We start from the raw sequence: 140,515 nt of genomic DNA, 5'->3' as shown, positions 1-140,515 counted from the left end.
AGGGCAGTGTTTTGTCTCTTCTAATCCTATTGGGAACAGATGGGAGACTACAGAAAATTGTGCCTGGAAAAACCCTCCAATATCTCTAGCTGCCCATGTTCTGTTGTGTTGCACACAAATCTACCATGTGCAAGGCAGACCTGAATGTTATTTTCCCTAATTACTCTTGTAAAGGGACTTGAAAAGAGTTTGGGTGAGAATTGTGAATGTTTCAAAGCTACTTCTATTTCAAAGCTTTCTGGAAAACAATACAGCTTAAAACATTCAATTGCTGTTTTTCCTAAACAATACTATTTTGGAGTGGGGTTTTTTCCTATTGAACTGATGGTTTTACTTGGGATTTGTTTGCAAGATGAAGGCTAATCTGTTCTAAGAGTTGCTAAATCAAAGCCTCTGATATTTTTTCCCTTTGAAAGAGTCTTTTTTCCCCTTTCTTCTGTGTTCTCAGTGCAAGCTAATGTGGAAAGTGCTCTGAGCATCTTTGGAACGTGGTTTGCTCAGAGGAGAAAAGACTTTCAGAATCAAGTTGTGTTCCCAGTGTCCTCACATCCATCATCTCTTTTCAGCCTGGTCTTCCATGTCTGTTCTAGTCATTGGCTGCTGTTTCCAAAACAACAAACCCCTTGGTGGTCAGGAATTCCTGGTCTGACTTGGTGGCCTCAGGTGTCTCTGCTGGGAAGAAGCAGGGTGGACAAGTGGTGGGAGGGGGCAGAGGACTCTTAATCCCCCCAAACATTAATAATGCTAAAGGGTGGGGTTTTTTAAGCATCTAAAAAAAAGAGAAAAACCGCACTGATACTTAACTTACCATTTTAAGAAGTGTGGGCAGCAGGATAAGGGAGGGGATTCTGCCCCTCTGCCCTGCTCAGGTGAGACCTCACCTGCAGAGCTGCCTCCAGCCCTGGGCTCCAGCATCAGAAAATGTAGAGCTGCTGGAGAGAGTCCAGAGGAGGCCACCAAGATGCTCCAAGGGCTGGAGCCCTTCTGCCCTGGAGCCAGGCTGGGAGAGCTGGGGGTGTTCACCTGGATAAAGCTCCAGGGAGAGCTCAGAGATCCTTCCAGTGCCTAAAGGGGCTCCAGGAGAGCTGGAGAAGGGGTGGAGAGCTGGAGATTCTGGGGTGACAGGACAAGGGGGAATAGGTTAGCGGGCCGAGTTGGATGGGATATTGGGATAGAATTCTTCCCTTTGAAGGTGCTGAGGCCCTGGCACAGGATGCCCAGAGAAGCTGTGGCTGCCCCTGGATCCCTGCAAGTGTCCAAGGCCAGGTTGGATGGGGCTTGGAGCAGCCTGGGATAGTTAAAGGCATCCCTGCCCATGGCAGGGGTGGTATTGGATGGGCTTTAAGATTCCTTCCAGCCCAAACCATTCCATGACCACATGATTTTACTGTGATCACTTTGTCCTGTTCGAGGTTTTCCTAACACATCACCCTGGGAATTGGAGGAGAAGGATGATAAAATCCGATGTTTTTCCCAAGAGTAACAGGTCAAATGTGAATCAGTGCTACCCTCTCTTCTGCTGTTACTAATATTTTCTGTATCTGTTGTGTACCTGGCTGTACTTTTACATTTCCTCTTCCTTTAGCTAGCTCAGAGTCATGGAACTACTCGAGATGCTGAGGGGCTTTTCTCTTCTTCTAACAGAAAAGCTGTGTCCTCAGCAATGCAGAGGAAATAATGAAAAATACAAATGCAAATTAGTCATACTCAGTTATGCGATAAGGCTGAATAATCGATTTCTTTAAAGACTGATGTTGCCAATAAAAATCCCACATGTATTTTCTTCTAAAAATGGCTGGAGACTGTTAATTGTGTTGCTTGCCTTCTTGTGGGTTTGTTCTCTCAGAATTGTGATGAGCCCATGAATTCAGCTGGAAGAGGAAAGTGATGCTCTCCACAGCATTTTGGGGAGTCAAGTACTAGCATAGCTATTGACATCCCTGTTGTAAGTGTTCACACTTGCTCTTTGGGGATATAATTCAATTTCCTGGAATTGTCCCTTAATTAGGAAATGGAAATCACAGGATATCGAGGTAGGGGTTGTATTTCTTGTAGGATGCTCAGTATAGACCAATGTGTCTCTTAGTGCAGCTGAAGTAATGTGAGTGAGGTGAGCTTGGAGGAGTTTGAGGAAGGCTTATCAGGTGTTTTTTGGGGTTTTTTTTCCCTTTTCTGTGGTAGTTGAGATTTGTGATCTTATGTAGACTTATTTGGCTGTTGTGCTTAGCTTGGTGACAAAATTCACATCCTGACAGAAAGAAGGAGGATTGGCAACAAGATTGACTGAAGCTGCATCTCCTGCCTTGTCTCAGAAAAGAGAAATTGGGAAGAAAAACAACGTGGGCCAGAAGTGCAGTTTACAACCTGAGCACCAATAAACTAATCAGCAGAGTCTTTCCAGCTCATACAGCTTTGGAGAGCTGGAAATTCTGTCCCCATGCCTCCTTCTGGAGCAGCAACAAGCAGCCCCTTCAGCATTCCCTTCCCTGGAAAATGACACTCATTCAGTTTGAGGTGTTGCTTCTCCAGCCAAGGAGCAGCTGTGAACTTGGGCTCCTGATGCCTTGGGAAGGCTGACCTGGAACAGAGACTGGACAGAGCCAGAGAATAAAGCAGATATTTATTGAAAGGCCTTTAAGGGTATGCCTTGGGCAGGACAAGAGCCTGACCAGGACTACACCCAAGGTGGACTTAGAATGGTCACAAAATGAATGACCGGTCACCAGATCTTACATTTTTACAAGTTTTGGTCCATTTGCATATTGGGGTTTAATTGTCCAGTTACAGCTGCAAATTTTAAAGTCCCATCCTTTCTTGTTTCTCTCTTCAGTCCACTGTTGCTTATGCTTTTGGGCCTGAAAGTTGTCCTTGGTCTTCAGCAGGAAAAGGATTTGTTTTTTCTCCCTACTCTGTGAAGAGTTGACTGACACTTAATATGAGGCTCAGAACTGCACCCCTGGGCAGCCCAGAATCTGAAATACATGAAAGCTCAAACTTAAGGCATCACTCCCTCTGCACTAGACAGGTGGTTCCTTACAACCATTTCAAGGGAAGTCAACTTATAGGACACCTGAAACACTTGTAAACTTTTTCAGGTCTTTACTGGAGACAGGAGTGCAACAGGTCTTCAAGATCTTCCTCTATTTTCTCCAAAACTTGGGTGCACCAAGACCATGTGTGGGACTGTGTGATGCTTTCACAGCCTCCTGGGAAAGTCACTATTTTTCCACGACCTGGAGCACTTTTCATCTCTCTGCTTGCTGGGCTGTGAGTGTTCTAGGGCAGGCACCATATTGTTTTGTTCTATTTCTTACAATACTTGGCAAAGAGAAGGCCATCTTGGCTTTTCACCAGGTCTCCAAAGTGCTAAAATATTACTAACCTTGTAATAAATCTCAAATTTTTATTATTGTCTCACACTCCGCAGCTTATTTTGGCTCTGGGAATCTGCAAATTTGGACCAAAAAAATGTAAAAACTTGTCAAAGTGGAGCAAATGAGAGCACCCAGCTTCAGTCTCTTTAGCAAGACACAACTGTGAATCACTGCTCCTTGGGGAGAAGAACACAGGATTTCCTGGAACCAAATTCAGGACTTGACAGAGCTGTTTGATCTTCAAATGATGTTTTGTTTTTGTTTTCTAAGCAGCAATAACATCATTTTAAGCTATAAACAGACCATTTTCCCTTGCCCTTGAAGTGAGTCATTAATTAGTTAATAACATGAATTAATTACTGCCTATGCATAATTAAAGGGGCCATATTTGTTTTATCTACGATGTTCTTTCTAGTGCTGCATTTTATTAACAGTCTCTCAATATCCAGTTTTCCTTGTCCCCGTCGGGATCAAAAATTCTCCTTAAAGTCTGGTAAAACACCTGTGCCTGGGATGTAATGAAACGCAACCCTCAAGCTCACCCAGGATGAGATATGCAAAATAATTACTCTTGGATGACAAAGAGAAGCCCTGAGGGCTGCATTCACAAAAGGACTCCTTGTTTCTCTGGAAGGTTGGATCCCTGCCTGCCCTGCTCACCAGGAGCCACGCTGTGTTCCTGGGCTGGGAATTGCATGGCCTGAAACTTTTGACAACTGCTTGGTCAGATTTGGTGGCTAAATAAGTGGTTTGTCTCATTAATTACTGGGATCTTGCTGATGGGGCCGTGCACGGTTCATGGTGAAAAGTTTATGTGCACTTTTCAAACTGCCCAAAGAGGACACTTCAAATGTCCTCAGATAAAAAAGAGCTTCTTCTTTGATGGAGATTCTCTTGGTTGAGAAGCGGGGAAGAAACAAAAGCCCAGCCTGCCTGGGAGTGCCTGTCCTCCTTCTGGGAAGACAATTTACCACTTATTTTGGGATGCTTGGCTCTGGCCTCTTCCCTCAGTGGCCTCTGTCCTCTCTACAGATGGCCCCAAAGGTGCCATGGTTTGTCCTTGGAATCACATTTTTGTCACCTGGGAGTAGCAGGGAGTGAGATGTGCTGCACAGACAAGCAAACATGCAGGAATATATCCCTCTGCCACATCCCTTCACCAAACCTGGAATAGAGGAGACCAGTGCTGAGTGAATATAAAAACCTATTCCACATATCACAGCATCTCTTAGTACCTCATCATTATTCCTTTATCACAGCACATTAAAAATGCTTCCCCCCACCTGAACTGAATAGAAATCTGACAAATCCAAATGGGAAAATTAATCTGTTGTTTTCCTTTACTGAAGTGGTAAAACTGCCTCAGTGGTTCCAGATTGCTCTGGGTGTTTTAGGGACACAGTCTGGCTATTCTTGGGCATTTGTCCTGTGTGCAATCTGACCAGGTAGCTGGGCAGCCTAGGAAAGTCCAGATATTTATTTTTAAAAATGCAACTTTATAATATATTCATGAGATCATTCATTATGTCCTTGCCCCCTCTGAGTGCAGCTGGGATCTCAGGAGTGCCTGACTGCAGCTCATGTTTGCAGCACAAGGATTGCTGGTATTCAAGGGTGATGTCTTGGGCTTTGTTTATGGTTTTGTTTGTTTCAGCCATTGTCAACTTGTTCATATAACACAAGGAGAACTATTTACTTTAAGTCCAGGATGAAAAATAGATATTAAAATTTGTCTTTCTGTTCTCTGGATTAACCCCTCCTCTTTCTTCCTCCTGCTGTCTCTCAAGTGGAATTATTTGGAGTTCTTTCCTGGCCTTAGCTTCTATTTTTACAAAATGACAAAATGTTTAGTTTTGTGATGTATGTTTGGGAGGTGTGTTTTATTTTGTTTTTTTTCCTTTCTCTGTGACCAAGTGTGATATGATTGTAATGCTGTGAGTGATGGGCTGAACCAGAGCTCCCTTCTCCCTCACTGCCAGTCTCTGAAGGATTTGTTATGCCCAAGTGTCAGACAAATCCATCCACTGCAAACAGGAAAAACTCCTTCCTTCCCATTTCTAGAGTGTCTCCCCTGACCCTTTGCAATCACAGCTCTTTGGATGTTTTGTTAAATGTAAATGTCAAATACACCCCACCCCAGCAGCCAGCCGAGACAAACATCTGGACAGAGCTTGCACAGATGTCCACTGGGCCTTTTTTGCTGAAGGTTTTCTTTGGAGTAAGTTTTTTTTCGTGTACACTCTAAGAATTGTCAGGCTGGAAGAAGTGAAACGTGGCTGCCTGTCACCGTGTATGATTTGTGTGGGTCTTGTAGGGACTGCAGGGAGCTCAAGGAGCAAGGTGTTCCCTCCCCCTGACACATCCAGTCCCTTCTCCGGGGTGTACAGCCCTCTGGAGGCGTTTGGGTGGGACTGGGGAGGGGCTGTGCCATGGGACAGTGCCATGGGATTGAGGAGGGGACAGTGCCATAGGATTGGGGATGGCATTGACCCTGGGACAGTGCCATGGGATTGGGGAGGGGCTGTGCCATGAGACTGGGGAGGGGGCCGTCCATGGGACAATGCTATGGGACTGGGGAGGGGCTGTGCCACGGGATTGGGGATGGGGCTGCCCCTGGGACAGTGCCATGGGACTGGGGAGGGGCTGTGCCATGGGATTGGGGATGGGGCTGCCCCTGGGACAGTGCCATGGGATTGGGGAGGGGCTGTGCCATGAGACTGGGGAGGGGGCCGCCCATGGGACAGTGCTATGGGACTGGGGAGGGGCTGCCCATGGGACAGTGCCTGGCAGGGCTGTGCTGGGGAGCACTGAGAGGTTGCTCCAAAGGAAGTCTGGGATAGCAAGGAGGCAGTGGAGCAGCAATCCAGGCAAATTTGAGACTCTGCCAGCTACTAGCAATGGAAATCTTGCTGATAGGTGGCTATCAGCCCATCCTGCCCGGGTCAGCTTCCCGCAGGAGTGAGTCCTCCTTCCTGCTCCTGGCCCCAAGCACATTCTGCTCCCAAGAGAGCTGATTGCAGCTTGGCCCTTGAGGTGAGAGGATGACTCCAGCATCAGCTGGTGTCATGAGTTCATTCCCTAATACTTTTCCACAAGCTTGAGATGGGTTTAGCAGGTAAGGGAGAGCTGGCAACCGTCATGATTTGCAAAACAAAAAGACTCCTCTGCTCTGTTTAGTTCCTTCCAGTTTGTTTGACTTGGAGCTCAAGCCATATCAGCATCTCTTCATCTTCACCCTGGCTCTAAACCCGCCCTATGAAATGCTAATGCTGGCTTTGCTGCCTAAGTTTGGGATCAGGGAAGTCAGAAGGGTCAAGGCAATTGAAAGCATTCTGGAGAGCTTCCACAGCCCCAGAGGTCCAAAGGCCACTGACTCACCTCTGTGTGTGGGATGGAGGAGTGTTTGAGGCACTTGAGGAGCTGTCTGTTTGGGCTGGTTTTCTGCTGCTGTCTCACTGGTCCCTTGGAAGACGTACTGAGGCACTCAAGCAGAGGTTGTGACCCCTCTGTCCTCTCTCAGAGGTGCCTGTGCTGCCACGAGTCAATATGGACTTGACCTCTGACTGGGAGCCTTGAATGCACAAGTCCTGGGAGCTGCCCAACAGATACCAACACCTGTTCTCAGCTGCAGCTTCTTCCTCCTCCCCCTCACACCCTCTTTGCTCTGGAGAAATGGCCCGAGGCCATGAGCCAGCAGTGAATATTAACAGCAGCCCAGCACTCTGTGTGTTCCCTGCTGTGCCCCAGGCCCTGCTGACAGCCCTGTGGTCCCTGCAGTGCTTCGGATCAGGGGAAACACCTCCCACAGGCTGGATTTGCTGCTGGGCACTCCAGTCTGCTCAGAGCAGATCCTTATTCCCCAGCCAGGAGGGTGTGAAAATCACACCTCCCCATCCCCTGGTGTCCAGTGGAAGCTTCCCAGTAGCTCATGTGGGATGTGAGGAGTTTTCTGGGGGGTCCCAGGTGATGCTCAGTGCCTGGCACTGCCCTGGTGGGCAGCACTGACCCAGCTGTGATCCCTCAAGCTGCCTGTTCCAGCCTCTGCCTGGGAAAAGCCTCTCCCATTTCTCTCTGTGAAAAATATGTGCTTTTCTTCCTGACTCTGCTGCTCTCAGGGGAAAGCTGAGCTGTTGACAAGTGTGAGTGGTGATACTCCTGCCTTCCTCCTCCTGTGCAGGGACGTGGCTGTGGGCTGGGCTGAGTCTGGACACAAGGAATGAGGATGGACCTTCTCCTGGTGTTTACTGAGGGGCTGGGGAGGAGACGTGGCTGCACTCCCTTCATCCAGCCCAGTTGTCAAACATTATTAGCTGAGCCCAACTTGCAGAGAAATGATTGTTCCCCTGGGGCTCCACGGAGCACCTTGGCCTGAGCAGAGCTGAAAGCACGTGAGATCTGCTGGGCTGAGGTGCCTCTGCTCCAATAATGTTGTCTCAGAGAGCTCCCTTCCAAGAGACTCTTGGATCTTGTGTTTCCTCATGTGCTACTGCAAGCACAAATGAAGAAGTAATTTATGAAATCCTTCTTAAAATCTCTTTTTTAATGTGAGATTGGCCTCATGTGGTACTTGTAGGTTTTTCCTGTGGTTTAGGAATACCAGAAACTGGGGAGACTGCCCTGAATTCTTCTTCTTCATCACAGATTTCTTGAGTAAACCTGGTCAATTTTGCTTCATCTATAAAACATGAGGAAGGATAAATGCTTTCTATTCCTACAGAGACTGTAAGGGCCCACACCAGTAGATGCTACTGGCAGTGAGAGGCTGTGACAACCAGCTCTGTGTGCTGACAGGTCCCCAATCAAAGCAGCTTGTCCCCCCCTGGGCCAAGTAGAAGCAGAGATGACCCTGGCCTGGGGAGCAGGACATGAGTGGCTGCCACGTGTGCAGGGCCTCTGGACTTGGTGTGAGTGCAGCTGACAAAATTCATGCAAGGACTTGGCTTGACAGCTCCTACAAAACTCCTCAAATGAGGAGGTGAAATGGGAAAACTGTGTAAGGGAGGTTAGATTGAAAACCATCACTTATTTCTGTCACTGCTTCAATGTGGCTCTGACACAGGGTTGTTCTTACATCCTCCAAAGCCAAGGTGCTTCCAATTCCCCACCTTTGATAAATAGTTCTGAAAAGAGAATCACCAAGAACTCTGATGTGAATCAAACAATATCCATTTGATCACGACTTGTTGGGCTTCAGTGGAATTGGACATGCAAATAAAGGTTCTCTGAGAATCACAAGACCTGAGGCTGAAGGTGCTCTATCACAAAGTGTTTCTATTGTGAGCGCAACCACAAAACAAGAAGAAACTCATCTCCTGTTGATGAGCTGTGTGGGTGTTCTTGTTTTTAAACAGATTTCCATATGCAAGAGATGTGGGCAGCTCCCACTTCATTTATCTTTGCTATTGAGCTCATGTGCAAACAACCCAGATTCCAGATATGTTATTTCATGGTGATAACATGAATGGGATCCCAAAGTACAGGGGTCCTTAAAGCAGGGTTAAGTGACCCTAAAACTTTGAGGGGCACATTCTGAACTGATGCAAATTGAAATTAATGGGATTTATGTTGATTTAAGCAAGCAACTACAGTCAGAATTTTCACTGGCCTTTGCAAAACTAAGGGATTTTGTGGGAGGCAAACAATGAAAGGTCTCCTTTTCCACCATGCTTTTCAAACAATTGAGTAAGACATCTGAAAAGTGAAGAGTTTTATCATAAATTATTGTTCTTGGCTGAACACATTCTCCTTCCAGCACGTAGCTCTTGCTTGGTGTTTTCTCCTGTATCTGTGCTATGCAGATGACGTTACTGTGATTAAATGAGAGAAAACAAGGAAAAACTGAGTCAGCTGAATAGGAAATCATGTGTCTGCCCCTCAGTGCCAGGCAGGTCTTAGGGAGCTTTTGGATCAAGATATTCCATGGTCCTCCAAGGCTGAAGCTTCCAACAATTCCCATTCTTGCTGTTATTCCAACGATGAGTAACTCTAGGGATGGGCATAGTGGGGAAAACGGGCCGAAAATCTGCTCAGGAACATCTCATGTGTTCACATTGTGGGTGTAGGACTCACCAGCGTGTCCCAAGCACAAGAACCATCTCTCCAGTTGTGTGTCCTCTCTCCTGGCAGCTTTTTCTGAAGCAAGGGAAACCTGGATTAGATCTATGATTCAAAGGAGTCTTTTCCAAAGCTTGGTGGAAAGGCGGGGAGTAGATGGGGGAGGAAAGGAAGGTCCTGGGTATGCTGAACCTGCAGGGGGAACTCAAAGCTTCAGGGTGCCCAATTTAATGTCACAAAAGGCTGCTTTTCCCAGAGGAGTCTCCCCATCTGTCAATGAATCTGGAGACTGATTCCCTAATTTCTTCTACCAACTTTTCCAGGCCACCTGATTTTATAATCAGCCCTCTGCATGTCCAGCCCTTCTTCTGACAAACTCCCCTGCTTGTGGCACTCCTGGGAAAGATTAACCCTCATTGCCTTCCTTCTGTTCACAGTTCTGGTGCCCAAGAAAGGACAATAACAGGCTAAAAGGGAGAAGAGATTGTCACAATTCCAGATATCCAACTGCCCTTCTAGCCAGTTCAGCTGAAGAGTGGAAAGGGTTACAAGGGCAGCAAGGAAACCTGTGGAGTAGTTCCCTGGCACTTTAAAGCCAAACACAACATGAAGTTGAAGTCCTGGCTCTCAAGCCCTTTGGAGGAACAAGAAAGAGCTCCACCAGCAGTGGATCAACTTTCCATGTGTTCAGGCAACAGCCACAAGTTCATGGATAGAAATCTTTCCTCTGTAGCAAAGGCTTAAGAAGAACAAAATGCAAGAGTGAGAAACTTAAGGCTTTTCAAACTTAAGGTTTTTCCCCTACTTTCAAAACTAAAACTAAGCCAAGTGATGCTGTTTTTCCACTGTATTTTTAATGGTTCTCTTTCTCACAGCTCCATTTCCTGAAGTGATTCCATTTCTCAGGGTCATCCTAAGGCTGTGGATCTTTGTGGTATTGCTCTTCCAGCGGCCTCCCTGGCTGAGTGGGCCTGCATCTGAAATTTGGGATGGGAGCTAAGAAGCAGGGATAGTTTGTCCCTGTGCCAAGGTGTGCTTTTCTTATTATTGCCAGTATGTGCAGCTCTCCCCTCCTGGGCTTTGGGGCTCACAGACCAGCACATCACATCCGATGCTCAACTGAAAGTGGAAATCTGACCTCATGGTTCAGAAGTTAATCCTGAGACACCATGACTGTATTTGCTGTCTCAGAGTCTGTGGAGCACCTGGCAGGATGGCACTCACTCCTTGGTTGGGTAACTTTAGCCACTGGGTAGTTTCTCTAACTCATTCAAGAGGCTGGAGTTGCCCTTTGCAAGTGCCAAGCTCCACTCAGAGCACCAGACATTGGTGTGACAGCCTCAAAGAGCCGTGGGCTAAATTAGTCCCTCACTGCAGAGAGGGGCTGAATGATTTCTTTGTGCTCAGATGACTGGTTAACCTGAAACACTTCCATTCTTTACTGACCCTCTTCTCCCCATTATTCTCCCTTGTTCTCCAAATGAGTCCAAAACAAAGACTCAAATCGGGAACTGCAGCAGGGGTGAAAGCTGAGAGCCTGGTCTGGCTGTCATAGAAGAAATCAACCGGCCTTTGTACTCTGGAGATAAATAGCACAGGGGGATAAGGCTTTGTGGCTGAAGATTGTAAGTTCACCAACGTTATCTGCTTTGAGAAAAGCAAATATTTGATCAATCACACTGGATGGAAACTTGGGGGGGTTGTGTACACAATCTTGAATTTGTGCTGTCATTGTTAGATGTGGTCAGGGCTGTCTCTGGCTTGAACTGGTGTGTGAAGGGTCGAGTCAGCAGGATGTGAACTGCCTCTGATAGAGGAGGGTAAGATATTCAGCATTTAGAAGGCCAACGAGCCCAAAATTCCCCAAAGGAGAAGCTTTTAGCTTCCACTTCCTCAGAGATTTTCTGGAGGTAGATAATCAGTGGTAGGTCTATCAGGGAGAGGAGGCAGGAAGACAGGGAAGGTCATGGGGTAAATCCTGCTTGTTGCAGCACTTCCAGGGGCTGGGAATCAGTGGTGGTCAATCCTCAGGACTGCTTGCAGTGGGAGAAACATTTTCAAAGATGCACAGAATTGCAAAGCAAGAGAATTTTCTTGTGCTTTGTTCCATGTTTTGCTGCTGGAAAACAAGACAAGGCTGCTCCTTGAAGTTTATTTCCTAAGGCTATTTCTGGAATGGTTAACTTATTAGAAGGGAAAATTTAGAGGAAGGGAATAAAAGCTCAGCCTAATCATCATTGTTTACCAAACATAGGGACATCTCTAAGTGGTCCAGAGCAAAGGTTCATTTTGCCCATCATCCCTTCTCTTCAAGTGACCAGTGTTGGGTTCAGAGGGGAAACACCCAAGGCTTGACCTATGAGCATTCCCCAGTCCAGCCTGGGAGCCTCCAAAGGCTGTGTCTGCATCTTTGGTCCAGTTTAGTCTCTTCTGAGATGGATACCAGATAAATTTTAGTATGTCCCTTTTCAGTTGACAGCATTTTACGTTCCAGAAATTCTTTCAGTAGCTTCCTTTTATGAGGCTAAATATATAAGACATTAATGACTCTGAAATAAGTTCAGTGTCAATGTATTTTCTCCACAAAGCAAGAAATACCCACTTTTATTTTTGCAATAGATCTCAGAGACCATATCACTCATGGTCTTAAATCAGGGTGTTTCCACTCAGAATGAGTTGTTCCTTGCTTTTGTCAGCAAACCAGCTGAGAATTGGCTCATGCACCAAACCAACAAACCCACACACGTAGGTGTAAACCCAGACAGGGTAAAAATAGCCTTTGGTACCTCTTGGTGGGTGATTTCTCTCCCTTCCTTTAGCCCCTGCTGAGAACCAAAATTTGACCAAAAACCTCTGTTCTCAGGAGAGCTTGATGTACCAGACAACTGCTCATGAAGAATGGCAGGCCACGTTCCTTCTCCACTTGCAATAAGTCTGATTTCAAAGGTGTTTTCCTGCCAAGTGTGAGCTCTGTCCTACTGAAAAGCGGTGCCAGATCAAACCTCTCCAGTCTGAGGTCTGAGCCAAAAAAAGGCTCTTTGTCATTTAGCTCACACATCACAACAATGTATAATATTCCATAGTGCCTGCTACAGGACACCAAAGAGTTAAGCTGTTGCTTTGGCTAAAACCTGTCCAGGAAAAATGCAATAAATTTAATTCTGCTGTCTGTGAACTTCTGTGATGGGTCTAATGGCAGGAGGTGTTGGGCTGTTCATCCAGACTGGTTCTGAATTATTGGTAGTGAGTACAAACACATGCAGTGCCTTTCCATAATCTTATTCTAACATTTGTGTGAGTTTTGTTAACAAACTTCTCCCTTTCACCACCTTCATCCTGCTTTCCCCACCTGGTGTGTCTCACACCTTCAGAGTGTGCTCAGCTCCTGAGACAGGCTGTCAGCCTGGGGACCAGGGTGAGCTGCTCTGAAAAGGGAGAGGATTCATCAAGTGATCGAGTGGCTGAGGAGAGATTCTCTCTTTAACACTGAAATTGTGGATTTATGTGAATTGAACACCGAGATTGTCACTTAAAGTATTTGTTCATTTGTTTCCATCCTCCTTCTGAAATCTTGTGGGGGTGAATAAAAGATGGAGGGACCCAGACCTGCTCTAGGACCAGGGGAGGATTGAAGAAGAGTTTATTGTGAGGGCGGTGAGGCCCAGAGTGCCAAGAGAAGCTGTGTGGCTGCCCCTGGATCCCTGGAATTGTTCCAGGCCAGGTTGGACAGGGCTTGGGGCAACCTGGGATAGTGGAAGGTGTCCCTGTCCATGGCAGGGGGTGGAACTGGATGGGCTTTTAAGGCTCCTTCCAACCCAAACCCATCTGTGATTCTGTGATCCAGGCAAGTAGTGCCAGCATCCATGTGAGGATGAGGACTGGGGCTGCTGCTTGGCTTTGGTTTTGTTGTTGTTAGGTTTTTTGGGTTTTGTTTTTTTAAAATTCAAATAAACATTGTCCTATTCTTTGAATGGTTGAAGGACATGGGAGCCTCTTTTTCCCAGACACTTCTTCTGGGAATCTGTGCTCCCTCCGCAGAGCACAGGATAAACAAACTGGAAATTTTGGGTTTGCAAATCAAGATAAATAACTATTGTTCTGCCCTCCCCCCTGCCTCCTTCCCTTCCCTTCCCACCATCTCCCCAGCTGCCTTCCCTCTGTGAGAGCATCCCTTGGGAACTCCTCTGTCCCAGATGAGGACAGAGACTCCTCTGTCCCTGTGCAGTCCTCAGATAGCACATCTCCTGCTGAGGCACAGGGGCAGCACTCATTATGTCTTTCCCTCTGTGTCCACAGCTCCAGAAACCAGCCCCAAATCAGAAAAAATGCTGGTTTGTGGCTTCCAGGGGCTCTGCAGCCCATAAGTAACCAATGCCATGGCCTGAGGTGGGCTGCAGCCTGGGTTACATCTGGGTGCCACTGGGGAATAATGGATGATGAACTCCTCTGATTTACACTCAAATAGGATCCCATGAGCTTACCCTGAAAATGCTTTATTTTTGTCAGGGTTTCCCATCAGGAGCTAAATTTATATAGTTCCTGCTATTACAGATCTCTTCCCAGGCCTCAGGGACTTGGACAGAACTTGCGTTCATCAGCTGTTGTGACCTGTGGTTAAAGTGGGAGGAGCAGGAAATGAGGGTGTCTGGTGTGGCAGGGGCTGGAAAATCTCTTTGCCAGAAGAAAAAGCCATGCCAAACCACTGGAGCTTGCCTACTAGGAGAGGAAGAAGAGGCAGCAGGGTCCTCAGAGTCCTAGGAAATGCTAGTATGGCATATGGGATGTAGATCATAAATGGATATATGAGGTGATGAGAGCTGTTCACCAGACAAAAAACTCCAGCAGGGCCTTTGGCTAACTGTAGTTAACTCAGGCAATTTTGGGGCTGCAAGAGCAGCAGGTGTGGCTCTGCACCCCTGCATGGTTCTGGGAATTACTGGGAAGGAGCGTTTATTTGGAGGGAGTGAATGAGGTGGTGCTCCCTGCCTCATCCTCACTGAGCAGCTGTTGGTAGTTTGGTTTCTCTTTGAAATGTAAATAGCTGTATAAGGCTTCAGGGCATTGAAGGCAGGTGATCCCAAAACAGAGAGGAAGCTGGAAGATGCTGGGAATACCAGGTACAAGCACCACTGCTCAGATCCTCCCTGCAGCTCTGCAGGAGCCTGGGAGATGTTGATGTTCCTGAAGTGTAAGGTGCTTAAGCCTTATCCGGCTGTGGCTTTGTGCTCTCTCTTTGGCAGAGGGACTACCGCATCTTCTCAGAGGCAAGGAGGAACTGAGAGTGTTTTCCTCTCATAAAGGACCCTGTTTTGCCCCAAGATAATAATGGGCTCTGATCCCCAAACCCCTTCCCACATGGAGACTTTTGCCATAACAAGAACCAGTTTGGTAAGTGAGGGTTGCACTGGTGCTATTAATTATTAAAAAAAAAAAAAAGAGGGGTGAGGCTGGGGGTTGGGGCTGAGACTTAGGCCCTACTAGGTGGTAATCAACCAATAAAACAATCCTATTCTTAAAAATTCAAGGAATAAGACTCCACAGGTAAGTCTGGAGAGCAAGCATAGGAAAGCATGAAAATATTGCTTAATATATAACCCAAAAACCTCTTTGATGCAGCATAAGACTCTCTCTTACTACTTCTACTATCTGCCACAACCTCTGGGAAAGGATGAATCCATTCCTCTGTCCTGAGTGAATCTGAAGGTCATGATCATCCATCTTCTAGACTAAACAATCCTCATTCTTTCACTCTTTCCACATAAATCTTGTCTTCTTGCTCTTCTCGCTGATCCCTGTTGGAGTCTCTCCAGTTAATTCCCATCCTGCTTCCTGGGAGCAGTCACCACTTTTCCAGCTTCCCCTTTGATGTGAAATGCCAGCCTGTGGTGTGGAACTGCTGGGTGAAAGTGAAGGTCTGGGGTTACCCAGCGGGGCGTGGGGATGGTGGGACAGAATATGCCTCTTGGGAAATGCCGAGTATCAGACAGGACGTGTGAGGAGTTCTTCACATGTTATTCCAGAGCTGGGTCAGGGGGTGCTGGTGGCTGAGATGAGGAGCAGAGTTCCCAGGAGGGAGGGAGGGGATGCCTGAGTGCCAGCCCAGGAGAAGCTGTCCCCTAGCTAAACAAACTGATCACATCCCATGTGTGCTGACTCCGACCAACAAATGCCCCATTTCTGCCTCCCAGCAGCTTGCACCCAACACGTGTATTCTTTTGAGATCAGAGCTGCTTTACTGCTGAACCCTGAGGACATGAGTAATAAAAACCTTTTTTCTCGGTTCCTAGTCCTTAAGGCAAGTTCCTTCTTCCTGCCCTCACCTCATCTGTCCGTTTTTATCTGTGGGATAAGTATGTGTTAAAGAGAGACTGGTTTGATGTTTCACTGTGAGGTTCCTGGTTCTAAGTCCTGGATCACACAGACACTTGAAAATGAGCTTAATTGCTGCACTTGCAAATAGAGACCAGACTTGCTCATGCATGAGAAAGCAGCAGGATACAGAGGTGTTATGGGGTGCTGATCTGGATTTACTGTGCCTGGAGCTGTGCAGCCATGTCAAACAACACCTTGGTGCAGCAGTGACATGGCCAATTGTCCCACTGTCCTTGCTCTGGTGATGCCTTGGGGAGGCTGACCTGGAATAGAGACTGAACGGAGCTAGAGAATAAAGCAGATATTTATTGAAAGGCCTTTAAGGTACACCTTGGGCAGGGCAAGAGCCTGACCAGGGCTACACCCAAGATGTCCCCAAAATGGTCACAAAATGAACAACCTGTCACCAGATCTTACATTTTTACAAGTTTTGGTCCATTTGCATATTGGGGTTTAATTGTCCAGTTACAGCTGCAAATCATAAAGTCCCATCCTTTCTTGTTTCTCTCTTCAGTCCACTGTTGCTTATGCTTTTGGGCCTGAAAGTTGTCCTTGGTCTTCAGCAGGAAAAGGATTTGTTTTGTCTCCCTGCTCTGTGAAGAGCTGACTGACATTTAATATGAGGCTCAGAACTGCACCCCTGGGCAGCCCAGAATCTGAAACACATGAAAGCTAAAAGTTAAGGCACCACTGGGAGCATCCATCCTATGGGGCAGCTCTATGGGCCCAAGAGCTCTGGCCCCTTGCAGCACAAGGTTTTGTCCCAGCTTGACCAGTGCCCAGCTTTTCCCACTGCAGCATCCTCCAGGTGCAGACAAAGCCCAGCTTTTGTGCCCAGGATGGCCAGACCCTGTTTATAATTCACTCTCCTTGTCAAGGGAAAATGCTGATAAGACATGTTTGCTCTCTGTGGGTATCCCTACCTGGCTGCTATGCAAATCCCCCAAGAGCAAACAGAAGAGAAATGGGCCATATTTGGGACTGCTGGAATAAAAGCAGGATGGCCATGCTGTGTGTGGAGCCAAATGCTTTGCATAGTTGTGTTGTCAGCAAACACAGGCAGCCAGAGCAGAGAACCAAGTGCTGGCACAGCTTCTTTCTTAGCTCCTATTTGCCTTTGCATTTGTTATCTTCGACATAAAGAGCTCTGCAAGCCAGGGATTTGGGCAGTTAACCTTAAATAAACCCCAAAAGACCTACTTCAGTGAAGTGTGACAGAGTCTGTTGAACCTAATGGAGCTGGGCTTGCTCTCACCGAGAGTGATTTGGACTCTTAGGGTTTACTGTTTCCTGGAAGTTAATGGCATTTGGGGGCATTCTGTGCTTTGTGTGCAACTTTGATTGCTGCTTTTTCACCTTGGCTTTGTGTCTGGCTCCTGTGCACAACTGACTGTGTGTACACACGTGTAAAGGAGAATGGGCAGCAGTGAAAGGATGCACCACTGCACAGACAGATATTTAGGCTTGCTGGGAAATAGCCTTTCTACTCAGACAAATATTTGACACTGAGCAAGAAAATCAGGTGTGCTGTTTGACAGAGATGGTCCCTGCAAAACAAGATTTGACCCACCAGCAGATTATTTCATAGCTTCACCCAGCCCTGGTACTTAAAAATACTGTTTAGGATCAAAGTACCCTGCAGGCAGCTGGTTTTGTTCCTTTAAACAAAACCCAATCATGCTTGATAAGGTCATCAAGCTCCCAAAGAGTGACTTGGGGAATGTAGCTGCAGAGGGACAGTGATGGGATGAGATGGAACTGTTTGGAGAGACCATGAGCAGCTGACACCCTTCCCAGGGGGAGCTGGGGCAGGAGCTCTGCTCCCACTCCTGGGGATGGGCATTCACTGGGGGCTAAAGGGAGCTCACAGCAATTAGAAGTGCTGGTCTCAGCTCCTGGCAGGCACAGGGACTTGCGTGGTTTCCAGCTCTAATGTTGATTTCTTGAGGACTTTTGGGTGTTCAGGTGCCGGCTGGAAAAGAAGCCTTATGGAGTGTTGGAAAGGGAGACAGGAATTGAGGTTAAATATAGGCTTGGACCAAGCAGGAGTTCTCCAAATGGGTCTGTTCTCCTGCTCTATGTAATCACCAGCAATTGAGAGATCATTGAAATAAAATCAGATCCAGCCATTTGGAGGCCCTGGAAGATAAAAGCCTGGCTGCATCTGCTGCATCTCCTAAAAGCATCAAGCTGTTCAATACGGCTTCCAGGACTTGTGATGTGACCTGACTGAGAGCAGCAAAGCAGAGGAAAAGCATCCCCCTCTTGGAGGGGCCTCTGGACAAAGACTGGTCCCATCTCCAGTTGGAAAAGCATGGCCAGAGGCAGGCAGGGACAGAGAGAATTAAACCCCTTTTGAAACCCTCCTCTTAAATAGGATCAGATGCAGGGCACAGTCTGGAAATTCAGGAGGCTCTATCCCGTTCTCTCACTGTCCCTGTTGTCAAGCAGGATTTCTTATGATTTAATTCCTTTATAAAGATGAAGCAGCACGGTGTGTTTACAGCTCTCCTGGTGACTCCAGTAAGCCTGACTGACATCTCTGTAGGAGCACAGTGGAAGCTGACAGAGCTCAGCTCTAGTCTCAGGTCTGCACCCTTCAAACACACACAACCCATCCCGAGGCTCTGCCGGCTCCCTGCTGCCCCTGCTTTGTGATTGCTGGGCACAGGGGGAAGGGAGAGGTGCTGATGGTTGTGCTCCTTGGGGAAGTCTGAGAGCTCTGATTTAACCCAGACAGAGCCCCCAGGCCACGGTGGTTTCTGCCCCCCTCCCTGCTGAGGCGAGGGCAGGATGTTTATGTGCTGCTCAAAGGTGCCCAAATCCTGAAAATCTTACTCAATTCCGCCCGGTACTCGGGATTTCTCGTTGGCACGTCCGGTATCAGTGGATCCAGCTGAAACCTGACGTCCCCAAACAAACCCTGCCTTCAAAGCCCGGCTTGCAACACCCTCCGCGAGGTTTCTGGCTTGGCACGGCCGCGCCCGGAGTTTCCTTGAAACACTCCCGTGTTATCCCGGGAACAGGACTGGCTCGGCTGGGTGTCCACTGCCCCCAGGGCTGCCCGGGGGGCAGGAGCCAGGGATTTATGAGACGTGGAGAGCCGAGCCCGGAAGAGAATATTGTGTGATGGGAGAAGGGGCTGGAGGAGGCAGCCGGGTGTTTGTCACCCCCCGGAGAGGCGGCGGGGCCCTCCGGGGCGCAAAGCCCTGCCCGGCTCCCCCACCGAGCCCCCGGAGCGGGGTGTGTGCCCGGCTCCCCCACCGAACCCCCGGAGCGGGGTGTGTGCCCGGCTCCCCCACCGAGCCCCCGGAGCGGGGTGTGTGCCCGGCTCCCCCACCGAGCCCCCGGAGCGGGGTGTGTGCCCGGCTCCCCCACCGAGCCCCCGGAGCGGGGTGTGTGCCCGGCTCAGGCCGGGACTCGGCCCGGCTTATCGGAGCGGTGTGCCGGGCTGCGGGCACAGAGGGCCCCCCCATCCCCCCGAGCTGCGGGCACAGAGAGCCCCCCATCCCCCCGAGCTGCGGGCACAGACAGCCCCCCATCCCCGGGGCCGCTCGGCACAGGAGCCTCTGCCCCTCCCCGTGTGTGCGGGAGCGAACAGCGGGGATGGCACAGCATCCCCACCGCCCCAAGGAGGGAGGAGCAGGGAGATGCTGTTGGGAAGCCGCCTGTCCCCATCAGCCCTGCGAGAGGAGCGGTTTCCTTTGCAGGGAGGCGCTTTCCCAATGGATCACCCGGGTCACTCCTGCCCTGCAGGAGCAGCGCGGCCGGGTCAGACCCTCGGGGCTGGAAATGGGGTGCTGGTGCTCAGTGCTAATGGAAAGCATCGAGCTCTCCATGATCACCGCCTGCTCACTGCCTCACCTGCATTAGCCATTTACAGCCACTTGCTCTTTTATGGGTTCAGTGTCTGGTTTTCCAACATAATTCTTCCTTTCCCTGTCTCAGACTCTGTTGAGTCTGGCCCCTCGCTCTCTGTAATTGAAATATAAGCATTGCTGTGCATCAGACAGACCTGGGGTTTCTTTCTGTGTTTCTTCCTTCTTTTTTTTTTTTTTTTTTTTTCTAATTTCTTTCATGGTGGCCCATGGGATTATGGCTGTAACTTTAAATACCTTCCACCACCACGAGCTGAAATGAGGTTGGGGAACAGGGAGAATTAAAATATGCTTCAAAGGACTACACAGGAGGAATACAAATAGAAACAGATAGCTTGAATTTAATCTTTTATAGGCTATTTCATAGAGAATAATATCAGCTCAGGAGGGGTTAGTGCCTCTGGTAAGGGCAGGAGGAGACAACTGCCTGCTACCCCCTCCTCCTCCTCCCAGAGTTCTTTGTGGAGAGATTTCTGTGCTCCACAGTGGGAAAATGCAGGGTCACACTTATTTTTCAGCTCTCCCATCGAACTGTGTTGCCTAAATGCCCACCTCTGCCTAACAAGGCATCCTTCATTCCTCTCAGTGCAGGCCTGTGCTCCTAAAGAAGACTAAAAGTAAATAAAATCCTGAGCTAAAATGGTTGTTCTGGTTGTACCCACTGATGGTCTCCAGCTGAGCAAGGTGCCGACCTGTGCAGGCAAAGCAGCACAAAGCACTCGCAGCCTCTGAAAACACCACATCTGCCTCTTCCTGGGGTGGAAAATCATTCCCAAAAAAGGCTGTAACAAGTGCTGGAAATTCAGACTGAAAAGTTAATAGCAGGTTAAAACAGCAAAATGTGTGCTTGCCTGCACCCCTTGTTTACTGAAGGTATGCTGAAAGTCAGAGTCGATGCCCTTCACTCCCCGCTGTCATTTATCACATACCAACCCCAGTAACAGGTCATTGGCCCTGGCTCAGGATGGAGTCACTTCTGCATCTTCAAAGGGCACAAATCATTCCAAGACAGCCAGAAGAAATTGCACAAGGCCAGAGTTGGGGGCCAGGCCCCAGGACACCTGGGCTCAGCAGAGCTGTGGTGATTTATGTGAGGAGCTCCAGGGCACAGAATCTCTGCCTGTGCATCAGAGACTTGGTGTCACCAGGAGAGCTTCCCCAAACCACTGGGGATTTTTCCTGAGCAATATCCATCTTCACTGCAGGACAGGAAGGAGCTGGATGGGATGGCACCCCGGGAGCCCTGGCACACGGAGGTTTGGGCATCCTTACAGCTGCTGCTGCTCACCCATCTCTGAAGCTGCAGAAATGTCTCAAGGGTGCACTTGCCATGAGTGATGGTGCTCAGTTGGCCTGGGGGATGTAGGCTCACATCCTGCTGAACCAGGAGGATGTTGGACAAAGGAATCCAAGTGAGAAAGAGTGTTGGGTGCACTTAAAGCAAGAAGGTAAACTGCCTCAGTCAGGTGTGTTTACAACTTAGTCCCATCATCACACTGACCTCTTCCTTACCCACAATTATCCTCCCTGCACATAAAAACCCTTTTGTGCAGGGCTCTAAGATTAAATGGGTACATTATGGCCTTTTGTGTATTTGGAGGGATTACCCTGCAGTGCTAGTTCTCCAAGTTTTAGCTTAGTAAGGGAAAACCAATGTCAAAATGCTCAGGACCTCAGGATCGTGGCCATCCCTCTCCTTGTTCATCTTCATTTTCCCTCTACCTTTTCATCCAGTGCTAGTTCACCAAGTTCAACTGGACTCTAATCTAAAAGAAATGGAAAAAATGAAGAGCAGCATCTCCAAAAGAAGCTGCAAAGACAGGAATGAAACTCTGGGTGGAGTGGGCCACTCACCTTTTCTGGAAGATTCTTCTTCAGTATTGAGAAATGTGTTTATTTTTATCTACAAACAGCACAGTGACTACCAGCCCCCCTCAGATTCAAGCCTCGAACTCTCTCCCCTGAAGTCAGTGGCTGTATTTACATGAATCATTAAAAAAAGGGAAGAGTTCTGCTGTCTCCAGCAAGTTCTCCTGCGCAGGGCGATGGGTGGGGGACTCAGTCACAGGCTGGTGCTTACGTCTGTGCTGCATATTTCACAGCAGAGCGGGAGGTTTGCTGACTCTCACCTCACATAGTTCCATGGCTACATCTTTTCCTAAATATAGGAAAAGCCTGGTAACTGCTGACATCAGGGGGTCCTGTTCCCAGTCAGCCCCTACCACCTCATCAGCTTTTAAACCCTGCAGATTTTACAATATTGCAAACTAGGAAATAGGGAGGTGGGGAAGGAAAGGCTCAGAGGTAAAAAAACACATAAATATAAAATGAAATAAGAATAATAAAGGTAAGGAAAGAATCTGAAAAAAGGTGGTTGATAGTGACGTAAAATGTTTTATTAAGAAAAATAAAGTCTGGGGAGGATGGAAAAGAGCCCTCTGCTCCTGCATATGCTCTGCAGTGCTGTGAATCATGGGCATTGCTGTCAGACTTCTTGAAACTCTTGATAATATGTAACTCGTAGAGAAATTAGTGTGAGCAAGGGGTATTGATGAGCACAGGAACAAGACCTGCACTGAGCCTACCTTGAGACATCCTGCTTGTCTGCCATGTGTGCCTGGAGGGGTTTGTGCTGGCCCCATGAGCAGGGGGTTCTCTGGAAATGGAGCTTTCCCTGCACTGCTGCTGTTCAAGGAGCAACTTCTGCTGAGAAGAGCTGACAGTGTTTGACCTCTGATGTGTGTCTGGGTCAAACTGAGCCTATGGGTGACACCAGGGCTGCAGGGGAGCTGCCCAGGCCTCGCTGTCTCCTGCTGTGCCCACTCCATCCAAGCTGCAGCCTGGGCAGCTTCAGCAGGTACCTGAGGTGCTCATCAGCAGGGTATGCCCAGCATATTCCCGTTCAGTGTGGGAATGCTGGTGGGCAGCTCCAGTGAACTCCTTGGATATTTGAGCACAAGGCAGATTTCAGGACCTTTCTGGGCTTTCTGAGCCACTCACCAGCATTCCCAGTGTGTTTGCAGGTACTCCAGGGGAGCTCCTGCTCATCTGCACAGCAGAATTGGAGCCTAAGCCACTTTGTGCACCCTGTAATTCCCCTCTTTTGCCACAAACATAAAGTGCAAACTCCCTGATTACCCAAACTTGGGTGATTCCTGCACTGCATCTTGTCCAAGGAGGTAGGAAGGAAAACTGAAAATATTCGTGCAGTTGGGCAAGTTGGAGCCAAAGAGCTCTGTAAGAATGTGTGTGATTAGATCAGGACCAGTTGCTGTGTGTGAGCTCTCTCCCTGTTAGCACATCTGCCAGTTCATAAATGTCCATGGAAGCAAAAGGCTGCATCTGCCTTTAATTGGGACAGATAAACTGCAGGCAAGCCAAATTCCTAGGCATGCCTGCACATGTCTATACAGAGCTATAGTCTCTCTTGGTGATCTCATTTAAACATAGTCAAAATGATTAAAAGATGCCCTTCCCTTTTGTTTTGAAATGTAATTTTCCCTCAAAAAATAAATGGGATGTTCCTGACAGCTGTGCAGCACACTGTGTTAGTGTGTACCCAAGCAGATCACAAAGAGAATTAAGTATTGGGCAGGGTTAGTACTTAAAACTAAACTAATTGGTGTTCTGTCTGGAAATCCTGATTTATCAGAATTGAAATTATTTGGGAGAATAAGTATTCCCCTGAATTTAGAAAGAACCCAACAGGTTCAGCACTGCTGTGGTCTAAATTTGAAAGGTTATTTTCTGGATAGAAACAATGCTTGATTTGGCTCATATAAAAAAGCTGGATATCATTATTAAAAAAAAAAAAAAAAAAATTGAACCAAAACATCTTGAAAGTATTATGGCAGAGTCTTTTGGATAATTGCATTGTGAACATTTTAGAGATACAAAGCTTTACTTGAAGACAGATGCAAAAATATCAGGACCTTGACAACACCTCCAGGACAGGAAGAGCATTTTGCCACCAGTTCTAGGAGGCACAACCTCCCCATGCTGCTTTTGGGTGACCTGAGGGGCAGATGGGGCATGTCTGGGAATGGCAGCTGAGTTTCCAAATCCGAGGCCAACTCCCAATCACTGAGATAACACTGATCCCTACCCTTCCTCCCCCTCCATTCCCAAAAGGCTCACAGGAACTGCTGACCCTGTGGGTGCTGCTGGCTCCCTGCTGGCCAGACCACCCTTCTGGCTGTGTCCCAGACTGGCTGAATGGCCCTGGCTGGTTCCAGGCTCTCATCACTCCTCCTCCAACTCTTTCACCTAAGGAGGAATGGGAAAATGCACGTTTAAAGCTACCCATGGTCACTGGAGTTACAGATACCAAAGCAGTGTTTCATGGAGGGATTGATCCTTTCCAAACCTGCCCTCCAGGTGGGTTTCACAGATCTTCTATTTCTCTTAATTCAAACAAAAAGGAAATTTTTTCTCTTCATACCAACCAGCACTACTTTGGAGAGGTGGAACACTGTGTATGCCAACAATGTTCCCCATACAAGTTGCTCATCCATTTTCAAAAGGGGAGAGAAGATGATTCCAAGCAAGGAGGAGGTTGGCTGAGAGAACCTCCTGAGGTCTTCTCCAACCTGAATTTTCATTGTGATCCCTTGGATGTGAGAAATGGTTTGGGCTTTATTTTCATTCTTTAGGGAAGTACAGGTAGATCCTCTCACTTGTAGAAAGCCTTCTCAGGAACCATACTAGTTATTTTTTGTGACTTTGATGCAGAAGAAGAGTAGATGGGCAGCTGGCAAGAGGTTTGTTTATGACTGCAGTGGTGTCTGGACTTGCTCTGGTGTTTGTGTCTCCAAAGTCTGACTCAAACCCAGTTCAAGCCAATGGAAAGAATCCCAGCAGTTTAACAGATATAAAGCTGCCACTCTGGGAAGGATAAACTTCTGGTAACACATCCTTTCATAAATCTCTCCTCTTTCTGACGTGCTGCTGACTCTTCTTGGGCAGGGGTTTTGCTGGTGGTTACTGGGGCATGCACAAACACATTTCATCCTGCTGCTGCTGCCCAGATGACGCTGCACCATGGCAACAGATTCTGGCACCAGTGCTGTACCCTCTGCACACACCAAATAAATGCTCTGCCCTCCCCTTGGGCAGTGCCTGGGCCTCTGTGCCTCCATTTGCTGTCCCCTTGCCTTTGCTTTGAGATCACAGAATGGTTTGGGATGGAAGAGGACTTGAAGCCCATCTTGTTCCATGGACAGGGACGCCTCCCAGAGCCGAGGTTGCTCTAAACCCATCCACCCATGTGGCTCCATCTCTATCTCTGTCTATATGTCTTTGGCTGCCTAAATCTGTTTGTTCTCATGCTGCTGAGATCCTATGGAGGGCACCCATGGCCTCCATGGTGTCTCCCTTTCCTAATCCAAGTCCAACAAAATACACTTAAATTTATTATCACTCTGAAAAGCCGCTGTTCTCCCCAGGAGTGAGGACAAGGCTTACAGAGAGAGTGACACATTTCATCAGACCAAACAAGGTAGGCAAAACAGCCAAGTTCTTGCTCTGCCAGTCTTTCCTTGGGGCCTTTATTAAGAGATTTCTCCATAGTCTCTCCCCTGTGCAAGGACAGCTTCCCAATGGATGTGTCCGCAAGGTCTGCGATTTGCAAGGCAAAGAAATGGTTTTGATAACCCATAACTTGCTTAACAAGGACTCTCCACACAAAAATGGTTGCTTGTCTTCAAAGGAATGCTTCTGGAGAGCTACTTTGTGGCCAGTCACTCAACGGCACTGATCCTCATTAGACCAGAAAAGTACATGCTTTCCCTCCAGGAAGAGTATGTAAGTGTTGGAATTTCTAACGCTAGAGATGATTGAAACTGAGCAGTTTGAAATGGTAATTTTTCCTACAGCTGAAATTTAAAAGATGACAGCTTTCTTTCCCGTGTCCATTCTCATTATTTATCAGAACTTAGGCTGTGATTTACATCCCTAACAAGTAAAATGGATAAGCCAGGCTCCTTCCAGGCCACTGCATCCCATCTCCTTTGCCTGCTGCTGCTCCAGCCTTTACCAAACACCTGCACTGCCACCTTCTGCCTGTCTCACATCTCACAGCTGAATTTCCACCACACTTCGGGGATTTTTTTTGCTCATCCTGCCGAATTCAGGATGTATGTCCTAGGAAACCTTGGAACACAAAGAAGAAACCACACGTGCATATGCACAATCAATATGGTTTGTAAATTGATTGGTTTTTTCCTAGCTGGTCTCTATTAATTGCCCTATGCTTACTTCCTAGCTTTCATTTGGAGGAAGGGAACTCTCCAGTGCTGCTTCCCATGACCCAAAAATATTAAAATATTTTGCCCAGAGAAGCTGTGGCTGCTCCATCTCTGGAAGTGTTCCAGGTTAAGTTGGATGGGGCTTGGAGCAACCTGGGAGGGTGGAAGGTGTCACTGCCCATGGCAAGGTGTGGTACATCTTTAAGGTCTCTTCTAAACCATCCTGTGGTTCTAGGAAAAGAAATCTGAGTTAAGCATAATAATGGCTTATAAATGAAAACAAAAACAAAAACAAAAACAAAAGCCAAAAACAAAAACAAAAAAAACAAAAACAAAAACAAAAGCCAAAAACAAAAACAAAAAAACAAAAACAAAAACAAAGGTTCCTTTTCTCTTTGTTTCTTTTCTGATGAAATATTAGCTAAAGGCAATGTCAGGTTGAGGAGGAAAATAAGTATCTGAAAGCCAAGTGAACCCAGATGTCCTTTAAACCCTCTCACATCACTCATTTTAAAGAATTCTTGGTATTTTTCCTTTCCTGATTGAAGGAAGGGATACCAAAATCACCCTCTACTTAGAAGAAGAAATATTCTTAGTGAACATGCTAATCCCTGCAGCAGCCACCCTCAGGCCAAGTGGCACTTCCAAGCAGGAGCAGAGGCCCTGGCCCCAGCCCTGGAAGAGAGATGAGCTCGGCACCGTCTCCTGGAAAGCACCAGGGTCATTACTGAATGTCTAAACCCCAACCTTTAACAGAAAGCCAGTTCTTGCAGGCTGGAGTGACTCGATGCATGCAAGAAAAGGTTGGGAATATTTCCCCTGCATTGTAAACAGGATTTTTCCCATGCTGAGGGAACAGTGGCATCTGGTGTTCGCTGGGCTCTCCTACAGCCACTGCTGGAACATTCCCTGGGCACGGGCAGGGTTTGGCTCCCCAGTGGCACCTGGGACATGCAGGATGCCCAAGACGTATCCTCAAATATCGGGTGGTCTCAGGTATTATGGTTTTCTCTCACCCGAGATTCCAAGGTTGGTGGTTCTGGTGGGCTCGAGGGAGCGCTTTTCCCTCCTGACCTCTGAAGGATTTAGGTCTGGCGCGGCACAAGAATGATGAGGACTCTCAAGGTCTTGGTTTTCTTGGTTTCTCGCGTTGTTTATTAATTCTTATCTTACAATTCTCTGTGTCTGGCCAAGATGTTCACAGGAGCCTGGACACGAGGTGACTCCCCCCGTGATGGGAGGTCACTCTACTTTTATTCAGATAACTACATACTTATTATTTACCATTTCATACCAATGCCTATCACCTATACTGAGTCATTTCTACTTTGCCCCAATCCTGTCAAACCACCTTGTGCCCAAATCACTACAGAAAATGGATGCCAAGGGAGAAGAACAACTCAGGGCACCACCCTAAAATCTCCATCTTGCACCCTTGCATCTACATTCCAAAAATCCCAAAACTACAAAATCTTCCACACCTTGATAGACTACACTACTGTCTGTCATACATTTGTGACTTGTAATTCTTCTCTCTGTTAGAAGTTTTTCACACGGACTAAAATCAAAGCCTGTGTCCTCCTGGGCTCTGTGCCAGGGAAACCCCCCTGCACAGACCCCAGACCCTCTTTCTTGGGTCCCAGGCCTCTCTACTGAGGTCTGTGACCATTCAGGGCGCCCAGAGGGATGCCCTGGACTCCAACAGGGTGGGGGGTCTCAACCCATCTGAACGGCAGCTGGAGGCCTGGGTGGTGCATCAAGTCCCAAACTGCTTCTAGTGAAGAAGGGAATCGCTCTGTCGGGACAGGAATTCCAGGACCGTTGTGCATCTCCCTGGTATTTTCTATGGAATTCAGAAAAGGCAAATTCTCTCTGCATTTTGCTAACTGACATACAGGTTAATGGTCTCCTATCCCGAGTGCAGGAAAGGACATTTCCTACGGAGGTGGACAGAATGACCAACTTGAGTTTGGATCTATATGGAAACAATTTCTGCCGGTTTCTATCATTTTTCAGGTTGCAGATTTTCCAAAGGTTTGCATCCTTCTACTTCACCAAAAGCTGCTCCGCAATATTTTGAGGACACCCCATGACCAGTTTTATCTAAGTGCTGGGACTGACAGGCTTTTTTCTGCTCCTGTTGTGATCAGTCCATGAACACAAGTTCTGAGCCCCGTTACTCCTCCCTGAGTGTGGAAAGGAGCAGCTCTGCTCTGATCCTGCAATATTCCTGCTCCTCCTTGTGGCTGCACTCAGAAACTCAGCGTTTTATTTCAGCACCTAAACTCACTCAGAGATCCTGATTATTTGTCCCTTTTGGGCAATCTGCCCTATTAAGTTACAACAAAATGCATTTTGGTGCCTTCAGAACCAGTTTGACAGCTGTGACAGCGAGGGGCGGCTCTGCAAGGGCACTGTGAACGCTAAAAGGATTTCTCTTCTTGCCTCCCAGGCTTCCAAACTCAGCAGGTGATTCTCAATAACAGGTAGCACTGTGACAATGTGCCAAGGGCTGGCTTTTGGGGGGTGTCAGGCACTCCTCAGAATATGGATCGCTCTGTTCCGCCACGATTTGTTCAAATCAAACCCTGGATTTGTCGTGCACCCAAGTTTATTTTCTATAAAAACACGGGAGGTTTTCCAAAGGGCAGATGGACTCCTGCTAGAAAAAAATAAATCAGTAGGAAATGGGTACCTAATGCCAAATCCCACTGAAATTAAATTTGATCCCCATCATCTCCTACAAAGACTTTGGTCTTAGACGGGCAAATGAAACTCCTGTAAGTCAACAGGCAATTTAAAGTGTGTGGAGAACAAGCTGCAGAGGCTCTGCAAATATCCCAACCCTTTTGCCATCAGCAGTCAACATAAACATTGTTACCTGAATAGGTTCACAGAGAGAATAAGAAAGGCTGGTTTTGTAATGTTTTCTTTATTAAACTCGGCTTTCACTGCTGTTCTGAGTTGATAAAAATGTTTCCCAGGAAGACTGACAAACAAAAATAGTTCATAAATATATATATATTTTAAAACATTGTAGGTATAAACAAATAAAAGCTCTGGTTTGCTACTTTGGGAGGCCCTGTGTGACCAGCATTTTCAACTGGCCAATTAGCAGCATGTGTGTTCATCAGCAAAGAACTTCCACTTGTTTTTAAATTATCAAATCCAGTGTTTTAAAAATTATTGCTCATTATCAGACAAAACCCCAAGATAAAAAGGATGTTCATTATACCATGCCTGCTGGTAATGAGGATTTTTACACTGCCAGCACATGTAGCTTTGGGGGGGGGTTAGGCAATTAAGACCAAAACTTTTGAAAATAGATTGAGATGCTGGGCAACCAATGTTCCAGGAGCCAAATTCTCAGCAACTCTGAAGTTGGCACCCTTCTAAACTCTACCTTCTTTTAAGAAGCCAAGCTGAGCCCCCCTGACACAAGCATCCCTGAGCCACTAATGGCTGGGATGGAGCGCCCAGCTGTGACACTGCTCCAAGGCTTTGCTGCTGGAACTAAATCCTGCCCTGGAAAGAGGCTCCTGCTTCTCTCCCAGATCCCCTGGGACCTGCCTGGAGGGCTGGGCTGATGAAGAGGACGGGTGCACGGAGCTGTAGAGAAGAGCACAGGGATATTTTTCCTCTCTGGCTGCTCCTCCCGGCTGGCAGCTCAGGGGAGGGGACAGCGGCAGGTACCAGCGGGAGGCGGAAAGGTGGATTTCCCGTCACCTCTGCAGTTGCTGGCAGCAATGCCTGGCACGGCAGGTGCTCCCCGTGCCCACTGCACACACTTGGGGCCGGCGAGTCCCCCCGGGGCACTTCTCACCCCGGGGCCGGGTCCATCGCCCGCCTGCCCGTGCCCGGCCGGGGCTCGCCCCGCTCCATCCGCTTCTCCTTCTCCTTCTCCGCAGGGAAACCAACTCTCGGCGCTGCCCCCGGGCACAGGGGCGGGCCCGGAGCGCTGCCGTGTCACCGCCCGGGCACATGGCTCAGGGCACCGCGGCCGGGCCGCTCCGCAGGGCCCCGGGGCTCCCGTCCGCCCGCTCCCCGCGGGGCCGCTTCGGGTACGCGGCGCTGGCCACCCTGAAGAACTCCTCGGCGGCGTCCAGGGCGATGAGGCGGTCCTGCCGGGCAAAGGGGATCGGGGTCACTGCGGGGTGTGCCGGGCACGTCCCTGCCCGGGGCCCTCCCCCCAAGGTGGGCATCTCTTCCCAGCCCGTGTGCGGGATGCCAGAGCATCCATTGGCAGCGGGGCGTGGAGTTCATGGTGCTGCAACACTGACACTGCCCTGGGGACTGAATAGCCAAGCGCCAAGCGCAACATTGTTGGGAAAGATGGGACAGGAAGGGCTTTGCGGGTATGATTGCCTGGCAAGAAATACTGGAGAGGTAAACTCCTACATAACACGGATCGTATCTGAGCATCCTCTGCTCTCCTCCCCTCCCCTCCGAGCTCCCTGCAGAACTGGATGGTGGGTGGGAAAATTGTGGGAATTTTCTTGTTTTAAGGTTAGGGTGAATGAAACTTAGGGGATGTTGCTTTTTAAGTTTTATTCTGAAATTTATTATCTTAAACTATTACAAACTCACGAGATGTGAGCTTTCTTTAACAAGCTGAGAAAGTGAGTTAAAATGGTGTCTATTTAAAGCTATTTAAGTCTTAATTATTTAATAAACAGTTGATATCTATATTATTTACACTCCTAATCTAATTATGATTACTTGAAACTTGTAATGAGGATATTTTTACTTAATTAGAGAAAGCCACCCAGATTTGTGAAGAAGAAGGTGTAAAAGGATAACTAATTGACATTTCAAGTTCTCTATTTTGGCTCTTGTATATTACTATACACTAAAATATTAAATTTTTCACTCGGTGAGATTACACAATACTATTCCTTAAATACACATACACTGTTTCTGTGCTATCACTTAATTCTGGAAGCCTTTCCTAAGGTCTTAGGTCAAATGAGGTGTTCACTTGATGGTTGGCACCCTTCAGCTGAGAAAGGCTGACATTTTTAGCCCTCAGAGCTCCAGCAGAAGAGGGGTCACAGTACTCACCACCACAAAGAGGTAGCGCTCGGAAAGCTCCCAGCTGGTGGGGAAGATGTTGGTCTCCTCCGAGAGCTTTAACAGGATGTCCCTGGCCTTGCTCATGTTCTGAGAGTCGCTGATGATGCTGAGTTTGGTCACTGACAAGAGGGAATCTGCTTCCTTCTGGAAACCTGGGAGGGAGATGTTGCAGAAATAAACATGAGAGCAGGGTCATCCCTGAGCCCTTCAGGCTCTTGGAAGGTTCCTTATTTGTGAAAGCATTTCCCACACTCCCAGCAGGTGTTTCCAAATAGGGAAAGAGATGCAGTTTACCTCTAGACATTTTAGGAAGTTTACCTGGATTTTTCCATACCCTGCTGGCAGTGACTGGCTCAGGGCCAAGAGAGAAGCATCTATTGGATCTTGGCACTGTTCTTCAAACCCTGTATCTCTCTCTACTGGTAGCAAGCCAGGTAATCCCTCCTAAAACATTCAGTATTTAGGAAGGAGAGCTAAGGAAGTAAAAAGGGCTTTTTTGGAGTGTTTTTAGCAAGGTGTCAGAAGTTTTCTCAGACACCTGTGCACGGCTTTATAATTTGTTTTCTGTAACGTTTGTTATTTTGTTATTTTTCCTATTAAACCTTTTGCTTTACAAAACACCTCTGAAGAGCAGTCTCACTCATTAACTAAGCCACTTCTCTGCAAACGCTGGACCCTCAGAGATTGATACATTTACACCTGGTTTATAAGACTCTGGCCAGGGGCTAACCTGCATCATTTATTCCCCCTCCACCCTGGGCAGCTGCATCCCTACTTCCTAAAACAAACCAGCATTCCCTCAGGCAGGCTGTGGGACAGGTATAAACTTGCTGGTGGGGAAAATAAATCACCAAAATAGTCACAGCGAGTTCGGTGCTGGTTTTCCTGAGAAAAGGTGTGTGAACATGCAGGACGCAGGGTGCTGATTCAGCTCTTCCATGCTCCTGATGCTGCCAGAGCTTTCAGGGCTGGTGGGGTTCCCTAAATCAGGTAACAGGGATAAAACCTGTGGCAGTGATGAACACCAGGCTGATTGTTCCTGTAGCAGCCAGCAGCGATTACAGGAAGGGTATGCAGGGAAGGAAAGGTGCAGGAGAGTGAATGCAGGGGTCTTTAAATGCAATGGCTACCATTGACTCTTTGTTCTGCTCCAGGGGGCTGGTGGTGATGCATCTCATAACATGAAAACATCATAACATGAAAACAGTTATGGGGTAAGAGTGGGGGGCTTATGGTTAAAGCAGAGGCCTGGCTAACAGAAGGTTTCACTTCTGGTTGCACATTCAGCTTCACTAAGGCCAAATGATCCCTGGCCTTGAGCTTCCCCAGCCTTTGCAAAACATCTCTGGAGCCACTGTGGATGTGAGAGGGATGTGGGAGAGCCTTTGCCAGCCTGCAGTGAGAGATGGAAGGATACCAAGTGATCCCTCCCAAGCCTGGCCTGCACAGGCTGTGTCAGCACCTGGGTGGAGATGAGGACTGACACCTGGTTATGGATTTATGATTTATGATGTTCCTCCCACCCGACTGCCAGAATAGCAGGTAGGGCAGGAGTGGCTGAGATACCCATCTCTGGCTCCCACTGAGGGTATCCTAGAATAGATTCAGTCATCCTCCTCTCATCAGCCACCAACCACCTCCAGAGCACGATGGCAGCCACCAGCTGATGTGCTGGCACATCCCCAGTGTCACATGCTGTGTGCCAGGCATTGGGAAACCCCACCACACCCACCACCACTTGGGAACAGCAGTAGGAGGGGTTCTGTGCAGCAATTCCACCTGCTGAAAGAATATTTCACATCCACTTGGGAGCAAACAAGGTGAGTGGCTTAGCCCTGATCAGCTGCCATTGGCTATGGAGATGAAATAGATGTATCTGTGTTCCCATCTGGAAGGAATATGCATTCCTTCCTGCTTATCTTGTTTAGAAAAACCCAGGGTGAACTCCCACTGCAAGGTTTCCACGAGGAAGCTGGAAATGGATGAGTGTGGTGTTATTATGGGCTGGGAAGGTGCTGGTGGCTCATGGGTTCTGACGTGCCTGCAGACACGGTGTCTCTGTCCCCTCCCTGCCCCAGCCCTGGGGAGCCTCACATACCATGCGGGACACCTGAGAGCAGCGCTCAAAAACCTACTTTCACCTCCCTCCTCTCCAGCCTGATTTTGTGGAGCGGTTCCCATCCTCAGCCATGGTGGGATCCCACATTCAGAACCACTGGAATTCCATCCCTGTGGCCTCCAGCTCACCTAAATCCTCCAAGATGTGTTTCCACCTGCTCCTCACTTCCTTCCGGGTCTGCCGTAAGGTATAAATGTCATAGTTGAGCTTCTGCCACTCCTGCAAAGTAAAGGGATGAGAGACACTCAGGCATTGGAAACTGCTGCTCTTCAAGGAATTTCAGCTTTGAGGAAGGGAGCCAGAGGTGCAGAGCTGGTGTGGGCACTGAGCTATGAGGTGGTGGGTGTGAAGGTCGATGACCAGGCTGCTGTTGCCTCTGGAAGAAATTACACTGACCAACACAGAATGTTTAGCTTGACACTTGGCTCAGCATTTCTCTGTCTTCTTTGTTCAAAACGACTTCCAGTTTCCCTGAAATTACAGAATTTAGCTCAGGTGTTGCTGACAACTGCTCCTCAGCCAGACATGGAGCCCTGTTTGGCATGAACTGGAGCAGGCATGTGTTCAAAAGCACTAGAAAAAAAGAGAAATAGACGTTTTTAAAGATCAGGATACTCTTTTTTTTTATTAAAAGAGATGCACAGAGATGCACGTGGATGGATGAGGGCTGAACTGGAGTCATCTGATATGATAACCCTTATCATATCAGCTGCCAGTTGCTGCAGTTAATGCCTCACTTCACTGTCCAGCTGAAATCCACTGGACCCCCAGCTCTAGAGCTGGATAATGGGACACTGGGCAAGAGGAAAAGGTTTGGAGTTATTTATTAAAGTCACACCAGCACATTTAAACACAACTGCACAAGTTTCATGGTGGGCTTGGCAGTGCTGGACTCGATGATATCAGATGACTTTTCCAACCTGAATGATTCCATGACTCCATAAGCATGCATTCCTGTGTTCTGCAAGAAAAGCAGGAGCACTTGTCCTCAGCCCTTCCTAGCTGAGTTTAATCAATGCACACACTGCCAAGGGTGCATTTTTAGAAGCAGCCCAACAGCAGGGTCACAACATCACCTGATAACTTCCTTCCAGTTAACAACCTTAATTAATCTCATTTCTCAGCGAGGGATTACCTAGATGGACTCCTGAAGAATAAACAGGTGTTAATCTGTGCTGTCACCCTGAGATTTTCCTACAGGCCACGCTGGGTTCAGAGCAGAAAAACAACACCCACACAGGTCAGCCGTGTGGGTTAGAAATCCCACTGTTTTCTGGTACTTGGTCCAAAAGCTGACCTGATTCCATAAAGATTTGAAGATTCCTTAGTGGGTTTTTTTTCCCTGAATGTGGCTGACATGCCACGACTGCAGAGATTTAAAGCCAAGCCTGTTTTCCTGCTGATCAGCACTGGCTGCAGGAAGCCCTGGGAGATTACACTTTGGAAAATGCAGCCAGCAGGGTTAAGACAGTGGTGACTTCAGGTCAGGAGAGCAGGGGAACTGGTTCTGCCACGGCCACTGGCTCCCAGAAAACAAAATCCCCCTCCAGAGGCACATTTCCCTCTCTCCTCAAGTGGCACTTGAGAAGAGCTTTGCTGTTTGCACAGCAGAGTGCCTGGCTGCCAGCACAAGGCACCAGGACAGCCCCACACCAGGGGAATGAGGCAGGGGCAGGACTCTCCTCTCCCATGACACCAGCTCAGAGCTGGGAACTGAGCCCCTCTGGGTGGGAAAGAAAAGAGAGGGGGGGTTATTGTGTTAAAGCTTTGTGGGAAGTTTATTGAAAACTTGGGTGTTTTTAGAAAGAGGCTGAAAAACTGTGTGATGCCTTGGTCCCCACAGGCAGGGGCTCCCTGGAAACGCCTCAGCCCTCTGTGACCCCCCGGCAGGGGCAGAAAGGAGAGGGAGCCAGTCTGGGCATGCTGCTGGGGAGGAGCTGCCTGTCTCTGCCCTCCCATGGAGATAAACAAGGCTTCAGTGCAGACAATCCACCCAGCCAGCCACTGGGATCCCAGGCTGTGGAATTAGGGAGCTGGGGCACTGGTAAAGATGCTCCTCTCCACAAAATGTGGCCTCCTGGCACCCAGCAACAGCTTTTGTGGGGGAATTTACTCTGTGGTATGAGCCAGACTCTTCACTAAGCACAGCCAGCAGTGCTTAGCATGCAGAGAAGCTGCTCCTGATTTTCTCTGGATTAACAGCAGTGTGTTTTCCTTTGTCTGTTTTTGTTTTAAGAGAATCTAGGTTATGGCTTTCTTGTACATCACAGTGTCTGAGTTGTGTTATGGAAGTGAATATGGTGAATATTCAGTCCCAGGGGAGCTCTGACAGGGTCCTGCTGATGGAGGATTTGGAGAGTGTGTAAAGGAATGATTTTGGTACACAAAATGATGCTAAACTGTGCTGCTGGGTGGGACCTCTTGTTCTGGTGGGGGTTCTTTTGCCTGAGCATGGAGCTGAATAGGTTTAGATTTCTGTAGAAAGCTGGGAGGAGGATGCTCCCAGCCATGGAAAAGGAATTAGGGAAGCAGAGATTATCAGGATGACGTTGGGCTGAGCCCTCAAAGGGACTCTTGCCCTGCTCTCCATCAGCCTCAGAAACCACCGGATTTTCCCAGGCAATTCCTGGCAGCAGAGAGATCTGAGCTGCCATGGGCTGTCCCCTATGTGCCTTTAATGAGGGAATAAACTCAAGAGCATCTTTCCACACCCAGAATTATTCTAGAAAGCATCTCCCTTGAGCTACAGAGCCGAGGAAGAGCAAAGCTTGCCCTGCCCATGCACAGGCAAGGACAACACCAGAGGCTTTGGCCAGGGAGTTCCCATCCCGTGAGTCACCAGGAGGTTTGGAGGGGCCGGGGCATCACGGGGCTCCTCACCAAACCCCTCTCCCTTGGGAAGTCAGCTGCAACTCCTGGGGCTGGGAGGAGGCACAGGGAGAGACAAACACCCAGCGTGGGATGTTTCTGGGACATCCCAGCCATGCACTCATATGCAAGCATTTAGGAAATGGACTTTTTTGCCAAAATCTGAGTTAACCACAGGAAAGCAAAGCAGGTTGCAGTTCCCAGCCCTGGTTTTTGCTGCCAGTTTTGCCCTTTAAACCCACAGAGCAAGGCACAACAGATACCAGTGGTGCCTGGAGAAAACACTGAGTGTGTGAGTTAAGAATATCCCAGGAGCAGCAGGGAAACCCCATTGCCTCCCTTCTCTACGTGCTCAGTCCTTCAAATGTTTACCTGGAAAACTTCCCCAGACTCTCTAGCGTGAAACACTCAATCTGCAAATGCCAAATGCCATGGAATAAGCCAGGCAACATAACTCAGAGCTCTGGGAAAAAATGTGCCAAGAGAACAGGCAGCACTGTCCAGCTTCTCATCCCTGATCATATGAAAGTTTCCTAATTGCTAGGGAGCTTTCTTCATCTTGCCAGAACAATCCTCAACCAAATCCAGTGCCTTTATTCTCTTAAAAGCAATTAAGGTCATCAGTCTGTTCAAAAGTTATTTTAGAAACGAGGTCAAAACAGAGTTATCAGGGAAAGACTGCAAAATATCAGTCCAGGCAGGTACCAGGGATGCTCTTGCTCTGGCTCCACTGGAAGCAGCTGAACAAATATAAACTATAGACCAACATCTCAGAATAAACTTAAACTGGATTCAATTTAAGAGAGGCATGCAGACATTAAGAGGGTCAGGTCTGGGCTGCCCAGCCAGCATCCCCAGCCCTGGATAAATCCCATCACCTCTCTTATGCCCCAGTAACAGCTGGTCACCATTCTGACCTTCTCTGTAACCTGTTTAGAAAAGAATAATCCCGTAGGAGAGCAGCAGGAGAAAGAAAAATAGGCCTTGCAAGCTCATTAATGGGCTTTTCAGGGGGATCATGCCAGCGTTGCTCTGCCAGCCAGGCCCCTGGCAGGGATGCAGGCTGAGGAATTGCCTTTGCTATGGGGTTTCTGATCCCACCTTTCCCTAGGGAATAAGCCAAGAGAAGAGAGAAATGCTGCATTTACAGCAGGACATGAGAACAGGGATTTTCCTCAGTCACCATGCAAAATGCCACCTTTGGTTTCTGTTCCCAGAGCAGTGGCACAGCTGCCCTAGCCCTGGCTCCTTCTCTGAGGCTCCTTCTCTGCAGCCAGGGTTGGTGCAGAGCTCTCTGCCCACGGCTGGGTAACTCCAGCAGAGTTACCTGGTTTCTGCAGGGCCACCCCAGAGTGGATCTAATGGAGGGGACTCTGTGCACCTCACACTCATTAGCCCAGCCACAACCCCAGTGCAGCCCTTGCTGCCCATTTCACCACCAGATCTCAGATTTATTTTACCCTACAATGCTTAACGATGTTGCAGAACCAGAGTAGGGAAAAAACCTCCCATTTTTCCCATATTTGAAACATGTGCCCAGACTTCAAAAACTGTGATGACAGCTCTGATCTTCAAAGGCTGCCTCTGCTTGACCAGCCCCTTAGGCCAGCCCCTCAGCAATGGCTTTCCTGGTTTTCTCTGTGCAAGCTAAGGACACACTGAGTTTGGGCTGGAGCTGCCAAATTTCCCAGAGCAGAGCTGCTGGAGGAAGACACAGCTCCACATGGATCAGGTGTGGGTCCTGCCCCATGCTGGGGGCAAAGTACTGACCCCAAGGGAGGCACCAACCTTGCCAAGATGGTGCTATACAGATATGGAGACCAACCTGCTCTTTGGGATCCTTCCAAAGGCCTGTGCTGGGAAATCCCTGAGATACAGGTGGGGCATGGCAAAACACACAGTGAGTGCACTGCACACCAGAATTTCTTTGCTAAATGAAGGAGCAGAAATGCAGGAAGTTCTCCTTTCAGTCAGTTTTAACCACAGGAGGAAAAAGATCTATGGTTTTGTAACACTTGTGTACCACACAAAAACTGTTCCTCCATCCTCTGTCCTGCAGTACCCACAGGCTCACCCTGGGGGTTTTGGGAGCAGAGCAGCCCTCAAAGCAGATGATGGCTTTTGCAGGCCAGTGTTGTTCTGCAATTAGACTTTTTTTCCTCTCTTTGAGCTGAAGTCTCATTAGGAGGGGAGGGCACTGAAATCTGGCCTAGTTTTAAAATGCTTGCTGGAGTAAGGAGAGATTTTGGCACCAGGGGCCAAGCACAGGAATGTTGGCTTTGCTGTCCAAGCCCCTCCCTGTCCTGCCACCCAGGCAGAGCTGCAGCTGGAGCTGCAGAAGCTTGCTGGGCTGCCCTGTGGTGCCTCAGTTTCCCAGCTGTCAGAGGGGACAGCAGAGCCACTGCCTATCCTGGGCTGCAAAGGGCAGGAGCCCCACTCAAAGCAAGTGTGAACTGGCTTTCCTCAAAACTTTCCTCTCTGTTGTCCTGATGTTGTGCTCCTCAGGCTTTTTATGGATTTCACTGCAATGGATGAAAAAGCAGAGTTTGTGACCCTACCTTTGCTATTGGCAGGAAGCCCCGTGAGTTTTGGGCTTTCCCTTTCCACTGGCAGGCACAGGACCTGCTCAGACCCGCTAAAAACCCCACAGACACATTGCAGGCAGGGGAAAGGGCAGGATTTAGGACAGGCAGGCACACTGGGTTTAGGACATGTAGGGGCAGGAATATTTTCCTGCTCAGCCATAATTGATGCCTCTCCCTGCCCCCTGAACAAGGTGACACACCAACACCTGTGCACCAGTGCTGTCCTTGTTTCCCTCAGCCACTTTGGGATGGATGAGGCTCCCTGGCTTCTCTCAGACAAGCAGCTGAAGGCAGAGGGAGCAGCAGTGAGGAGGGAAGAGATCTCCAGTTAGAGCCATAAAGGTCACATGCCACCATGAAAATGTGGTTACAAAACCATCCATTGTGAACACCATGATTAAATCAAACTCACCAGAAAACAACCCCATTAAATGGGGGTTCTGGCCAACTGCATACAAGGATTCCATTACATCTTTTAGCTGATTACAACTTGTAATTTTGATTTCTCTGGAGTTTAAGGCTCCTTGTAAAGCTGTGCTGGCTTTTGGTTTAGGGAGACTAGCACAGAAGAAACAGTTACACTTCTGCAGACTTTTGGATGAAGCAGGATTATGCTGAAGTTAAATACGAAGCCTCCAGGCTTCCCTGCAAACGTTCTGGAGTCATGAAAGCAATCAGAGAGCAGAAAAATGTGTCACTGTTTGCTACAGCCTGTTCCTAATCAGGCCACCGCAATCTCCTTTGCGCTGAAATGCCTTAGCAAAGAAAATCAGGGCTGCAAAACAGCCTTTATGTAACAGCCATGATTTCTCCCTTCCCACCAAGAGCCCTGCCAGTTCCCTGCTTCCTGATAATTGCTGTGCATCCCCCTGGAGGAGGATTTCACTTGGCACATCCCCGGAGTGGCAGCAGACCTCTGGGCGCTGCCGGGGCCGTGCCAATGTCAGCCTGGCCTTGGAAAGGACAGGGCAGGGAAATATCCAGCCAAAACAGCAGCCTGGGCAGGCAGGGAATGGGGCCTGTGCTCCAGAACACGGTTGGGGCTTGTGGGGCTTGCAGGGCATCATTCCCAAGCGTGTTCCAGCTGCCATGATTGCCTGGGAAACCTCCCTGCAATCTCCCTGCTTCCTGATACATGAGAAACAAATGCTTCCTGTCCACTGTAAAGCATCTTCCTCATGTTCTTCCCATTCTCTGTCACTTCTCTTCCTCCTCTCAGTTTCCTTCCCTGAGAAGTCCTTTTGTCCCTGGTCTCCATCTCAAGTCTACCTTGTGTCTTTTCCCACACCCCTGCAGGTAGGCAGCCCATTACTGACCTCTGACTTCCTTGGTTTTTAAGTGTCAGCTGCTGCATTCCTCACACCTCTATGGAAAGCACACAACCTTTGGTTTGGGCTGACCAAAGATGTAGAGAAAATAGAGAATTCTGAAGGGGATGGGGAGTGAGGGGAGAAAAGATTCTGGAGGCAGTTTATGCTCAGTGGGGTAATGCCCTCAATGGGAGGGCACTGAAAGAATCCAAGCCAAGGAGAACATGGAGATTCTCACAAAAGAGGGAGATGGACCCAAGGGTACCATGGAGATGAGAAACACAGCACACGTCAGGGCAGCTCCTCCTGGACCAGGTGCTGGAGATACCCCCAAGCTTCCCAGGGATGAGATGGCCACAGAGACATGCACACCAGGTGTAGGATAAAATCTGGAGGGTGATGGGACAGGTGGGAGGACCTGGTGCCTACACTGGGGGACTTTGGGGTCTCTACAGCAGCTTAATTGAAGGGAGGGCATTGATCTGCTGGTGTCAGCACAGAGGAGCCCACCAAGGTGATCAGAGGGATGGAGCAGCTCTGCTATGAGGGAAGGCTGGGAGAATTGGGATTGTTCAGCCTGGAGAAGACTCCAGGGTGACCTAATGGCAGCCCTCCAGTGTCTAAAGGGAATCCTATAGGAAAGATGGGGCAAAACTACAAAAGCCTGGAGTGACAGGACAAGAAGAAATGGCTTTAGGTTTAGACAAGATATTAGGATAAGCATCCTCCCTGTGAGGGTGGTGATGCCCTAGCACAGGGTGCCCAGAGAAGCTGTGGCTGCCCCTGGATCCCTGGAAGTGTCCAGGGCCAGGCTGGGGACTTGGAGCACTCTGGGCTAGTGGAAGGTGTCCCTGCCCATGGCAGGGGGTGGCACTGGATGGGCTTTAAGGTCTCTTCCATCCCAAAGCATTCTGTGATTAACCACGGAGGGCCAAACCCTGTGGGGTGAGGAGTGCCCTGGCCCCAGCCCTGCCCCACCTCGGAGTCCTTGTCCAGCTGGTTCCTGACCACGATCATGTTGTAGAGCACACGGTCGTCGTCGGCCTCGGTGTGGGTCACGTCGTGGGGGGTGCTCCACAGGTTCTGCTCCTCATCCCGCGCCAGGGTGGCCCCGAAGGACGCGTAGGGGTTGTTGTTACTGCAGAGAGAGAGGGGCAGCAGCCTCAGCCCCGAGCTGGCCCTGCTGCCTTCCCCTGCCCACTGCCGGGCCCTCCCCTCTCCCAGCCCGGGGCTGCGGGCACAGGGAGGGAGGGAGGAGAGCAGGGGGAATGGGGAACCAGAGGTTTTTTTCCCAGCAAACATCCTGACCGTGGTCCAAACCAAACCATGCGATGCCCACAAGGTGCCCCCATGCAGCAGCTCCGGCCTCAGAGCTGCAGTGATGTGCTGAGCTGTGCCACAACAGACAAGGCATGGATATTATATTCAGCCCCATCTTATTCTGGCAATGGAAATGTCCTTAGCCTTCTAATGAGCACCAGGATTTATTTGCTTAGCAAAGCTGAGCATCATCATCTGGGAAGGCTCCCCACAGAGGTGTGGAGCTTTTCTCTGCACTGGGGCAGTTCTGTGTTTTATGGCTTTATATTGCTATTGGGATGTGTAATTTTTTAACAAGGACACTTCTGCTAAGAGAACTATTAGCAGGGGATTTCCATAAAGTGTCTAATCAAGATGTCCAGCCACTTGAGCAGAGCAGTACATGTGGATAACTATTTTTGGGCTTACCACCCTCTGGCAATCCCTGCTCATTCCTTGTCAGAACAACCCACTGTTTATTTTGCTTGCTACCCAAACACCATTCCTTTCCCAAGGAACCCATCCAGGTAACACTATGGGTGCCACGGCACCAGGCCATAAAAAGATGCTAAAAGGAGCTCCAGCACACTGAGAAACAGAAAAAAACTAATTCCCATCAGCATTCCAGCAGGAAGGTTAATTAGACTTCCAACAAACCGAAAACCTGAGCAACAGGTAATAAGGGGAAAGATAATCTGCTATAATCTCTCATTAAAGACAAGCAAACAAGGTAACTGGGAGGGTGTGGAGGGGCACAAGCGTTTTGCAATGGCAGAGCAGACAGGGAGGGAGGGAGCACTCAGGAGCCAGCTGTGCCATCAGCAGGAGTTCACTCCCACCCTGCTTTCCACAGCTTCTTCCCACTCAGGCATTTACCAGTATGCTTAACATTTGACTTATTTAAAACACTGGTATTTAGCAATAGCACTGCCACACCTGAGCTTTTCTGAGCCACTCCCTCCTCTCACAGCTCGAAAGGCACTTCCCAGAACATTCCCATTTCCAAATCACAGCATGGAGCATCCTGTAAGGCATGTGGCAGTGCCCAGGAGTCAGCAAATCCATACCAGCACGGAGAGCTCTGCCAACAGCTCCTCCAAGCAACATTGCAAAGGAAGAAATGGGAGGGAGAAGAGAAGCAGGTGAACAGCAGTGGCTTTGCAGGTTAAGGAATCTCCATGGGGCCAGAAGGGACAGGGACCATTTCACATTGTGGATTTTATCCAGAAAATGGTGAGCACCAATGCTTAATCAATGGATTTCTGCTCCAGGGGGCTTTCAGTTCATATTAAATGTTGGCATTTGGAGCCCAAATATTTCCTTTATTTCCATCCTGAGTGCACCATCCAGCCAGACCCCACCTTCACACAGCAAGAGACAACCAAGCAGCCTGGATGCTTTGCAGCACCAGCTCCCAAACCTAAAACTCGAGTAAAGGAGCTGAAATCTCAAGCAATTCATTCACTTTAAACAGCACTGCAGTAAAAACACAGCAAGACCCCCACTATGAAATAAGAGGCCAGAGCCCCCCGGGAAGGGGCAGGATTAGGCTGTGAGGGACAGCGATGAGGCTGTGAGGTTAATTATGCTAGCACACGTGGATAAGAGCAGGTGCCTCTCGAATTCCCAGAATTTACAGAGCCTTTCCTTCTTAGGGCCAGCAATAATTGGATCCACTAAAGCGAGGGGCCAGGTGAGGGACAGCCACCGTGGCCAGGGGGCGGCAGGAGTAGCCTCTGCCCGTGTGTGCTCGACTGCCGGGAGGTTAATGCCAATTTCCTGGGCTGGAGGCCCCATGCTTGGGGATTAACCGGTTATTATTTAGGTAACTGCTTTAGCAGTGCGGAATCAGGACGTTTGCAGCCGTGTGTCCCCAGCCCCGCTGTTGGCTGACACCGATGCCGGGAGCATCCCACAGCCCCCCGAGAGGCGCCTGTGGCAGAGAGGGCACAGGGATGGTGGCACAGGGATGGCACGGCCCTGCTCCCCCGGGGCTGGGACACACTCTGCGGGCCGGCCAGGCATCGGGGAGGGAGGGAGGGAGGGAGAGCCGCCCAAAACACGGCTGCTTTCCCACATGCAAACCCTCCTGAGGTGCTCGCACGGCTCGTCTCCGCGGCACGGGGCAATGTGTTGGCCCAGCAGCCCCGGCCCCACGCGGTGCGCACAAAGCAGATGGGAGCGATCAGGAGAGCGGGAGCCGCTCCCCAGGGATCAGCGCACGCAGCTCTCGCTGAGGGCCGGCTCGGCCCCGGCCGTGTGTGCATCGCCATCCCCTCCCCGCATCCCTGAACGGAGCCCGCCTGGAGCGGGGGGGTTCACCTGGGAAAGGGAAAGCTCCAGAGAGACCTGAGAGCCCTCCCAGTGCCTAAAGGGGAGAGTGGCTTTTTACTGGGGCAGATAGTGAGAGGACAAGGGGGAACAGTCTTAAACTAAACGAGGAAAGGTTAGGAAGAAATTCTTCCCTGTGAGGGAGGCAAGACCCTGGCACAGGGTGCCCAGAGAAGCTGTGGCTGCCCCATCCTGGGATATGTTCCAGGCCAGGTTGGATGGGGCTTGGAGCACCCTGGGATAGTGGAGGGTGTCCCTGCAGGGCCTGCAGGTGACACTGGATGATGTTTAATGCCCCTTCCATCCCAGTCCAATCTGGGATTCTGTGACCCCGGCGTGCGAACAGAGCTCTGCACAGCCCCGAGCTGCCCGGCAGTGCGACCTGACCCCTCGGCTGAGAATGCAGGGCCCCCCTTTTTGTTCAGCTCCTCTATTGAACTCGCACCGCGGAGAGACAAGCGCTGGCCGGGGCGCACCGAGGGCAGGGCGGGCAGGGCTCCCGCGGGCACCGCCGGCTGTCAGGGGGACCCGGCCCTGCGGGCGGAAAGGGAGCGGGGAGCGGCTCCATCCCGCCGGGGATGATCCCTCCGGAGCCCCGGGCGCTCTGGCAGGGGATGGATGGATGGATGCATGCATGCATGCATGCATGCCCAGCTCGGGCGGCGGTGACAGAGCGGGGAAGGGCCCGGGCCGGGTCTCACCTGAGCAGGGGCTCCTTCTCGGCCACCGCCGCCTCCCCGCCGCAGCAGCCGCAGCAGCCGAGCGATCGCAGCCAGGCCCGCAGCCCCATCGGCGCCGCCGGAGAGCCGGGCAGGGCGGGCCCCGCCGCCTCCCCTGTCTGTCCCCGCCCCAGCGGGGCCGGCCCGGGCTCCGCACCACCCCCCGCCCCGCCCGGCCCTGCCCTGCCGTGATCGGCCCCGCCCGGCACGGTCCTGGCGGAGCGCGGCCGCTGCGGCAGCTCAGGGACGGGGCTTCTGCATCCTCCTCGAACCGCCCTCCCGCATCTTCCTCCTGCACGTTCCTGCACCCTCCTGCCTCACCCCCCTGCACTCTCCTGGATCCCGAAATGCCCTTCTGCATCCTTCCAAACCCTCCTGTACCCTCTGTAGCATCTTTCCCTGCCTTTTTGCATCCTGACGGGCCCTCCTCCACCCTGCTGCATCCTCCTGCACATCCTGCATCCTCACACTCCCTTCCACACCCTGCTGCGCTGTCTCTCACCCTGCTGTGCCCTCCTGCACTCTCCTCGATGCCACATTGCATTTGCAGCCTCCAGCCCCCGTGCTCCCGCTGAACAGACCATCACTGGCCATCATAGCACGGCCAGAATTCAAGAATCCCCCTTTTCCAACCCTCTGCACCAGCTACACTTCCAGGCCTGTTCCCACTTGGCTTTTGGGACACAGGGCTGTGATCCTGGGAGCTGCAATGTGAAATGGGCAGGGGGGGATGGACTTGGCTGTCTCCTAGTGCAGAGGCTTTTGAGGAAGAAGAGAAGAGCCTAAAATATTGATGCCTTCCCCTTTTTTTCTCCCTGTTGTCAGGAAAATTAATCCACAAATACCAGAGGTGTATATCCATAAAGGAGACAGAGGAGTCCTGTAACTTTATTCAAATAAAGGGAGAGGTCATGAGGTACTTCCCCTGGGGTCTCCCAAATTTTTGGAAGATTCAGCCTCCTTTTTATCCTAATTTCCCAGGTGCATTTCCCTCTCTCTTTCCCCTTTGGCTGAGGTACTTGAGAGGTACAGACTTCCTGAAACACCTAACACCTAAGATGTATAACCCCCTACCCCACTGTTTTTCTTTTTCTTTGTGTCACTATTCTTTTTCTCTAAATTCAGAAATTTAGCACTATCTTGAGTGAGTAACAGACTGTGTCAATTAGTGGAATTCCTATGGAATTTATCATTTCCCCCCTCTCCATGTCTGGCCTTGTCTACCATCAGGCCCACAGTTTGTTTGCAAAGACACCTCCTTCTCACTCCTTTCACTGTCATACATTCCTATTACCTGCCTGGCTGGGTTCCCAAGGAGGAAAAACTTAAACTCTGAATTAAGATGGTCCTGGATCTTGTTTAATCACCACAAATTTGTCTGCATTTCAGAACAGCCCATCAGGCATCGGCCAGGCCCAGAGCAATTGCTCTGAGCCTGGTCTGGCCATGCACATCCCCAAGAGTTATTTAATTTTAGTGTAGCAGCTTCCTGACGCCACTGGATTTTTGCTTATGCCAGCAGATAATAATAATACCAGCTCCTACATCCTCATGCCCAGTGTGTGTGTGCAGGGAAAGGTGAAATAAGATCATTTTGAGCTCACATTTCTCTCCCTCTTTTTATTCCAAAATTGTTAATTCATCAGCAATGGATCTGGCCCCTGAGTGGGGAATGGGAGATCTCAGGTTGCTCGGCCACAGATTCTCCGGTGACTTCTAAATTTCATTTAATTCACTGGCTCCACAACCGGATTTCCCATCTGCCTTAATTAAAAGGTGAAATGGTGACAGAAGAAGTTGCTGTTATTGTTTCTGGAAGCCCCAGTGCTGAGCTTTGCTCTCAGCCCGTGCTCCAACTCTGCTCATCAGTCCTTCCATCAGGAAGCATTTACGGCCGGATGAGCCGAGGGGCGAGGCAGGATTGCCAAGCCAAGGGCGCTCTCCTCTGCAGGCTTCCTCCTCTGCCCTTGAGCGTGTCCCTGCCTGCCTTTACTTCCCCTGCAGCCCTTTGTGTGCTGGAGCACGACAATCGCCAGCTACTGCTGCTGAGATTGCAAGGATCCGGGAATTGCACGGGCAGGGATGCACTTCCCCAGAACAGTCACTGCTGCGGGAATTCCCTCCTCCCCTTCCCTCTCCAGTTGATCATCCAGGTCTCTTGTTCATCTGGGCTTTCTTTTGACACAAACACTGATTTTTTTTCCCCAGGGAGCAGGCAGGGATAGCCCTGCTACCTGCTGAGATCTTGAGGCACAGCTCTAACACATCAGCAGAGACATTCCTGATTTGTGGATAACTCCCTTCCCTACAAGGAACTTTATCCACACCCCACTGCTTTTAAGACAAGAGAATTATGTTCTTCATTAATTTAATATTATTATGTTCTTCATAAAAAAGATCCTTGAAGAAATACCAACTATCTTCCAATCCCTTAATTCCTCGTTGTGATAATAAATCTTGTTCCTTTTCCAGCAGAGAACAAATAAATAGAGGAGAGTCTCCCAAGAGCTGAAGCCTTACTGGGATCTTAAAATCAAATCAAGTTTTCCACAAGGTAGGAGAAATATCAGGATTTCTTCAGGGGATCCTGGGGATGGGGAGGTGGCCCAGTCCACCCAGCCCTGTGGGTATCCTCCCTCTTATGTGGTCCAGCAAAAAGCTTCTGAGTCAATTAAAATTGAAATGAAATTCAAAACAATTACATTTGTAAATTAAATGCAGCAGGGTAATGGTACCATTTGCCTCCTCTTCCTTTAGCTCCAAGCAATCCATCCACAGGTAAACCTGTTGGTAAAAAGTACCAATGGACACGGGAGGACTGACAGGAGTATCCTTTGGCCTTTTTGTCCCCTAAAATAGATTCATTTTTTCAGGTTCAATAAATTTCAGAGTGAGATGCATGCCCAATGAATGTCTATTAATCCAGGACCCTGCTATATAATTAAAATCCACAGAGTCTGAAGATTTGGGGAACAGCTTGGGAAGACCCCAGGGCTCTTTGGTATTTCTTAAAGTTTTTGGATTTAATAAGTGGGCAGGCAGGGATGATGGACAGTGTCTTAATCTCTGTGCCTGGTGTTTAAACCCACATTTGGCCTAAGGTTCAGCAATCCAACTCTTGAGAAGATCAATTTATTTCTGCATGGTGCAGGGCCATCAGAGAGCAGCTGTCCCTTGGAGAGCACAACAGAGATGGAGGAGGGAGTCAAAGGCAGCAGAATTTGGTGTGCCAGATATTGGGAGAGCTCAGGAAAGGCCTGGTGCCATTTGCAGCCCATGCCTGGTTGCTGTTCTGTTTCCTGCAGGTGTTTGGTGCCCAGTGAAACATCAGCTGTGCATTGCCCATGAGAGCAGCCCAGAGAGCACAGAGCTCAGAACAGGTGACTCAGGCCTGGGACATCATCCCTCCCTGGCTGCAGTGGGGCTCTCAGCAAAGCACAGGCAAAATGGGGGTGTCCAAACCCCAAGGAGCAGGTTATGAAAACACAGGGGCCTTTGGTGATTGTCTGGTGTTTTCTCTTGGGGCACAATTAAGCAGCAGATGGCCCAAATAAAATACTCAGGACACAAGCCCAGGAACTCCAACCCATGCGTGGATTTAGCAAACTGCTCCAAGCCAGCTTCTGTCTTCAGTCCTTGAATAACTTCACTGATTTCTCTTAAAATTAGGAGTGGTTGAAAGGCTGTGCTTAATTAGCATGGACCCATGATTGCTGTGCAAAGTACAAAGTGAAGGGACTGTGCTTCCAGCAAACCACAGCTCTGTTGGCCTCAGCTGCACGGAATTAATGTTACCCTCCTGAGGAAGAGGTAAAATCTTACCCCAAATCAGGGCAAACTGCCTAGATCTGAAATACTAACCTTATAAGCTCTTAAAGTGCTGTTGTTGGGGGCTCTTGTTGCATTTTCTCTATCTGACACCAGGAGGGGACTTCAGTGCAGACAGAACTCTGTAGGTATGGCTTTGGCTGCCTGCAGCGTTTGAATCCTGTTCTGCTACCTTACAGCATCTTCTGGGCTCTGCATCTGCTCCCTGAGATGTGGAGGCTGCTCGAGCATTCCCAGGATCCCTGGGCATTCTGAAAGCTGTAACTGTGTAATTAATAACCACAGAGGTGTGTAAAGGCTAAGGCTCGGCTCTGCGGCTCCAGGATTTCGGTGGGATTAAGCCTCTAGAAGCTGTCTCCCGGGTTTTAGCCCCGATGCCGGCCGGGCCGCGCTGCCGGGGCGGGCGGTGGCGGGGGCGGTGCCGGACCATCCCATCCCTCGCCTTCCCCGCCTTCCCCTCGGCCGGCCCGCGGCTCCGGACCGGGAGCGCTGGAGCTGCTGGTGCGGGGCTTGCCGCCGGTAAGGAGCGGGGGTGGCTGCGGGGAAAGGCTCCTCTGAGCGCACAGAAACCAGCGGGAGGATCCCTCCAGAAGGCGCTCTGGCGGCGCTGCTGGGAGCCCTGAGCCGGCTGAGCATCTCTTCCTGCACGAAGGCAGAATAATCCTCCGTGTCCCCGTGCATTTGTGTACCGCTCGATAAACTCGCTGCGGGCACACGAGCGGCTGTCCCTCCCCGGGAAAGGGGACACGGAGCCCTGTGGCGGTGCCTGCGGTGGGTGCCCAGCCCCGGGAGCCCCGCACGGCGCCTGCCCGGATTCCCACCGCACGGACAGGATACGGCCGGGAGCCTTCCGGGGCGGCGCCAGGGCCCGGGGAGCGCCGTGCCCGGGGACCCTCCCCGGCTCCTGGGGGCTTTCCCGGCTCCTGGGGCCGAGCCCGCCGAGGCCGAAGGGCTCGTCCCTTCGCCCCCACGCTGCCGATGGCTTCAGTGGGTTCAGCGGCTTCTGGGTGGGAAGGGCCAAAAAATGGTTCAGAAAGCACAAGGTGGAGTTGTGACTGTGTTGCTAGTACTAGGAAATGGATTTCCTTAAAAAAAAAAATCCAACCAACAAAAATCCCCCATGTTTTACTGGTAGTTTTTCTGCTTCACTGCTCAGTGAATTATTTGAGAAAACACCCGGGGAGGAGGGAGGGGAGAGGAAGCAAAGGAGTTAAACAATCCTTATAGAGGGTGTAAAAACCTGGAAAGTTTTAAGGACAGCGCTGGTTTGCTCCTGTGATTAGCTTAGGGCTGTGGGAGGGATTCCTGGAGAGCAGGTTCACGCTCCCTTGCTGGAGCCCCAGGGGCAAAGTCCTGCCCGGGGCCCCGCCGGGAACTGAGGCTGCGGTGCCGGCGCTCCCGGGCTGAGGAGGTGACAGGAGTCCGGTCCCCTGTGACATCCCCGGCCTGCCGCCTCCTCCCAGGTGCCAGCTCAGCCAAGCATGGCCACCCAGATGTTCGAAGGCAGAGGGCATGCAGCCGTCTACCAGAAGTACAGGTTTGCACCGGGCAAAGAGCTGCAGCAGACCATCCTCTCCTACCTGCAGGAAAAGGTGAGCGGGGTACGGCCAGGCTGGAGGAAAAATCTAAGGAGTATTTAACTGTGGGTGGCAGTGTTTACCTTGCTGGGAGTGTCACCTTGGTTGGTGCCTCAGGGAAAGATAAAAGCAGCAGGGCTCAAGGCCAGATGGGGTCACAGAAGAGGCTTCCCTCAGGTTCTGCCATGCCAAGGCTGTTCCAGAGTGGGTGCTGGGGAAAGAATGGTGTAAAAGCACAGGAATTGGGTATCTGCCCACTGAGACACATCCACTCCTCCTCACAGAAGGCAATCCCTGCGGAGCTGGCTGTGGATGTTGGCTGTGGCTCTGGACAAGGCACCCACTTCCTTGGGCAGCACTTCAAGAAGGTGGTGGGGACGGACATCAGCGAGGCGCAGATCCAGGAGGCCAAGGACACCCCCTGCATGCCCAACATCTCCTACCTGTGAGTGTCAGGACAGCACGCTCAGCCAAAGGCAGAATTCAGCTCCTCACGTGGAGGTGGTGGTTTGTGAGTATGACTGCTGTAAGAGCCAGCTGGCACCAGAGATTCCACTTGATGGAATTCCTGCTGTGGATGGGCATTAGACTTCCAGAAGGTGTGGTCTTGCATCCCAGACCGTCAAAAAATCCCGTTGACTCTGCAGCTCCCACATCAGGCGTGTCTCTTTCCCTTGCAGCGTGTGCCCCGCGGAGGAGCTGCCGTTCCCGGCGGGCTCTGTGGACGTGCTGACGGCGTTCACGGCCGCGCACTGGTTCGACGTGCCGCGCTTCATGCGGGAGGCGCAGCGCGTGCTCCGGCCCGGTGGCTGCCTGGCCATCAGCACCTACACCGTGGACATGAGCCTGCGCCACGGAGACTGCTCCGAAAAGCTCACCAGGGTCTTCAGGGAGGTCAGCTGGTACTGCCTCAGGGCACGGGGGAATGTGCAGCACTTGGATGCAGAGAGGAAGGATTGAGGAGTCCCAATGCAGAATGGGGCAAAGGGATAGATAAGGCTGAGGCAGGATTTAGAGACTTCCACACAGGGCTGGCTGGATCAGGAGGAGAGGGACATGAGGACTGATGGGGCAGACTTTGGTGGGGGTGGGAAGGGTGTCAGGCAAGACCTGGAGGCTGGTATTGTCCAGGAGACTTCTCCTGTTGTCCTGATCCCAGTGACAAGAATGGGAAGTAGAAACTGTTGAGAAGTAGTAGAAGATTCCTTTTTTAGGAATCTTTCTGGACAAAGGGTGTTTTAACGATTGGATAAAAGGAAACTTTCCACTATGAGCAAGAGCTCTGTAGGGAGGACAGGAACCTTATTTCTTTAATAGGACCCTTGAATTCTTGACATTAAGCAGGATTTTGGTGTATTTTAATGCAGCAAGTCTTTAAAAAAAACCAAACAAAAACATATATGAATGTATCAGATGCAGGCCCAAATGTGAGTTAAGTGGCATCTGAGAACTTCAAGTGGTTTTGTGTTTGTTTTTTAATACACCATCCTTACAGTGCTGGGACAAGATTTTAGAATACTCACATAATAGACTAAAATATGTCTTGGACGACTACAAAGAGATTTTTGAGGCCTTGCCTTTCCCAGACAAGAAGAGGTGAGCAGAACCACCTTTGATATTTTATCCACCACCACGTCAGCCAGTTGTCTGTGTTCCCCTGCCTTTGAGATTTAACTTGCCAACACTCCTTTCTCGCCCATGTCCCTTGTAGAGTCACTGATATCTATGACCAAATTCCCATGACTGTTGAGGGTGTGGTTGGTTACATGGAGTCTGCCTCTCCATATCAAACCTTTAAGGAGAAGGACCCTAAAGCTGCAACATCCCTCCTCCAAGAGACTGAAAAGAGGTGAGAAAACCACTTGGGAAAACAAGCAGGATGTGGAGGGGCTGTGTTGTGCAGTGCATGCAGAGGGAGGTTGTGCAGGCCCCTTTAAAGCTGTGAATGAGTGTGCACGGACGTGCTCCCTCCTTTCCTCCAGGGGTGGACACCTGTCAGAGGTTACACAGCAGATCCTTACATTTTAACCCTGTGTAGCAGTAGGATGGGCTTGCACTGATGTATCCATGAATCCTCTGACCTGAGACTATCCTGAGTTTCTTTACCTTGCTTTCGATTGGCAAAGGGCAAGAAAAATGTTGGTGGTTTCATCTTCATCCATCTGTGTCAGCCCCAGCAAGGGTCTGCTGGGAAGCTCATTTATTCACTGACCAGAACAAGCCTTGTGCAGCTGCTGGAAGCATTTCCACTCTGTGCTGTGGGTGGAAGAGATGTATCTCTGGTTGTGGGTGTTGCCCCACCTGAGGTGGGAGCTGTCTGGGCAGGGTGAGACCCTTCCTCTGCTTGTCCTTTCAGGATGCTGGAGACAATGGGAGTTTCCTCTCGTGAGACCCCTGTGGAGTTCTGGGTGAGGCACGTCTGTCTGCTGGGGTGCAAGGAGCGCTGAGAGAGCAAACTCATCTCCTGAGCTGACGCTGCAATGGAAGGTGGATTGTCCCCTAAAACCCTGCTTCTAACTGCTCTTAATCCTTGGGAGTACTGGTACTGATTTTGCTGATTGAAATTTTGGTGTCCTGTGGAAAGCAGATGGGGTTTTATGGCCCTCAGGTTGCTGTCCACCTTGGTCCTGCAGTCTGCCTGGTGCTGCTCCCTCAGCACTGGAAGTGTCCCACTGTGGACTGCTGGTTTAATAACATGTGGGGAAGACAATCACAGGAACAGCTGAGAAACTCACTGCACTTCTTATACAATTAATAATATTAAAAATCAAGCTGAGAAAAATGTTGCCTGCGGTTCCTTGTTTTACAAAGAGGCTGTGGAGCACCCACTGGTGTGGGAATAATTGTGCTACATTGACACTGAGTGTCCTGCTGCGCTTGTTGCCCCTCTGCTCTGTGGGCAGGGTGGGTTTTGGGTGGGAAGGGCCATTGACCCTTTTCCCTGTCCCAGCTAAGTGAGGAGCTGTGCACTGTCTTTGAAGACTGCCCTGGAAAGGGGCTGTTCTCAGCCACACTGTGCCCCCATCCCTGGTGCCTTGCTGGCTGGTGCAGGTATCAGCACCTCACCTGTCCCAGGAGTGCCTTGGCCCTGGTGAGGCCTCTCAGAACAGCTCAGGAGCCTTTATGGGATCACTGCTGAAGGAGGTTTGTGCTCCATCACCCACCCACGCTGCAAAGGGAAGATTAGAGGCTGCATTTTTTTGGCAGGGGCAATGGGAGACATGAGGGCTCAAAGCCCTGGCACGGGTCACCTCATGTTTGCCTTCTGGATATTTCAAGTCCAGACCCACCCTCTGCAGGGATCTTTCCCTTTCCTGTAACTCCTGTCCTTGGCAAGAAAGCCTCTCTGACACCATGGGAAGGGCTGTGCCCTCACTCTGTTCTGTGTCAGTGCATTATTAAGAAAGGTGAAGTGCCACCTCTGCTCCTGGCCCCAAAGAGCAGGGCTGGAGGTACTTCTGCTGAGGTGCTGGGCTCTCAGGGTCCTGACTGAGCTCCTCTCAGCTTGCCCAGGGTGGGGAGCAAAGGCTTTGCCCCTACTTGGTCTCCCAGGAAGGTGATGGGGTCTCGGGAGGACAGCTATGGTGTGGGAAGCCCATCATAGATGGGAGGCTGGGCTCTGTGTCCACGGCCAGGTGCTGGAGCAGCAGTACTGGATCAGGCCCAGTATGGGATCAGGCCCTGGATGCTGTCACTGGCTGAGGGGCTGCTCAGGAGCAGGTTGGGTTTGGGCCAGCAGCAGCTTCAGGCCTCCCTGCTGGGTGAGCATGGGGGGTCTCTCCTGCCTGGGGGCCACTGGGTGGCCCCACTGCTGCGATGCCGACGGCCTCTCTGGCTGCCTGGGCTGGGGAAGCCCCGGCTCTGCTGGCACGGCTTGTCCCTGTGAGGTGCATCCCTGCAGAGGAGAGGTCCCCTAGGAGGCGACATCCCGCGTCCCTGCAGGGCTCATAAAAAGCCTCTGGGGGAAAAAGTGTTTCGGTTTATTTTCTCGCTTTAAGTTTAAAACTAGTTAAAGTCTGCTCACTAATTACATCTCTAATTTAATTCAAAACCCTTCCCTCCCTGCACCGGCATCGTGCGGTGGGTGCCCGGCCATGATGTGACAGCAGGGATTGCATCACCACCGTGCACAGCGGTGCAGCACAGCGGCAACAGCCATTGCAGAGGCTGCTGCAGTTCAAACCTGCTGGGAGGTGCTGAAGGGTTCTGGGGGAGGGAGTGGGGCTGGGGACACTTTGGTGGCACCGACACCCCGAGCTGTGAAAGACAGGTCTGGTGATGGCTGATGAGCAGAGCCCACCTGGTGCCCCCTGTCCTGGCACCATCACCATGGGCAGGGCTCCCACACATCACCCGGGGGTTTATTTTTAAACCTGGCTTTTTTGGGGCATGCTTTCTGTTCTATCTTCTCTACCCAGACTTCAGTCCGTTTAGCAGGGGTCACTTCCTCCCAGACTAGCCTGCTGGGGTCAGGAGCCACCTGGGCTCATCCTTACCCACTCCAGAGCTGTGGCTTGTGGCAAAGGCTTTCCCACGCTGGTGCCATGCAGGAATCCGTGAGTCACCACAGAGCAATTGCCTCACCCCGTGCTGATGCCAGCCCTGTCCACTCAGGTTTCACTTTCATTCTCGCACCTGGAAATCTCGCACCTGGAAATCCCACACCTGGAATTTCTTGCTCCAAGTAAGCTTGAGTGATCTCAGCCTCCAGGCTGGATGAAGCCAAGGAGGGGTCTGCATCATCACCATCTGTGGTACTCTCCTGGCACAGCACCATCGGCAGCTGTGACTGGAATGATGATTGTGGTGGGTCTCCAGTGTCCTGTAGACTCTGTTGGGCACAGTGAGATGTCCCCAGCCCGTGCTGGCTTTGGGGAACTCTCTCCTGCCAGGGCAGGAGCTGCCATTGGCATGGTTTGGAGGAGCTGTGGTGAATGCAGCCACGCTTTGCTGGCTGGGCTATGGTGGAGCATGACAGTGCTGGGAAAGACCCCCCAAAGCCCAGGATGGCAATACCCCATCCCATTAAGAAAGAGCCCTTGGGCTGCTCAGCCAGGCCCCTGGGGGCTCAGCTGTGGCTGGGGGTGGCACAAACATCTGAGCAAGGTGCCCAGAAAGATCCTCATCCCTCCATCCCAGCCGCCCTGTGCGCTGGGGGCTGTGCTCATGGCCCGGCTTTGCCCTCAGCTTTAGCTCCTCTTTGGTGCCTCTGAATTTCGTTTCGCAAAGAGTGTGAAGAAACGAGGTTTCACTTTAGTTCTCCAAACAGAAATGACATCTGGGAGAGAGAAGCCACAGCAATGGGAAACAGGAGCCAAAGCTGTCCCACGAGAACGCGATGCTGCTCTGTGACCCGACGGGTGACCCGAAAGTGTCTCGGCAGGGATTGCTGGTGTGGGACTGTGGTTGGACCTCTCTCACTTTACATCTGTTGGGATTTTCTGCTAAGGTGCCCTCTATTCCAGCTGAGCTGTGATAGTTCAGATGACAAAAGTGGACTCATTTATGTTGGTTTGAACTTGTATTTCACAGCTGTATTTATCATTAATTTTGTTGTGTTGAATAAAAATTAATCTCCTGTGGGTTTCTTTAATGGGAGAGAAAGGAAAGAGAGAGTTGTTGTCCTGTTCACCAAAAGGGCTGACAAGACCCACACCAGGGCTCAGGCTTTTAATTACTGACCACATTTTGCTGTCCTAGCTCTTCTCCAAGCTGTCTCTCCATCCAGTTTAGACAAAGTGGAATGAGCCACTCTCCAGCCCATGCTGCCCCATCCCATTCGTCATCTCCACCATGGTTTTCCAGGAAAGATCTGAGCCCTCTGGGATGCTGCTGGAGCAAGAGAAGGGCTCAAGAAGGGCTGGATGCACCCTGTGAGTCAACAGTTGGTCCTGCTCAACTTCTTTATTAATGATCTGGACGATGAGAGTCAGGGGACCCTGGCTGTACCAAGTTCAGTGGTGACACCAAACTGGGAGCAGTGGATGAGCCAGCAGAGGATTGTGCTGTTGTGCACAGAGACCTCAACAAGCTGGAGAAGTGGGCTGGTGGGAACCTCCAAAACTCAGCAGAGAGAAGGCAAAGTCCTGCACCTGAGAAGGAACAGCCCCAGGCAGCAGGACATGCTGGGGTGGCCAGAGAGAAATAAGCGAGGCAGAAAAGGACCTGGGGGTTCTGGTGGGCACCAGGTTGAACATGAGCCAGGAAAGAGTCCTGGTGGGAAAGAAGGTGAATAGTATCCAGGGCTGCACTGGGAGGAGTGCCAAGGAAGGTGATTCCTCTCTTCTCCTCAGCACTACTGAGGCCACCCCTGAAGTGCTGGGTCCAGATTCAGGCTCCTCAGGGGGAGAGACACGGCAGGGACTGGAGGGAGTCCAGTCAAGGTCATGAAGATGATGGACAGGAACATCTCTCCTATGAGGAAAGGCTGAGAGAGGAGGCTCAGGGGCTCATGGTGGTGTGGCACAGCACAGGCTGAACCAGGGAAAGTCCATCAGAACACAAAAAAAACCAGAGAGGCTGTGAAGTGTGTCCAGTCCATCCTTGGAGATGCTCAAAACTGGTCACTGTCCTGGGCAGCCCATGCCAGCTGATCCTGCCAGAGCAAGAGCTGGATTGGATAATGTTGGGAGGTCCCAGCCCACCTCTATGCCACTCTGCTCACCCACAGGTGTACTTTTATATGTGCTTCCATAAGAACTTCTCTCCTTTTCTGGGACTCTTTGAAATCACCAAACATGAACATTAAAAATTGGCTCCTCCTGGAGTGTTCTGTGGCCACTGCACGACCCCGCAAAGGCCTTCTGCTTTCTTAGTGTCTGCTTCTTAGATCCAGGTATTGGCCAATTTTTTAATATTTAATGCTTGATGAATGCATGAGACTAGAAGTGACCACAGGAGGTTCCCTTGAGAGAGGGGGAGTTTGCTGAGAGGTACCATTCCAGCTGTCAGCAGAAGGATGTCAATACACCCTATTTTGTGTCTCCAGGCTGAGCAGGGAGGAACAGCCAGCTCCATTGGCTTGTAGGGTGACAGCCCTGCTCATCTTCATCTCCCTCCACAACTCCATGTCCCATCTGGAAAACTTCAAGTGGAAGTGCTGCTTTCACCTTTTTCCTTGCTTTAGTGGTGAGCCTGGTCCTTCAGGATAACACAGCCATAAAAGCTTGTGCCTGCAGCCTGGACTGTGCTGTGCCCACTCCTGGCTGCTGCTTATGCCCCCTCCCTGCCACAGCCTTTCCCACAGGGAAACTGAGGCTTGAACTCCTGCTGCCACTCAGGAGTCACCTGTCCCCTCCTGTCCCCGTGAACCTGTTGTCCTCAGGTGTCTCCTGCAGCCTTCAGCAGGGGTGGGGCTGGTGTCCCCCCACTTGGCAGCCACAGCCTGGCAGCAGTGTCCCCCCATCAGCGCCAGCATCCCCCGGCAGGAGGCGGAGCAGGCAGCAGGGCTGCAGGCAGCAGGGCAGGTAACACCGAGGAGATTCCCTGCACCACTTTCATTTTCTTGTTTCCAGCTCTATCAGCCCTGGGTTTTCCTACGAATATGAAAGCACCTGGCAGGAATAAAAGGCTGGAGATGGAGCAGCAAGACAGCCAAGCCAAAGCAGTTCCCTGGGACAGCCATCCGCTCAGCAGCTCCACATCTGAACAAGGCACCTGTGACACCTGTCAGGCACCTCTGCACCTGAGATTTAGCGAATCCTGCCCGGAGTGCTCCGCTTCATCCTCTCTGACATCTTGCACCGCAGCCTCCTCAGCCCATCGTAATCCATCACCGACTGTCAAGCTTTCATGGCCAAAATGTTGAGCCTCAGCCTCACCCCACTGCTCGTGCTGGTGCTGGGGGTCAGCCTGGGGGCTGCCTTTCCCCAGGACGGCCTGAGGAAGGGCTGCAGGCTGTCCAAGTACCAGAACATCGTACCTGAGAAGCAGAAGGCTGCGGACAGGATGAGACAAGAGTTTGTGAGTACTACTGTCAACAGGGGATTGGGGGCTGGCAGGGGGCAAGGCGGAGAGGATGCTGAATTCAAGACTTGAGTGACAAGGTGCACGTGTTCTGCAGCAGTTTAGGGATGAGTAAAATGTTTTCCAAGGGTGTGTGGGAACATGAAGGATGCTGGGCCAAATCTCATCCTGGCTTCAGACCCCTCAAGGCTGGCCGGGGTTGTACAACACTGCCTGAAGTCACAATGAGAGTTTCTCAGTCTCTCTTGTTTTATCCCCGCAGGCGAAGGGGAACAACTACAAATGCAACACCAGGCTCTTCCATCGGAAATGGAACGCAGTAGACCTGCCGGTAAGAGTGAGGTGATGCTGTAAAAGGGGGCAACACCTCTCCCGTCAGCCGGGTCCAGCTCCACCCGCACCCCAGGGCAGGTCTTCGAGACCCCCATCCTTCAGCCCCGCTGCTTCGGGTCGCTAACCCAGGACTCTCCCACCCACAGATGTCCGACCGAGTGCTGCTGGTGGCGGCCGAGCTGAACATCACCACTGCCATGCTGGAGCTCCCCGCTGCGCCCAGCTTTGCCGAGGCGTCCCGGCAGCCCCTGGAATTCTTCACCCAGGCCCGGGAGGACGTGCGGGGCTGTGTGAGTGCCTCCCCCCGAGCCCTGCCCCGGGCCAGCTGGGCGGCCGCGCCGCGGGGCCGCTCCTTACCCGGCCGCTCTCCTTGCAGGTGGATCCCTGGCACCAGCCCTCGGGCAGGCTGAGGCACTGGCTGCACAAGCTGCAGGCGGCCATGCGAACAGTAAGTGGGGCCGGCGGGGTGGCGGGTTTGGGGGCTCAGCGGCCGCAGGGCTGCGCGGGGCTGGCTGAGCCCCCGGGGCAGAGCTGACCCAGCCCGTGTCCCGCCGCAGGAGAGCACGGCGTGCCTCAGGGCCACCACCATCCCCTACGTCATGCAAGTGCTGGACAACCTGCGCTGCGCTGCCCTCCAGGACAAGTGCTGAACTACCCTCGGGCCCCGGCCCTCGGCACCGCCCCCAGGGCACGCCCCGGGAAGCGGGAAAAATCCACTGCGCTGCGCTGTTACTTCCCGTTGAACATATTTAATCGTTTCTCTCACGCGAGCTGAAGAATCAGTTTTTATTTTTTATTTTTTTAAGCCTTTTAAGTTATTGGCTCGGGATAGGGCAAAGTAATGCCCTTCCTGATAGAATGTGAACATGCGTATTTATAGGGTATCTTTGGGGTTTTTGTTCTTAAAATGTTTGTAAGGAAATCTATTTTTTTACCTGCTATTTATTAAAGAGTATATTCTGCATACATACTTGCCTGTATAAATTATTTTTATGCGCTATTTAATATGAAAACTAAAGTAGTTAACTAAACTACCACAGGCAGATAAGCTTCCATTGCGTGTTTCTACTCTGCTTTTCTGCAATAGCACAGCACAGGTATCGCCTGCACATCCTTGCAGGGACATTGCCCAAAGGGAACCTCGTTGCGTTTAACCTGGGGCGGGGAGAGGACAAAAGCCTGGATGTTGGGTTTTTGGGATAGATTCTGTCCCTTGGCCGTGCCCCGGGCGCCACCCACGTGCTGATATCGAGTATCAGCAGCAGCACCCGGGGCAATGAAAACTCATCCGAAGGGAAACGCCCTTGGGCCAACACCCTCCCCGGGGCAGGGAAAGCCCTGAAGGCGTGTCTGGAATTCCCGATGGAATCCGGGGCTGGGCTACAGCGAGGCACGGTTCTTTCTCGCGAAAAGGCAGGCTGCAGGAACGCTCTGCTGAGGTCGCACCTCGGGCTCCCAGAGATCTACACGTAGCTCTTTTGGAATCCCCGCTCCTGGCCCTGCTCCCCATGTCTCCCCTCGCTTTTGAAGGCTTGCAAGGAATCCCTCTCTGGGACCTATGTACGGCCAACATCTGTGGGAAGAAGATGTTTTTAGGGACTTTTCTGTCCAAAGCTGCTGTGCTGTTGTTAAAAATAACCCGATAGTATTGGCTTTCACATTTGTATATTAGCTTTTACATGTTGTTATTGATTGTAGGTATTCAAATATAGCCCAATTTACAACCTCTTTTAGCTGCTTGCTAATACGACATAATTTCTCATTGTAAGTATGTGCTGTAGAACCCATAGAAATAGTAGTGTGATGAATATATCCATGTATACACTGTATAGCTTATAGAAATAATGCTGTGATGAATGTATTGTACTGAAGCCCTTAGCAAAACATAAAATACTTCTGTGTAACTTAGAGAACTGTATCAAGCAATTATATTGCTTTTTTTATATATGTATGTTGTTTCCCACACCTGCTGACTGACCTCTCAGTGATAATATAAAGTGACAATATAACAGTGACACAAACTGGAGCACCCGAGGAGAATCAGAGAAGAACGTGGTAACTCCTCGTTATCAGGGAAGGGGGAAACGACAGGATGAAGCCACAAGAAGTAATAAAATATATTGACCAGATCTGCAAGATGCCATGCAGATAAGTCAGAGTGAAAAACGAAAACAAACAAAAAAAAATCCTACAACATGGAAATCTCCCAAGAATGTTTGAATAATGCATGAAATTTATGAATATGTAAAGTAAGGTATATAGATAACACTGCCTTAATGTACTGCTGTGTTCATTGGCTGATAGCCAGGAACACCTCAGCGCTGGACATTGTCCTTTTTTATTTCCTTATTAAACTTTTGGAAAATATTCTAGGAGTGAACTTTCGCTTTTCGCACTGGATCTGGAGAGAAAAGCAAGGAGGGAAGGAAGGGCTCCAAGCAGCAGTTCTGTGCTGCTTTAACCAGATTTCAGTAAGCTCCGTTCCAGTTTCTTTTTGGGGAAGGGGTAGTGCTATCATTGCAGTGAATGTTTAGGATGCAAACCTAGGGAGACTTCAGTATTTCAGCACTGAATATTTCAGTAGCTGTCTGCCAGACTTCCCTTGTGTCAGGCCAGCTTTGCCTTTCCACACCTTCCAACCTGGATGCTGCTTTAATGGGTAACTTTGTTTCCCTTATTTAGTGGAAGCTGTCAAATGGAAGAACTTAACTTTATGCACTATTTTACAGATGAGAGGGTGGATTTAACAGCTGAAAAATTCTGAAGTTTTGGGGCAGTCTAGTTACAATACCCAAGTATTCACTCTCCATTACTTTCTCTCATTTCACCCTCATTACTCCATTACTAAATGCATCCTTGCAAACATTTTTTACATGGATTCCATCTGATGGACTTGAGCTTCTATATGATTGATATTTCATTTGATTGACTATTGCACATTGATATTATTGACATATTGACTATTCCATCTGATTCACTAGTCTTCCACTCATCTGCTGACGGAATGTACAAAGAGTTGATTAATTAAAGCAGGCACCAAGGCAAACACTCAGCCTGGTTAAGCTCTGCTCCTGAAATCACCCTGACAATTGCTGATTTTTCTCCCTCTTGGTGTGTTGCTATTTGCCATAGACTCAGTGTAATTTATACTGCAGCTGAATTACCCCCTTTCCCACAGCACTGCGAGGGGACAGTAAAATAATGGGATTTACTGGAAATGGCTCGCCAGGAAGGTGGTGGGCTCACCATCCCTGGAGGTGTGTAAGGAAGGACTGGACGCGGCACCCGGTGGCGCGGTCTGAGTGACTTGGTGAAGACCGGCCAAAGGTTGGACTCGGTGATCTCAGAGGTCTTTCCTAGCCTTAATGATTCTGTGATTCCGTTTACAAAAGGTGAGAGAATTCAGCTCTCGGGGACAGATAACTCCAAGGACATCAGCTCCCCTCAGGCACCGCGGCACCGCCTGGCGCTGACCGAGCGCCCCAATATGGCGGCGTCGCCTGAGGGGCCCCGCAGCGGCAGCTCCAACATGGCGCCGCCCTCCCGGCGGGAAACGGCCTCCCCCGGCCGCCGCAGCCAAACTCTCGCGAGATCCCGGCGGGGGCACTTCCCGACCCCACCTGGGCTCTCGCGAGATCTCTGCGGCGGGGGGAGGAGGAGGAAGAGGAGGAAGAGGAGGAAGGAGGGGCCGCCACCGCCGCTCCCCCGGGCCGGCGCCGGGGATGGTGTTGGCCGCGGCAGCCGGGCCCTGACGCCGGCTCAGGTACGTGCAGGCTGTTCCCCTCTCCTCAGCCCCGGCTCGGCCCTGGCCGCTCCCGCTGTGCCCACAGCTGCCGGCCCTCCAGGCCTCGGCTCCCGCCGGGACCCCGCGATCCCGGTGCCTGGCACGGGGGCTTCCCTGGCTCCCGGGGCAGCTGGAGAATTCCCCGACTCTTGCTCCTCTCCTTAGAAATAAGCCTTGCACTTCTCCCTCTTCTGTCTCCTCAGTAAAGCTTTACCTGCGATTTGTGAGCGCTTTCTTGCTGTGTTTCATTAGAATTTGGGATACAGCCGAAGCGAATGATTGCTTTTCTTTCTGGTCGCGCTCCTTTTGGGCTTCTGGGTTGTCCAGGACAAGTTGTAAAGGTATTTCGGCGTTTAATGCCGATCCAAATTGAATTTATTTGGAATCAGCGCCTAAAAAGGTGGGGGTATTTTTGAGGGGAGAGCTGGTCTGCAGTTTACAGGGTTTTTTTTGTTTGTTTGTTTTAATTTATGGCCGCGTTCATGACTTTTCAGACCCCCTCCTCCCCTCTTTTCGCAGCTGTTGTGTTTTTCTTCTCCAGGGAAAAATGGACTGTTTTGTTCTGCTTATTTTTTCTTTCTCCGGAGTAAAACCTACAGTTGTTTTAGTTGAGCCAGCCGGAATTTACATTTACCCTGAGCTGTGCTTTTGTTTTCAAACATACATCTCGGAGCTGACACACACATTACTTGTCAGCGTCAGGGAGCTTGACCTTCGTGTAGATCTCACCAGAGTTTCCTTCTGTCAGGGACTGTTGTGAAATGTATTACTTCCTTTTTTTAAGCTTTGCTGCTCGCTTTTCTAGAGCTAAGCTCTTCTCAGTCTCCCAGGAAAGATTATATCCCGGCTTTTTGCATTTCCCCCCCTTTATTTGGTTGAATTAATTAATAAGAGTAAGCAGTTCTCCTGCCATTTTAGCTGTTGAGGACCTGAAAGGTTTGAGTTTTGTCAGCGTTGTGCTGGTTTTAGCCAAAATGTTAAAGGAGGAGGAGTTGCCTTCAACTGGGAGCAGGGTCAGAACACATTAAGCCGTGACAGATTGGATGTTTTGGCTTCACGACTTTGGCATTCTGAGGAGCTTTTACTGTAATTAATTTATCGGTGCAGTTATTTTCTCGAGTGGATGGCTGGCACGGCACAAGTGTCTCTTCATCTCAGTTATTTGGTCTCTGTGTGTCGGGGTTTTGCCCTGTGAGGAGTTCGTGGGGCTGTTCACAGCCTCAATCCCTTTCCTTGCCCTGGAGCTGTCTCAAGGCTCACTTCCTAGTCAGAGAGTTGTTCCAGGAATCCTTCCCCTTTCTCCTTTTTATTTATTTTTTTCTTTTGGCCAGGCAGAAGGCAGCTGTGAGTGTTGTCCTGTGAGGTGTGGAGGGGAGCTGGGGGCCGCCAGGGGTGTTTTCACAGCCGCTCTTCTGCAGGAGCAGCGCCAGGCAGTGAAGTCGGGTTGCAAACACTCATTTAAGCCAGAAAACTGGATTTCCCCTTGGCCTGATGGCTTCACCTCCCTCTGCATCCACAGCCCAAACAAACTCATTCCTCATCTACCCGGGCCGGCCCCACCTTTAATCGCCTGCGTTGATGGTCATTCGCTCCTTATTCCCCAGCGCTGAGGTGTTCTCCTGCTGGCGCTGGTTTCGGTGCGTGTCCGGTGACGGTTCCCGTTGTGTTCCAGGCGGGAAGCAGCAGGGATGCTGACGCTGGCCAGCAAGCTGAAGCGGGATGACGGTGTCCGAGGGCCCCGCGCCGCCAACCCCGCGGCCGACTCCACTCGCAGGGTGTCTGTCCGCGACAAACTGCTCGTTAAAGGTGAAGGAATATATTGAAATGTGTCGGGGTTTATTGGGTTTGGGTGTGTTGCCAGTAAACAGCACTAAACTGTGTGTAAATTCCCACTGGTATTTTTCAAATGTCCTATAGGACACTTGTTTAGATTTTCATTATTCAATAAAAACAAGTGTCCTCCTTACTCTGTTGAAGATTAGTCTGTTATCAATTAAAACACGATAAAAAATTGCAACATCAGTGTCACTGAACATATAGGAGGAGAATGTCCACAGAAGAATATCTGCCTTAGTAGGAAGGTGGTTTTTGAGCAAAACCATAACTACCTGTCACAGGAAGAAACATCCTGAAAGTACCAACAGTTTTAATGGTTTTAATGGCATAGGTCAGAGGCAGCTTTAAAAAGATTTAAAAAGCAATGCAAAGAGAAATTTTGTAGCCCTGGAGTCACTGTAAGTTGAGTGTGAAGTTGTGAATAATAAACCAGTGATTGTATTGCAGTGTGGTGTGTTTTAGGAAAGCTGCTGTAGGTTTTTACCAGCTGGTGGAGAAGAAGCCCCAAACCTGCAGCTTGGCAGTTGGGGGTAAATGGGGTGGTTAATGAGACAACAATTAAACTATTTCAGGGTTAAATCAGGGACAGCTCCTTCCTGCACTTCAATTTTTTTTGGTAGCATAGATAATACTGTATTTAAAAATCCATGGATGCTGACAGCTTGCAGTTACTCTGGATTTAAACTCAGGTTCACTCCCTCTGGTCAATGCTGAGTGTTAATCCAGAGGATTGTGTTGTTTAGGTTGATGTTTCTGCTGTTGGTGCTGGGCTGCCACTGCTGGGATTCATTCCAGTCAGAGGGAATCCGCATTTCCTGGTCTAGTTTCAGGGTGGTTTGAGGCTGACAAGGCTGTGATTGCCTGACTGATATTACCTAACTAGCACTGCATGTGGGTTTTTTTTCCCAAATTAGGGTAAGTTCTGTCAGGTATCTGGAGCAAGGTGTCAGTGCAAATGCTGCTGCCTCGGCACTGGGAAGAGCCTCAGCTGGACAGTAGGAATGTTGTATCCACAAGTTTGTCTCTATATCATTATAAGGACAGGGAGTTTTTATATACTTTACATCATGATTGTGATCACTCTTACACTTCCAGTTTGGAAATCCTCATTTAACTTCAGTTCTGAGAGGGAGAGGTTCAGGCAGGAGAAATAAGCTCATGATTGTGATCACTCTTACACTTCCAGTTTGGAAATCCTCATTTAACTTCAGTTCTGAGAGGGAGAGGTTCAGGCAGGAGAAATAAGCTCTTTAACCAGGCTAAGCTAGAAAGTCAAATTACTAAATATACATAATCTGAGATTTTCCCTAACCTACAGGTATATACTTGAAGGGAAGATAGCACTGTGAAATAAATACCCTTTGTGTGAGGTGCCAAAGAAATTTTACTCTACTCTTAGAGCAGTCATGAAAACCATACCCAAGTCTGCAGGGGAGGAAGAGAGTGTAATCTACAGAAAATCAGTAGAGGTTGTAATTGTAAAATTGTAATTGCTGTGGCTGTGATAGCAAACCAGCTATCTAAGTAAAACTAAGTATTTGAAAAAAACTTATTAAAACTAAGCATTTAAACTAACACAGTCCAAACTAAGTATTGAACAAGTCCCAGGGTGACAAATGTTGAAAAGCAGGTCAGTGCTCACATGGCTCTGACAAGCATTGAGTGCTGGATCCTGATCTGACTGTGCATGGGAGTTTCATCCCTGCTGTGAAATGAGTGGTGTAGGTCACTTCAAGAGTCACCATCAAAGGCATTGGGGAAAATGTGCTTTAATATAAATTTGCAAAAGCACAACAAAGGTTGTTGGCAGGGTTTATGCTACTGCTTACTGTATGGATAACACAGGTAAAGGAAAATCAAGTTAGAATCAGTTTAGAGTGATCTGTGCAGGGGCTGGAATGAGAAGAGCAAAGGGAAAAAGGTAGAGGAAACTCTTGGCTGAGTCAGGAGGTTCAGGGTGAAATTCCTTCCTTTCCAAGCTCCTCAGGGAGGAGTCTCAGTGCAGCTGGACCCAGTCTCAGGCTTGGACTCAACAGTCACATCTGAAAGACTTAGCAGAACTTAATCATGAAAGTATTTAAGTGTCATATTAATTATTAATCAGCTGTAAACATAATGTAGGTTCAAGATAATGAGATGTTTACTGTTTTATAGTGTATTCAAGTCAGTGCACGTAGATACACACACAGATGTGCAAAGGTAGCACACACATGCATGGATATGTATGTATATATGGAAATACATATTTTAAAAAATTCCCCCCAGGATCAATGAAATAGTCCTGTTAGTCCCTTTTTGAGGGTTACTGGAATTTTCTGAAATACATGTGAGAACAGTACCATTTCACTCAGGCTGTAATTCAGCTTAGGAATGTTCCCAAGCCATCAGGGAGTGACTGATTGTTCCTACTCCCATCTCCCCCCTTGTGCAGGCTGCAGGAGTTCCTGGTGCAGCTCAGGAATGCTCCACCACCCTGGCTAAGGCCTGATGGGAATTGCTGAAAGTGCAGAGCAGGGCAGAGGTTGGGAGAGAGGATACATCACCACAGGCACGGTGATCTCCCAGAGGAGCTGCAGGAGCAGCTGTCAGTCTGCTGAGGAGGTTTCTGGGTGAAATGGGAACTGGCAGGAGAAGCAGATCATTCCAGGGTAACTGCTGGAAGTGAGAGGGAAGTGTAGTGGGAAAGACTTGTTGGGGATGTTCTGTTTTAAACTGCTCAAGCTAAATGTAGACCATTTGTTTACAAAAGTTTCTAGAATTTGCTTCAACACTTTAAGACAGATCAGCTGCAGCAGCATCTTTGATGTTGTGGGACTGAGTGGAGGTGAACTGATGTTGATGGTGTTTGTAGGTCAGGTAAAGATTGCAGGAATGAGTTTGAGCAGGAGTGCAGAGCTGCCTGCTAAAGGTGCAGTGAAGCTGCTGCTGCAGCTGGACCAGCTTTTGTGGCTTGTTTGTCTGGAGCTGCCATAGCTGAACTCAGGCTGATGTACTGGGTGCCAAAGTCAGCAGGAGCCTGGAAGAAGGAAGTTGTTGTGGTGTGTGTTTTGGCTGGAGTTACAAACAGATGAGAGTGGCAGAATGGGGGAAAGGCTCCATCAGGTCAGTGTCCTGGCAACAATTAGAAAATAATCTCTCCTGCATAAATGAAGAGAAGTCCTGGCCATCAGCAAGGGAGGAGGAGGGGGTGAGAAAAGGCCCAGAGTGTTCTGCCAGTGGTGAAGCACCAGTGTCCTGTTCCTGCTCCACAGTAAATTGGGGCCAGTCTAATAAATCCTGCAGATGGATGTCTGCCAGCTTTGCTAAGGTATTGTCCAGACACAGTGTCTGGTTTTTTTTTCTGGAGGTAAATTGCAGACAGCCTTGTTTGTGTTGATAGAGAGTCCAGTCCAGGAGGGCAGGGTAGGATCTCTGAGAGATGTGTTGTCATCCCTCAGCTGTGCTGTGTCCTCTGCCTGCCCAGTAGGTCAGGGCTGGTTTGATTGGGGTGATCACCACGGCCCCAGCCACTGACAAGTGTAGGTGATGCTTACAAACTTTTAAAGACCTCTGCATGCTGCCTGGAAGCAGGAAAAATAAGTGCTAATTTAGGCACTATGGGTGTGAAGGAACATCTCAGTTGGTGTGTGAAATAGTGGTGTCAGGCACTGATCTTGACTTTATTGATGGATGGTCTTTAAACAGGCTTTGTCCCACTTCTGGGGAAAAGCTGCTCTTAAAATACTGGTGCTTTTTATTAGTTCTTCCTTAAGTTGTTCCTTTGACTGCTTACATCCAGCATTGTTACGGATTCAGGCATCAGCCATGTCTCAGGACACTTGGGTTATTTTATGGACATATTATGAATGGAAATCTCTGTATCACTAAAGTTCTATATGTAGGGAAGTAATTCTGAGTCATTTGGATATTTTCTTCCAGCTGTAGAGAGGGTCTAGTAAAGCACAGCTTTGTTCAACATTGTGTGACTCATCTGTACATCTGTTCCCACTGCATTTCCATCTAGGCTCAGTTATTCTCTAGGCCCAGCACCCAAATTAAAAGAGAGCAAGCAGTACAATTGCTTGAGCAGCTTTTATTTTGTTCTGTGCTGCAGAGACAGTTTTTAATGTTCTGTTCATCTCTAAGGGGAGCTTCATTAAGCTGGGAGCAGGGGCTGCATGACTGCTCCTCCAGGATGGCAAACATGCAGTGCTGAACTTGACAGGCAGATCCTTTCTGAAATGTAAAAAGAGCTGAGGACAAACCAAAGTGGTGTTTAAGATGAATATTGTGTAATGAAGGTGGAATTGAGGATGCAAACCATGCCAGGATGGCGGCAGCAGCAGCTCGTGGATCACAAAGGTTGTCCCTTAGGCTGTTTTTTTGGTAGTGCACAGAAACTTCATCATTCAGTTTTCTGTTACTACTGCTGCTTAGTTTGATTGTGCCAACTTGAAATAACTTAATCTATGTGAAAATGAGTTAACAAGGTTTATTCCTTGCTTGTCTTTAATATCTGTGGCTTTTACAACCATATTTATGTAACCAGAAAATATTCTCTGTGTGCCTTTGTATAAGCCTGAGAGAATGGAAGTGGGAAACTGATGGTGAAAGTGAGGTGAATACCCATTGCAAGTAAAAATGAGGGAAGCCATTTATTTTCCTTCTTTGAGCCTTCAAAAATAGTAATATCCCTCCTTACAAAAGGTGAGGAAAGTTGAGAGGGGAGAAAATACTTCTTTTCTTACACTGGTTTATACAGTTCAGAGGGGCTAAGTAGGGAATGGTATAAAGATAGATGGATAAGAATTAGGAGGCAAACAGCATTTCTAGAATTAACAGAATATTAGTATTTAGAAAGTGGAATTTTTATTAGTGTCAAGGTATTTAATTGTTATCTCTGGAAGTCTTAAAGAAGTAAATCAAAGAGGGGCCTAAACAGGAGAGGGAATTTTTGAACAAAACCAAGGGAAACTCACCTATGCTGTGGATGAGAATGTTCACTTGAGGAAATAATGCTTTTATATGGTATACTTATAACCAAACTCCAGCAGGAAGCATAGAGCCTGATTTTTGTGGGAGACTTAGTAAACAAAGCTCTGCTGAATTCTGATTTGGGGAGATGAGCAATGGGATTGTGGTGTGTGCATTGAACATTCATAAACCTTGTACACACAGGAGGAGTGTTCCTATTTCTGTCTCGAGAACTGTCATGGGTAGGGAGAGTTATTGTTTGTGAAATCATTTATAAATAACTCTGCTTGCTTGTGTTAGGCTTAGGAGCAGCTCAGGAACTGTATAGAAGAGAGAAGAGCTGAGACATAATCTGTTTGCCTTCAGCTTTTCAGTTTTTCAGTGTTTGCGTTGGGTTTAAGTTTAAGCCTCACCTTTTTTATGGTTTAAAATAGCATTTGGAGCTGTTCAAGAGTCCTGTTCTTGGGTCAAGAGCAGGACTCTGTAAGTTCTCCACTTGGGCTACTCCTGCACCAGGTCACACAAAGTTTTGGGAACACCAGATGGACTGTTGGGAGTTTCCTGAGAGTTGCGTTTTCTGGTTGTTTCATCATCTTAATGGTGTGAATTTTGAGACACAGATGCAGATTCTCCACAAAATGGCCATGAAAAGTAGTCAGACTGAATTTTTTGCACTGTTCAGCTGCAGTGACAGTCATTCCTTGAAAGAAGAGCTCAGAAAACTTTGAGATTTGTTCTTTAATTTAGTGAGTTTTTTAATATTGGAGCACTTGGAAGTTGAGGGCATTGGAGCTTTGTTTGTCACTTCTGTGCTTTGCTTGTTTACAAATGTCTGTTAAATAAGTTGGCAGCCTGCACAGGGGTGTTTTCTTACAGAAAATGTTCATGTGGAGATACTTTATGCAGAGAATGTGTAAGTTAAAACATCAGTGTCTTAATGGAACTTGAATGCTCTGGTCAAAATGTTTGGGTTCTGAGCAGCAGCAAAACCAACAAAAATGGTTCTGATGTCAACGTTGTCACTACCACAGAGACACAGAATTTGGAAAACTCTCAAGCACTGAGCTTTGGCCTGTTAAATGTGCTTGTCAATTGGTGAATCACCAGTGTTTGTTCATGTGGCAGAATTAATAGTAGCATCTGTTGCCTTACTTGCTGCTTTAAACATTTAGATTATCGAAGCAGATCTTTGTGTTTTGTTTTTATGAAGTCGTTTCATTCTTAGTTTCAGTGGTTTGTTGCAGAGTTCATTAGACACCTCAATTTTGGGCCATTTGCTCTGTTACCAAAACTTTTGTGTGGATTTATTAGCACAGCATTCCCACCTGTTGGCACACAGTGCTCCCTTCTCCTGGGTGTGAGCATTTTGTTTTCATGTTTTCACAAGAAAATCACTCATTCTAGTGCCAGGGCAGAGAGAAGCACAGAAATGTGAACACATTACAGGGAATTTTCATACTTCAGAGGAGCTCTGGTTACTGTGAACTCTCTACTAAACCTTGGAGGAGGCAGAAGTGAGGCCATGGCTCAGCAGAACTGCTCAGCTCAGCCCTTGCTCGGCCTGAACGTGCTCTGCCCTTAAATGTCTCCTTTTTTTGGGATCAGGGAAAGGACAGGCAGGATTCGTTAAGCTGAACATCACACAAGCACAGAAGCAATAAAGGAAAGCAGTCAACGCCTTAAAATAATTGAATCAGGTCCTAAACTTGGCACTGTAGTGAAGATTGATGTGCCTCCCACTAGGAAAGGCTGGTAAAATCAAAGAAAGGAGTGAGGAAATAATCTTACAGAAAGTGTTCATAGCTGCAGCCTTCAGGGGTTGGTTGTCACATCTTTTTTTTTATCTACCAGGAAGGGAAAATAGAAATAAAGTCCTTGATTACAGCTGAATTTACATTTTTGTATGTGTGTTTTACAAAGACAGTACTTTAGCAAAAGTATGGCTCCAGTGTTGTCTTTCAGTACATGGCCTTGGTTAAATCAGCTCTGGCTGCAAATGTGGGATTTTAAAAGAGTGAAGTTGTGAATTTTTTAGATAAGAGTGAAGCACAGTGCTTCTGTTTTGGTGGTTTTTCCTGTTGGTGTAGTAGGCTGCAGATGCAGGGTGTGCCAAGAACAGGGAGATGGTGATGCCTTGGGAAGGCTGACCTGGAACTGAGACTGAACAGAGCTGGAGAATAAAGCAGATATTTATTGAAAGGCCTTTAGGACACATCTTGGGCAGGACAAGAGCCTGGCCAGGGCTACACCCAAGGTGGACCCAAAATGGTCACAAAATGGACCACGAAGTCATGAGTCTCACACTTTTATAAGTTTTGGTCCATTTGCGTCTTGGGGTTTAATTGTCCAATTACAGCTGCAGGTTATGACGTCCCATCCTTCTTGTTTCTCTTTTCAGCCACCCTTGTTTGTGCTTTTGGGCCTGAAAACTTGTAATAGTTGTCCTTGGTCTCCAGCAGGAAAAGGATTGTTTTGTCTCCCTGTTCTGTGAAGACCTGACTGATACTTAATGTGAGGCTCAGAACTGCACCCCTGGGCAGCACAGAATCTGAAAAATATGAAACCTAAAACTTAAGGCATCAAAGGGATTCAAATAAGCATCATTCCCACTGCAGAGAAATGCCAGGCTTGGTGAGCATGGATGGCAGGAGGAGTTCTGGAGAGTTAATGAGGGTTGTGGTGAGATGAGTTTGGATTCAGTGCCAGGAATTCTGAATGACTGTTGCCTTCAGTTGTATGTTTTTGAGAGTTGGTGTTGAAATCTCTTACATGTTGTCAGCCCAAATAAATGGGCTGTGCCTGTGGAGGCCTGAAAGCAAAGTTAGAAGTGGAAAATAAGACCACAGGAAAAGCCAAAAATATACTCAGTTTGATTTTCTAGGACTTCAGAAGTAAAGTGTGGAGATACCTTGATGAATCTCGTTCATATGTAATTGAAAGTAAGATTTCAGTAAAATACACAAAAGCAGGGTTTTTTCCAGGGAAGGTGGCTTGACAGGCTTAGGAATACACTGCATTTCCTGGGGGCTGTGGAACACAATCAGGATGCTTCCTTCCTTTTATGAATTCTAAGCTCAGGAAATAAATAAAAGGAAAATTTAATTGAATAGAAGTGCATGTCAGTAACAAAAACTGCTTTGGAAATGCCAGTGCTCTGTGTAGTAGCAGCCCTGGTGCTTCAGTCTTGGCAGAGCTGAACTCCCCATCAAAGGAGGGAGGGTACATTTGCCATGTCTGTAGGGCAGATGAGCATTTTTAGTAATGAATTGAGTGGCTTAAAGAGAAATTTCAAGGTAAACTTCCACTGCAGCTTAATTATATTTTTAAGTAAAATTGAATTTATGGGTTGGTTTAAATTAGATCTGCCAATTTGGATTTGAAGAAGGGCTTTATGCTTGCATAAATAATGGGTTTGTTTGTTTGTTTTCTTTCAACAGAGGTTGCAGACCTTGAAGCTAATTTACCTTGTGAGTATAACATTTAATAGTATACATTTTCAGGGGGAAATGATCATTGAAGTGAACATTTTGACTGAAGTATGAATGCTAATGGTATTTGTTAACTCTGGGAAGGTTGTGCAAAGCTCCACCACTCTGGCTTGAAGAGATTGTCTCTGTTGCCTCCTCTTAAGGGGCTATGGAGAGCTGGACCCTCATTAGTGTCCTTTGGAAGGAATATTGATAATTTGCCTGCAGTCTTTGATTGCTGGAGAGTGGCAGCAAAACTTCCATAAAGCCCCCAAAAGGTTCCTGGGACTCAAAGGTGCAGTTGGTGCGTCACTCCTGTTCTTTCTTTAGTCTCTATTTTTGAAACAAGAGATTCTGATTTAGGGGCAGAGCAAACAGCTCAGCTCTCAGGGAGCATGAAGTCAGCCTGCAGCTTTTTCACTTCCAGATGTAACCTGATGTCTTTGTTAATAGTGAAAATACTCACGAAAATTAATTTTTAAGAGTGATCCATATTCCCTGAAAAAAAAGGCAAGATAATATGGTTTTACGCCTGGAATCTTACTTGAGATACAAGCCTTCCTTAAAGGCAGTTACAGAGAATTTACACAGAGTAAACTTTCAGGTAAACTTTTTTCAGTGTAGGTTCTGTTACAGGGTAACAAATGCCTGAAGAACGTGTGGTTTCAGTTACAATGTGAGTGCTTTACTAGGGTTTGTGCACGATTCTAGGTGAGTTTATTCGGACAAATAGGATTTATAACTATGATATTATTTAGCCCCTTGGCTACAGAAAAGGAGCAGCCAGGTTGATGGGTTAAGAAGCTAAAGACTACATAATATGGGTGATAAAATATCCCTGATAGATTTGTCTCCTCCTGCCAGCCAACAGTGGAGAACTGACTATCTGATGTAAATTATTTTGTTTCACAGGTACATGTAAAGTGAATTTTCCTGACCCAAACAAGCTCCATTACTTTCAGCTAACTGTAACCCCAGGTAAGTTTTTTTCAACATGTTACTTTTTATGTCGGTGTTTAGGAGATGTAATTCCAAGAGGAATTCCAATAAAGCCTTGAGTCAAAGAAAGTCTGGCTGTAACAGTGATTATTTTATTAATGGGACGGGGAAACTGGGCTGAGTTTTGACAACCAGATTCCAGTAAAAAGGCCTTAAAAAATGAGCAGGGTTAGGAAATTCTCGTTTCTTGTTTGCTTACTTTGATTGAGAGCCTTTTTCCTCTCAGGCTGTTTCAAACCACTTTGATTTATTTTTGCTTTGCAGCCCTGTTAGGTTGTGTGTTCCCTTGTACTGATTGCTTGGTTCTGCAGAGGTGTAGACAGAGGTTACCAGTGTAACACTGCTGGAAAACTTCAAACCTGGGCATGCCTGGAGATGCTTAACAAGGAGGAATCTCCTTTGAGTCTTGGATTGTTCAAATATGTGAAATAGGATTTTTTATTGTTAACAGAACTTAATTATCCTGTGAAGCTGTTGCTGGCAGGCTGGTCAGTTAAAGCATTTTCATAAATTATCTTTTCCATGTAAGTTTCTTAATAGCCACCTGAAATTAGTGTTTTCTGTGCATGTTAGAATAGTAGGTTGTGTTTTATGGATAAATTTTCATGGAAGTTTATTTGAACTTCACATGCACTTTTTGTGTTTGTGCTTAAGGGAGTGCATTGCTGTGTGCAGTGCACTGACTGCTTGGAGTTGGACGTGCTGGGATCAGTTTCCCCCGCCCCCATTTTCTGTAGCTGCTTTCTGACAGCAGAGTTTGGGAGAGGTGTGTCGCTCATCCTGGTGTATTACCTGGAGAAACTGTGGAGTGTGCACTTAGTGGAGTGCCTGGAATGTTTCTGCAACCCAGGACTTGGATGCCAGAGCAGCACTAGGTGTCACTGTTGCTGTTCGTGAGCCCGAAGCAACTGGCCCTTCCTCCAGCAGAAATTTTGGGTGGTCTCTGTTAACATGTCCATTCATGTGACTCCCTTCTGTGATGGAAAAATGAATGAGGCTGCCCTTGTCAGTGTAATTAAAAATAAATGTAAGAGCTAATCTAGAACTCTGGCCCTGTCATTGTGTGTAGGAGTTGTGCTCATATTTACCTGGTGGGTGTTAATTCTGCTTGTACCAAATGCCCTTCACTTTACATAATGCCATTTTATTATATTTTGGAAAGGAGCTGACTGTCCAAATGAGTGGCATATGAAAAAGCTCTCCTCACTCCAAGGAGTCTAAATCCCAGGAATTGTTTTGTCTGTTCACTGCTGTGCAGCAGGATGCTGCAGGCAGAAACCAGCTGTTGAATGCAGAGCATGGGGTTCATGCCAGCTTCATTGCTGAAATGATCTTGCCAAAGAGATGATCTTAATTAACATTTTGTTACTCTAAATATAGCTGCACAGCTGAAGTCTCTGCAATGGCAGCCTGCCCCAAGTAAACATCTATTTTCAGGTGTAGAATCTTGTGATGAACCTTAGCTTAGCACTCTAAAGGCAGAACACAATACAGACCAAGAAAATCTTTGTAGTTTTCTGCCTCTCTTCAATACTGAAGTTTTCTCTAGTGTATTCTAAATTTTAGTTTTCCTCGAGGCAGCAGAGTGGTTGTCACAGAAGTTTTATGGCTCAAGCAGTCTTGAGCCAACTCTTTTTGTATTGTCTGAACAGTATTGCATGAACCTTGACTTGTTCTGTGCAGTCATTTTGAATGTGGCTGGTCTTGAAAGGACAGTAAAAGAAGCTTCCTTCGGCTTTCACAAAAAGACTAATTTGAATAAGAAAATAATCTTGACCACCAAGCAGAAATCCTTTCATGTCCCTTTCTCACCACCTCTCACAACAACCTTTCTTAGCCAGTATTTAATGCCCCAAAATTATCCTGATGACAGGAGGTTTTTAATTTAAAATGGTTTTGTAGAAAATCTTGATGAGAGTGGCTGCTTTTTTTTTTCCACATAATTGAAGAAATTCCAGTCCCGGTATGCTCCAGCTTTCTGCAGTGCACCATCAGTGGATATTTACCAGCACATGGTAGAAAATAGCTAAGACTTGGATTTTTCTGCTGCAGTGGATTAAACTCTGTGTTCCCAACATGGGCATTGCTGCTTTTCTCTCCTGTCTGAAGCTTCTCTTCCCTTTTGTCATCTGAAACAGTTGTTCTGCCTTTGCGAAACACCCTTGCGCCACCACTCATCTCTGTTCTTATTTTTGCACCAGTACCATGCAGGATTAAAATCTAGGGAAAATAAGGAGATAGATGCTTAGAATCCAGGCTTGCTGCACTGGTATTTGGAGCACAAAATTGAAAGCTGAGGACTAAAACAGGGTAATAACCTGGAAAAAAATAAAGGAGGTGACTTTTTAGGTAGCTTATGAGTGAAAAATCCCAGAAGAGTAAGTGCAGTAAATGTGATTTCCCTGCAGTTCCCAGGCTGCTGGACTAGTCTGAGGTTGGTGTGATATTTGAGTGGCACTCTAGGGGAATTAATAAAGACCAAGTTTCCTGGTGAAATGCTCACAAATATTGGTGAGCATGGCTGATTCAGGGAGCTACTATCCTTTGTGACCTGCCCTAATTATCTGGCATTTTCTTCCAAAGTGAGGAAATAATTTGGTGAAGTGTTTTCCAGAGCACTTTCAGGCATTAAAACACCCTACAAACGCAAGGTAAGATTAGTCAGGTTGTGGGTAATGAAACCTGAGGCTGAAGTGGGAGGGATGCTTGCTCTGTTAATACAGATTGAAGACATAAATTCAAGCAGTAGGAGGAAAACTGGCTCAGACATCTCTCTTTTTAGCAGAAGTCTCTGTGGCCAGCTTCCTATGTTATGTGTTAAAGCTGTTTCATTTGATGGGTTTATTTATAGCTCTTTCCTCACTCTTAACTCTGCCAGAACTTTTTTTCCCACCACTTTTCTGTGACTAAAAAATTGAGGATTTCTCTCCCAGTCAGAGAATTTATTTACTTGAGATGCTGAAAGATGTGAAAGGTTATCTTGTTAATGCAGTACAAGTTTTCTGGCTGGCTACTGAGGCTCTCCAGAATTTTTAATATATATTTGAGTGATTGGTAATGAGCAGCTTTATTGTTGCTTTACAAACCTGGAGGAAGAATTGTATAAAAGAGGGGAGGAGAGATGTGTTGCTCTCCTAATTGTGTTAATGTGTCCTTGCTTATTTGATAGCAGAGCCAGTAGCTTACTCAGTGTGGTTTGTGATTAGTGATTGGTGTCAGGGTAGAACCAAAATATAAAATGAGTTGTAATTTGAGGCAGTGATGAATATTGAATTGTCTTGGAGGAAGACTTGATCGGAAAGTTCTTGAGTGTTTCTGTTGAACAACAATTGCAGTGAGTGTCCATTAAGGCTGAGGATTTCCTTGGATGTAAGACACGTGGATGCATCCATCAGCAGGCATTTATTTCATTTGAGCAGGGGTGGAATGTGAAGAGCTGCTGCATACTTTGTTCCAAGTCCAGCAAATCAAGGAACTAGTGAAATTAAGCCAAGGAAAATAACTTTCGTACATGGAAATGTGGTAATTCCTGGCACTTGGTTAAAATGCATTATGGTGCTAGATGGTGGATAAAGTGCTGTCTGTGTTCTGTTGGATAAATGTGGGGTTAGAGCTCCGGGGGGATATTGGACCGTTTTCCCATTGATTCCTTTCTGGAGCAGTGTCTCACTCTGTATTGCACATTTGACAGGTAACAGCTTTACCAAAGCCTCTCAGTGTAAATCACCTCTCACTTGTTCTTCAGTAATGCCCTGCTTTACTGAGTTTCATCTCTGTATATTTAAAAACAAAAGATAAATGCTTTTATCTTGCTTTTTTCCTGTAAAAATCAGTGCATGGCCTTTTACTTTCTGGTAAAGCATACCATGCCTAAAATTGCTTAATAAATCCAGCACACTTCTAAATTGAATTGGAGTGGGAATGGAGAATGGATTTGAACAGCAGATCAGGAGACAGCAACCTGAAGGAGGATTTTAATGACCTACAGTAGACAAGCTGGTGTTTTTTTGTGGTTTGGAACAAACTAGATAATAACAAAATTCTTCTTAGTCTTTCTGTGAACTACGGGTTGTTTCACAGAACATGTCTTTGCAGTGTTGGTTTAAGAAATACAAAAACTTGCATCATAAAATGCTGACCAGCCCTCCTGGAGTGCTCCAAGTGGTTTGAGCCAGAGCATCCCTCAAACCCCCAGTGTGGGCTGGGCCCCTGTTTCCCTTTTTTAGTGGAAAACCTCAGAAATGGCAATGCCAGACACATTTCAGACACTTGCAAACATTTCAGCTTCCAAACACAGCTATTAGCTCTGGTTAAATGTGAGTAGATATTCTAATATGCCATATTTAAAAATGTAGCCATTTGAATAACTCAGTGCTGAGGTTGGCAGAGGGGCAGAGGTGTTTTCTGGCAGATCCACCATAGTAAGATGATTACAATGAAAGAGACTCTGAAACAGGCTCTTGCACTCATCATTCACACTACTCACCACGATTGGCAGCACAAGTTTGGGAAGATGTGCCCCGTCCTGGAGCAGGATTTGGCAATGCATTAGGAGTGCAGGATTTCTCCAGCTCATCCCAAGGGTCCCTGATGTGGTCCTGCCTCACATGTGCCAGGATTTTCTTCCTACAGTGAGAAGTTCAGCCCAAGGTTCCTCTGATTGGGTATCCCTGTTCCTGTGCTCAGGATGGTGGTTTTTTCTGGGACTGTTGGCTCTGGTGACTTCAAATTCCTGCTGAAAAAGTGTTGGGAGTGCAGGAACACACATTGCTTGGATTAGATGGCAGCTGGTGGTACAACAAGCTAAAGTATTTGTATTTATAACCTGTGCTGTTGTTTTAATCTTGGTGGTTTTCTCTTATTTAACCATTTTTCTTGTTTTCCTTTTTCTAGATGAGGGCTATTACCAAGGGGGAAAGTTTCAGTTTGAAACTGAAGTTCCTGATGCCTACAATATGGTGGTGAGTGTTTGTCATTAGTCTTAGTTGTCATTTTAGATTTTTTTTGCAGGTAACAGGACTTCAGGGGGAGCTTGGCTTGGAGACTAGGAAAGGATCTTCTGTCTCTTAATAAAATAAGTCTGCAACTGTCTGGCAGAAGCTGTTGGAAGTGCAGATGAGTCAGACCTGAGTGTCCTCCCTTCTGGCTGAGGTTCTGCTCTCTCCTGTTAATTATGAGACCTACATTTAATGATTATTCTCATTAAAAAGTTACATATCTAAGAATGAAATAAGTGAACCAAAAGGAAAAGGTTGACAGTTCTGTAATTTCTTCCTCCCTCCCATTCTCTGCTTTTGTTGTCTTACTTTTGGTGTTGGTAGTTCAGAGTTCTTTCAGAGAGGCTGAAGAATGTGTAGGGGAGGATCCTGGAGAAGAGTTTCAGGGGAGATCTTTGGTTCCTACTCAGCTGTACTGACCCTAAATTCAGCATTATCTCTGTGTAGTAGTTGCCATCACAACAAGGTAGTGTTTGCAGTTGTGTGGGTTTGGTTGTGGGATGTTTTAAGTTCCTCTTAACTTTACCAAATAATTTCATTCTGTAACAGAGGTCACCCTTTACTAATTTTTGTGCACTCATTTTATTTCCTTCCATTTTTGTATTCCAGTTGTTCACCTAAAGAGAACTGCTGCAGGACAGTGTTTGCTGTGCATTAACAAGAGAGCTGAAGTTCAATTTTGATCTGAGTTTTTTGATTCCTAGTTCCCATAATTTAAAAGTCTCTGGTTTGTTATGGTTCCCTGTTCAGCACTGGCAGGAAAATCTACAGCAAATGTTAATTAAATATTTTTAAAATTTGAGCAGCTCTCATCCAATACAAAAATAAAAAGTTTTGGGAAGATGCAGGAGGTTGGATGTTGGATTGTGGTCAGGTTATTAATGCAGATGTGTGTTTCCCAATATTGAGGGAATTATGCTGAGGCTGTGGTTTGTTTCCTGCCAGGCAGAATGGGACTGAAACAAGTGGTGGCTGTTTTCTGAGAGCTCTGCAGACCTGCCAGGGCTGTTGGCCCACAGGCAGGGTTGGGTTATCACACCTCTGCACTGGCCAGAGGAGAGACCTGTGGAATTGTGGTGTAGTGGAGGAGCATAAAATAAATAAAGAGGAAAAATTAAGCCGATTTAGTATCGTGGCCTGCAGCCAAACCACTCCATGCTCTGTGTAGTGTTCAGTGTCAGCCAGTCTCCAGAAGTTCTTCAGAAACTCGTGGTGGAAAGTGGCAACAAATATCTCAGGGCTGGACTGCAGTTCACCCCCAGGAACTTGTATCCCCATTAGGGCCTCCTGGGGGAATTCTGGTTTTTCCAAACTGTAAAGGGAAGAGCTGGATTTGCAGTTGCAGGTTCAGCAGAATGCTTTGGGACTAGCTGGTGTCCAGAGAAAACATTTCCAGTAACATTGATTCCAGATTTCTCTGAGGAGCTGCTCTCCTTCTATAGGGAAATTTCTTCTCTGGCAAAGAGCTACAGCTACAGGATACTGATCAAATTTAATATATAAATAACACATAATTAAAAAAAAAAAAAAAAAAAAAAAAAAAAAAAAAAAAAAAAAAAAAAAAAAAAAGACAAGATCTGAGATCTGGTGGTACACCTGTCCTTTTAGAGTGCAAATTTATCAAGAACTGAAACTGTTAATTTTAAATGAGGGTTCCCAGGGCAGAAGTGGCTGCTTGGGAATGGAGAAGGAAGTGACTGTGTCACTGCTGTGGCCCCAGCTGAGGCTGGATCTACCTGTGCAGCTGGTGGTGTCTGAGGGGAGGGAGGAGTTTCAGCAAGGAAATAAATGGATTTGGGGAGCTTTGTTGTGCAGAGTGTCACAGGTGTTCAAGTGAAACATCATCCTGAGGAAATCAAATCTCTGGATTTGTTGGTCTAGGGAGGGTTCAAAACTGACTTGGAACAAGTTCCAAGGAGAAGTTTTGTCTGAAGATAAATTTTATGGTGTGGCTGCAGTTGTCCTGTCTGTCTAAAAGGGAAAAAGGAGAGAGAGAAAAACCTTTGTCTTACTGTCAAGAGTGGATTTTTCTAACTTTTAGCAATGAAAATTGCTTTGAAAGGATAAAGGAATTCTTTTGTTTCCACAGTACAAAAAAATGAGGCACCAGTTAATTCACTGTGAGGATTTGGGGATTTTTAAAAAAGAGTTTTTATAAAGCTTTTTTTTGACTCATCAATGTATTTCCTGTTTGAAGGTGCATATGGTAGAAATTTATTCTTTTATCTTGATCTAATGGCATGGAATAAATTCTGCTTTCCCTTGCTCAAGAACTAGACATCATCTTTCAAAACAATGTGAAAGTGTAGCTAATGAAAAGCTTGTGCTGTTAAAAAACTTCTAAGATGTTTTGGAGGTCAAAAAGTTTGAGGCTGTTTTCTGTGAGGCACTTAATTTTCAGTAATGCCATGACTGATGTGCCTTGAGTTATTGCACAGAAATGGAGTAAAGACAAAATCTGCATTATCAATCCCAGATTTTTTTGTGGTGATCAGTGTTTTTTCTTCTAGAAAATCTCCTTTGTATCTCAGTGCCATGCATATTCTCTTGCCTTTTCCCAGGAGTCTTAATTAAAAAAAAAAAAAAATCTTTAAAAGGTAATTGGGAAGTTGGGAACAAAATGATGCAGATAGAGCTTTGTTTTGCCTCTTGATTGAAGACATCATTGGAAGAAAGTGGAAGGAGATGGCTCCACATTTATAATGTGTGATTTAATTGAAGTTCTGCAAGGTGCTGCTGTATGCTGATGGATTCCAGGATGTTTCCTATCAGGAATAATCTGCCTGATTGAAAGCTGCGAGTCCTAATGGCAGAGCAGGGATGGAGCAACGTGCTGTTGCTAAGCTACTGAAATTTTTGTGTCCCACTCTTTATTTACTTCACCAAACTAGAGCAGAGGAGACTGTACTTCAAAAATCTCTATTTCAGAACCCAAGTATGAAATCCAGAAATTTGGTGGCCTTGCCTGTGGGTTTTCATTTTGGTGTCTCAAATTCAGCTCTGACACATTCCTGTTCAGTTGTGAACACGAGGGTCTGTATTTAAAATAAGTTTTTTATTTGCTGTAGTTGTTATCTTTGTATCCTCTGCTGTTTTTTAGCAAATCCCTGATTTGGACAAGCTTTGGTGAAGCTTTTTGGTTTAAATTATTGTCTTAATAGTTAAGTAATAAGAAACTGAATGACTTAGAGTGTTTTCTTTTCACTGAAGGAGTAAATTTTCTTGACTTTCTTAAAAGTTACTTTTTTCTAAGGAAAATCCTAATTCCAGCCCAGGTTTTTATGAAGAGTTGAGAAAAGCTAAAAGGGCAGAGAAATCTGGTTTGACTCTTGTAGATTATGTATCATTGCCCTAAACATACAAACCCAGGCTGTGAATATCAAACATATTTGCCTTTTTCTGTTTTATGAGTTACAACAGGGTTTTACCTTCAAGGATAACACAGTAATTTGTTTTCTCTCCTGGCAGCCTCCAAAGGTAAAATGTTTGACAAGAATCTGGCACCCAAACATTACAGAGACAGGAGAAATCTGCCTAAGGTAGGAGCAACATTCTGTTGGAGTTCTTTAACCTTGGAGGTTTCTCTTATTTGATTAAAATATTGGATGTAACTGTTGTGACAGGATTTTGTTCTGCTGATTCTGCATGTAACTTATAGGAGCATAAAAATCTACTGTAAGTCTCATTCTTGCTGTGCTGTAGGGACCATGCAGAGCCTGGCTTTTCAGGTTCAGACTTAGTATTTTTGTTCTGTTTGGGGTAAAAATGTAAACTCCAGCCTAAACAAAATGTAGTTGGATTTTTTATTTCCTCCCTCATACTTGAATCATCCTGAGGCCCTGAGGGGGCTGTGAGGCTTTACCATTTAATGCCTAAGTGTGTTAAGAGCTTGAAATTCCTTTATACTTGAAAAAGGAAGGGAAAAAATGTTCCTTAAACTTTGGCACTAATTATTCTTTGTTTGCCATTTGTTAATTATAATATTTAATATCCACTGATAAGACACATGTGCCAGTTACAACAAAGCAGGGTTGGGGTCAAGATAAGTCAGGATATGAAACCTGAAAGTTTTTTGTGGGAGGCTTCTGTTGCTGGGTGGTTTTCCTTGATAGTAAATGTTTCCTCGCCCAAATGAATTTGTGAAACTTTGCAATTTCATCCTCAATGCCTGATGGTGAAATTGGCCAGAAACCAAACAGAAACAGAAGTGAGAAGCCTGTCTGTCATTTTTCAGGTTAATGGCACACAGAAGAAAAAGCAGATGAAGCAGAAGCAAAGCCCATAAGTGAGATTGAAAGCTGTTCTGAAAATCCAGCACGGTTGTCACCACGTTTAGCAAATCTGTGCTTAAAGAGAAGCTGAATTTTTCCACTAGATAGAAAAATCAATTTTGTGCTGTGTTGAAAATGAAGGTTTTTTATTGCCTTTTCTAGGCAGGCCAGGCTCATCAGCCTTAAGAAAACTTAGAAGTTCTGAGTGCAGGTGAAGGAATGAGCAAATGAGCTGTTTGAACCAGGGAACAAAAAATAGCAGCCACCAACCCAAAGCTGCAGCTCCAGCTATAGCACAGCACCTTCTCTGAGGTCCAATAAAGCCTCACATTCATACAATCTCAGAGCGGCTGGGCTTGGAAAGGACCTTACAGCTCACCCCATTCCACCCCCTGCCTGGGGCAGGGGCACCTTCCACTAGCCCAGGTTGCTCCAAGACCCATCCAGCCTGGCCTGGAACACTTCCAGGGATGGGGCAGCCACAACTTTTCCATCTCTTTAAATGGTTTTAATTATAAGAGACAAATGTGGTGCTTGGAGCATCAGAATTCTAATGAAGTCAAAAGGATTTTTTCAGCCTCTGCACTGAAACAGTTTGGATTGTCAGATGCCTTAACGTATCAAATTTTGGATATGTCTGGCATTAGATGGAAAAACTAAAATAACTTAATTGCTTTATTCCTGTTAGAGAATGCATTCTATGTATAGTATCTGCAATCAACTTACTCAAGAGTCTTTGCATTCAAATGGCTTCAGTTATTTTTAAAAGCAGAAAGAACATCTTCATCAGTGCTTTCCCCCCACATACCTCATGCTGTGGTGTGTGTTGGTTTGATAATCATCCTTGGATTAAAACATTCTAAATGGTTAAACTCGTGGTCAAGTGTAACAGTTCTGGGCAGGAAAAGTGGAGTTTTTCTGTGCTTTATGGTCTGCAGTTACCCTGGACCATGTTACTAATGACAGATACTAATTAGGTCTGGCCCATACTGGATATCACCTCCACTGCACAAGTGGATAAAAAAAATAGAGATTTCTGCAGGACTGATCTTCCCCTTACAGTAAATTGTAGTCACTTAGGCTGCAAATTGGGTCAGCTGGAATTTGAGAAGATTTTACACTTACTGGAATCATGAAGTTCCTACTTCAGCAGATGTTTTTGAAAGATCTCTTTAGGATGTGTGTAATTAAAAAGAAAAAATTCCTCAGAGCTTTCTTCCATGCAGAAATTACTCAAAGAATGAAAAGATCTTTGTTGGAATGAAAGCTGAGCAGCTGACTGGTCACATCAGTGGCTGTTTGGGTTACTAAAAGTTCAGAAGCAGTGATTTTGCAGTAGGAACCCAGATACAAGGATTTGTAATCACAGGCTGGGAGGTGTCCTTAGATCTGGGAAAAGGTTCTGTTTAGGGCCTTAATGATCATTCCCAATGTGTAGAAGAAAGAGGCTGGTGCTCTAGAGACAAATTCTATCAGCAAATGAGGAGTGTGAAGCCAGAGGGACACTTGTGTGTCTCCACTGCTTTCCTGCCAGGGTGCTCTTGAGAGGCACCAGTGTGTCCCCAGTGCTGGCTCTAGTGTCCCCAGCTGGAGAAGTGCCAGGAGAGCTCTGAACCCTTGGGGAGCTGCAGGGCTGTTCATGAGGCTCAGCTTGTGCTCAGGTGCTCTGTCACTGAGTATTTTTATGATTTTACTTTGTGTGTTAACTTCCTCCTCACTGGGAATTTCACAGTGAGGTGTGTGGGGAGGCAAATGAAAGCACTGCCACACAGTTTGGTAAGGAACAGACAGAAAGCTTTTTTTGCTTTTGTCATATGGACACAAACTGCAGCAACAAGATGTTATTTTTAACATTGCACAAGTGGTAGGGGCATATTTTACCTTTTTAAAGGCACAGGAATCAGATGAGCAGCATAGTTAAGGTGGAATGAACTTGTCCAGGTTGATGATCCTGTTCCTGAACAAGGATTGAATTTCCTTGGATAAGGGCTTGCCATGTTCATTAAATAACTGCATAACCTGTATGGTCTGTCTAGTCATCTACTGTAATTTAAAAATTACTTAATACCTGTCAGCCTGGAAATTGCTCAAACCTATTAGTTTAAGATTATTTCACTTTCACCCTGGCATTTCAGTAGCAGAAGCTGCTGCTGGTGGGGAATTTTTGTGCTTTGCTCTGTGAGTTGTGAGTTTTAGATTATTCCTTATAGAAGAAGGTGTGATTGTGAAATGATGCTTCAAAGAGTTTTTTAGATTTTTTTTTTTTTCATTCAGATTATTATTTTTCTGAGCAAGACTTCAGCTTATTTCTCAGCTGTACTCTGATTCCCAGTGTATCTCCTTCTAATAACTGCTGAGGTTTGGATCTGAAAGGTCCAGAAATGCCTGAACACCTCAAGGGTTTCTGCTTGCAAATAGGTCAGCACCTTCACTGGGCTTAATGTGTACCATAATATGGTGGTCATATAGAATTTCTATACTGCATGTGTGCATATAGACAATTCTGTGTTTTATATATTGATATTCCTGTGTGCTTATATCAAAATTCAAGTTAGAGTTTATAAGGAAGGTTTTCCTCTCGAGCAGAGACTAAAACTGCTTCACTTCTTATCTCTGCCTGTAGGAGGCTGAAGTCCTCTCACAGAATAGAGTGATGATCCTCTCTTTGCTAATTAGATATCCCTCCCCAAAACACCCTTTTTTGGATTGGTTTGTGCCACTTTTGGTGAGAGATGGATCATCCTGCAAGGCTGTCTCTTCACCAGAGGGTGACATGTTCTAAAATGAATCAGGAAATACAAAAAGGGTTCAATGTTGAGCCTGTCACAAGGGTTTCTGTCACTCTCGTGCTGCTGGAGGAAAATAATTCAGGTGTTTTGACAGAGGTTGAGCTCATATAGGGAGTTCTGTAATGACACTTGTATAGAAGGTAATTTTAAGCAGACATCCCAACTCCTGGGATTTAAAACTCCATTACCTGGATATAAATAGTGCAAGAATTAGATCTTATCTTGCAATTACTTCCTAATGTTTTCTGAGAAGGTTTATGACAAAGGCAGTTTAACCAGAAGTTGCTCTGTATAATATGTGTGTCTTTTTTTTTTTTTTTTTTTTTTTTTTTTTCAGTTTATTGAGAGAACACTCAATTGATGGCACTGGGTGGGCCCCAACTAGAACCTTAAAGGTACTGTTTCCTTTTGGCTGTGTGCATCAAACCAGGTACATCTTTAAAAATCCTTTCCTGGCCTTGGAAAGAAACGGCTCATGTGGTTTGCTCAAGGTTTTGAGGTGAGGGTTTTGTCTTTCAGCAGGTGTTGGTGCAGCAGTGGAACAGGTACAGAGCTGATTGTAGAAATGTTGGTGGTTTGATGTGGCTGCACAAGTCCTGCTGTGATGAAAGGTTTTGGGGGTTGGTGTGACTGCAGGTCATTCTGAGAGCCCACACTCTGTGGGGTGTGCTGGTTCTCACCCAGGCAGCAAACACAGGACCATCCTGTGAACAGCAGCCCATAGCCCTGGGCATTTCCATGGCATTGATGTTCCTGACAAAATAATTGCAGAGCACTGAGCAGGAATTCATCTTCCTGTGGCTGTTGCCAGGAATGCTGCCAGAATTGTTTCTTCCAGAGCTTTAACAACATTAGGTGGATAAAGGGTATACATCAGGTGTTTGTCTCTTTCAAAAACCAAATTGAAAATGATCCTTATCTGATTCTTGGTTTGGTTTTTGGCACTGTGAGTGAGATCTGTGACTCTCTTCATCTGTAAAAGCTCTTCTGAGGTGAGCATGTGGCTTTCTGGAAGTAAAGTGAGTGTGTTGCTTTGTGGATTTTCTTAAACAGTCTTCTGTTGTCTTGGCATCAATTGATGTGATTTTGTTTTGCCATTTCTGTTTTCATCTCAGGGTAGTTCAAGGCATGGAGTAATTTAAGTTAACTAGTTCTGTTCCCATCCCTGTATTTTCATTCAGATAAAGTTTTTAGGCTACAAGTTTTAAGCTTCAGCCATTAAAAAATCAGTACAAGTGGACAAGAAACTCAAAAGACAGGAGCTTTTTCTGTGGTTGTTGAAATGAAAGATTCAGCAAAAGAAAGGGAAGTAGTAGCTTAATTTAAGAAAAAAATTTAAAAATCAGATGCCCTCCTTGGATTTTTAAAATTTTTAACATTGAAGCACCACAGTTGTGAGCTCACTTTTTACAGCTTTTCCTCACCACAAGGGGAACAGTGAGAACTTGCACAGATACACTTGGACACTAATCCAGTCTTGGCCAGTTATGGACTTGAAAGTCAGTATTTCCTTGGTCAGTAATATGAAGTCAGCCTGGTTTTCTGGAGGAGCAGCATCCAGATCTGCCCAGTAAAACACTCTGAACTACTCCTAAAGAATTAAATTGGGAGTAGGCACGTCTTTCTGCCACAGAAACTGTTCCAAGGGCATTAGAAAAGCCATTCAAATAGAGAATACTCACGAGAAATTCCATGCACAAACCATGCTGAATGCAGCTGCATGCTTGGAGCTTGTGTGCTTAACCCTTTAGAAGGCTCAGATTTTTGATCGTGTCTCATTTCTGAATCCTTTTGGTGGCAGCAGAGCTCTTACGTGAAAAATCTGTCAAAATAAACTGCTGTGACCTTTTAAATTTATTTATAAGTATCAGATGTGTAGAAACATGAAGAAACTTTCAGAAATAAAAATGAAAATCTGCTAAATTGTCTGTAAAACTTACCTGATAAAATATATTTTTAACAGTGCGGAGGATTCTTAAGAGGGGAAAACCTAACTCAGTTTTGTTTCCCAGCATTTTTTTTTTGCACTTAGTGGCATCTCATCCATAATTGAATTCTTTTCAGGTTACCAAATGTTGAGCTTTATTTTTTCCCCTTCTTTGTGCTTGGGAACACGTTTCCATGGACCACTGTGAAGAGCAGCCTGTGTGTGAGTGAAGGCACTAAAGAATGTGTTATTTCTGAATTCCTGCTTTAGATGCCTTTTTTAAATCAGGTTCTGAGCAGAGTTGGGCTCTTACCTTGAAACAGGTTTAAAACAGTAAGCTCCCAGCCTGTCTATATGTACACTTTTAAATCACCTTTTTTTATTCATAGAAACACTCTGGAATCCCAAACCCTTAGATAATTTCTGGTAGTGGTTGGTCTCCAGGCTGTGAATTGTGTGAACACTGCTGCAGTGCTTTCCAGCTGATCTTTGTCTCATCTTCTCTTTTGTAGCTAAACATGAGTTAGCAACAGGAGCTTATTTACCTTTCAGTCTCCATTCTGTCATGTTCTGCATCATTTTATTGCACACTTTCCTCTCTGAAACAGCTTCTTCACAAAGCTGGAGACTGCTGCTTTGGGCCCTGCTCAGTGTCTGATCTTGCTTTTCTCCTGTTCTTAGGTGTGATGGTCACAATTAATGTTTCCCAGGCAGAAAGCAAATAGACGGCTTTAATTCCATTCTTTTATCACTCTTTTTTTTTTTTTTTTTTATGTCACTGGAAATAGCAGCTTTTAATACCTCATTAGACTTCACACTGTTGCTGTTACTCTGCTACTCTGCTTTATACCCTTCAGTAATTGGAATTTCAAACTCCAAAGTGCTTTAGTAGCTCCTGTTAGTCCTCAACATGTACCTTATTTGCCAGGCTTGTCTCCTGCCTAGCTGAGTTAGTTCTCCTCAGCTTTGTCCTAAATGCTTGCTTTCATTTTGCTGTTAAAACATCTCAGGTTCTTGATTTTAAGAACTGAACAGATGGATCTGTATTTTAAATGCCTGATTGGTTCTGAAAGTCAAGCTCCTTCTGCAGTTACCTCTAACTAAGTGCAAGTGGAAATTGGTTCATAAAGCAGTGGCTGATTGATGGACCTTAAAATAATCAAACCACACTTGGGCAACTCTGTGCAGGGCTGAGCATTAATATGAACATTAAAACCAGTGTTTAAAAATGCATGATGGATGTTCACAAGGAATATTAATCCTTTTTCTTCTTTTTGTAGCTGTGTTCTGCTAGGGATCCAACTGGTTTCATGTAGCTGGGCTATTTTCTGGAGCGTTTCCATGTTTGGTGGGTGTCTGTGCATTTCAGTTTTTCACCGAGATAGTTCCACGTGCTGGGTTTTGTCATTTTTCTGTTATTGCTGTCAGGAGAGACAGGAGCAGGAGTGGGAAACAACCAGGTAGTCTTAAACTACAGATCTGCAGACAGCTCTTCATGCCCACCTACAGAAAACTGCTGTTTTTTCAGGATTTTCTCTCCCATAACTCCAGATCCTAGGTTAATAAATATCTGTCTGTGCTATTAGATTAGGTGATCTAAAAGGAATTAAGACTCATTTCCAGTAAACTATTGCTATTTGGAGTTGATCCTTAAGAGCATTGCTGATTTAATTAGTATTTTAGTACTAAATGGCAACGTTTTGTCCTGTTCGGTTCACTGGTTCTGCCCTTTTCTTCAGGCACTGGAATGACTTCATTTGGAATCATCCGAATGTCAAACTCATCTCTTGGAGAAATAAATCCCAGGGTTGTGACTTAATTTTTCCAGTTTACCTCAATGTTTGAGCATCAACCTGAGGAGTTTTGAAAGTACAAAACTTTCCCTCATCATCTTAAGGAAAAGAGATGGTCTGCTGTCAAAATCATCTGTAATTAGTGTAGGGGAGTATTTTAGACCGACAATAAAATAACTGCCACTGTCTTGAGGATGAAGGGGAAAAAGAAACCTGTGTGCTTTATGTTACATTAATTCTTGTGGCTCAGGCTGTTTTTCTCAGCATTATGATAACATTGTTCAGCTATTGATGTATTCAAATCCTGTTTTGGAGTTGGTCTTTTTATGTATCTTCCTCACCTCTGAAAAATGAATAAGCCCTAGACAAAAACTTCAGACTCAGTATTTGGAAGAAAAAGCTATAAAACACTGAATACAGTCTTCTGTGTAGATCTGACATTCAGTTTTTTCTTAAAATAAGCTTCAGGAAATATTTTTTCCAGGGATATATTGTGTTGTATTTCAACTTCATTATAAATTGGCTTTATCACTTTTGTAAGAAGTGATTTATTTCTTTCCCCTCCATACATGCCCAGACTGATGAGAATATACAACTCACTGTCTTCTAATAGCTTCTGCTTCAGAAAAGATTTGCAGAATTTTAATTTTCTCTCTTTCATGTCCTCTGGCAAAGCCAAATCTTTGGTTTAGGTACGGTAGCTGTTATTATGAGCATGTGAGTCAGGAGAGCTGAGATATCTCAGTAAATGTAATTAAACCATGCTTGTTCTCCCCAAATTGTTGATTCCTGAATATTCCATTTGTGTCAGCTTTAATGCACTGAGCAGGCTGGTCCCCAGAGGGTGATGGCTTCATGTTACCACTGTGGTGTAGTTCATTAAGGAGTTATCAGGGAATTCCCCAGGGAACAACTTACACAGGATTATCCACTTGCCCTGAAGTAACCATGGGGACAAATGTCAAGGAGTCAGTGACCAAGTGAGGGATTTGAGAGGAGCTCCTGCATACTTGGCAGGTCTGGGAGAGGAACAGGCTGGAATTGTTCCTGTTCTCTTTCCCCTCCTATATTTAAGTACAAAAGAAATGGTTTTCCAGCCTTCCTCCTTGTTTTGTGTTTGCTAACTGGAGCAGTTTATGCCTTTGAAGTTCCCCAAAGCCCTGTAGGGAGCTGCTCTTGTGTTTGGGTGGGAAGCAGGGGCAGGAATGGCAGGCACAGGACAACTGAGGTGGCTTTTGTGGGTGGCTAAAGAAAGGTGGCATTCACTTTATCACCTTATTCTAAGTGGAAACAATGCTTTTCAACTTTTGCAAGTTTAGAGAGGAACTATAACAGGAGATTTGATTTGGGAGAAGACAGTTTAGGAGGGAAGAAGTTTTTTCATAAGCTAAAAAGTGCCTATGTGTCTGGAAGGAAAACTTTTTTTTTTTTTTTTTTGATCCCCAGGACCAATGATAAATTTGGTGGAGTGGGATGAAGTGTGCTTGGTTTTTTAGGCTGAAGTGAAGAGAGGAAGAAGCTGGGCTTGTTTTTAAGAGATGGTGGAAGAAGGGGAAGGGAAGAGGAAAAACAGCTTGAGGTGCTGTATAGGCAGACAAGACAACAGAGAGCTGCCCCATGGCCTGGACTGGAGCAAGCTGAGCTTTGGAGTGACGTTTCCAGTCCTTTTTAAAACAAACTAAAATAATTTGCTTCAGACATGTGCTTGTACAGATGGCTGCTGCTCCATTTGTTCATCTGACTGGGTTAAATTGTTTGTATATAAAAAATTGTTCAGCAAGGAGCTTTGATTTGGTCAGTCTGTTAGATCAGAAATGTTTCTTGGATGTCTTCAAGGGAGTTTCTTTGACTGGAAGTTTGTTAGGTGCTTTTGTCTGGTTTGCTCTCTTCTTAAATTCATGTATTAAATATACTTTGCCTGTTAAAGGAAAAGTCTTAATTTGCAATTTCCATGTTTGCTCTCTCTCCAGAAGTGCTTGTGGTTGTCTTTCTGAGGCCCTTGTCTGTGCATGGTTTCAGTGGCACTGCTTTTGTCAAGTGGTTCTGAGAACTGGCACTTGGCAAAATCAGTGACTGAGTTAGGACCTCCTAGAAATGCAAAGCTTTGAGTCTCCCTGGCCTCAGGAGAGGCTGTTTCAAAGGCTGCATTGAAGATTTTGAGTCACTGCTCTTGAACTTCAGACACTGGGCCAGCAGCAGGTTTTTTCTCCTCATTTGGCATGCTGTAAATAAATCTGTGGACAGGGATTTAGTGTAACTTTTCACTCAGATGCAGCACAAAAATAGTCCAGAATGAAAGGGGACAATTATAAAGGGGTGTTTGCAACAGCCTGTTGATCTTCTGACTTGCTTGTGTTGACTTCCCCATGCTCCAGCCCAGAGTGGTGGCAGTGCCATGGAGCAGAGTGTGCTTCCCTCTTTGTTCCCTGTTCCCCTCACCCACTGGCTGTAGCCAGGTACTGCTGTGCTTGGGAACCCCAATACCACCATTGCCTCCTCTGAGCTAACAGAATGGATGGGAATGAAACCCACTGGCATGTCCAAGACCTGTCTTGGACTCCCAAAGGCATCTGAGCCAGGGGTGACATCTCAGCTGATGGGAAATCTCTGGGATACTGAACAGGAACAGCCTGGGCATGGCTGGAGCAGGAACCAGATAAAGCAGCTGGAGGAATTCGGCAGTCCTGGCTGCAGGTCCAGCCTGGGCAGGTCCAGAAAGCAGAGGTTTGATACAAAAGCAGAGGTTCTCAGCTTTACTCTGACTGTCCCTCAGCAGTGGTGCCCTTGTCCTCTGTAACTTTGATGTTAAACACAGAGAAGAAATGGGATGAGGAGCAGCTTTTTCAGGTGTAGGTGTCTGATCTGGTACAAGTGGGGTCTCACTGAAGTGCAGCACTGTCAAGGTGTGCACCATTAACATTTTCACTTGCCCCCTGCCCTGCTCCTCCCTGTGAAGAAAACCTTTAAAAATTCCTTCACAAAGGCTTAACTTGGTTTTCAGACTACTTAAGCCACAAGTTCAGTAACTATTTTGAAGCCAAGCCTGATGCTTTATTACTCTGAAGGAGAATAGAAGTTTTAGAGCTGTTAAATCTGACAAGATCTTCGGTAGCTTGCACAATCTTTTAAGTTCCTCAGGAAAACCCAAAGCCAGCATCTAGGCCACTGCTTATCTGCATGCAGCCAACAGCTCTGCTGGAGTCAGTAATGCAGAGTGACTATTTCTGCAATTCAACAATGTTAAGTTTTTCAGATACCAAATACTTGCTTCACTTTTGCTTATCTGTTCCATCCCACTTCCCTTGCTCAATATCCTAGATTTAAATCCAGGCTGGCCTCAAGCTCATTACAAAAAGCAATTGCCCTTTGGTAGTAATTTAGCATTATTTTTTATGGAGCCATGCAAGGCTATAAAGTGAATCCAGCAAATCATAAAACTTGAATAGATGGGAATATCAAAAATGGTATTAAGACTTTCACAGGTAAATTATTCAGTAATAATAATAATAATCCTGTTATGCTTTTTGGTGTCTAGAATGGCAGTGGAGATGTACAGGATTCTGACAACTTGTGCCTGTACAGAGGTTTTTGTTCTTTTTTATTTGGTGTCTCCTTTTTTGTTTTCTAATAGAACTCTGTAAAATCAGCCCAAAGCATTAAAACCAGGGTTCAGCAAATAAGAGGTTGGGAGCAGTTGATTATATAATGGGGAAAATATGACATCACATCTCATTTTTGAGCTGCAGCATTTACTTGTGTGAGGTGTTGTTAAAGAAGGAGTTTTGTCTGGAGAGAGCTCTGCTGCTGTCTGGCAGAGCAGGGGGCTCAGCACTGCTCAGTGTAAGGACAAGAGGAGCTCTTGAGGATTTTACAAGGCACTGACTTGCTCCTGCCTTGTTCCTTTTTAGCCATGATGGTGCTTGAACAGCTAAATGGACAGTTTGTAACCCTTGGAAGGCAGGTTTGGCATGCAGGATTTAGAAATGGCCGGACCTCAGAGTACTAATGTGACCTTGTACCTTTTCAGGATGGTTTTAAAGCTCAGTGCTGTGATTCTACATCACATTCTGCAACTGCAGCCTGCTGTCTCGTGGTGTAGGTAGAAGGCAACTTCTAAAAATGTCTTTTTTTTTTTTTCCCTGCAGTTCTGCCTCCCTGAAGGACAGTACAGGCTTGGAGGGCAGCATTAAGAATGCTGACCTTTGGGGGCAGAGCATCTGCTGGGGCAGAGGGGTTGCCAGAGCTGCTGAGCACCCTCTGATGCCTGGATGTGGGAGAACCAAGTGGAAATCGAGACCTTCCTGCCTTTTGCTAATCTCCAGGCTCTCCTTGCCAAAAAGTCTTCCTTTAATCTGTGACTTTGGCACATCACTGCATTGTATCAATAATTTCTCCCTAGGATTAATACTGGTTTCCTTAATACCATGCTCTGCTGACCTTTGCTATGCCTGATTTCTGTGCCAGCAGTTGAGTGAGCACAGAAGCTTAAATAAGGTGTAAATCAATGATTTCCATCCCTTCTTTGAAATAGTTAATTTTCTCCTGCTTGGCAGAGTTGTTGTTTGGCAGTGAGGATGAGTGCTCAGCACTAGAGCCTTAAAATTCACAGATAACTGTAATTAAATGTCTGGGTCACCCCTTCAGTGCAGTTTATGTGTCTGTGCTGCCACTGGAGGTGATGAGCACGTTGAAAGTTGCTGTCTTTGCCACACTTGAGGAGGTGCTGAGGCTGGAAACGCTGACAGGGGCAGCCCTGCTGGGCAGATTGATGTTTTAAAAGCAGATAAAGTGAGTGGGTTGTTTGTGCAGCATCAGAGGGAAATTGGATCGTGAGGGGCTGTCGGCTGCGTAATGCTGACATCGTGTCTTGTTCATTAGGCCATAATTGGACAGTGTCCTTAAGGGATATGGATGTCTGTGCTCCACACTCTCAGCACAGGGCCCACAACAGGAAACAAGCTCAAATACACTCATTTATTGAAGTTCTTTGCTCTGCATGGGAAGTTCTTTGCTTTGAGGCTTTATCTTTATTGTAGAGGGTGCGTTTTAGCTGTGGAATGACTTGAGACATGTGTTTATGTAAGAAGAGTATTTCTCTGTACTCCTACTACAGCTCACCCTCTTTTCTCTGATATTTTGACAGTTTCAAGCATTTGTTTGACCCCTTTTTAATGTTAAGAATAGATTGCTGAATTAACTTTCATCACCCAGCCTTTAAACTAAGTAGTGCAGTTTTCATTTGGTGGCATATCTTAAGGTATCACTCCTCTTTGAATGGAGGAGCAACAGGAATACACACAGAAAGATCTGACCTTCTCTTTGAATGCACAGTATTTGGTTTTTGCTGACTTCTAAATATCAAGTGGCCATGAAATGGGAAAACCTTTTCAACATTTTGATTTAAATTAGTAAAACATGACTGATAATCTAGGTTTTTTCCTAGTTATTTTATGGATTAATAGAAAAATTAAGTTTGTGAACATGTTCAAAACTCCTGAAATGCATGTCTAACTGTGTTTTCATTTTGCAGGATATTGTCTGGGGGTTAAACTCTTTATTTACTGTAAGTAAAGGAATATTTTGCATGTCCACTTTGCTTTTTCCTGTCTGGTTTAGTTGCAGCATCACCTAATGCTAATACTGTGTGTTGCCTCTAAAAGTTGAGGTCATTATTTCCCTTGGCTCCAGTGGGTGTTGGAGGAGTATGAAATCAGATTGTGCTTTTGTTTGTGGAACTCACGCAGACTGTCTGAAATGCCAGCTTTTTGTACATGGATTTTACTCTGGTTAGAAAGATTAGGGGATATTTTGATAACACATTATTTGGGATCTTCCACAGAGTGTGAAACTCCTTCTGCTGCTTTGCAGGAAATAGAAATTCATACTGCTCTGAGAAGGAATTGTGTTGGTGTTAGTCTTTAAAAAAAATGCTATTTAGGAATCAATGACTGCCCTGCAGTCTCATTCCTTTTTTGAACACTTACATTCCCATTCAGGGGCATTGGTATCCACCCACAGAGTTTGCATAAAATGTGACTTGTCACGTTTTTTACACGATTTTATTCAGGGATCCTCCCCTTTTTTAAAAGATTGATGGGAGTGAGGAACCTGTAATTGCAGGAGCACCTTGAGAATGGAGGAGAGAGCAGGAAGCTGCAAGAGGCAGGCAGGATTCAGCAGCTGCTTTTGCCCTAAAAGTGGAGAGAGGCAAAGTCTTTACAAAAGTTACATTTTTTAGGGATTCCTTTCCTGGGTGGGAAGGTCAGGAGAAAGCAAAGAGCAGCACTAACTTGGTGGCCACGTTTGTCATCCCCTCTGGACAGAGCCACTCCAGCCCCTCCAGGGTGCAAAAGGAAGCTTGGATTCCCTGGCATCCAAAGGCTTGGTTGGCTTTTTCAACAGCTTCTTTGGTAAATTGATGTAAATTTTGGAGAGCCTTTCCATCCAAAGTGAGTTGCATTTCACAGTCTCCCTGTGCATGCCAAGTAAGTGGAGGGAAGCAAAATCCTCAGGGGCAGAGCTGCACATAAAAATATTGGGCAAAGAGCTGCAGAGAGGGCTGGTCATGCCTAGGAGACCACAGGGATTTGTCATGGCTGTGAGAGCTGTGCTCCCCTCCTGGATTTCCCCCACACCCAGCTTCTTATGAATAATCAGGCTCTGAAAAGCTGGCACTGGGATTACACTGGTCTGGCAGATTTCATGGGGGATTTTATTGAAAAAGTGAGTGAAAAGGAGATGGGTTGGTGTCCTGATTTTAGTGAAATGTGGGGTTTGCTGCTTGAAGATGAGTCAGGGGCTGCCAGGAGCCTTTCACATGTGGGACAGTGGCATTTCACTCTAACACCGGCTGACCTTAGACTGGGGAAGGATTTGGGCTGCAGGCAGAGCAGGGGCCTTGTGATTCAGTGTTATTTTTGATGATGATTCCTCTCCTCCATTGTTTTTAACCCTAGACCCTTTCTCCTTCCAAAGTTAATATTTGAGATTAAACGGAGAGGCTGAGGTTTGTTGTGACCATTTCTGCTCCCTGACCCCACATGTCCTTAGTTCTCAGAGTCTTTGCACTCCTTTTCCTCTAGGCCCTGTTCTTCCCACAGCACTAAACTTCCCTGTCAGACTCCAGGATATAAAGCTTCTTCACAGAGAGAATTTAATTGCTTCTCTATGGAGGTGGAATTAAGGAAACTCCTCCTTTATCAGCACACTGTTTGCAGAAGTTTTATTAGAGGTTTGCTTTGCCCTCTAACAAAAATCAACAGGAATTGTGCTTCCTGAAAGTGACTGTTCCTCCAAAATTCAGTTTTCCAGTAGAAATGCAATCACTATCCAGGTAGAAATGTCACGGGGCCGTGTGTGGCCCACACCAGAAGGCCTTGAATTCCCTGGTGCTGTTGTCATTTAATTGTTCTGTGATTTGGTTTCCAGTTATAAAACTCATTTGCATTTACCTTTGGCAGGGACACCACCAAGGCAGTGATTAAATGATTAAATGGCACTGCCCTTGCTACCCTGTTTGCTTTGTTCCATCTCTTGTTGGTGAGGGCTTTGGGCTCCTTGTGATGCAGTGAGTGGGAGCCCCTCAACGTTCTCTCTGTTTCCTTTCCAGGATCTTTTGAATTTTGATGATCCTTTGAATATTGAGGCTGCAGAGCATCATTTGCGTGACAAGGTGAGTCAGTGGTTTATTTAAGGCAGGTTGTTCCTAAACAAACACACATTCTGTACTCAGCAGTTCCCAGCCAGTCCTTTTAGAGGGGTGGAATTGCTGCTTGAGGCAGTCCAGTAGTGACTCATTGTATCAGCAACCAGTTATTCAAACAAAAAGTGCTTTCTGTGGGAAAGCAAACTCCACACAGCTGTGTTAGTCACCATATGCTGGGATTGTGGGCCACAATGTGGTCACAGCCCCAGAAGAGATGATCTTTTCCTTCTTGTGTCTGAGATTTCCCCTGAAGTTGTGTCTGTTCTGTGTAACAAGCTGATGGTGAGTTGGTTTAACATGGTGACATGAATGACCTTTGTCTTAGAAGACCTGTGCAAAGATCTCCTCTTTCTCTGTCTCTTTCCAAAGGCAGCTCTTTTATTCAGAGCTCTTACATGTATCTATAAAGCCAGGAGAAATCTGGGCAAATTTAAAGAACAGGAGTGTGGAAACTTCTGTTTTCTTTTTACTGATCCTAATATTCATGTGTGTACTGTGGACTGGGCAAAGCCTGGTGAGCATAAATTTCTGCTCACCTCTGAGCAAAAGTGCCAATTTCTCCTGTGTACCCGTCTCCAAAATTCCATCATGTCCCACTACACAGATGTATTCCTCACACTCAGTATGTTCAAGACCTCTTGCTCTAATTAAACTCCTCTGATGCTTTTGTTGAGTTAACCTTTATGATTGAAGAAAGTTTCTAAGTAAGCGAGTGTTGATTTGAAGAGTTCATTGAAAATACAGTCAGGCAGTGCACCTAATTTACCTCATTTTTTCAAGAGGAAATACCAGGATTGCAAGTTCATCTTTTCAGCTATTTTTTGATTAATGAGATCTTGTAGCTATTCTGGTATTCATCCATGTTTGCAGGGCTGAGGTGAGAACATGAAGTAAAGGTGGAAAAAATTGTCTACAAACCTCCTCTGGAAGAGAGGAGTCTTTGTGGTTTTATCATGGAATCACAGAATGGTTTGGGTTGGGAGGAACTTAAAGCCCATCCTATTCCACCCCCCTGGCCCTGGGTGGGTAAAATTGCTATCCCGCACCTTTCAGCCTCATTGAGAAATTGGAAATCTTGGGAATCCACAGAAAGGAAAATGCTCCCTGATGTAAAAGGCACACCTCCCTCAAAAACAGAGGTGAGCCCTCAAAAATAGGTACTGCTACACTAATGGCATGGAAATTGTTTGAAGAAGTGAAAAGGAAATGGAGCATTTTTTTGAGTCTTCTAAATCACAGTTTTTTGGGAACAAACATTTTTTTATTTATTAAACTCCTAGTAGTCTCAAGCATCAGTAAAATTCATATTATGCCACTTTAATTTTTTTTTTTTGAGCTTATCTGAATTTAATGTAGTTGTTCCATTGATAGTGACAGCACCAGGTAGGGATGGATTTTCTGTAGTGTGTTATCAAAAAAAAACACCCAGTGATGCCTTTGTGGAGAGAATAAATAATGCAAGGGAGAGAAAAAGCTGCAGTTGCAGCCTGAGTTATTTTTTTGTTTCCTCTGGCAGAGATGTCATGTTTTACATAAACACTTTGTTGTGGAGTCAGACTGCTGTGGTCCCATCCTGGCTCTTAAGAAATACTTGCAGTGCCCAGTAGGGTTAATCTGGGAATGCTAATTAATTTTCTTTCCCCTGAGATTTGTTTACATGTGTAATGGAATTATACAGATAGTGTATATGTAATATATGCTTGCATGTACAGTATCTGTATGAACAGATGTGCAAAGTCATCTCTACAGAAACAGTTCTGTACACAAACACCTGTGTCCAGCAGATCCTGCAGGGGAATCCTGGGAGTCCAAACCACTGCACCTCAGGCTGTCTCCTGTGCTTCTCCTAGGAGAGATGGCTCAATTTCACTGCTGTCCCTTCAGGTCAGAAATCCTGGCATTCCTTTGCTGACATTCCAGGCTGAGCCTGGCTGCCCCAGAGGGTAACAGCTAATCCCAGGCCTGGCCTGTGGTTATTGAGAGCTGAGGCTGGGGTTTGGTCAGCTACAAGCCATCACAAATGATTCCTGCCTTGCAGATGCTGGGAATAGTCACATCAGAGAAAGCAAATCCTTCTTGCTGATTCTTGGGAAACAGCTGTGCTGGGAATGTTTGTGTTAGATCAGGCTGGAAGGGACAGTTGTGATTCCTTCCTGTGTAGGGCACCTCTCCATTTTTGCATTAAATCTGTGGTGTATAATTGAGCACGTAGTTGTAGCTTTTGGAAAAGCAGCCTTGTTTTAAGATGTAAAATGATACAAAATTCAGAGCTCAAGTTCTGTAAATTGATGGCTTTATTAGCCTGTCTTACCTGAGATGTGTGTTAGTGCAGCTTCAGCTCCCAGCCCCCCAGGACATCCTTTAGCTCCAGGAAGGAGCTGCAAGTTACTGAACTTGTTCCTTTGCAGCTTCCTACAGCCAGTGAGCATCAAGTTATTTCTACAAATTATTTTAAAAAATAAATATGTTTGTTCATGAAGCTTTACTCATTCTACAGTTCTCACACACACACCTTGCTAGGTGCCAGTCATTTTTTGGCAGGCTGTACAACAAATTTGGGCAGGGTAATCAAAATCTGTTTTCCCAAATGCTGGATATCCCTGGTGCTCACATTACTCTGCAGTTGGGTGACAGTCACTGGCAGATAAGCAAGCATCCTCTTTTGGTGCAAAGCTCAATAAATCAGAATAAAAAGATGATTGATGTCTCTGTGTAAACTAAGCAAGGAATTGCCCAGCATTCAGTCTTCTCACACTGGTACAGTCTCAGCAGTTTGGTGTTATGAGTTTTCTTGCTGAATTTAAAGAAGCTCTTACTAATTAATGAACTTGGATCACTCTGCATTTAGCACAGAAGTCAGTTTGTCAGTAGTTATGGATACCCAGAGCCATTAATTGTCAATCAAGTCAATTCCATGGATTCTAAAGTAATGAGCAAGTGTTCAAGTTTTAATGACTACTCACTTAAAAATGATGTGAGCTAAAAATTGTAGGATTTGCTGGTTTTTATACAGCAAACACACAGAGCTTTACTGATTTGCTCTGTGGCAGCCAGGTGGGCTGAATACTGAACAGGGATAGAGCTTGCCAGTGGAAAACCAAGTGAGTTTAGTGCTTCAGGAGTTGTGTATTGCTCCTGCAGAGGTGCTGTGGGCTCTGTGGCTGTGATTTGTTTGCTGAAATCCAGGAAATACTTTCCGTGTGTCCATCTGTCACGGCTGGTTTGGGAACTGCCTTGGAGCACTGTGATTTGCCAGGATCCTTAAAAGCCTTTACATTTCCTAGTGGTGTTTACTTCTGCCAAAAAAAAAATTTCAGAGCTGTTTGTACAACACACTACAGAAGATTCATTGCACGTTCGTGTGGTTTAAAGTAGAGTGTTTTCCCAAGTATTCCTTAGATTTCTTCCTCACTTGGCCTGTTGTGTCAAGAACCTTAATACTGTGTCCTATTGGAATTGTGTTTGCCCTGTATTTGCTGCAATTCAAGCAAATTTTTGTCATCCTTACACACTCGTTTACTTTTTCATCTTTGTGATCTGGAGTTGTTTCAGCAGTAGGAGAAGCTGAGTTACATCTCCCTGTGTTGTTTTCCTGCATGATCTTTCCACCTTAGTGAAACCCATCTGTCAGCATCCAGTGCTTTGTGCTGTGTCCTTGTGAAAGGCTAAGGTGGATTGTGCTTGGCAGGAATTTTTCTCCCTCCTTGTGAAAATCCAGCTTATCCTATTTACCTGCAGCTCTGAAGTGCCAGAGCTGAGAAATCTAATGGGAATAGGTGTGTGTTTGCCAAGGATCCACTTCAAACACAAATGTTTTTTACTTAATTCTCTAAGCCCTGATTTTATTTGTATCCTCTTTGGAAAGCAGCATTTAATGCTCAATTATTTTGCACAGGTTCGTGTGGAGGAGTTTGGCTCTGGATTGACTTCTGCAATCCTTTTTTTAATTTTTAAGTTTTAATTAAAGGTTTCTCTGGGTGATGAGGAAAATCAGGTATTTATTTCAGGATTGTTTCTGTGGAGATGGATTTGTGAAGTTCATGATGTTACAGAATCTGAAGCTGCCTTTTAAAGTTTCCTCTTAGGATTATAACTGCCTTACACAGTCTCAGTTCTTTAGGAAACTTGGCTTTAAAAACCCAGTCCCTCCTCTCAGTTGCTTGTGGTGTTTGGAGGTTGTTCTAATGAGTCCTGTGGGATGAATATTTTCCTAAAGTTACTTGAGGACTGTCGTGTTGTCCTCACTAGTGAGAGCACTAAGCTAATTCCATTAGAAATTCCATTGATAATTAGGAACAGTTGCTGAGTACGGATTTCACTGAAGAATTTTTATAACCTTTCATAACTGTTAGGAATTTTTTTAGAGTCTTTAAACAGCAAACAGTTTAGAATTTTTACACAACAGTCTTAATTTCTCAGGCATTGCCCAGAGAAGCTGTGGCTGCCCCTGGATCTCAGGAAGTGTCCACAGCTAGGTTGGATGGGGCTTGGAGCAGCCTGGGATACTGGAAGGTGTCTCTGCCCATGGCAGGGGATGAGCCTCTAACTCAAACCAGTGGGGAATTCTATGAAGCAGCTGGATAAGAACCAGCAGCACCTGCCAAAGTGTCAGTGCCTGGGCCAGACACCTCCTGAGAGCAGGTGAGCCATGGGAAGAGAACGTTGTCAGCAAGTGAGTAATGAAAGTAAGAGACAAATAGAGATTTTCTGTATAGAGGATCTTGAGGCATCCCTTTGGAAACACACAGGGTTGAACTTCCCCCCACATTTTTCATTTACATCAAATGTCATTGCCCAGCACAGCCTCCTCAGTTCTGGAGCCACCAGAAACCACCAGCAGGTTGGGACTGTAAAACGTGTTTCACCAAGAGTGATTTCCTCCTTTTTGTTGTTTTGTTTTTTTTGGTTTTTTGTTTTGGGTTTTGTTGGGTTTTTTTTTTATCAGACACTTAGGTCTGGCCTGGGAAGCACATCTCAAATTGGAAAGAAATTCCTGTCCTCGTGTCTCACTTCAAGTTCTGTCAAACACCAGTCTGAGCTTGGTGCTTTCTTCTCTGAGCTATTCCCCAGGGTGCTAAATACAGGAGCTGGCAGATTTGACATCTTTTATCTCTGCTGAAGTTTGGAGTAAATTTGTCCTTGCACTGCTGGTGCCTTTAGACAGCTAAAGAGTCCCAGAGCTCGCTGCCTCTGTGTCATTTCAGATCTGATCCTTCTAAAGACTCTTGCAAAATAATGTCTTGGCCAGCTGTACTTTCATCCTTCCTGGCTTTTCATTTCTGTACTTATACATAATAAGGGCATAATTACATTTAGATTTAAGCCTACCTCCAAATTCCATTTTTCTGTATAGCTGAAGAAAAGCATTTGAAACTAAATAATGCCTTCAGATTTGGGTTCTGCTTGATCTCATCATTGATGATGTTGAAGTTAGTTTTCTTCTGTTAATGTAATTTCCTATCTCAGGAGATCAGTCTGTTTGAAATGCTCTTTGATACATCTGAATGAAAAACATGCTGTAAATGCCAGTGTGCCACAGGTGTGTTGGATCCTCTAAGCAGGAAAACTAACACAAAATTCAGCTTGGAATTTTTTGGGAAAAAATATTCATTATCTGTATTTCTTCCTCAGATCTTCTGGTCTAAAGTAGTTCATTTAAGTGATTTACAGTAGCTTGTTTCTCTGTTTTACCTGCTCTTTGTTACCACTTTTATGTCAAAGGCATATTTGAATATTTAGCTCCTGCAGGGATTCTTCCTATTCAGAAGACATCAGGTCTTTTCCTTGCCACTTCCTTAATTCCGGACTGCTTAGATTCTGCTTTTTTTCCGGTTGTTTTATTTTATTTTATTTTATTTTATTTTATTTTATTTTATTTTATTTTATTTTATTTTTTATTTTATTCTATTTTATTTTATTTTATTTTGCTTAATTCCTTGAGGCTTAAATCTGTCTGGGAGTTAGAAATATCTACTGATCTGTAGTGAGTGTTGGCCAGTTTGGGTGCAAAACAGCATATTTGGAAAGCAGTCACCAAAATTGTCCGAGATTTTCTAAAAGACATTTTTATATAAAACACTTAAACACTTAGGGAATATAAAGTATAATAAATAAAATTTCATGCTCTGTGGGTGCTGTATCCTGTCACTGTGCATTTCAGAAGAGATATTATTTGTGGTAAAAAGCATTAGAAATAGCTCTAAACAAGCGTTTTATTTTCCAGATAATTGTGGATAATAATCTGTGTTCTGTGACGGGTAGTGGTCCTTGAAGAAGCAGAACAGTTGAAATGCTTTTCTTTTGCAAAGTATTCCAGAGCACATGGCGGGGGGGGTCAAAAGTCAACTACCAGCTCTCTGTGACCCAAGTTTATATCATGTTTCTATCTGAATGGTTTTTTTTGTTGGATTAGAGTCAGGGAATGCACTCCAAGGGGTTTTAATGGCAAACTGCTTTCTCTAATGCCTTCCCTGAGAGATTTTTAAGAAATAATGCTCATTTAATTCATTCACGCATGATTTTTAGCCCACTTCTCTTTGTCAGGCTTCTCACCCTTGCAAATGGTTTCCCATTGCAGCCAGCTGGAATCTTTTCCAAACATACCCCTATAAAGTTCTGTATTCAAACACTGACAGTAATATATGAAGGGTTCTCAGAATTACTGTTATCATTTTTTAAGCTCAAATGTCGAAAGTTTAGTGATGACTCAAGGCAGCTGGAAAATTTGCTTTAGAACAGAGAAAATACTTAAAAAATATTTACTTTAATATAGTTTTTAGAAGTATTTTATTGTTGTTATTGTGTTTGAGCTGGTGCTGGAGGAACCATGTGCTGGGCTTGGATGTGCATGGTGCTCATAAGGTGTGAACAGTTGAAGCTGAATTTTTTTTAAGGGATTAAAAACCAAAGTATCAAAGTTTGACCTCTTGGCATAAAGGAGTGGGAAATGAGCAGTAAACAAAATTTTCTGGATTTTTTTTTTTCTGGCACCGTGCTGGTGGTTGACTTTAAGCATTGCCTGGGTTAGCCCTGCATTCATTTTGACAGAGTGACTGGGGAAGAGAGGGTTGGTTCTAGCTGCCAAGTGAGGTGTTGTCAGGGAGTGGGGCTTTTCCATGGACTCCAGCCGTGTGTTGGCAGGCTGCAAAGAAACCTGTCTGAAAATTGAGCTTGTCATCATGTCCTGCCCGCCTTGTCAGGAGTGTGAATAATTCAGTAACAAAAGCTACGAAGCCAGAATATTTTTTCCCTGCTGTCTTGACAGATCTTTATTTCAGTAGTAAAACATTTACCATGCAACCTCCAAATTACTTCCCATGTGAGTCTCAGAGTGGTGTGGTTTGGAAGGGACCCTCCAGACTATCCAGTGCCACCCCCTGCCATGGGACACCTTCCTCTGCCCCAGGTTGCTCCAAGCCCTGTCCAGCCTGGCCTTGGACACTCCCAGGGATGGGGCAGCCACATTAATTTTGGCAGATTTTGTAAAAAAAATCAGTCTTTTTACAAGTTCTGCAGGAACAGTTTAACAGCCCTGTCTATTCAGAGTCCTTTAATCAAGCATCCCCTTGGGTTTCCTCATCTGGGAGAATCATAAGGATGGTGGTTATCAAATAACTCCTCCTTTGATTAGGTAGAGCTCTCCACCTTGTCAGCTCATGGTCAGGCACTCTGTGTGCTCTGATTACAGAGATTTTATCCTGCAGGACTGGGCAATTGCTTTTACTGTGTTGTATTTAACCACATCAACAGAAACAAGTTTTAATGGTGCTGCTGGCCAGGAGAGCCTGTTGGGGTGTTGCTCCCCAGCAGTGAAATGTGAGCTGAGGGTTTCTGGCATTCCTGCACCATCTAACCCTGCTGGGGTATTAACATAACCCTCAGCTCAAAACCTTTTAACTTCCCCAGCCCTTCCAGTGCTTGGTGCAGAAAACTAACAGCTGCTTTGGATTCTTCAGTAGCACTAAGCCTATGAACCCCTGGGCTGAAATCCCTCTGGAAAAAGAAATGGGGATTTCTTTTAATAGGGAAAAGACTAAAGCAGATCTGGGCAAATTTGGAATATTCTGATTTTCATATTCTCTGAAAATTCACAGATGTCTGCCAGCGAAGTTTGAATAGGTAGATAACGCTGAAAGATTTAACAGGTGGCAAAAAAGATAATCCTTTGGTTTAAGGTTCTTACTTGCTTCATCAGGAATGAAAATTGATGTTTTACCACTGCAAATTCGGGATTTTTTTCTTCATTGGCTACAGGCAAGCTGAGCTTTTCTCATTGTCTTGATTTTCCTTGTAGTGTTCAATAATAACTGTGTTTTCATTTCAATATCTTTTGTTACCAACTGAAAAACAGATTTAAACAAAAATAGTTAGCTGTTTTATTTTCAGTATCATGAAGTGGTTAATGTTGGTTTACTCTAGAATTTGCACTTACCTTTGTGTGAATAGAATAGGATCTGATGTCCACAAATTGCAGTGCTGGGAAACTTAACTAAATTTAAATGCTGGAGAGCTGTTGTGGTGTTTGGTACTTCGCCGATGAGAACTGGAGAGCTGTGGAGAGGGAAATGATTCACCCCGGGTAGGACAATGGAGCAGTGGGAGGCTGGGCATTCATTTGGATCATCTTAGCCCTGGATTAAAAGCCTGACATTTAAATTGCATTCTGTTCCTTATCCTTTCCTTGCATGTCTCAGTCTTGCTGTAATGTTCCTACGTAGACAACCTCCCTCACCTGTTTTATCTCTGCTCTGACAGGATCGCTTCTGAAGGAGTAAATACAGACCACTTTTCTCTGCTCTGCTGCCCTTTGTACTTACAGGTGCTAAAGGTTCCCATTCCCCAGATAAACGCACGAAGGAAAAAAGCAGCCAGTTTTTTCATCTTGACATTCTACTTTTTTTTTAATCCTTTTTCAGCTTGTCAGAACTGAGGTTTGCCTGTGGCTTAAATCAGCACTGGGCTGCGCTGGCTGCAGTCACAGCTGAGACTCTGATCCCAGGGCTTCTCCCTCTTACATCTGGGAAACTTCAACCCTCCAGGCTTGTGATAAAGAGAGTAAGGAATGTTTGGCAAGGAGCTCAGTGCAAGACCAAGGCCTGAGTCACTGACAGTGTCAGAATTGGGTGGTTAAGCCACCCTCCCTTGGGAAGCCTCTGGCACTGCCTGACACTGACAGAAAGGCTCCACCAGGATTTTTGAAACCATTCTCCTTGTGCTGCTCAGGAGAGAGTTGCTCTTCATGGTTCACAGTGGCTTAGGATGAGTGGCCACTCATCCATGATATATTTGCTGTATTCTGCTGGCAATCCCAGCTATAATTCCTGGGCTGAAAGGAAGTTTTCTCTCATGTGTGATTAAAGTTTATGGCCATTTTTTTAAAAATAGAAGCAAAGGCTGTCATCAGGAGGGTAATATCCTGAACAAGGCATTATAGTACAGACAGCTGCTAAAATAGGTGAAAAGGAAAAAAAAGGTTTTGCCTTATCCTTAGAAGCAATTAATTTAATGTGATGAATGTCAATTATTGTGAGTGGGGAGAGATTCAGAACTGCAGGGCACTTCAGGTTTAAAGTAAATTTTTGATGAAAGTTTCCTAGACTGTAGAAATGTAATTGGGTTAGGGGAAGGAAGGGAATCCCTCCATATATTAGAAACTAAACAATCTGGTCTTGAACATCCTGAAATACAAGGTAATAGCTATAAGGTGTATAACGGAAGAACTTCTGTGGAGCTGAGGATGAAGGAAGTACTGATTTGACAAGCCTGATGTTTTCCTCCTCCATAGCCCAAGACTAAAAACTGTTATTTTACCAAAATGTTCTCGTGTTTGGTGCGTCACTGTGGTGTAGGGAGATGTGTCAACCCAGTGCCACTGTTGCTTTTAAAGCCTTTCTGTTTTCTGTCCTTCCACTTCTCTGATGAAAGTTGGAGTCTGTCAGTCTGATAGTCTTGTAACAGCAGCAGAATAATTTGAAGAAATATAAAATTATGGATAATGATGAAACTAAGGAGCCTCTGAAAAACTTGGCAAGGCAGCTGTCAGGTTGCATGAAAATAATCTTGGTTTTAATATAATGCAAGTGAAAGGACGTGATGGAAACATTTCTTTGTTCTCTCTTGCTTGTGGCCAGCGTAACCTAGTGAAATGATTCTGAATCATATTAGGGGGGTGTTTGCTCTGTAGCTGTAGGTTTTCCAGCACTTCATCCTTGAGACATTTCCAGGAGATATTTTACAGAGTCACTGAGGTTAGCAGGGACCTCTGGATGATGGTGACTCTTGCCACTGATCATGGCCCACTGAGCTCAGCCTTTCAGAAGGTTCCTTCTCCTCCCTGCCCTTCACCTGCTCTGTCCTGAATCAGTTTGTCCTGGAGCTTCACTGAAGTGAACCTTTGGCAATTGCTTTGCTTTTTAGTGTTTGTTTTTGGCAGAGGAATAAGGCTTATGCAATGATGCCATCCATCTGTCCCCTCATCCCAGCCTCCCCCTCAATCCCTAGAGCTTTTAAACACACACATGGATTTCCATTGGATTTGACAGAGCAGCTGAGTTTCTACTCCAGTTCCTGTAGCTGTCCCCAAAACTGGCAGGAGCAGCAGAGGGAGGCTGGGCTGGGAGGGAGCCTTCAGGAAGGAGGGCTCTGTGAGCACTTCCAGCTCGGAGCAGACCCCAGGCTTTGCCCTGCTCTCGGCTGCTACTCAGGCTGAGCTGGTGAAAAGTGCCAAGGAAAAGCTGGCTGGGTATGGGGAGGAGTGGTGAGTCTCTGCAGATTTGTGAGCAGTCAGATTTTGCTGTCTTTGCTTGCCTAGTGTGTCTTGTAAAGCCCTTCCTTGCCTGTGGTAGACATTCCCTGGCTGTAGGTGCTCCAGGCTCTTGCACACTGAGGCTTTATTTTGGTGAAGAGAATTCCCCACAAGCTGTTCACACACCACAAGGTGTTCCATTGCTTCCTTCTGATCACAAGATGTGCACATTTTTACTTGCAGTGGTCTTTTTTCCTCTTCCCTGTTTAGCCACACTTGAAGTAATTAGTAGGCATACTGCTGCATATATGAATTTTTAGGGGATTTTGTGCAACTCTGATTTTTTTCATTTTCAGTGCTACTGGCTCTTAGTCCCAACATTGGAGCAATATATGCTGTTAAAATTGCTGAATTGAGGTCAGGGCTTTGAAGCTGCTGCGTCTTTGTGGTGAATTATTAATTCTCAAGGCATACAGAAAGAGTGACATTGTAAAATTCATTGTAAAATTGTGTACTTTGTCACACTAGCTGCTCTGCTTGCATGCATTCTGCTCTTCTTTTCATAATATCTCCTTGAACAACCTTTTACAGTTTTTTAGTTGTTTTCAGTTCATCTGCAAACTGGATTTCTGATTTTCAGCCCCTCCACACTATTTTGGAATTACTCTGATGTGAAGTTTGTGAGGTCAGTCTTTCGTAGTGAGAAATTACAATGAAAAAAGGGAAGTTCCTAAGAGTTTATCCAAGTGAGTGAGATCCAAGGCTCTGTTAGAAAACAGTTTGAGGTGATACAAGTACTTCTATCCTCTTAGAAACAGTTAAGAAAAAAAAAACTATTTAAAGCCAGGAACTTCTCAGGTTGTTGATTTCTGGTCTGGATCCAGGGATGTAGGATGCAAATTAATATTGTTTTCATTTTCAGCCTGTTTGGTGTTGGACTTTGTCAAAACCTGTTGATGGCTCTTAGCTCAGGGAAGGGGAGAGAGCAGAAGGGCTGCTCAGTGCTGGTCAGGACAGGGACATCAACAGAGCTGACCCAGAGCTGGCTCTCACTGTGTTTGCTTCCAGCTGGCTTTGTCAGGACCTCATTTTTTATGTTGTTTGCATTGTAGAATATTTGAGTCAATGTCACTTAAATTAGCATGGTCTCATCCTTGCTGTCCTCATTGAGTTTCCTCTGGCTGGGATCTGTCTCTGTCCTTGGTCTAGAAGGTTTCCCTTCTAGAGGGGTTTTCCACTTAACCCCATCCCCTGGTTTAAATGATAGCTCTGCACCAGCTCTTGGCACCCTGAAATCTCTCTTCCTGATGGAAAGCAGCTATTTCCAAACATTGGTGAGAACACTGCTTTTTATTTATAACACTACAAAACTGTAGTGATGAAAGTGTGACAGTGCTTTTAACCTTCTTCAGGTGAAATAAGAAATTCACATTTATTCCTGGCTACTGAATTAAGTATCCCTTCCCTGATTTCTTCTAGAGGGGTTACGAAACACTGAAGAATTCTTTTCATTAAGTGCACCCACAAGGTGTATCTGAAAAACTGAAGTAGATCTTCACCTTTGGCTAACCTCAGCTTTCCAAGCTTTTACCACAGTGGAAAAGAATGTAGTCCCAAAAGGCTTTCAAGCTTGATGTGGGTTTTTTTGGAAGCTATTTAATTTTTGTTGTGGGGGTTTTATTACTCTCTGATTACAGCTTAATGGCTTATTAAGAACAACAGTTCCATCCCAGTCCAAAAACATCTTTTTATAACAATTCTCCCTGTGAGTCATTGCATTTATTTATCTCCATATTTATTGCAGTAAATCCTTCACTTCCTCTGCTCCCTCAGCCACCCTGTTTGGTGTTTGTTGTTCCCACTGAAACCGTGGCAGCCATGGTAGAATACATCTTTGTTTTCCTGCAGCATTCCTGCATTTCCAAATCTGCACTGGGAGTTTTCTTGGGTTGCCTCCCCATTTTATGTTCTGTGTCCTTGTTACAGCCTTTGAAAGCTTTTCCCAGCGAGCACAAAGTGCATTAAATGGCGTGTGCAAATGAGCAACAGCACAGCTGCTAATTGTGCTAGCAGATGTAAATAGGAAAAACATTACTTTTCTAATGCTGCAAGTATTTATAGAAACCATCACCCATCTTCCATAACACTTTGATTATGGATGGAGCCTCTCTCAGGTTCAGCAAAGTTGATTAAGCTTTTGCAGATGGTTTGATTTGCTGAGGTAATGTGGAAGAAATGCAGATGTTTTAAAGCTTTTGTTTTAGATGCTTTAGGCAACTAAGTGGCTTCAAAGGAAAGCTTTTGCTTTGCATCCTTTAGAAGCATCCATGACTTTTGAAAGGGAACATATGGCAAGGGGTGTTCAGTGCCAACAGGGAGTCTGAGCTCCTGGAGCTGCATTCCCCACAAGCCTCACCTGCCTGCCCAGGTTAGTTGGAACATCATTTGCCTTGAGTAAAGCATGACTTGCAAAGCCCTCTGGCCAGAGCCAGGCAGTTCCCATTTCCTCTGTGCTCGTGATTTATCCATCAACATCCTGGATCCCAAGGACATAACCTCTCTTGGGAATGAGTGGCATCCTCATGGGTGGAAGTGTGTTTGCAGCTCACAGGAGGTCAGCCTCAGAGTAATTTTCCTGAAGGGCTTTTGTGTAACCCTTTCCCACAGTTGGCAAAGCTGATCACTGCCTGGGCCAGCCTTGGAGGAGCAGAGGAGACTCCTGACCTCAGGCACAGGGACCCAGCAGTCTCTGCTCCCTGGGTTAGCTCCTGGAAAATTTTCTATGTTTTCAGCAGCCCAGGTGAAATCTTAAATGGCAATAAGTAATAATCTGTGGCAGTCTGGGCAAATCCCAAATCCTTTGGCACCAGAGGACTCTCCAGGCCTTCATCTCCATCCAGCCCCATGGTGGATTTGGACTCACACTGTATTTCATCCAGAGCACAATTTTCTTTGGGGAGCTGCTTTGCTCTCTTCATCTGGCTCAATTCTCTTACCTTTGCACAAACAGGATTTATCTAATCCATAGACTATTCCTCTTCTAGGAACTTCAGAGTCCTTCTCTCCCTTCATCTTTCTCCAGTGGCAGACAGCAGAAAATTTGTGGAAGCATGAGGGAAAGGGTTCCTGCTTAAGATGTGAAATCTCAAACAAATGTGCAAATATGTTCAGGGTGTTAATCAATTGCTGTGTCTCTGCAAGGCATCTTCAGCTTCTCTCTGTCCTGGCAGGCAGGTCAGTGCTTCCCACACCAGTTCTGTAACCTACCTCTGTGTGCAGATATTTAAAAAAAAAAAAAAGTCCAAACCTTAGTGCTTCTCTTCTTCCTCCCAATGCTGCTCTTTTCCAAATAGCTGCAGTGGTGTGCTCTGGCTTTGGTAATTTTTTTTCCTTGCAGTAAAAATTTTACCTTTATTTCCTCCCTTAGGATTTGGCTACTAAGATCTGCTAAAGCTTTTCCTCATCATTTTGCAAAGTCACAGTTGCTTGGTGTCTAGAAGAATTTTATAATTGAAATTGGGATCACAGGCCATGAAAATTGATGTGACTTTGACTGCACCTGCTGAGCAGAGAGCTCGTGGGAGATACCTTTGTATAGGTTTTTCACCCCACACTCTTTCTTCAGAGAGCTAAAATTTAATTACAGAGCTTGGAAAAATCTTCACATCATGTAGAGACTGAGCTAAATGAAACAATAAGAGGGAAATGAGAGCAAGGCAGGAACATGAATTGTAAAAGGAAAAAAAACCCTCACACTTGAGATTTCTGTACTACTCAGAGGTTTCATTCAGCTCCTTTTTAAATGGGAGGGGATGTGTGGGGGTTGGTGGGTCTGAACACTTATTATTTTTTGCAAGGGGGAAAAGAAAGAAAAGGTGGCTTTCAATATAATTCATAGGACTAATGGATAGAGCTACCTGGTTATTATATCCTAAAGCCTTGGTTGAGCTCAGTAATGAATGTTATTTTACTGGTGCTCTGAAGTCCCTTTTCCTAATCACTTTAGAACCACAAGTCAGGTCCTAGCAGAAGTTATTTGGAATTTAACCTTGGTAATAAATAGTGTTCTGTTAAAATTGAGCTACTTTTAAAAAATGATTACTATTCTGATTACTAGCACAGAAGAGGGAAAGGCAGGAGCAATTGATCTGTGACCTTCATCTGTCTCCATTTGAATTTTACAGGATTGTGGATCTAAAGAATGTGAAGGTGGATCAGAAAGGTTGTCACAGTGTCTGGGTGGTTGTAGCCACAATGAAGGGACAGATGTGTTAAACTGCACATTTTCCTACAGGGGCTGGCCAACCAGTGCAGGGAATGTTAAAGATAATAAATGAGCTAAATCTGCTTTGGGTTTTTTTTAATACATATTTTTTTAGTTTTATTTTTGAGTAATCCTTATACCAAATAATTTGTTTTAAATAAATCAAATTATTCCCAAGGGAGAGTTTCCGTCAGAACTTTTCCAGACTTCTCTGGTAGCTGTCACGAAAGTATTGTTTGCTTTGGATAACTGAGCAGATCTTCTTTGGGTTACAAATTAAAAGCTTAATAAGAGACAAGCAGTTAATAAGCATAACTTGGTGCAGTATAAACAGTTGAAAAAAAATAAAGTCTCTTCTCCCAGAGCTGCAAAATCAGGTCAAATACCAGTTTTTGAAACAGTGCCTGGTTCTTGAGTGTGTGTTTCTACATGCTCTTAGACAGGGCAGAATGGAATTCTCTTCTGGGGTTGAGGCTCTGTAGATCCTCTCTGTAGATCCTGCTCTTCACTATAATCACAGAACCCCAGACTGGTTTGAGTTGGAAGGGATCCTAAAGCTCATCCCGTTTCACCTCCTGCCATGGGCAGGGACACCTTCCACTATCCCACGTTGCTCCAAGCCCTGTCCAACTTGGCCTTGGACACTTACAGGGATCCAGGGGCAGCCACAGCTTCTCTGGGCACCCTGTGCCAGGGCCTCACCTCCCTCTCAGGGCAGAATTCCTTCCCAGCACCTCATCTAAACCTTCTCTCTATCCATTTAAAATCCTTGTCCCCGTTTTATTTTATATATGTTTATCCTTGTAAAGGTTATTTATTAAACCTCTTTGCACAAACAAAACACCTTTGTTTAAATACACAGGACACTTTCTGTGGGCTTTGTTATGTCCTTGAAAGGATTTATGAATCTCCTTTCCTTTCTAATTTCTAGCAGGATTTTGCCTGTGCCTCTTTATAATGCATGGTATGTCCTGCTCTGCTAAATTTCTTTGTTTCTGGTTATTCAGTGTTGCACATAAGCAGCTGTGCCCAGAGAGAGGTGCCCCTGTTAATCAGGCAGTGCTGAGCCATATGGCAGGTGAGGATGGAATATTGCAGCTCTGGGCTGAGCCCCTCCTCTCCACAGCCAGTTCCACGTGCATTCACACACACCCTGTGAACACCATCAGGTCCTTCAGCCCAGGCTGCTGAGTGACAGCCTGGCTTTCTGCAGCCTTCCTCCTTCCTCACTGAGGCCTTGCTTCTCTGCAGTGACTGCTGAGAGTCCATTTTCCTGTGGAACTACTCACAGAGGGACAGAGGGGAAAGCTGAGGGTGCTCTTGGGTACTCCACACACGGGGAAGGTGCAGGTGTGTGTCCAGTGCTGTTCCTCAGCCTTGTGCTCACCTCCACAAGTGATCCATCTTCTAGAGAAACACAGGAGGGGGAAACAAAGTGCAAGAAGCCCTCAGTGAATTCAGTTTCCAGCAGCTATCATAACCTACTGAAATTGCCTGAGTTTGGAAATTTTATTTCAGCTGAATATGGCATTAGCTTTGCAGTGTTCGTTTTTTAACACTATTGGATGAGTGTGGAAATGGGTGGGCTTGCAGCAGAGTGAGAAAGTTACTCACACACTATTGCCCTTAGTAGGTGCCATATTAGACCAAAATAGCTGCCCTTTCACCCCAGAAGAGCTGCCAGCCTGTTCCTAAGGAGCAGTGGGATTTCTGCAGCCCGATTTGTAATAGGATATTTCCAGCCTTACGCTGCGTTTTAACTTTGGTGAGATTTGAGCACTTTGCACGTAGTTCTGGACAGCTGTGATGCATTTGATCAGCTGAAAAGTGAAATCACAGAGTTCCTGATGGATCACAGGTTTTCTTTGATCCTTTTGGATTTTAAGCATGGGGTAACCTTTATCTTTTCACTGGTAGAAAAACTCAGCGGCAGAAAACCAAACCATCGTAAAGGGAAGCTGATCTGAAGTATTTGAAGTGTGGTGTTGGAGCCAGGGAACTATTGACGTGTTCCAAGCTTGACTGAGGCAAAAATGTGATACTAGTGCTCTTTCCTGGTGTGATGTGATGTCCAGCTCTGGGTAGTCTGTACCAAAACACTTGGGAGGTGTTTGAAAGGCATCATTTTATGTATTGGCAAATCTGGAGCTGACAAGTGACATTGAAGCAGGACCCCGCCTTGTTGTGATCCCAGAGGTCGTTGCAGTGGGATTTTGTGCCCTTCCTAGTAAAAGCAGAGCCTTGGCAGAGGATTTCAGTGTTTCCTTGGCCTCTGCTTCCCAGGCAGCTCCAGTGTACCAGGAAAGTGTTCAAAACCTACTGCATGCATTGTTTCTTCAGTTGTTTTCTTTCTTAACAGATGTGAGTACATAAATTTCCCAGGTTTCCCTGCTTGATACTCCAGCAGCACACAAAAAGGGGAGCTGCAAATCCAGCAGAATGCACTCTGGAGCACAGGCCCCTCAGTGTGTTTGGCTGGAACATATTCAATATTATCCAAGTTGTAAGGTTGAGGCTCAGAATAACATGCCAGGAATGTGGTGTCTGCACAGGGGATCACACGACGTCAGAATTTCTCTTGCTCAGCATCTCTGTGCTTTATAAGCACAAACTACCAGGACTGTGTGGTTTTCCCTGGATATGGAGGGAGGTTATGGAACAGCAGGCAGTTTGTGTGTACCTAAGTTGGGAGCTGGTGATAGGAGACTCTTTTCCCACTTCATTCCCCTGTGGAGATTGCTGAACACTCAGGTGTTGGAGTCCAGGGCATGGGGAAAACCTCTCAAACTGCCCTGGGGGTCTGGGACCCCAGAAGAGCATTGCCTTTAAACTCAGCCCATGGGAAAACCTGCCAACACTTATGGATGAAATGAGAACAACAGAAATTTAAATTACATAATAGTTTAGCTTGTCACAGGGTGAAAATTTGTAGATTTGGGTTTTTAGAATGGAAGTAGATAGAGGCAAGATGGAGAATTTTGGGTGGTGTCTTTAAGTTTCTTCTGCTCCATCTTCTGCTGTGATGGTGGCACAGAGACATTGGTAGAATGTGGGTGATACAGAGAATGGCATGTCTAGAATTGGTAGTAATTACTGGTGCTAAATATTGTATGTTTCAAGAGTTAATTGAGTTAGAAGTCCTTAAGTGACCTTGGACACCAGGTCTGCTGCCCTTGGCAGTGTGTCTCTCAGTGTGCTAAGCCTGGTGTTAGGTGGTGCACTGACCTTCAGATAAAAAATTTAATAAACACCTTTACAAGACCGAGCTGTGAGATCTGCTCTTCTTTCTAACTCTGGCACAGGACTTTGAAAAGGAAAAAACCCTAATTAAGAGAATCTTGGACTCAAAATCCAAGAGTCAGGGAGAGCTGTGGGTCTTTCCCTTGCTGGGAGCATGGGGATCCAGCAGCACATTCCCATGTGAGCCCCTCCCTGACTGTGCCTGTGCTCCCCTGCAGGAGGACTTTCGGAATAAAGTTGAAGATTACATTAAGCGCTACGCAAGATGATGAAGGGGAGGGACGGCGGCACCGCGGCTCCACTCCAGAGTTGTCCTTAACTTCAACAGCAGCCAAACCAGCCCGGATTGTACCAGTCCTGTGTCCATGTTGTACTGAAGAAGAAAACTAACTTCATAACCTGTCCATGTTCAAAGGAGAGTTCAGCATAAATACAGCGAGAAATTGTGTCTGTTGGTTGAAAGTTGTCTGCTTCCTTTTACAAATGTTTACTCTTCTGAACTGTACTGTATATCCTGTTGATGAGATATGCTTGAGAAGTTAAAAGAAATCACTATTGAAATTGTAGTTACACTTTTTTTTAAAAACTCTTGCCTGATCTGAAAGGGGGGGAGGAAAAAAACAAACCCAAACAACCCAAGCAGAAAAGGTGGTGTGTTTTTGGAACACTTTGAGTTGGCAATAAATGGTCTCCTGTGAACCAAATCACAAAATTGTTGCCTTTGATGAGCAGAAACAATACGAGCTTTTTCTAAGTCACTCAGCTGAGGCTTAGAGTTTGCCAGAGTGGAAGTGCAAGATGAGATTTCTAATTCTGGTATCGAAATTCTCAGTGCTATTTAATGTAAGTATGTTTTTGTCATAGTTTGGAATTTTTACATTGTTAATTTCAGACCCTCTTTGGGCTACAGTATTTTTTTTTGTTTCTATTCATTGTGTGAAGTAGTTAAAAGAAATACAGGCTAATACCTAACTTAAGTACATGTTTAATATTAGTAAAATTATATATATATATAAATATATATATTATATATTTCTGTGAAAAATTAATGAAAGGGAGATTTTTTTTTTTAAGAAATCTGCCTTTGGCTTTCCAGTCTGGGTGTGGTGAGGGAGCATCAGATGCTGTTTGATCTGACAAAGGTAAATTTAGGCACCTGGAGAGCACCTAATTGTGTTCTCCAGATTCCTGCACTGAAAGAGAATGAGGCAGCTGGAACCACAACACATTTCCCCCCACTGGTGCACACTCTGCTTTCTTGCTTTGGAGGGATGTGGTGCTGCCATTGCCTTTTCTGTAAGGAGCTGGATGGCTCTGAGAGCTGCAGAGCAGCACGTACCTCAGGAGCAGCTTCAGTCCATGTGCCAGAGCTCCCTGGGCATCCTCCAGCATTGGGATCGTGCAGAGGAGCTGATGGAGCCCAGCTGAGCTTTTATAAACCAGAGAAATAAATGTTTGTGTGGTTTCATGCAGAGCAAGTGCATGTGTGACACTTGGGCATTGACTGTTGGGGTTTTATCCCCCCCTTCATTCTTTCCTGCTGTTCCTCTGCTGCAGACACTGGAGGAGATGAAAATTCCATCAGGGGCATGGCAGAGCTGGGGTGCAAACTGTCACCATGACACTTTTGTGTTGAATTTTCCCTGCCTTTTCCTTTACAGCTTCACAAGGTCCTGTAGCTGTTGCTGGAGGCCTGGGAAAGCAGGGAGGTGAAATGCAGGGATTGGCATGCAGGAGGAGAGCTTCACCTGCAGATAACACTCACCAGGAAACACAGATCAGCCCAGTATTTTAAGCAGGCAACTGCAGTGATATCTTTGCTGCCAAAACAGATATGTCAGCAGAGGTAAGGAGTAAAAACACTCGCAGAAACAGCAAGGTTGGGAAAAACATCCAAGTTTCGCTTATGGCATTAGAAGGATTCTCTTACTCTTGAGTCAAAAATTCAACCAAGGTTGCTGTAACAAAGTAGTTCTTGCTGTAGAGGCACCCTGGTACTGTTCCATCCTTCAGGAGGAGGGGTCACAGTCCCCATTTCTTGGACTGTCACCATGGGTGGCTCCCCACTGATGCCAGGAAGCCACTGCTGCTGTGCCCAGGGCAAAGCCGAGCCAGGGTGCTGCTCAGGGGAGCCAGGGAAAGCTGTGTCTGGGCACCAGCAGCCATCAAAGCCATCCCTGCCTCCCAGAACTATCTTGTTGAACCCCTTCCCTATACTGTTGCTTGCCTGGAGGAGATTAGCAGAATAATAAAGTTTGGATACTGTTAAATACTGTACAAGAAGGTCTGAGCATTGGTTTGTGCTCTCCAGGACACGGGGAGGGGGGGCGGATCCTAGATCTCCTCACTTCACAGTCCAGGAAAATAAACGTTTTTCCTGAACGTGAGGAGATGGGAGGGTTATGCATTTATGTAAATTTGTTTATATGTATTTTTATGTATATTTGTATAGATGCAAGTAACTGATGCTTCTGCCAGAACTGTAGGCTGCTTTGGGCTAGAGGGGGTCTGGGCTGGGTGGGCCAGGCAGAGGCTGGGTGTCCCACTAGGTTTGGGGGGATTTTTTGGGCACTGTGAGAGTCAGGAGTAATCAGCAGCCTGTTGTCCCCAGGGAATTCCTTCCTGAGCCAGCAAGGCACTGAAGGGGTCTGGAGTGGACCAGAGCTGCCAGGGTGGGGTTGGGGGTCCCCATCCCATCCCAGGTGCTGCCCGGTGTCCCTGCAGGAGCTGACCCCACTCCTGGACCCCTGACCTGCCCACCCACCCCCAGGGACCTCACCAGGGACCCCACTGCCCCACCCAGTGCTCATGGGGTGTGGGGCAGCACTGTTGGGGTCTCTGGCATCACAGAATGAGGGCACTGAGGGGGAGGCTTCACCTCAGCCTTCAGAGAAACAAGCACATCGTTTATTCACGTATTTATTTATTTAGGTAGGAAAAGCGCCTTACTCCCACTCCTTGTTAGCCCCAGGGCACCACCGCAGCCTTCCCCACGTTGTTCCAGGCAAAAGCCAGCCCGTGCAAGCCTCGTCCCTGTGCAGGGGCTGGGGGAGAGGACGCCTTCCCGCGTGTGCGGGGAAACCCAGGAAAGGACAGAGGGAGGAAGCCGAGGGTGTTGAGGCGCACCCACACCCGCTGGTTCCACGTGTGTCGATGCGGCGCTGGCACTGCGGGGCTGACAGGACTCCAACTCTCCGCACCCCCTTGGGGTTGGTTTTTTTCCTTTAAATTTTTCCTGCTTGGCACGGGAGAGGCGGAGCCGAGTGCGGGGCGGCGGTGCGGGGTGAGCGGCGCTCCCCGATTCCCAGCGGAGTCTCCCGTTCTGCCCAACACCCATCGCTCCCATGGCATTTATCGGGAACCTGGGGGGCCGGGGCGCTGCCGCGGGGCAGGAGCGGTGCCGATGCTGTGGCTGCCCCCGGGGCTCGGTGTCGATGCTCCTCCGGCAGGTTCTGCCCGAACTCCCCGCCCGTCCCCGCCGTCCCTACACGATGCCCTCGCTGCGTTTGCTCCTCCACACCACGAGCGCCGTCATGAGCAGCGTGACCAGGACGGGCAGCACGATGAAGGGGCACAGCACGCCGTTCGGGGGGTCGTGCAGCGCCCGGCCCGACGGGGAGCAGTTCCTGAAGTATTGTTTGTGCACGGCCACGAAGAACTCGTCCACCAGCCGGTTGGGCCAGTAGCAGTCGAGCCTCTCGGCGATCAGCGCCGTGCAGTTCGTCAGCTCCCCGTAGGTGCTGCAAAACACCGGGACAGTGCTGTATATATATCTATATACACGTTATATATAATGTATATAAAATACAAAATATATACTACGTAATTTACAATATCTATTCCCAATAATTTACAATATATTCCCATAATTTACAATATATACTGCAACATATACAATATATCCCTCCCTGCATTATAATATAATACAGAGGTGTGTGTACTTGAGATTGTATGTAGCTGTTACTTGAGTTCTAAAAGTTTTTAGCTATTTTTTGAGTTTACAGCCAGATATACCTAGCCCTGTAAAACTATATAGTGGGTTTTTGAGAATTTATGTAGCCTATAAAAATATATGGGGGGTTTTAAGTTCATAGCTGGAGAAGTAAAAAGGTAACAGGGTATTTTAAATTTCCACCAGGTTTTGCCACTTTGATGGCAACTTCTAAGTGCTCGCCCACAGCCAAAAGCAGTTTTCGTTTATAGAATGATGTGGTGGTGGTGGTGGTTTAATTTACAGAAGGAAATTAAAAGAGAAATAGTATTTACAGGAGAATCAAGAAGCAAGTTTGGAGGGTTTTTGTTTGGTTTGTGTTAAGCTTTGCAGAATTTCCTGGCTGAGCTGGTGCTATTAAAAAATACAGGCCAGATGCACATTTTTTAAGCAGACCTTCAGGAAACCCATCCCAACCTGGCCTCTGAGCACCATCCTCCAGCTTGTGTCCAAAGGGAGACAGAAATAAGTACATCACATCTACTTAAAAATCTCCTTTAATTTGCCTAAAACTGGGAAGGTTGCATAGAAACCAGCTGGGCAGGCTCACAGCCCATCCCATCCCATCCCTCTATAACCAGCAAGTCCATTTTTTCATTTTTTAAAAAAATACCTAGAAAACCAGGAGTAGCCCTGAGGGAGAATCACTGTCCCTGTGCCAGGCCATCCAGCCATCCTCTGGAATGACAGATAAACCCTCCCTGTTTTCAAACTGGCTGTGCAGAAAAACACAGATACAAATCTCCCCCCTGTCCCAATCAGTCATGTCTAATCCTGGACGAGCAAAGCAAAGCAAACCCCAGCTCTCCAATTAAAAACCTGCCTGGGGGAAGAAATATTTTAGAAGCAGCTTCCCAGCCACTCTCCACAGCCCCTGTGCAGCTCCTCAGCTGGGGTTTGGGGTTTTGGGGCAGGCTGTGCCCACACAGACAGAGATTTAATTAACAGGGCCTGCAGCTGCTAAAAGCAGCTTCTGCTCAGCATCCCAATGTGCCAAATTACCATTTCCTGTTCATCAGCATCCTTAAGAGATCTCGGGAGCTGCAGCATCTTCAGGAACCAGAGGGAAAGCGTTAACAGGCGAATAAAAGCTATTTTTAAAGCTGAAGGGCCAGAGAGCAGCTGGCTTAGCCCTTCTCTGGCTCCATCTGCTTCCATGGGGATAAATCCCTGCTCCCATCACTCTGTGTGAAGACATGCAAGGAACCAAAGCCCAGCAGTGCCAGCAAATGAAAGGATAAAGTGTCCCTGCCCTTTGCAGGGAGGCAGCAGCCCTGTTCCACCACCAGAGTGAGGATGGACCCGAGGAGAGGAGCTGGGCAGCTCCACAGCCTGGGGGGACAAGGAGGTGCCCGTGTGGCTCTGACTGGAGGGAGGTCCCTCCATCCTAATGGGGTGGCTTAACACACCCTACGTCTCTTGTCCCTTTTATTTTTGCTGTTTTCATTGAAGCTCCCCTGCTCCACATCCTCAGCAAGAGCAGGGGGGCATCATGGGCACTCCCACCCTCTGGCCTCACATGCTCCAGTGGGGAGTGGGTGGGAGGGTCCCAGAGGGAAAAGAAACTGTTCTCAGGAACAGGTCCAAGTGCAGAAGTGACACTGAGGGCAGCTGAGCTCTTGGCCAAGGGGGAGCAAGGCTGAGGGCTCTTCAAGAGCCCATTTTTGCCCTTTGCTTGCACAGAGCAAACCTGACCGTGGCACTTCCATCAACGGCCAACTAAAGGCAAGGCTGAGCTCTCTGCTATGGCCAGGTGCTCTCATTTCTTCCACTTCATCTCACAGATCCCCAAACGGCCCTGGGAGACCTCACCATCTCCTGTCCATCCCAAATGCACCCACTCACAGGGCACTGGGGACCTTCTCCTGACACAATGCCAGCATGCACTGGCTGGGAAGGGGTAACCAGGGATAACCAGGCTGCTCACAATGTCACATGGGATCAGGATCCCTCTGGAGAGCAGCAGTGTTGATGCCTGGGCCTGAGCGTGCTCCTCCTCGCCACAGCCGTGGTGAACATTCATCCCACTGTGTCTCCAAAACACCATCTTGTTCTCTCTCTTCCCAGGAGCAGGGCCATTGTGACAGCACCACAGCAGCCTGGTCCCACTGGGAACTCAGCCTGGGCTGGTGGTGAAATGCCTCAGGGAGGGGGAGTTGTTTTCCTGCTCAGCTCTGCCCTGTTCTTGCCACCCCCACAGCCCTAGAAAGTCACCCACACATCCCACCACACTCAGCAGGGCAAAGCTGAGTCAAGCCCCAGGGGCTGCAAGGATGATCCCCAGTCACAGAGTGAAAACTCTCTGCAGAGAGGGTTGGAGCAGGATGCTCTGCCTCTGGGGGTAAACCAGCTTGAACTTCACCCTATTTGTGAAAGTTCTCACAGATGGATGCAGAAGGGGGGGGGGGGGGTGTGTCACCATTTGCACACATGGATAACATCAATCTCTACTCAATATTTTGCTCATTGTAACAGCTTTGCTTCAATATTGTTTCAATAAATAGGGAAATACATACAACTACCTATGCTATGTAGTAAATAACTGGATCCAGCCACACCCAGACCCCACCCCAGGAAATTGAAGGGGTCCTTTCTGCACCTCCTGACTCAACAGGAGGGCCTCCCTGATAAACTTTGTTCCAAGCTTCCATTCCACCTGTAGCAAATGTGGAGTCAAGCTTTTGGCTTTCAGACAAGTCCATAGCTCATTTGCAAGCCTCCATCTCCTCCACAAAAAACAAGAAGCAGCTGCTCTAGGATAGCACTGGGAGGAGGGTAGGTTTTCCCAAGCAATCCCACCACTGCCAGGAGACAGACACCTGGCCCTGAAAAGCTCAGCTGTGCTTTGGAATATTTTTCCCTACCCAATGTGAGCTGCAGTTAGAACTGTTTTCCCTGTCACCATGGAAATGGTTTGAGTTTAAAGGATGCTGTGGATGGGCTGCGTGGGGATGAAGGGCTGCAGGCAGGATGGGGATGGGACTGGGCCACTGGTGGGAAGCAGTCAAAGAATGTTTTAGGGTTTCATGACATCTGAATGTTTATACTGCTACAAATCCTAGCAAATTCCTCTGGGTTTTTTTTACCACTGCAGCCAAGACTGGAACTGGCTCTGGCATTTATTCCTTAACAGCACTTGGATGTTGCGCTAGGACTGGGGTTCACAGGATTGACAGCTCTTTCTCATATTAAGTATGCTGGTATTTCCTGCCCTTCCTGAATCCCTTGCTGCAGAAGGGAAAAAAAAAAAAAAAAAGAAAACACCACAAGGCTTCACTTTTGCTTTGCAAATTAAAAGAAAACATTGATTTCCTCCTCTGCAAGGCGGCAGGGTGAGCCTGGAGCCAGGCTAAAGGGGTATGCAGAAGGGACCTGGCAAGCTGAAGATAAATAAGTAGATAATGAGATAATAAGAGAATGGATCAATCTGTTTTCTGTAAATAATGGATAAATAACCTGAAGACAGAGTGTGAGTGTGCTGACAGCTGGGAGAGCAGCTCCATCCCCGGCTGCAGCTGTCAGAGCAGCACCATCCCCCGGGGAGCTCCTTCCCGCAGGACGCCCGCGGCCGGGGGCAAAGCATTCCATGGGGATTGTCAGGAATGCCACAGGGTGGATATATTTGGGGTGAAGATGCCTGGCTGGGCTGGAGTGACACCCGCAGCTGTGGCAGCACTCGGCACCGTGAGCATCCCCCTCCTGCAAACGCATTCCCTGGCCACGGCCCTCCGGCCAAAACCGAGCGGGGAAAATATCCCCAAGTCATCAATCGGCTCCTGCTGAGGCACTCGGGGTGGGCAGTGCAGCCCGAGCCCTCCACAGCCCTGAAATAGCTGCCTCAGGGAGACCACAGCTAATCCCCCTGGCTCAGCCACCACGCTGATGGAGCTGGAACCAAAATAGCCAAGCTGATCTTTGGGATCGTTCATCGGGCACAGCTGAGCTCCCGGCCATCACCATGGAGTGGAGGAGCCCTGGACGCCAAAGATCCCAAGATACAGCTCCAGTCTGGCTTTTGAATCCCAGGGCAGCCAAAGCTCCCTCAGTCCATGAGAACTTGTGTACCAAAATCCACCCATTTTCCCTAAATAAGCAGCGCTAAGAAAAACCAGCAGAGCTTCAGGGGTTTGGACAAACCTTCCCAGAGAGTTGGTGCTGGTCCACACGTCCCAAGCCAAGCTCCCCCAACACTCCTGGCTCCAGAGAGACCCCCTGGTTACATCACAGCAGCAGCAGCAGTGCAAGAGCTCAGCTGATGCCTCTGAGATGGGAGCAGCATCTGCTGCCTGTAAATATGACCAGTGGCCCACGATTACAGACTGTGCTGAGACGATTCATTAATCCAGATGTTCCCATCGTGCCATCCTCAACTGAGCAGGTAATTATGGAGCTCAGGGGCATTGCCCTGCTAAATGCTGCATGCAGGAAATCAGAGCTCTAGACACATGGTGGTGCTGCTGCTGGCCCAGAGGCAAAACCTCCCAACATTTCTCCCTGTCTCAGACAGGTTTGAAGCATCAAAATGCCTTGGGTTTGGGGGAAGGTCTGGAGAGAACAGGCTCTAGGCAGGGGCTTTACTTCCACTTCTTTGTCTCACACCTGGTGGAAGACAAAAATCCTTCCCCTAGAGCCAGACGGGTGACCAGCTAGCTATGCCACTCCCTGCCCACTCCTGCTGGGATATCTTCCCTTTCCCCAAAAAGGGGATGGTGATTCCCACACGCATCCAGGGGGCAAGGTGTTGAGCCCACCCAAACCCCATATCCTTGCAGCTGATATACTGCAGTAACTGAACTATTTCTAGGCAGTTTTTCCAGTGTCATGAGGGCACAAGAGGATCAGAGGAATGTCATCTCTCAAATAACCCTGAGCCATGTGTTTGCACGGAGCAAATGGACTCAGGCAATCAAATTAAACCCCGTGAGCTTATCAACATTTCCTCCAAGTGCCTCAAGGGTAACGAGTTCAGCTGAAGCTATTTAGGAGACAAACAGGACATAAGGAGATAAAGAACAAGATGTTGAGGGCTGGAACAACATCAGCAGCCCTGGGCATTTCTGAGCACCAGATGAGGCTTCTCAAAACCAGAAATCTCCCACAGTCTTTCAGGTCTCTTCTCTTCCCCTCTAGTCTGCCACAGATCAAGGGGAAGGAAAACCCAATAGTATGTTTGGAATCACAGAACAGAATCATGGCATCATTAAGATTGCAAAAGACCTCCAAGGTCTTGGAGCCCAACCTTTGACCAAAAAGATGGATACACATACGTGTGCAGGTTTTTAATTTCACACAGAAGGGCCATGAAGCAGGAAATCACAAAAATATCACAAAACCTCTTAATTTTTGTGCAAAACACTCATGGCATACAGCACCAGCTGCTCCCTGTTTCCAGCTGACCCCCATCCCCACTGGTGTCACCTGAGCTCATTTTTGTTCTGCTGCTTCATTTTCCCAGGGAAAGGCACAACATGGAAATTCAGCTGAAGGGGGAAAGAGGGAGCTTATTCTCCCAAGCCCTCACACCAACAGACAGCCACCCCTGACCAGTCTTTCAACTTCAATCTCAGCAGGATTACACCACGGTGGTACCAAAAGATTCAGCTCTGCTGATTATAAATAGGAAAGAGCTAATCCAAAGAAAGCACTGTTTGTGATAAAAATAAAACCAAACCCAAAGGGAATTCCTTAAAAAAACAACCCAACAAACCCCCACAGGGCAGCCTATTCCCCATATGTGCCACCCCTGGTGTCCCTGCTGGGGTTGCACTGAGCAGGGTTCCCTTTGCAGCCTCCTTTATCCCACAGAGATGCCCCCAAACAAAACATTCGACCAGGGAAGCAAGGCTGCATCTCCACTGCTCCCAAGTCATAAATCACGGCTGACTCCCTGACACTGATTACAAACAGGAGGCTTAGCAGGCGGCTGCCACTGCCATACCATTCCAGCCTCTCCCTCTAGTTGCTTGGAAAAATCAACACACAACTTCTGGAAGCAGGGGCTGAGCCAGCAGCTCTGGTGGGACAGTTTGGGATTTTCTCACAGTGAGGGTTTGAGGGTATCTTGGTGGGTTATGGGGTTTTCATGCTGAGTTAGGATGTTTTGAACTGTCAGGAGAACCAGAGTGCTGAGAAAAAATGAAAAATCTCATGGAAAATGTGTCCATCAAGCAATGAGGCACCAGAAACCCCCACGATGGGGATCCCAATCTTCACTAACCCATCTATTTCCAGCATGCAGCAGAGCCATGGTCCTCTCCTAGTGGAGCTCCACTGCTGTGTGCTGGAGCATGACCAGCACCCTGACTTCCAAACCCTGCTTAGGCTGGGCTCCTTGAAAACTCTTTAATCCCAGAATGGCTGAGGCTGGAGATGACCTCTGGAGATCCACTTCACCTTGTCCAAACACCCCTGCTCAAGCAGGGCCACCTACAGCTGGTCATTCATGATCATGTTCAGCTGTTTTTTCAGTATCACCAAGGATGGAGATTCCACATCCTCCCTGGGAGATCTGTGCCAGTGTTTGGCCACCCTCACAGTGAAAAACACATTTCCTGGTGTCCAGAGGAGACCTGCCCGTGTTTTCCACCAGGACGTTTTCCTGGCTCATGTTCAACCCAGTGCCCAGCAGAACCCCTAGGACCCTTTCTGGTTTCTCTCTGGGCAGCCCCAGCATGTCCTGGCACCTGGGGCTGTTCCTCGTCGGGAGCAGGACTTTGCCTTCCCCCTGCTGACCTTCAGGAGGTTCCCAGCTTGCCGAGGAACTAATGAAGAGGTTAAGGACAGTGTTGACTCCTGTGGCTCACCCCTAGTGCTGCAACCAGTGTTTGGCCAATGATCAACACCCCCAGGCCTGGCTGTTCTGGCACTTCCCAACCCACCTCATCCAGCACACACAGGAGCCAGTGCCAAAAACCTCACCAAAGCCTGGGCAGACAACATCTCATCCACTGCATCCAGGCACATGTGAGCAGGCTGGAGAAACCCCTTAGGGACCCAGCAGGGACAGAGCCAGGGCAGCATCAGCAGCCAAGCAGAGTGAAATCAGGATGTTTCCCCTGATGAAATAAACCCCAGCACTGACACCCCTCCAGCCCAAAACCCCAGAGGGGGCGGAGCAGGAGAGGGAGGAGCAGAGGGAGCAGGATGAGAGGGAGGAGCAGAGGAGGAGCAGAGGGAGCTGACTCACCCCACAGTCTCGTCCCAGTCACACCAGAGGCGCTGTCCGATGCCGTCCATGCTGCGCTGGAACTGCTGCAGGCAGTAGTGCCGGATCATCCAGCCGTAATCGGCCTCCTGGCACGCCGTGGCCGCGATGAAGTGCTGGGCTGCAACACAGGCACGGCTGTCAGGCGCTGCTGGGCTCACAGCCCCGTCCCCACCAGCCCCACACCCCTGCCACAGCACAGCTGGCCACAGGGCAGCTCCAGCTCTCAAATCCTCCGGCTGGCCCCAGAGCAGCCCCAGCCCTTCAGTGCCTCCTTCCCGCAGGTTTATTTCCCTCCTCGCAGCCTTGGGACGCTGCGCCCTCCCCCAAGTGCCTGGGCTGATGAATCAGTTATTCAGGACACGCTGGTGAACTCATGAATTAGTAAGGATGTGGATTTATTCTCTGCTCATTGCCCGAAATGCCTTTGGACTCCCAGTGTCCAGGGTTTGGGCTTAAAAAACAAGTAAGGGTGTGGGGGAAGCTGGGGAATAAGAGAAGCCTGCTGGCTGCTGAGCCCCGAGAAATGACCTGCACAGTGCCACACTTGGGAACAAGTATCACCTCTGATGGAGCACAGGCACATACACAGGGAAATCCATCAAATCCATCCCTGCCTGCACAGTGCTGACTGAATTCCCTCCTGGGAATGTGTCCCTGCAACTGCTTTAAAAACAGGGAAGAATGAGGTGCTGCTTACAGCACAATCAGTGCAATGTTCCTGGTGAGGGGAAAGGGAAAGGACAGTGATGCTACAAAGGGAAGAAGAAAAAATCCTTTGGGGGAATGATTTAGTGAGCCTGGCTATAAATAATAGCTCTCCCTTGGTCCCAAAGTGCCAGCCAGTGCCTTTGCAGCTCCTGGAGTGCATTGCAGGCAGGCACCACATACCAGATCTATTTTTTGCTACGTGTGAATAACTCTGTGCTTTATTTTTATCTGATTTTTTTAACACAACAGAATCGAGCTGCTTATTTAGTGGCCAAGGGGCGTCACCATGGGACACCATCCCTCTGCAGCCTCCAAAATCCTCAGAGCACTTAGGTACCAGCATCCTATGGCAATGGGAAGGAAGTCAGGACCTGGTGGGAATTTGGGTGGGAAGGGCTCCCAGAGCCTTGGGTGATGTTCCTGAATGGGTGCAGGGTTCCCATGCTGCCTCTGACAGCAGCAGCCACTTTGGTCTGACTTGAAATAAAACCATGGGAGTTACTGGGCCAAGAGAAATTGAAGAGCATTAAATCCTCACTGTTGCAGTAATAAAACTGAGTTTATCAAAATCCCAAGCTCTGCCTAGCTGATAACCAGCCAGGGGGCACAACCTCAGCCAGGGATAAGCCCTGCTCCCAGACAGGAGGGTTTGACACGCTTAAGAAAAGCACCAAGAGAAGAAACAGCAGAAAAAAAAGCAGAAGAAGCAGAAGCAGCAAAAGCAGCAGCAGAAACAGCAGAAGAAGAAGCAGAAGAAGGAGGAGGAGGAAAGGTGCAGTAATTTTACATGAGGCAAATGTGAATGGTTTACAGACTGTAAATCTCAGTCCAGGCAGGCCCAAGGATGATTGATGGCCAGGAGGCTTTTCTTCCCATCCCCTCCAGTCTGGATGAGTCAAGTGAAGGAGTGACACAGCTGAGTGAGCACCAGTGTCCCGAGGAGGCTGAGGAGCCACCCTGGGGTCACGCCGCGGTGACATCCGTGCACTGGACTGTGATGGACGAGTGTCCTGTAAATATCACAGCCATCACCGCTCTGCACAAGCAGCTTGCATAGAAAATGCTGCTGGGAAATGTGTCAGGTGCAGAGCAGGAGAGCACAGCAAAGGGACAAGGGAGAGCAGGGGAGGAGAGTGGATTAAAAAGCAGAGAGATGAGCAGCCAAGGGGATTGAGGAGCAGAGGAGGAAACAGAGCCAGGAAGGAATGAGTGAGACACACAGAGCACAGAGAGAAATTGAGGAGGATGAAGCCACTTGAGGAAATTCAGCAGCAATGCAGTAAAAGGAGAGAGAGAAGCAAAGTTAAGCAAGCACGGCCGGGCTGCATTTTGCCTGGCTCTGCTCCTCCCCACTTTTATTCGGGATGAGCCTAGAGACAAAGCTGCACCACTATCCTTAGGGATGCCCAAATGTTTCCTGATGACAACACAGCTGCCTGTGCAGAATGGACCTGGAGGAAAACACCTCAACCTTGAGTGGAGAGAGGAGAAACACTAAATAAACAATGGGGAGGAAGCAACCACAACCTGGCTGCAAGTAGCAGCAAGCCACAGATAGCTGGTAGCCAGCATGAAAATCAGCCCTACTGTTAAGAGAAGAAAACAACCCAAACCAAGTGAAAACCAAACCTTGGGGAGCTTTAAGCACTTGCCAATCACAGCAGCTCAGAAGATGCAGCTCTGAAGATCATTCAGAGGCAGGTGAGCACCTTGCTGTCCCCCCTGGCAGCTCCTCAGTGCTCCCCAGGAGCTCTGCCTGCCCCACCAGGACCTGCTCCTGGAAGATACCTCTCCCACATCTACACATGGGCTCTGCAAATGCCTTTGCCCCAGGGCCTGGGGAAGGTAAAGCCATCAGCCAGTGACCTTTTCCAAGGACATCTGATTTTGGACATGGTGAAGGCCTCTTTTGTTTCACACCCCAGAGCAGCAAGGCCCAGCAGGGCCTGTTGTGTCAGTGCTGTGAGGATGGAGCTGGGCACAGACAGACAAAAAAGCTCTTTTGTTTCCAGCTGACCAGGAGAAGTGACTTCAGCTGTAATTGCACAATTTAAGGTCAAAGTGAGAAGCTCCTGCCACGTTCCCACATGGTCCCCACCTCACCCCACAGATCCCTGCTGCTTCACACTTCGGACTGGGAAAGGCTCAGGGTTTGCAACAACAGGGGGAAAAATGCAGGGAGGGATTTTTGTATCTCCTGGCTCTCATTCCAGAAGGTTTTCCTTCTGCCCTGCTGATGGAGATGGTGTAAGTCAGCTGCAGTGAGCTGTAAATAACTGAGCTCCAGAGCAGTCACGGCTCTGTACTCAGCAGCATCCATCTGTGAGGGCTGCAAGGAGCTGCTGAATAACTGAGCTCCAAAACTCAACTGCACCAAGGCTGAGCTGCCTCCAAAGAGCTCCCCTCTCATGGGCCCCTGTCACTGCCATTCCCTCAGGAAAAATGGTGTTGAGAGCTGCAGGAATGCAGTGCTCCTCTGGGAGCATCCACTGGGGCCATACAGAACCTCCAAAGCCCAGCCTGGTCTTTAGGTGCCACATGGACACGGAGAATCACAGAATCCTGGAATGGTTTGGGTCGGAAAGGACCTTCAGGTTTATCCAGTTCCACCTTCTGTCATGGGAAGGGAGACCTTCCACTGTCCCAGACTGCTCCAACCTGGCCTTGGACACTTCCAGGGATCCAGGGGCAGCCACAGCTTCTCTGGGCACCCTGTGCCAGGGCCTGCCCAACCTCACAGGGAAGAATTCCCTCCCAATATCCCATCCAACCCTACCCTCTGGCAGTGGGAAGCCATTCCCTCTTCTCCTATAACGAGAATTGTTGATGAATGACCCTCCCTGCTGAGAGAATCCCTGATTGCCTGTTAAAAGATGCAATATGAAGGACCCTTCTCTTGCCTCCTCACAGGAAACACCTGGAGAGCAGTGGTGAGGGGGTGATTGGAGGGATGGCTTTTGCAGGCATCCCAGATCCTCATGATTGCCCTGGGATTGATGTCCTGCAGGGTCCCAGCAAGCATCCACCAGGACTCAGCTTACTGAGGGTTAGCTGCAAAAAGCCTGTCACACATTTATTTCAGCAGAAAAACAGTGTTGGTCCTGAATTGTTACAAACATTTCAGGAAGAGGGAAGACAACTGGACTTTTCCTACACTGCGCTTCTCAGAGCTGGAGCCTGGACCAAGAGCTCAGGGCCACATCTCCAGGAACAGCTTTGGGGACACCATCCCTCTGTGAGGCCAGACACTTGTGACAGTGATGGTGCACCAGCAAAAACCCCTGAGCTTTCTCTGCAAGAAACATCCTGCACTTCACATCAGTATCCCCCTGCACAATTCCTTGCTCTCTGGCTTTTTTCTCCTCAATGTTCCAGGAATTCCAGGAATTTCTGGGCTTGTCTTGCTGGGATGTGCAACCAACCCCACAGGAAAGCAGAGGCAGGGAGGACTGTGGAGCCTGAGAAGAGATTTGGGAATTTCAGACTGGCACAGCATGGGCTGTTCCCATTTCCCAGGCATTTCTGCAAGTAGCCCTGATGGTGCTGGGTGAATGATGGAACTATTTGATGACACATGCAGAGAATTCACCAGACCATCCTGCTGGACTGTCAGGATTTTTTTGGGGAAACTGTTCAGGGCTTCCCAGCAAAGAGCAGGAAACAGGCAGATATTCATCCAAGAGCTGAGCCCCAAAGAAGGCAGATAATTGCCAAGTGACACTCACAGCAGGGCTGGCACTGGCACACGTGGCACCAGCAAAGCTCTGGGCTCTGAGAACAAACACCCCACTATCTTCCCCTGGGCTTCTCCCAAAGTCTCAGACCTCCCCTGTGAAATGATTAGTGCTCTCAACAAGCCCCAGATGGAAACAGGCTGTTTTCCTCTCCTCTTCAAGGTGGTGGTTTTGCTGTTTTATTGAGAACAAGCCTTGTGGTCTGGACTTGGCTGCAGAATAAAACACGCATAGAGGGTGGGGAGAGGACATGGGGCAGGAGGCAGAAGATGAGCATGAACAACATCCCAGTTTGCAGCCAGAAAAATGGAAAAATTGGCCCCTCCAGCAGTTGCAGAAGCCTGGGAAGGATCTGGTACCCTCTGTTTAAAAACACCTCCCACTGGGGCTGCTTCTGGCAGCTCAGCAGAGGCTTCAGAGCTTGCAAACAGCCCTTGGTTCAGGAAAAGACTAAACTGGTGTTCAGAGGGAAGGCTCTTTCTGGCCAGAAAACTGCAGGTGTTGGGGACAGCAGGGTGGCCCAGCACTGTGACCTCCTCAGGAGCCATCTGCTCCCAGCTCTCCCTGCTGACAGCCTGGGACTGACAGCCCAAACCCCCGAGCCCAGGCAGGGCTATTTCCGTCCGGCATTTGCACAGGGAATGGATTTTTCCCCTCTCTTCCCTGCCTGGCTGGCTTGGGATGGGGCTGGGATCCATCAGCACCTCCAGGAGCTGTGCAGCAGCTGGGCAATGGAGGTGGATGAAGAGCTGTGAGCCCTGCAGGCGATGAAGGGGAAGACAGAGACCTGCAGGGACCCTCCCATCCCGATTCTGCTCAGAGACTCTTCAGGAGCATCCTCAGGTCCCCAGACCTTCTTCTGCCTCTCCTGCCACTGTTGTGGCACTGTCCCTTAACCTGCAGGACTCTCTCTCCCAACACAGACACTCAGGATGTAAATTAAAAGGGAATTCATGGGATTTGGGGGTTTTTATGTGCTGAAAGGGAGTGGGGATTTTCCAACACGCATTGTGGCAGGGTGAGGATTTTGGAGGCAGAGCAGATGCTGGGAGGTGGGGGGAGATCTGCCCATCTCCAAGCACGGGGAAGGCTGATCCCAGGATGTCTTGGACAGGCTGCCAAGGCTCACTTGAGAGAAGGGAAGGAGGATCCCTCTCCTTGCCTGCCCTCTGCTCCAGGGGGCTGCAGATGGAGCAGCAGAAGGAAACCACACAGCTCCTGAGCAGAGCAGTCCACGCACAGCACAGACACAGGGACAGAGCTCTGCTGGAGCTCCCCCGGGAGCTCTGCAGATGGAAAGCTTGTCCCAAATTCTGTCTGTCCAACAGCTTCACCACCACAAAGCCACAAAAGGGGAACTGGGGTGGGGGAGAAGTCACTTAGGCTGAGAGGGGAAAAAAGTCTCATGGCAGGGGAAAAAAATTCGAAATTAAAAGAGACAGGGTTAGGATAGAGCCTGTGGTGGGACGTGCCATGGCTGAAGTAGATCCTGCTGGCCTGGGGGACAGAGGACACTGGATCCACAGTCAGCAGGAAAGTCATCCCTGCTCAGCCAGGCTGAGGACAGGCCCTGTTAGGGACCTGGCTGTGTGGAAAGCTTCCAAAGGGGCCAAAGGTCTCCAGCTCTTAGGGAAAGCAGTACAAGTTGTCGTGGGCCTGAGGAGCCCTCTGGGGCCCACCCCACAGACCACCTTTTCATAGGAAAGGGAAGTGCACCCACAACCTAAAGGCCTTTAATCTGATTTATTAACTCAGTGCAGCAAAGGGGGACTTCATCTCTGCTCCTGGAATGGTTATTCCCTTCATTTTATTACACTAAACAAAATAAAGAGAAAGCGGCTTTTTTTTCCCAGCCAGCATTAATGAGGTATTTTGCATACAGCTGAACATCATCATGAAACCCAAAAAGATCTCCCAGGTTTTAAATTTGGCATCCTGTTGTGCCTGCAAAGGAAGGAAGTGATTTATCCCTCAAGCTGGTACTTGGATGATTTGTAGGCATTTACTTTTTGCTGGGTTGGGGATACTTGAGTTTTGTTGCCATTCTATAGCTACTCCAAGCATTATAAGAGGGCACAAAATAAACTGCCTAAAAATAACTGCCAGGGAATTATTATTTGGAAGTTGAAGTAGGAGCCAGCTGCCTGAAAGCAAAGCCTGTCAGAGCTTTTGGGGGCTCAGAGGTACCACTGCAATGTGTTATTCCTCTTTCAACTCCAGTATTTTCAAGCACCTACAACAGCCAATCCATCCCCAAAGGAAAGATAATTTAACACCACTCCAATCCACACAAGATTCCATGTAACAGCACCTGTAAAATGCAGAATATGGGATTAAAATGCAAATGCAAAGTAAAGGTTTGTACTGTGTAGCCCAGTGCAGGGCAGTCATGCCTAGCTGGGTCACAAGGGGTTGACTTCTTGCCATAAAGCATTGTAGTTAAATAATAACAACTACTCAATACCCTGAAATAGGCTGCTCCAAGGAACTGGATGAGGGTCTTTCTCTCCTTGCCTCAGTTTCCCACTTGTCTTAGCACAAGGTATGGTATGGCCTTGTTATCCATCAGAGGCTGCCAAGCACATTTCCAGGAACTCTTTCCATTTCTCTTACATGTCCCTAGACTTGATTCTGCAGAGGACAGAATGACAAATACTTTTATTTACCCACCAAAATCCACTCACTGGCTAAAATAAAATCAAAACCAGCTGAGAAGAGAGGAAGGAGAAAGAGAATCAAAAGCCAGGCATGCTGAAATCCAACTGCTGGCTGACTGCACATCAGAGGAGGGAAAAATACACCATAAGCTACTAGTTATGAAGATAATTATATCCTTGATGAATAGCAAGGTCTTTTGGAAAATAGTTCTTCTTGAATGAATGGAGGAAAACCACAGGCTTTAGACACTGGCAATGTCTGTACAGCCCTGACCTCACCCATCCTGAATTCAAATCATCTCTGGCCCTGGCCACCATCAAATCCCTGCTCACAAGAGCAGGGTGGAAGAAAGGAGAGATCTCCACTGGATTCTGTGCACCCCAAACCCAGGGGCTGAAGGGAACCAGCCACATCCCTCCTGCCTTCCCAGGGAGGATTGTGGTGTCCAACACTGCCATCCCAACACCTTAGAGCTGGGTTTAGAGTTATTTTTAAAACATCAACAAAGCACTGGATGCCACAGATGTCGGTTCAGTCCCGGAGCCAGGCTGGGCCTGCTGTACAAAGCCAGGGAGAACTGAGCAGCCACCACACTCCAGGGCTCAGGAGTGTGCTAAAGGCAGATGTACTCTCCTTCCACCCCCGGGATTATTTTTTCCTTCGGCTATTACAGTTGATTGAGGCTAAAATAAGAACAGGGAAAAGCAACACCAAGGTTAAAAGTGCCTGGCATTGGTTTGGAGACAACACACTGTGATCCTGCTGGTTCAGGTTCCAACATGTGTTAAACACAGGTTTTCTGCTACATGGGACTAGCAAACATTTTATTGAATTACCTTCAAGATAAAAAAATCACTGCCTGGGCAATCTCACAGGTTTCCAACGAAGAAGCACATAATAAGTAAATATAAAAAATCTGTTAGGGAGAAAACCAAAATACCCTCACTGTCACGTTGGTGCTCCCATCACAGGCTGCACACAACAGCAGCTTCACTAAATACTTCCAACACAGAGTTCCCAGACTAAAATCTGCTGCTGAGCCACGTGAGCAGCCTGGGAATCACTGAAATAATTTCTTTCCTTCTCAACAGAGGCTTCTCCATGTGGTTTTCCTCCCTTCCAGCTGAAGAGCACACAGAGATTTTGCACCTCTCTGCAGCTCACCCACACAGCTCTGCTGCTTTCCCAGCTAATGCTACCTAAAGGATACAGGGGAGCCCAGGGGGGATCCCCCTTGGCTGAGATCAGGGGGTTTCACCCTGGCTGCTGCCTGCCTCCTCCCTGAGGTGCTTCTCTGAGATGTCAGGATGTGTTTTCAGATCCCCAAAAGCTCATGTGGTAGAAGCACAGAGACAAGGGACTGAAACCATGGAGCAGCTTCATTAGTGAATTTGATGATTAAAAGCAGTCAGCTCTGTAGGCAGCATACTGGCAGACAGGGACCAAGATTCCCTGCTAATCACCCACCCACAGCAGGAACTGACCTGGCAAACCCCAGCCACAGCTATATTTTAGAGGAGAAAAAGGCATTTAGTTATCTGAGTGAACTGTAATGCTGCATTTCCCCTCTAATGGATTTTTAATGCTCCTCTCCCTCCAGCCCAGCGGTGTTTTTGGTCCTGGCTTGGCGCAGGGTCTGTGCTGGGAAGGGCTCTGACCACAGCCACGGTTTTGGGGCCCAAACCTGCCCCTAACCTCCCCCAAAAAATGACAGAGCCAGACTTTGCATCCAGTCAGGGAGGCAGAACAAACTTCCCGGAGCAGAGCAGTAACTCCAGATCCCACCCACGGCTTTCCAAGCCCTCCCTCAACTCTGCCAGAACCCCAATATCGATTTCCAGCCCTGGGGGAAGGTGAAAGATGCCAACCCCATCTCTGGCCATTATGAGGTCTCTCATTTCATTCCACCGGGTCCTGGCATTTGCATTTTCATTAATTGCAGCCTCCCGGGTCAGGACGAATGGGAGGTTACAGCACCGGTGCTTCATGGCTCTTAAACTCAGCATCATTTCAGAGTTAATAAATGCAATCCTATTTCTCAGAGCCAAGAGGCTTCCTGAGCAGATCACACAGCCTTCAGCCAGCCCACCAAATCCATGTGCCACTGGTTTCTGCAGAAAAACAACTGGCATGTATGGGAGTTGTACAAGAAATTACAGGGTGGAGGCAATTTTGTTGTCCCTATCCACACACTTTTCTTCTGATGCACAGGAAGTTTTGAGTCCTCTCTGTGCCAGAGATGGATGCTCTGAAAGGGAGGAGGAATGTTTTACTTGATTGTCAGGGATTTCTAACAGGGCACTCTCTAAATATGGAGGAGGATTTTCTCAGAGAGGAGGCAGCAGCCTTAAATTCGACTTTAAAGGGAGCTTTAGCTTTTTAGAAAGGAGACACTCAGACTGAAATTAGTGCAGGCATTACTGAGTATGCTTTGGGCTGGGAGAAGACACAAGCGATTTTAATTCCTGTTTTCCAGGAGATGTCATAAACAGTGCCCAGAAGTTTTGTTTTTAATAAAGCATTATTTTCTGTAGACTATGAAAACACAGTGCTGTACAGCATAGACAGAAGATGCAGGGAATCATGAAGATATTAATGCTTTACCAACCTTATTTGCAATTGCCTCTTACCTCTCACAGTATCAGTTATCTACACCCAAAAGACATCCAGGCAGCCCAGCACTGCCCCTAAACATCAAAACACAGCACAGAGCTGTGTGTGGTGCCAATCACCACTGCCCCAGTAACAGCAAGAGCCTGGCTCATCCATCCCCTCCTCCATGAGCAGCCTCTGCAGGAAGCTGCAGCCAAAACCCAGAAAAAGCCTCATTTTACCTTAGTGGAAGTGGTTACCTGGGGGTACAGCTGGATCCCTGGCCTGCTGAATGAGACTGGGGTTTTTAGGATGGCTGATTCCCTGACTGCCACTGCCCTTTGAAGACTGCAGCCAGTGGTGAAATTACTTAAAGCTTGACCTTTAAGAGAAAGTTTTTTCTTTCAGACCTTTCCCTTTTTTGAAACAAAAAGAAAAAAAATCTCACTTTAAAACACCTGCATTGGTGCAAACCACTGGGCACTCAGTTGCCACTTGCAATTTCAGTGCAGCCCTGACTGTATGCAGGGCTGTAATAGCAGAAAGGTTTAAAAAGGGTGAGTCTTTTCATTAAATGTGCTCCAAACAAAAAATAAAAAAATCCAGGAGGAGAATGCAGTGAAAAACATCCACAGCACCAAGATCAGCTGCCACTGGGCACCTGGTTCACACAAGAGGCACCATCCTGCTGCTTCCGAGCCCACTGGAGATGGAAAGGAGCAGCCTGGAGTACTTTTAAAAGTTACAGCTCCCCAACCAAGCGAAGGGAGAGGAAAAGGAGACAGGGGCTGGGAAAGCAGAGCAGAGAGAAATCCTAGCCAGCAGGAGTTAGTGCTCCCTGCACAGCGTTCTGCAGCCAGGAACGTGCAGCCTTTCCCTGCAACCCAGCAGGGGAATGCGCCTCGTCCAAGGGCACGGGCTGCTCCTGCCCCTGCACAGCCGAGGAGTAGTAAATAGTTAATTACACGGAACAGATAAGCACATTATGTGCAGCACGGCTCAATGCATTATTCATCAGGGCTTGGGGAGAGAACCAGGGCAGGGCAAGCAAGGGAAAGAAGGAGAAATTTGTGCTGCCTCAAGGAGCGCTTTGATTTTGTGGAAGATCAGGATGAGGGTGTACGGTTTCCCTTTGGAGTACCTTAAATAAACACACTTTTGCACAGCACCGACACCCCTCAGAGCTTTTGCTGTGGGTACTCAGGTGACAAGCACGGCACAAATCTCTACCTGTTGCACTGAAACGCCAGGAGCAGCAAAGAAACTGAGGCACGCTGCATCCTGTGGAAACAGCCACATAACCCCAATTTCCAACCCCATCATCGCTAAAAACCCCAGAAAACCCAACCTCAGCTATTTGAAGGGCACTTCTGGCTGCCTCCTCTTCCCCGCGGCTCGGGAATGGGCAGACAGGCTCCAAAGGCAGTAATTAAGCATTTACAACAAAAGGCAAGGACAGGAGGCAAAACGCGCCTCGGTCCATCGCACCCAGCAAGCAGGGAATCCCCCACAAAGCAGGCTGTGTCCCACACCATCACCAACCACCTCGCCGCTCCTCAGGCCAGGAGCGATGTTTTACTGTGTCCCAGCGCCCTGGAATCATTTCCCCTTTTGACTCCCTACTGCCGTGTCGGCAGCGAAGCCGGGCTGGAGCCTGGCCGGGCTGCAGGGAGAGCGGTGGACCCGCAGGGAGGCAGCCGGGGCTGCACACCCGCGCCCAGCAGAGGGGAGCCCCGGGGAAGTTGTGTCCGGCACTTACCCAGGACGAAGCAGAGGAAGCGCCGCGGGAGCAGGGCCATGGCCCCGCGGCTGGAGCGGCTCCGCTCCCGGGGCCGGGCGGGCTCCGCGCCCGCGGCGCTGCCGGAGGGGCGGGCCCGGGGCGATCGGCCCCGCCCGGAGCCTGCCCCGCTCTCCCGCCGGCAGCGAGGGGTAGAGCAGGGGAAGCGCTCCCGTGGGGACAGTGAGACGGAGCCCAGAGCTGTCCTGATTGCCCTGTCCCCTTCGCAGCCCAGAGCCGCGGCAAAAAGGAGCGAACAGTTCCGAAGGAAAGCACGGAGCAGTCCTGCTTGCTCAGGCGCTTTCCCTAACCCCGCTTCCACCTCCGCCGGGGGAGTTTCTCCCAAACTAAAAAATCCTGCCTTCCCCCTTCCTGGTGCTGAACGTACACACGGAACGCGATTTTAAGGAGGAAATGTTTCGTGGTTTTCTCTTATTTTTCATTCGAGGTTAAGATCGCTCCCGAGCTCCTAGAGCTCCACCTGCAGCTCGCTCCCGGGCTGTGCCCGAGCAGCAGAGCCTGCCGGGGCTCCCCGGGTGCTCCGCACCGGGATACGCCCCTGGGAGCAGCCAGCCCACTGCCCCACAAACCGCTTCCCTCACGCTTCAAGTCAGCTCTCCCTTTCGCAAGTAGAGGATCAATAAAAAAGGGAATGTGAAGGAACACCAGGCTGTGCTAACGCGAGCCTTTCACATCGTGCACAGTTCTCTCCCAAGAGGAACAGAACAGAGAGCCAGCTCTTCCTGAACTAGTATCACCTGCCTAATGACAGAGCCAAGGTCTGGGAACAGAAAAGGCAACAGCTGCTAGGAATGGCGGGCAGGAGCAAAGCCTGGGACTGTTTCCATCCTGACAGAGCAGGAGACACCAGGGCTGAGACCTCACCTGCAGCACCGGGACCAAGGACACAGCACAAAGCCACGGGGACAGGGAGCAGAAGAGGTCTTGAAACAGCACAGCATTGGCCCAACGTCTTTGAAAAACAACTTTTAACCTTTATTGACAGTAAACAAGGCTGCTCTTTCCAGCAGCAATTGCAGCAGGATCTAGACAGCACAACAAAGAGACTGAGTTAGTATAGGTGAGCTTTGGGCAGAATCACCTTCTCTTAAATGTGTTACATGTTTGCTCCTTACTATGGAAAATGGGGATTCTTCTCCCCATTATTTACTAATGACTTGGCCATTTCACACCTCCCTCATGATGAAAATAAAAATTATTGTAAGTCATCATCTCCCACACAAAACAGGAAAAAAATACTGCAATAGGAACAATTAGGACTGCAGAGCCCACACACCACTGGAAAATCACATTGTCACTCCCCACACGTCTGGAGGCTGTTAAAACCTTACTGACTGAAAATGCTTCCAAGCCTAAGACTTTAATTTTTTGGGGACGAATTTCTGTCCCTATCTGCAGTCCTGTGAAAGTCAGACAGGAGATTAATACAAAGACTTTTCCTTTTTGCAGGAAACCTGGCAGTGGCACTGCTGGGAGGTATCTAAAGCAAGAGGAGCTTGCTTTAGCTAAAGCTGAGCAGGAGAACAAAACAAGGATGGATGGACACATCCCTGGAGTCCTGGCCTGTGGTTTCAGCACGTTCAGCTTGCTGCAGCTTCCTGCAGTGCCACACGAGGGTGCAAAGGGATCAGGGTGAGGAAACCACAAGACAATCTGATTCTGTCAGGTTTGCAGCCCAGAGCTGGCCCCAGAGAGAAATCATCAGTGTTTTGAGCCGGGGCTGGGATTTCTGTATGAGAGGCTGCACAAGGCCTGGCCTTTAGGTGTCAGCTTTGCTCCAAACACGTGTGACAGTGCCCTCCACAGAGCTCAGCTCAGTAATTAACCACCAGAACACCGAGTTTTACACGAAGTTCCCAGTCCTTACCAACCACTGCTCCAGAGGATTCACCCTGGTACCTCCTGCAGGGCTTCAGGCTAAATTAATCCAGTCAGGCTGCAGAGCCACACAAAATCCCGTGGGTTTATTCCCCTGCAGGCTGTTGGGAGCAGCGTATGGATCTCCTCAGGATGGCAGAGGTCTTCTCCTCAATGGAGCTGATGGCCAAGCCACTCAGGACACCTTTGTTGATCTTCCTCAGCTCCTGCACAGCCTTCACAATCTCCCGTCTGTGGGAATTACAGAAATAACTGTGAACATCACACTCTGTGAACATCACACTCCGTGCCACACATTCAGCAATTAGTTACTGTGGATGTTGTTGGCTTTGTTACAAATCAGAAAATCTGAAAAGAAACCCAAAAGCCTCACTTGCTAAACTCTGGATGCCTTTCTTGGAGTCTCTTTATTAACTTGGTAAAGCTGCTCAAGTTCAGGGCGTAAGGAGAAACAAAGACACCAGATGGGTTGGCAGAGGAACAAGCGGATGTCTTCTCCAGGGAATTTTCCCCAGGATCCTAGAGTTGCATCAAAATAAGGAAAAAATGCAGGGGGTAAGCATCAGGTACAGGTAATACAACACCTCTTTCCTACTAATAGCTGTGAAATCCTAGACCCACAGAATAATGGTTTGGGTTGGAAGGCACCTTAAAGCTCATCTTATTCCTGCTAGTTTAAATTAGCTCCAATTACCATTTCCCAAAGGACCAGCATGTTTAAAGGGAAATCCCCAAAGACAGCAAATCTGTGTGGTTTATTTGAGCAGCACCAGCAATTACTGATTTGCCTTTCACTCTCCAAGGACCAAGCTGTGCCAATACAAAACACTCTGTACAGAGGTTTCTTAGATTTATGCTAGAAAATCCAAGAGTTTCTTTCCCATCCATTACCCCGAAATGTTTCCTGTATAACACCACATGACATTTACATTAAAAAAACAGGTATTACAAGATGAAAAGTCTAGCGCAAATGGGTAAATTCCAAACTGTCCCAGGATTAAGAAAAAAAAAGCTGGAGTGTCATAGTTTGATGCAGGGGCAAAAGAATGGTGCTTTCACTTTTCTGCAACATGCCAGAAATTTATTACCAACATGTAATAACGTATTTTCCTACCCTAATTTTCTATTAAATGTTACAAGACAAGAAGACTTGTGGCTCTTAGTCTGCCACACAAAAGAGTGTTAATAACAATTACTTACCTTTTGATTATCTCCAAGCAAAGAATGTGCCAACTCTTGAGCAGGTGATT

At 47.2% G+C, this 140,515-nt stretch overlaps 5 protein-coding genes across 10 annotated transcripts; 3 read left to right on the top strand and 2 right to left on the bottom strand.

Moving 5' to 3' along the window:
• Positions 1-29,909: 29,909 nt before the first annotated feature.
• MREG (melanoregulin) lies at positions 29,910-44,298 on the bottom strand (the record flags this gene model as incomplete). Its single annotated transcript, XM_083865677.1, has 5 exons — positions 29,910-30,044; positions 30,985-31,148; positions 33,244-33,334; positions 40,857-41,016; positions 44,210-44,298. 5 exons carry the CDS (start codon positions 44,296-44,298, stop codon positions 29,910-29,912), a joined length of 639 nt encoding a protein of 212 aa, XP_083721803.1.
• A 3,632-nt stretch (positions 44,299-47,930) lies between these two features.
• Positions 47,931-52,408, top strand: LOC310911336 (putative methyltransferase). Of its 3 annotated transcripts, XM_083864775.1 has the most exons (8): positions 47,952-48,037; positions 48,235-48,342; positions 49,519-49,647; positions 49,917-50,077; positions 50,313-50,526; positions 51,128-51,228; positions 51,344-51,481; positions 51,989-52,408. In XM_083864775.1, exons 3-8 carry the CDS (start codon positions 49,537-49,539, stop codon positions 52,077-52,079), a joined length of 816 nt encoding a protein of 271 aa, XP_083720901.1. In that variant the 5' UTR covers positions 47,952-48,037; positions 48,235-48,342; positions 49,519-49,536; the 3' UTR covers positions 52,080-52,408. The 3 variants fall into 3 exon arrangements, with proteins under 3 accessions (XP_083720900.1, XP_083720901.1, XP_083720902.1); XM_083864774.1 differs by lacking the exon at positions 48,235-48,342 and having other exon boundaries at positions 47,931-48,037; XM_083864776.1 differs by lacking the exons at positions 47,952-48,037; positions 48,235-48,342 and adding an exon at positions 48,489-48,574.
• A 5,024-nt stretch (positions 52,409-57,432) lies between these two features.
• LOC310911754 (interferon lambda-3-like) lies at positions 57,433-58,580 on the top strand (the record flags this gene model as incomplete). The annotated part of the gene is made up of 5 exons (XM_083865676.1): positions 57,433-57,594; positions 57,860-57,928; positions 58,077-58,220; positions 58,307-58,378; positions 58,488-58,580. 5 exons carry the CDS (start codon positions 57,433-57,435, stop codon positions 58,578-58,580), a joined length of 540 nt encoding a protein of 179 aa, XP_083721802.1.
• A 2,997-nt stretch (positions 58,581-61,577) lies between these two features.
• Positions 61,578-116,953, top strand: UBE2F (ubiquitin conjugating enzyme E2 F (putative)). Of its 2 annotated transcripts, XM_083865721.1 has the most exons (10): positions 61,578-61,693; positions 63,387-63,520; positions 71,941-71,970; positions 72,883-72,948; positions 77,863-77,930; positions 81,435-81,505; positions 85,364-85,421; positions 94,277-94,309; positions 96,356-96,418; positions 114,918-116,953. In XM_083865721.1, the coding sequence occupies exons 2-10, from the start codon at positions 63,403-63,405 to the stop codon at positions 114,966-114,968; spliced, it is 558 nt and encodes a 185-aa protein (XP_083721847.1). In that variant the 5' UTR covers positions 61,578-61,693; positions 63,387-63,402; the 3' UTR covers positions 114,969-116,953. The 2 variants fall into 2 exon arrangements, with proteins under 2 accessions (XP_083721847.1, XP_083721848.1); XM_083865722.1 differs by lacking the exons at positions 94,277-94,309; positions 96,356-96,418; positions 114,918-116,953 and adding an exon at positions 88,234-88,553.
• Positions 116,954-117,615: 662 nt separating this feature from the next.
• RAMP1 (receptor activity modifying protein 1) lies at positions 117,616-137,429 on the bottom strand. 3 transcript variants are annotated; one of them, XM_083864778.1, is made up of 4 exons: positions 137,349-137,417; positions 127,421-127,615; positions 125,877-126,015; positions 117,616-118,439 (listed from the first exon to the last, which is right to left on the bottom strand). In XM_083864778.1, the coding sequence occupies exons 2-4, from the start codon at positions 127,479-127,481 to the stop codon at positions 118,184-118,186; spliced, it is 456 nt and encodes a 151-aa protein (XP_083720904.1). In that variant the 5' UTR covers positions 127,482-127,615; positions 137,349-137,417; the 3' UTR covers positions 117,616-118,183. The 3 variants fall into 3 exon arrangements, with proteins under 3 accessions (XP_083720904.1, XP_083720903.1, XP_083720905.1); XM_083864777.1 differs by lacking the exon at positions 127,421-127,615 and adding an exon at positions 136,820-136,870 and having other exon boundaries at positions 137,349-137,413; XM_083864779.1 differs by lacking the exon at positions 127,421-127,615 and having other exon boundaries at positions 137,349-137,429.
• Positions 137,430-140,515: the final 3,086 nt, after the last annotated feature.

Source organism: Zosterops lateralis (genome assembly GCF_965231275.1).
Source record: "Zosterops lateralis genome assembly, chromosome: 7".
Lineage (NCBI taxonomy): Eukaryota > Metazoa > Chordata > Aves > Passeriformes > Zosteropidae > Zosterops > Zosterops lateralis.
This window is presented reverse-complemented; position numbering and strand designations above follow the sequence as displayed.

Coding starts and splice junctions, on each gene's coding strand:
- LOC310911336 (XM_083864774.1), top strand. CDS start 49,537: ATGGCCACCCAGATGTTCGAAGGCAGAGGGCATGCAGCCGTCTACCAG. Junction 49,648..49,916: donor TCTCCTACCTGCAGGAAAAG/GTGAGCGGGGTA, acceptor TCCTCCTCACAG/AAGGCAATCCCTGCGGAGCT. Junction 50,078..50,312: donor ATGCCCAACATCTCCTACCT/GTGAGTGTCAGG, acceptor TTTCCCTTGCAG/CGTGTGCCCCGCGGAGGAGC.
- UBE2F (XM_083865721.1), top strand. CDS start 63,403: ATGCTGACGCTGGCCAGCAAGCTGAAGCGGGATGACGGTGTCCGAGGG. Junction 81,506..85,363: donor ACAGGAGAAATCTGCCTAAG/GTAGGAGCAACA, acceptor TTTTTTTTTCAG/TTTATTGAGAGAACACTCAA. Junction 96,419..114,917: donor AGCATCATTTGCGTGACAAG/GTGAGTCAGTGG, acceptor GCTCCCCTGCAG/GAGGACTTTCGGAATAAAGT.
- RAMP1 (XM_083864777.1), bottom strand. CDS start 137,388: ATGGCCCTGCTCCCGCGGCGCTTCCTCTGCTTCGTCCTGG. Junction 136,871..137,348: donor CTTCCTCTGCTTCGTCCTGG/GTAAGTGCCGGA, acceptor CTGTTTCCACAG/GATGCAGCGTGCCTCAGTTT. Junction 118,440..125,876: donor GACTGGGACGAGACTGTGGG/GTGAGTCAGCTC, acceptor GGTGTTTTGCAG/CACCTACGGGGAGCTGACGA.